At 24.5% G+C, this 144179-nt stretch overlaps 12 protein-coding genes and 1 long non-coding RNA gene across 33 annotated transcripts; 6 read left to right on the top strand and 7 right to left on the bottom strand.

Annotated features, from left to right (window-relative positions):
• The first annotated feature begins 3175 nt into the window (after nucleotides 1-3175).
• Nucleotides 3176-24997, top strand: LOC122718976 (glutamine synthetase 2 cytoplasmic). Its single transcript, XM_043944453.1, has 3 exons — nucleotides 3176-3378; nucleotides 21016-21206; nucleotides 22748-24997. Exons 2-3 carry the CDS (start codon nucleotides 21023-21025, stop codon nucleotides 23671-23673), a joined length of 1110 nt encoding a protein of 369 aa, XP_043800388.1. The 5' UTR covers nucleotides 3176-3378; nucleotides 21016-21022; the 3' UTR covers nucleotides 23674-24997.
• A 255-nt stretch (nucleotides 24998-25252) lies between these two features.
• LOC122718816 (surfeit locus protein 1) lies at nucleotides 25253-26921 on the bottom strand. Its single transcript, XM_043944165.1, has 5 exons — nucleotides 26635-26921; nucleotides 26405-26526; nucleotides 26154-26342; nucleotides 25886-26059; nucleotides 25253-25546 (listed from the first exon to the last, which is right to left on the bottom strand). Exons 1-5 carry the CDS (start codon nucleotides 26851-26853, stop codon nucleotides 25330-25332), a joined length of 921 nt encoding a protein of 306 aa, XP_043800100.1. The 5' UTR covers nucleotides 26854-26921; the 3' UTR covers nucleotides 25253-25329.
• Nucleotides 26922-28873: 1952 nt separating this feature from the next.
• On the top strand, nucleotides 28874-38536 carry LOC122718664 (cartilage oligomeric matrix protein). Of its 3 annotated transcripts, none has more exons than XM_043943894.1 (15): nucleotides 28874-29078; nucleotides 29837-30001; nucleotides 30193-30428; nucleotides 31342-31870; nucleotides 33037-33122; nucleotides 33200-33263; nucleotides 34371-34560; nucleotides 35240-35365; nucleotides 35432-35708; nucleotides 35833-35985; nucleotides 36090-36471; nucleotides 36621-36974; nucleotides 37092-37319; nucleotides 37551-38060; nucleotides 38292-38536. In XM_043943894.1, the coding sequence occupies exons 1-15, from the start codon at nucleotides 29000-29002 to the stop codon at nucleotides 38414-38416; spliced, it is 3504 nt and encodes a 1167-aa protein (XP_043799829.1). In that variant the 5' UTR covers nucleotides 28874-28999; the 3' UTR covers nucleotides 38417-38536. The 3 variants fall into 3 exon arrangements, with proteins under 3 accessions (XP_043799829.1, XP_043799828.1, XP_043799827.1); XM_043943893.1 differs by having other exon boundaries at nucleotides 34347-34560; XM_043943892.1 differs by having other exon boundaries at nucleotides 34323-34560.
• A 4417-nt stretch (nucleotides 38537-42953) lies between these two features.
• On the bottom strand, nucleotides 42954-53407 carry LOC122718849 (C-Maf-inducing protein-like). 2 transcript variants are annotated; one of them, XM_043944224.1, is made up of 8 exons: nucleotides 51976-53407; nucleotides 49047-49232; nucleotides 47873-48462; nucleotides 45955-46044; nucleotides 45626-45878; nucleotides 45265-45522; nucleotides 44793-45093; nucleotides 42954-44497 (listed from the first exon to the last, which is right to left on the bottom strand). In XM_043944224.1, exons 1-8 carry the CDS (start codon nucleotides 53272-53274, stop codon nucleotides 44373-44375), a joined length of 3102 nt encoding a protein of 1033 aa, XP_043800159.1. In that variant the 5' UTR covers nucleotides 53275-53407; the 3' UTR covers nucleotides 42954-44372. The 2 variants fall into 2 exon arrangements, with proteins under 2 accessions (XP_043800159.1, XP_043800160.1); XM_043944225.1 differs by having other exon boundaries at nucleotides 42954-43985.
• Nucleotides 53408-59503: 6096 nt separating this feature from the next.
• On the bottom strand, nucleotides 59504-67461 carry LOC122718666 (xaa-Pro dipeptidase). Its single transcript, XM_043943897.1, has 9 exons — nucleotides 67265-67461; nucleotides 65574-65772; nucleotides 65264-65503; nucleotides 64487-64548; nucleotides 64363-64407; nucleotides 60926-61195; nucleotides 60280-60724; nucleotides 59877-60028; nucleotides 59504-59783 (listed from the first exon to the last, which is right to left on the bottom strand). Exons 1-9 carry the CDS (start codon nucleotides 67297-67299, stop codon nucleotides 59744-59746), a joined length of 1488 nt encoding a protein of 495 aa, XP_043799832.1. The 5' UTR covers nucleotides 67300-67461; the 3' UTR covers nucleotides 59504-59743.
• On the bottom strand, nucleotides 61466-63782 carry LOC122718665 (FAST kinase domain-containing protein 3, mitochondrial-like). The gene is made up of 2 exons (XM_043943895.1): nucleotides 63738-63782; nucleotides 61466-63666 (listed from the first exon to the last, which is right to left on the bottom strand). Exon 2 carries the CDS (start codon nucleotides 63664-63666, stop codon nucleotides 61519-61521), a length of 2148 nt encoding a protein of 715 aa, XP_043799830.1. The 5' UTR covers nucleotides 63738-63782; the 3' UTR covers nucleotides 61466-61518.
• Nucleotides 67462-69362: 1901 nt separating the features above from the next.
• LOC122718996 (lysine-specific demethylase 7A-like) lies at nucleotides 69363-73071 on the bottom strand. Its single transcript, XM_043944490.1, has 2 exons — nucleotides 72206-73071; nucleotides 69363-71940 (listed from the first exon to the last, which is right to left on the bottom strand). Exon 2 carries the CDS (start codon nucleotides 71728-71730, stop codon nucleotides 71194-71196), a length of 537 nt encoding a protein of 178 aa, XP_043800425.1. The 5' UTR covers nucleotides 71731-71940; nucleotides 72206-73071; the 3' UTR covers nucleotides 69363-71193.
• Nucleotides 73072-73228: 157 nt separating this feature from the next.
• On the top strand, nucleotides 73229-75451 carry LOC122718997 (bolA-like protein 3). Its single transcript, XM_043944491.1, has 6 exons — nucleotides 73229-73318; nucleotides 73428-73519; nucleotides 74119-74357; nucleotides 74616-74742; nucleotides 75093-75181; nucleotides 75265-75451. The coding sequence occupies exons 3-6, from the start codon at nucleotides 74316-74318 to the stop codon at nucleotides 75328-75330; spliced, it is 324 nt and encodes a 107-aa protein (XP_043800426.1). The 5' UTR covers nucleotides 73229-73318; nucleotides 73428-73519; nucleotides 74119-74315; the 3' UTR covers nucleotides 75331-75451.
• Nucleotides 75452-76039: 588 nt separating this feature from the next.
• LOC122718895 (putative sodium-coupled neutral amino acid transporter 7) lies at nucleotides 76040-78679 on the top strand. The gene is made up of 5 exons (XM_043944293.1): nucleotides 76040-76297; nucleotides 76489-76654; nucleotides 76940-77300; nucleotides 77449-77695; nucleotides 77825-78679. The coding sequence occupies exons 2-5, from the start codon at nucleotides 76546-76548 to the stop codon at nucleotides 78479-78481; spliced, it is 1374 nt and encodes a 457-aa protein (XP_043800228.1). The 5' UTR covers nucleotides 76040-76297; nucleotides 76489-76545; the 3' UTR covers nucleotides 78482-78679.
• Nucleotides 78680-78831: 152 nt separating this feature from the next.
• LOC122718894 (E3 ubiquitin-protein ligase RNF123) lies at nucleotides 78832-85582 on the bottom strand. Of its 2 annotated transcripts, none has more exons than XM_043944292.1 (11): nucleotides 84689-85582; nucleotides 83427-83702; nucleotides 83027-83349; nucleotides 81869-82816; nucleotides 81666-81793; nucleotides 81464-81567; nucleotides 80262-81331; nucleotides 79859-80187; nucleotides 79623-79788; nucleotides 79386-79532; nucleotides 78832-79279 (listed from the first exon to the last, which is right to left on the bottom strand). In XM_043944292.1, the coding sequence occupies exons 2-11, from the start codon at nucleotides 83522-83524 to the stop codon at nucleotides 78969-78971; spliced, it is 3624 nt and encodes a 1207-aa protein (XP_043800227.1). In that variant the 5' UTR covers nucleotides 83525-83702; nucleotides 84689-85582; the 3' UTR covers nucleotides 78832-78968. The 2 variants fall into 2 exon arrangements, with proteins under 2 accessions (XP_043800227.1, XP_043800226.1); XM_043944291.1 differs by lacking the exon at nucleotides 84689-85582 and adding an exon at nucleotides 83872-84171.
• A 32-nt stretch (nucleotides 85583-85614) lies between these two features.
• On the bottom strand, nucleotides 85615-123574 carry LOC122718892 (SLIT-ROBO Rho GTPase-activating protein 1-like). Of its 16 annotated transcripts, none has more exons than XM_043944282.1 (15): nucleotides 116422-116736; nucleotides 116076-116187; nucleotides 114070-115026; nucleotides 96938-97121; nucleotides 96487-96652; nucleotides 95883-96107; nucleotides 95244-95372; nucleotides 93977-94207; nucleotides 93191-93466; nucleotides 92075-92670; nucleotides 91624-91845; nucleotides 91461-91531; nucleotides 91201-91381; nucleotides 89691-89961; nucleotides 85615-87515 (listed from the first exon to the last, which is right to left on the bottom strand). In XM_043944282.1, exons 3-15 carry the CDS (start codon nucleotides 114143-114145, stop codon nucleotides 86490-86492), a joined length of 3654 nt encoding a protein of 1217 aa, XP_043800217.1. In that variant the 5' UTR covers nucleotides 114146-115026; nucleotides 116076-116187; nucleotides 116422-116736; the 3' UTR covers nucleotides 85615-86489. The 16 variants fall into 16 exon arrangements, with proteins under 16 accessions (XP_043800217.1, XP_043800212.1, XP_043800218.1 ...); XM_043944277.1 differs by having other exon boundaries at nucleotides 114070-116187; nucleotides 116422-116524; nucleotides 116615-116710; XM_043944283.1 differs by having other exon boundaries at nucleotides 116615-116631.
• LOC122718896 lies at nucleotides 106652-110206 on the top strand. The gene is made up of 3 exons (XR_006347474.1): nucleotides 106652-107050; nucleotides 108427-108892; nucleotides 109840-110206. It is a non-coding gene; the product is annotated as an uncharacterized LOC122718896 (long non-coding RNA).
• A 1126-nt stretch (nucleotides 123575-124700) lies between the features above and the next one.
• On the top strand, nucleotides 124701-128932 carry LOC122718799 (intraflagellar transport protein 74 homolog). 2 transcript variants are annotated; one of them, XM_043944137.1, is made up of 4 exons: nucleotides 124701-124825; nucleotides 125441-125787; nucleotides 125929-127364; nucleotides 128748-128932. In XM_043944137.1, exons 1-4 carry the CDS (start codon nucleotides 124802-124804, stop codon nucleotides 128870-128872), a joined length of 1932 nt encoding a protein of 643 aa, XP_043800072.1. In that variant the 5' UTR covers nucleotides 124701-124801; the 3' UTR covers nucleotides 128873-128932. The 2 variants fall into 2 exon arrangements, with proteins under 2 accessions (XP_043800072.1, XP_043800073.1); XM_043944138.1 differs by lacking the exon at nucleotides 128748-128932 and having other exon boundaries at nucleotides 125929-127453.
• The last annotated feature ends 15247 nt before the right edge of the window (nucleotides 128933-144179 follow it).

The raw sequence follows: 144179 nt of genomic DNA, 5'->3' as shown, positions 1-144179 counted from the left end.
TATAAATATGATATATATATACTAATGTATAAGAACAAAATTTAAACGAAATATTAAATAATTTATTTTTAAATGAATTATTTTTAAAAAGTATAAAAGTATAAAATAATTATTTTTAAAAAGTCACATTTTTTTAAACATTTTCATAATCAAAAATTCAGATATGATTTAAAGTTTAATATGAATAAATGAACTAAAGTTTATAATCCAAATATAAAAAAATAAATTAACATTTGATAATTATATTATTTCATTCACTCATATTAATATTTATATTTTATGTTCAAATAATACAACTATAAGAATCGACTTTTAAAAAAACAAATGTATTATTACTTTAATTAATATTCTAATAGTTAATATATTTTTCTGAGAATTCAAATTAGTAAATTAATAAAATAATATAATAATTATAAATTTATATGCATTTCTATTTGAGTTCTTACATTCAAAATTTCATTAATTTTTGAATTTTATTCTTTATTGTTAATTCTATGTCGAAACATGCATAAAAAATAAAATTCTAGCTCTTGTAGAACCGATTTTTATCGATTTTTATTACATGTATTTTTAAGATAACACTATTGAATAAAAAAAAAAATATTTTTTTTTAAATTGATATCAAAATATTGTGAAGTACTTACATGAAATAGAAACGGGTTCTATGGATTTTTTCAATTCAGTAATCATCATATAATATGTATATAACAATTATACAAGTAAAATACATATATTATTTTCATTAAAGAATGCAAAATTGATTTGTATTCAAATTTTTTTCATTTTAAAATATATCATTTTTATAATCTTTTATTTTTTTAACAATTAATTAAATTATTCTATTGTAATCTAAATTGTGTATTATATGTAAAAAAGATTAGCTATGATGCTACGCTATTATAAATTTAATGATTCATTATTAGATAACTATATTATATATAGAATTTAAATAATCTATATTTTTCCCATATTTATATTAAATTTCTTTCTTTCTTTTAAACTATTTTACTTGTAATTTATTCACAGTGAAACTGACATTAAACTATACTTTATCGAGTATGATTCACATTTGTTATCTACATTTTTTACAAAATAAACAAACAGTAATAACACTTATCTAAAGATTATAGAATTAAATTATACATAGGACATTGTTATGGTTGCGTAATTTTTTAATTATTTATTGATGATACGACAAAAGATACATGAATGTATTTATAAACAATTATCTATTTTTAATCGATAATATTTTTATGTCTGATGTTTTTCATTTATTTAAAATAATATGATTTTGTTTGTGTCATACATATATATACATATATAAATTATTATACGATGGCCATCATATTTATAATGATTATTTAAATAAATAAAACTTTAAAACATCATGTGTCATTTTAATTTTGCTAGAATATGTGATAGAAATTTAAGCGTAATTTATTTAAGCATCAATTTTCGTGAGAAATGAGAAACATGAGTAATTTTAGACTTAGTAGTTATAATTAGTGATAAAAATTAAAAAAACAAGGAAATAGTTTTATTTTAAATATTTCTTATCAAAACACTTTTAATTTACTCGTAATTACATGAGAATAATTTGCATTTTCGTAAATGATATTTTAAAAGAGTTTATATATATTTTTTAACTGTTAATTTATTATATATAATTATTATATATAATTTATATATATATATATTAATATATATATAATTAATAATTATTATTATTATTATATTTATATTTGCTAATTATATTTATAAGACTTCTTTTAATCATTTTTTAAACTTGAAGATGTGATTTATAATTAATCTTATAATATATATAATTATATATCCTAATAGTGATATATAATTAATCTCTTCTTTTAATCATTTTTTAAACTTGAAGATGTGATTTATAATTAATATCTTCATTATTAATTCATTTCTTAATAAATACATATTATTTTAACAATTAAAAATATAATTTGAGTAAAAAATTTTATTTACTTAAATAATTAAATAATTATTTTAAATAATTTATTTAATTTATCTATATTACTTTAAAATTATTATATATATATAAAACAATTGATTTAAAATTTGTATGAATGTTTTAAATATTTGTAAAAAAAATAGTTTCATATATTTAAATCCAATTTAATTTTTATTATTTGAATAATTTTATTATTAATTTAAATCTTATGAAATTTTTTTAGATAAAATCTATTTTATATTTCGTGATAATAATTATTTTTTGTTATTAGAATAATATTTTTTTGCTTGTTCGATAATTGTTCAATAATTGCGAAAATGCAATATACTGTTTCAATTCCATTGTTAGAACATATTTTTAAAGTATAATTTAGTCATTTATGTCATTATTTATTTTTTCTACTTTTTTAGTTGATAAAATATATTGTACTAAAAAAGGTAAATTTATTTTGAAGATATCTATTTAATGATGAAAAAAAAAATATCTATTTTTCATTATCATTAAATATTAAATTATTAAATATAATGATATTGGAAAATTTATATTTAATCTTATATAATCATATGAAAATTGATCAAATAACTTATACAAATGTAGTAATAACAGCAAAAAAAATATGGAATAAATTCTTCTAGTTACATAAAATAAATAATCTCGTATCTATAGAGAATAGTAAAAATAAAATAATGTCAAATAAAAATTTTAATCGCTATTATAACGATATATTTGATTATACAGTAATTTAAATTTATTATGAATATTATTTGTCAACAGCTGATAAAAAAGAAAAATTTTTTCATTAATCTTATTTTCGCTTAATAGGGAAAAATATATTTTGCACTAGTTACCTATTTATCGATATTTATCGATATCTGGTTATTTCTTGAAGTTGCTCCGTTTTGAAAATTCATCTAGTAGGATTGGAAAAATTGTTTGTTAAAACTTCCACACGATAATCAGTGATGATTTATTTTAACCTTGGACAAGTTCAAGTTACGTCATTGAAAAAAAATCGCGAATAATTTCGGTCGATGGTTCGTAACTGACAAGTACCATGGTAACAGAGGCAGACAAGAATTTTCCGGCATGTAACGATCCAGTGGACCTACGATCACATCGGATAATCACTTTCAAGCTAGAAGAGGGGAATCGTAACAGTCGAGAGCGCGGGGTAAACGACGCGTGCGCCGAAACGCTTCTCTACATAAATATCGCAGCCGCGCTCTTACAGTAGTAACACAGATCGTACTATCAGACGCTCGTTGCCTTTATGACCAGTGCCTTTTAACTCTTTGCAACATAACACAATAAGACGCGACGCGCAACTCCGCTCCACAGCCATCGATCAAACGATCATCTAGAACATCACACTCTATACGATTGCTGGACCAGCAATAATAGCGGTGAGTACAAGATTGTCTTGTATCGATATTCCATTGATTTTTTATCAAAGTGATTTGAAAATAAAACAAATTTCGAATTCCATTCTTAACAATGATCTAAAAATTTAATTGGAAAAAGTATTTTTATTTTATAATTAGTAAAAATATGTAATTTGATTTAATATACTTCATATTAAATTAATTGTTATAATATATAATAATAAATATTTAATAAAAAAATAATTAATATTATATAAAATATAATATTAATATACTTCATATTAAATCATAATATACTTTATATTAAATCAAATATACTTCATAAAATTGACAATTTTAATGAAATAGATATAATATAAATCTCGGTAATCATTTGAGATATATGAATTCATATCATTTTTTAGAATTAATAATAATTTTTTTTTTTGTACTTATTCTAAACAATGAAAATATTTGATTTTAAATTAAATCTAACGAGATATAGTTTTTCATATTATATGAATTTGTGAGATCAAAAATTTAAAAACGAAATTTTTTTAAACTTTTAGTGAATATATAATGTATATGAATAATAATGTAAAATAATTAATTTTTTTAATAAAAAGAAAAGAAAACCGATAATTTAATATTTTTTTTTTGTTTAATAAAAAAGAATTATAATTTATGCTAATTGAAACTTTAAAGAGAAACATTGATAATGACATAAGTATAAATATATATATAAATATAATATATAAATAATTATTGTTTATTATATGAATTTTCCAGACAATATTTTTTGAACAATAATGCGTTTTTTTGCGCTTATATGAAAAAATATAAATTGCTAATAATAAAACTTATAGACGTTAATTTGGCAATTATTTAGTGAATTTTTTTTTAGTTGCAATAATATAAGTATATAATATAAGTATAAATTTAATTTTTTTTTTAATTATTTTGTAGTATAATAATTTATAATATTTAAATTTAAAGATTTTTAAATAAAGATGTTTAAATAATATTTCGCTCAATACGAATTATTGCTAATGATTATATTAAATAATATTCAATAATTAATTATTAAAGAATTTTATGATAATATATCTTTTTTTTAATTTTTTTATAATATTTAATAATTAATAATGAATTGTTTTATTAATATTTGAAATATTCTTTTAAAAAACTTAAACTTAAACTTAAACTTTTGTCTTGAAATGGAAATGATTAGTATATTTTTGCTAATCAAACAAAGAAAAGAAAAAACATTGTTTTGCTCTTTATACGATACAAAAGAAATCTCTGATTTCTTAGTATTGAATTGTATTTTGTATCTCGTATAAATATTTCATTGCTTCGATAGGCAGAGTTGAATCATCTGGAGATTGTATGCTTAAATTTGAAATAATATTTCTTTCACGAACATTGATTTTTTATAATTGAATGGAGAATGTTCGTATTATATATAATTTTTATTTGTTCATAGTGTTTTACATTAAAAAATGTAAAATTTGTGTAATAATTAATTTTATAATTATAACTCATCTTTTTTTTTCCTTCGCATAAAAAATATATGATTATTTTTAACTCTTAGTGACTCTGAATAGTTAAAAAATAATTGATTATTTGTTATGTTATCCATATGCCAATACATATTTAGAATACTCACGGGAACCAATCGCGAACTAGTTATCGAACTAGCACGTTAGAGAAATGTAAAATAAGAATAATGATGAAATGATAAAATTATGATGCAAAATTCTTTTCAACGTTTTTTAACTCTTGAAATGTTTTTATACTCTTGAAGCAAAAAGAAAAAAGAAAAACACTTTTTTATGATTAATATTTATTCGTTATAAATACAACTCGAGACCAACTGCGATATATACGTATATGTATAATTGTTAGTGACATGAAATTCTAACCTCATTTCATTTTTGTTCACAACACGTAGAGAATGACATCTAGAAGAAAAATTGAGAATTCAAGTATTTAAAGAAAATGTTATATTGTTTGGTGTAAAATTATATGTTTTACTGGATTCTAGAAGATTTTATTTTGATAGAGATATTTTGACAAATCATATGTATATCCTTAATCAAAATTCAAACTCATGACAAATAAATATTGCATATATACCATCTAAAAAATTTTTTCTTTTTTTAAATAAATATTCTATTAAAACAGTTTTGTTAACATATCACATATAACTCAGGGGCGGTTGCACATATCACTGTCGATTGATGTCTATTGTTATCATAAAGGAAATACAGACTTCAAATACTATTATCATTTATAACATATATTAAAAAAAATTGTTTTTATTGTAAAAAATTAATATTATAGTCTGTAAAATAGTTATGGAACAGTATAACAAATATTAAGTCGTAATTTTAATTTCAGTATTCAAGATAAAAATGTTATATAACAATTATTATTTTGTGTATTCATTATTATTTTTATTTTATATTTTAAATTGAAATTATTTATAAATTTTAATTATAATATCATTTTATACTTATTTAACATGAAATATTGTTTAACGAAATGGAATTATTTGATAATTAGTTAAGATATATTTTTTTTTCCTATTTTTTTTTCTTTACAACAATCGATTATTTTTATTTCCAACTCTTTTACATTATTTTTTCTATTTATTTATATATATATATATTTTTTATATCTTTTTTTATAATTATACATATAACATATTTTCATATTATTATCATTTAAATAACATGACAAAAATTCTTATATTATTTTTCTATTAAATTTTTATAATAGTTAATACTATATTTCTAACAATAATTTTTTTTCATCTCTGTTTAAAAAAGAAATGAAAATTAAAAAAAAAGCACACTTTTTATTTTTCTTCTGCCTTTCTAGATCTTAACAATCTATTTGTAAATTGTAGTGATACACTCGACTTTGACTCGTTTTTTTATCTTCCACCAATTATATTTGCAATTCATTTCTATCGATTTTTTTTCGATGACCATCAGAAGAATTAACCGGCAGTTACAAGCAAGACACTGACCTACATTGTTAAAATAGAAGTTGTCGAATTGTATGAAATTTTCATTCAGCGTATCGGTTTGCATTTCAACCGATTGAACTAAGCTCTCGCTTACGTGAAATACGATGCAGTTTCTAATGCATCCAAATATATACATACATACGTTTAGCCATAGATAATTACTATGATTCCGGGAATTTATTTATGCAGTCAAAAAAAACGAGATAGAGTCATGAAAAGTCTTTAACTCGATTTGAGATTGTTGATACATCGATTCCAAGAATTTCTTATTATATGAAATGTCAATCAAATAATATCTTATTTCTTTCCACGATAATCATGGAAAATTTGCTAATAATTTTATTCAATGAATCATTATTTCTGTTTAAGAAAATTTAGATTGATAAATTATTTTAAAGAACTATGAATCAATATTTAGAATGACTTATTATTATTAGTTATTTTATTTCAATTCATTTTATAATTTTAACATATATTGAAAATTAAGATAATGCAATAAAAATTCAGGATAAAATCGACGAAAAGGTCACAAAATATATTGATTAATCCAGTAGATTTAAATTTATCTATTTTTTTTTTTAAATTTTTTAAATTGTTTTTAAAAAGACTAATAAATAGGTTATTGTTTAAGTTGAGTAAAAAATGATCAGATTGTGAATTTTGTAATTTAAATTTAAATTATGATAAAAAAATAATTATGTAAGAAATTTGTTAAAAAAAAATTTTATTCATTTTTGTTTTCGAAAAAAATAAATTTTGAATATTCCTTTGATAAACGTATGAGTGAAATGAAAGAATCATTTAATATTCATTCGGACATTCATTCGGACAAGATGCTAAATTAATTCATTTTAATTTTAAATGTAGTACACACAATGTTTTTCTCAGCAACAACACAATAATAACAAAACATGTCCTCTATAATATTCAAAACCATGTGATGATGTCATCAAAATCTTGTTCACCAATGTTTTCTTCAGTATTAAGTATCGTGAAAATCATATTAAATACTTGTATCTATTTGCATAATGTGATACGATTCGTGATATTAGTAAGAAGCAACTTCCGTAAACAGTCTGGTTTGATCAAATTTTCTCTACTTGTCCACACGTTTGTTTTTTATATTTCCATATTAAATCATTTCATATTAAATGATAATTAATTAATAGAAGTGAAATTATAAGAATATTTATTAATAAAAATTAATTTTTATGAAATAATTAAGTATTCTTATTCTTATTATCTTATTTCATTTTATTCTATAATTGATTTTAAAATAAATTTGCAATGAAATTTGAATAAAAATAAAATAATAATTAAACGAATAATGAAATTTTTAATAAAAAAAAAGAAAATTAATAGATTTGAAATAGTGATACATTTAGTTTATAACAATATATATTTGTTAAATCAAGTGTAAATAAATTTATGTATATGTAAATTTATATACATATGTTCGATGAATATCAATTTTGTAAGAACTTCATAAGAAAAATATTCTCATTTTATTTTTTTCTTATAAAATTATTTATTTTCAGGTTATACCCTCAATATGAAATATCGCCTATTCTATACACGTATCATAATATTAATCATGTGTTAATATTATAACCAACAAAAAATTATTGAAAAATAAATTAAGACAACTGACAACTGAAAAGTCATATATACACGTGACTCATTTTTTGTACGATACACTAAATCCAACTGAGGTTGAAAATCCACAATGATGGAAGATTGGGTCATTGGGTCTGATAGATCGTGTGGTTATATTTTCGCGAGTTTCCATGGTAATAAATCATCAACATTGAATCGATTCAATGTTCTTTCGTAACAAGACTAGACGTGATAGTAAAAGGAAACACTTGTAATCATCAGGTGACGTGTATCTATTCCTAAAAGTAACAAAAGTGTGTCATCAAATTGTCGTGAGCTTTTGTAACAATGACCATTTGTTTAGATATGAACATGTTCCAAAAATATTATCTGATATCTTGAACAGATTACTAAAATTATCGTGTGTTTCGTGTGGTAATTTATATCCTTTATGGTATAACAGTGGTGTGTAGAGAAATTTCCAATTCGTAGAAATATTTTTTTTTTTTAGATATAAAATAAGTTAATTTGATCAATTTGAATACAAAAAAAAAAAAAAAAAAAAATACAAGAAATGTAAAAGATATTTAAAATTACTATGAGTATTAGATATTTTACATAATATGAGATATAAATATATGTTAATAAAACATTACAAAGAAGAATGTTTTGTTAAATTTTTGACATTTGTATTTTAATGTTTTTAAAAGATTGTTATTTTCGAAAACGAAATTAAACTATATCAAAATCATAATTGTAGTAATACTGTTGGACATGTAATCGATCGTTCTATTCGAAGATGTAGAACGTTCTCATTTAAACTCTTCGAAAATAGAAGGAAAGTATTGACTTTACTGGAAGTGACACTGTTTCTTTATCCATACCGTTTTTTTAAATTATAGGCTCAATAATATTTAATTTAAAAATTTAATTTTTTTATTAATCTACTAATAATCTAGTAATAAATATTTTTATTATTATATATCTCATAAAGAGCTGAAGAAACAATTATAAATAAGAAAAAAATTTTAGATAATCATTTTAAGTTAAATCATTATAGATAATCTTAGAAAATTTGAGAATTTATATATATTATATATATATTGTATTAATAATAATTTGAAAAAAATTATTCAAAAAAAAAATTTTCATTTTTTTTAAAAGATATTTTACATTTTAAATACACAAAGATTATCAATGTATTAATTTTATTAACAGGTAAATATTATTTCCTCATAGAATTCTCATATATAAAAAGCTAGATACATATTCAAAAGAAAGAAATTTGATTATACTAATATTAATTATATATTATATTATATTATATATATTATTATATGTTTTTAACGTATTTTTAATCTTATCAATGAATTTGTTTTCCTCTTACTGATAATATAATAAAAAGTATAATAAAAAATAAAAATATGTATAAATATATATTTTGTTACGCAAACATATTTATATATAGAAATAAATACATAATGACAACACATACTGATGCGTGAAAAAATGCATACGATTATGGCGCTTCCACGCGGCGGAAAAAGGAGTTTCATTATAACTAACAATGACCAAGCATTTTGAACAGGGAATTTCCAAGCTGCTCTTCTACTCGAAAGTTGAGTTTCAGTCTAGTGCACTTTAATCCGAAACTGTCATATTATCTATACTAGTAATAATTTCTGAAGTCAGTTATATATATATTCATCTATCAATTGCATTCACAAACTTCAACGTCTATGATGACCATGTATATTTTAATAATTTTTGCTGATTGAGTTAAATGTAGTATCATTTTAATTTCAATTTAATTGTTTTTACATTTTTATATAACAGTGATTTGAAAAGATATTTGTTGAACTTTGATAAAAATCATTTTTTTGTTTATGTTGATTCAATATTATTTATATAACAAACTTAAATAGTTATAATTATAAATTTATATGTAAATTCTTGATAAAATAATAATAAAATAAAAATAAACAAATTAATTATATTGTATATACATATTTAATTGTATAATAATGATGAAAATGTATCAATTCATCAATTTAATTCAAAAAAAAAGAAAATAAATGATATTGTTTTAGATAAATGCGAAGTATTTTAAATAAATAATTAATTGATGATTAATTTTCTTTATTAATTAAATATGTAAAATATGTAAATATTAATTAATATGTAATTAAATTATTAAATAATATTAAATTGTATTTTAAAAATATAGTATAACTTAAAGCTAAACATATTTTTTTGTTTCATATTAATTAATTTTCAAAGATTTTTTTTATATTTACATACTTTCATATATACTTTCATATTAAAAAAAATAATAATAATAAAATGATAATTTCATGCATCATGAAATATATTATTTTATGAATTTTATAAAAAAAATTATTAATTTATAAAATAAAAAATATGAAATTAATAATAATATTAATATTAATATATACAAATTATAATAGATTTATAATTTTCCAATTTTTATTTAACATATAATGTATATGTATTAATTACTTATAATTATATATAATTGAATAATTTATTGAATGACGAGGAAAGCTTATTTTGAGTAGTTTAATTACCGGACATGTTACATTGGTATTAATTATCAAAATAAAAACAAGGAAATGAAAATTGTAACGAAGGCCATTATGAGAGGAAACAAGCAAGGATGAATCATGATTTATAAAAAGTTCTTTTGATGCTTTGAAATAGTTGGCAGAATATCATAAATTCACAATTACTACTAAAAAATTCACAATTCATCGTATTATCATTTAAATTATAAACATTGATTAATATAATGATTAAATTTAATATATAAATATAATAAAAAATAGTAATAAAAATGATAATCGTAACAATATCTAAAATTTTTTTATTAAAAAAAATTTTACATTTAATTATATTTTCAGAATAATTATATTGTAATACAATACTGTAAAATCTGAATTATAAAGTATCAATTAATCAAAATTATCAGACACGTGCCACTCTTAAGAATGATTCTATAATCGAAAGTATCGTAAATTTAATTTTAGAAACATGTTTTATTTAGCTTGTAAATATTAACATCATAAATAACTTCGATGCATATTTGCATGGACGTTATTGTATAACATTAATTAGTTAATTGATTCATGTAACATAATTTTATAGAATGGATAAAATAAAAAAATATAGAAAAACTCTTTATATAATCTTCTTTAGATTCTTTTTGTAATAAATTATATATTTGATAATTAAAAAATACTTTTATTATATTAAATATACCTATTTATTTTTATATATTAATTATAAACAATTCAATTTTATATTTTATGATTCAATCCTCATTTTTAAAAAAAAAATTTTTTTATAGAACATGATATCGTATAGAATTTTTATAAAGTTTGTTAGCATTGAATACCATCAACTCTTCAATTAATATCCTTTAATTGATTTCATGGCTTCTTTTCAATCTGTACGGTGTGTCGCATCAACACGAAGCCATTCATTTCAAGCCATGTATTCCTCAAAAAACAATTGGAAAATTACTAAAGAGTATTGAAAACGCCAAGGAATTCTTGAAAGCTTTACGAAATGATAAAATTTAGAATCAAGGTTAAGAATGACTTAAAATTGCACTGTTTAGTATCTTTCTAACTAATACTTATAGTATTTCAAAATTTTGGCATAAAATGATGTACTATGATTTTTCTACTTCATGGAAACATTTCTTGGCATTTATGTATTTAGTTGTGAATACTGCATTAAAATTAAACATTATTATTTTTATATATCATTACATAATTAAATAATTGTATAATGACGAATGAAACAATGTCAATATTGTCTACACGTATACTATATAGAACAGAATATATTAAAATATAGTTTTACATGTCATTATGTTATAATAATTGTTCCGCTTGTTTCAATGCTATTCGTTTTCTATTGTATTTTAATAATCTTATTTTAGGTTAATTAGTTTATTTAATTTTCTATTTAAAATCTATTCTTTTCTTTTGTTTTATATCATTGTTATTTTATCCAATTTATCTCAATTGAAACAAAAAGATTAAAAGAAATTTTTTATTCATTTACTACATCTATCTATTTCATTTGTAAAAAATAAAATTTTCTACAAAATTGAAAATTATTCAATCCATAACTGAACTATAATAATTTAAAGTATATATACATATTTATTTATCATTTTTATTATTAAAACATAATTCATCGGATATTAATTAAATATAAAGGAAATCAAAATTTTAAATGAATGATATATAAATATAAAAATTATTTCTATTGAAATAGGTTAGTAGAACAGTTTTTGAATAATTATCAATATCTTATCTTTACTTGATTTGGCTTGATATTTTTCATACAAATACTTGTACAAATATTTTTTTCTTAATGGCGTCACACTCGATAAAGTTTATCATATATATACATATATTAAATCTGATTAAATAAATACTGTTTATTTACGAACTTAAAATCAATATTTTAATAATGTGACCAATAACAAATTCATTCAAATAGAATGTAGTTATTCTAGAAATCAAAAGTAAACTTACGAAAGTAAATTATATTATTTTACATTTGAGACGATTAATTTATCATTTGTCAAGATTTGTAAGATTTTGTATTATTCCATTTTGTAAGATTTTGTATTATTCTATTTCATGTATCTATTTTCCTTATATTTTTTTTTAGATTTATTAATTAAATTTTATTATTAATTAAATTTTAATGTCATAAATTTTTTATCATGTAAAAAAATATTTATTACAAAATGTATTTTACAGATTTTATCATTGTATGAAAATATAGAAGTAATATAATATATGAAATATGATAATATAATAATATGAAAATATAGAAGTATACAAACAAATATAAATATAATTAATTTCTTATTAATAAGATCTTTGATAGAATTTTTTTCTTAAAGATTGAGAATATTTCCTTCTAATAATAATTTACAATTTCTAATAGAACAATAGAATAAAAAAAAATTAAAAGAAAAAAAAAATAACGATTTTATAAAGTGCAATTTTACAAACGTAAAATCAAATAGTCACTTAATAGTTACCTTCAAATATTTTTTTTTTTATATTATTATCCATGTTATCATCAATGATATAAAATCATTTTATTTATTCAATTCATGTTTATTTTTATTATTATTGCAGTATTTGCAACTATCAATATTATATAAGATTATGAGGTTATGAGAAATAATTTATTGCACTTACTTTGATTACGAATTGAAATCGATGTAAGTTTTATGTATATAAATTACATCGCATGACTCTTGTATACCACGTAATGTATTAAATTACATTGATATATCTCGATTGATCTTGAGATTTGTCAATATTCGACAGTTATATACTCAACTGTAGCACAACATATAGATAATTATTTACTTATAAAAAATAAAACAAAAAAACAAAATATAATATATATAAATATATTGTATAACGTATTTTAGATAAGAATAAAATAATTTATAAAGTAGAAAGGAAGAAGAATAAAGATTTTCAAAGAAAATGCACAAATTTAAAATTTATCCTAAATACGATAAAACCGGTATTCTTACTGGAATTCAGGATGGAAGGGATCGCTATATAAATAATACCTGCCATAGTTTATGTTAGTGGACCAGCGAAGTATACGTCGATCTTTAGTAATTTCTTCTTTTCACGTTTTAAAATTTCTTTTTTTTGATATTTCCTTATTTTAATAGGTTTATTTTTGTATAAAATTAGGAAAAAAATTATTTCTTATTTGTTTTCTTTTTCACATTTTTTTACTTTGGTGGATTTTTGCAAATAAGTTAAACAAAAATTGATTATTACAAAAAATTTGAAAATTGATTAAAAAATGAGCTCAAATATATTGGTAAAGTTGTGTGGAACTAGATTTTTAAAAAATGTTGTTTACGATCAAAAACCAAAGTGGATCACTGTTGGCAGAAGTTTTAGGTTAGTAAGTTGTTCGATTAATTAATTAACACCTTTATCTTATCTTTTACTAACTTAATATGAAAAAATTTTAAATGAAAAACAAAGAAAATGATGGTCCAAATGGAAAAGTATAATAATATAAATGATTTTCAATTTAAATATTTTTAAATATCTTAATCTAATTGATCCTGTTTTTAAATTAAAAAAATATTAAGCATTTGATAAATTTTATATATACATCATATGTAAATCGTTTTTACTTATTTTTTAATATAAATTTCAGATAATAAAAAATTTATTATTAATATGTAATAATTCTTATATATTGTAATATAATTAATTAGTAATACTATAAAATGAATTGAAATATTAATGTCTTATTTTTGGTATAATGTGATTTATAACATTTATATCTATATTATAATATAAGATATGATGTTTTTTTTACGGTATCTATGATAAACATGCATATCTATGATAAAATTTCTCAATCAGTTATACATATAGTTATCGAGAAAATAACAGATTCAAAACTTTGGATCTTATTCTTGATATTATTTTTCTTTTTATTTTTTCTTTTTTTCTTAGATAAAATTCAATTTTCTTAAATAATAAATAAATTCAATTTTCTTAAATAAAATCAATTATTTATTTAATCTTCTTTTATATGTTAATTTGCATTCCTTAACATTAAAAAAAAAAGATTTACAATTAAAATATAAAAATAAAAATACAAAATTTATGAAAAATTTTACAGAGGAATCTAAAAATCAAAAAATAATTTTTTTATAATTTTTATCATCTAGATTTTTTTCGATAAATATCGAGTAATTTTCCAAAAAGATTTTAAACACTCCAAATACTAGAATCGTTTACTTTTATTTTTATATTTTACGATAAATCAAAAACAAACACTGTTTGATTGGTGGAGTATAATAAAATATTAAAAGTTATAAAAATGAAGTATTTAAACTTTTCTTTCTGATTTATTATCGAGATATACTCAGTAAATAAGTATTGTTTTATCGACTAAAGATAATATAATATTTTTATCTGATTAAAAAGGATTACTATTGGAAATAAAGTGAAAACGAAATTTAATCATATAGACCTTGCAATATAAAATATTTCTAGAATCATATTTAAAATTTAACGACAATGAATTATAAAAAAAGAAATCAAAATCTATAAAATAGTTAAAATTATTATTAATAAATAATATGCTCATAACAAACGGCATACATCTTCTGTAGCTTTTTATAGATAAGTACGAAGAGATTTTCAGTAGGTATATACATAAGAATCAAATAAGTGTAATAATTTATTTAAGAAATGAGATAAAATTTCTCAATCAGGAAACTTATGAATGCATCTATAGTATTCAAGACAGTATATAAAGCTTGACATGCTTTCTATAAATGGCAGTAGACAGGGAACCGGTAAATTATATGGCATGTTTTTTAATGTAATACATACAAGTGAGCAAAATGCTTTAAGGAAAATGGTGTTCTTAATTTACAATAATGTTCACTATTTCGCAACTACTGAAGAAGAATATGAATATATTTGGAAAAAGAAAATGAAGATCGGAATATTTTTTGAAAAATAAAATTTATTTTCATTATCATTATTTGATTATTATCATTATTTGAAGTTTCGTAAAATTGATAAATAATAATCAGAGCCAATTTTATTTGCACTTAAAAAATTGTCAAACTTCAGATACTCGAAAACGAATTCTTAAAAAATATTATTTTTTTTTTAGATTTTTTTTTTTTTTTTGCATATAAAATCATGATTTAAGTGGATTAATATTTACATTTTTTATCGGTACAATTATTTTTTTTATTATTATCTCTTCAGAACATTATGAGCTCTCGAATGATATTGATAGCTTATATTTAATCGTGAAATAAATCTTAATACTTAAAAATCGAATATTTTTTTTTTTTTTTTAGAGAACTAAATATATAGAATAAAATAGATTTCATAATTGTATCATTTATATTGTTTAAAATAAAACATATATATTTTATTTATCCTATTATTTTTGTTGATTATATTTTATTATCATTATCATTTTAAGAAAAATTTTGAAAAAATTTAAATGATATCTTTTATTATAAATCATAGTCGAAATATGTTAAGTTTCAACGTTGACATATCATCAGTATATGTCGACGATCGCTTTCACTTTCGCATAATGATTTTCATCTGTCGAATCACACTCTATGTTTCATGATGCAAGTATGTTATGTATTATCGATTTATAAATTGTTATAATACATAATATTGATGATATTTTCAACACATCATTCATATATACGAACGATAAAACTTTACTATATTTAATAAAAAAAAACGAAAAATTTCATTGTTCAACATCGATATTGTACTATTCATATATTATGTAATCATGATGAAACGGTAAATTGATCCGAACTAACAATGTGAAAGCAACAAATAATTTAGATGTTTCTCTAGAATAGAGCTTAAAAACTTGTTGATCGCTTAAAAGAATAGATAACAGTTCTTAAAACGATAAACTGTTTTAATTAAATGTGATAGTTAAATTTAATTTTCATACAAATAAAATTTATATAATAAATTATATATTCAAAACAAATGGGAAATAATGATTTCGAAATAAAATTTTATTTAATATTCGTATTAAAGTTTATTAAATAATTGAGATTCGTTCTATCATTAATATGAATACAAATTTAATATATGATAATAATATTAACACTTCGTACATAACATAATATTTTGGAATTTTTATAATTAGACTGAGGATATTTATGCGAATTAAAATTTTTATGAACACAAATATAGAAATAAAAATCTACTTAATTTTAAATATGTATTAATTTTAAAATCTACTAATTTTAAACATCATAATATATACTTTGCTTTGGATATTTTATATGTATTTTTTTTTTTTGCATTCTATCGATTTTTATATATTTAAATTTTCTATAAATGCATAAATATCTATCTATCTAGTTATAATATATCTGTCTATTTATAACAAATGATAATAAAGTGTATATATCGTAGTATGTATGGATAAATGTAAAATAAAGTATAAATAAAAAATAAGTGTATAAAAAATGTAAAAAACATTACATAAAAATTAAAAATATAAAAAATATATAAAAAATACAAATGAAATAAGATTGAATAAATATAACAAAAAATAAATAAATAAATAAATATATATAGCAATAAATAAATATATATAAACTTTCAACTTTCAATTTTATTACCATCCATAAATGATGTATTGCGCATATAATGTAATAATTGTGTTAACTCTGATCTTTATTCTCCTTTTAATTCTAACACGACAAATTAAATTCTATAATACAAAGGGACAGTTATGTTTTTTATTTTAATTAATCGTGAGTCATTGATATAGGTGCTTATAATTTATATGACATATCAAAATATCTGACTCAATAAAATGCAAAAATTGAATTGAACGAATAAAATGGAAAAGATATACATGTTGAGTTTTCTTTTATGCAATATATAAAAGATGCATTTTGTTCGAACTATAATAAGAATACATGTATAATACCTAATAATATAATACATAACCAAATAAAAAGCTTAGTATTACTTTTTTTTTTTTTATATGTATTTTTGATTCTTTTAAATTAGTGCATTTTGTTATTGCATTTGTGTATTTCGTTTAATGAAACATACAATATTCATAAAATTTTTAATTTCTTAAATATGCCATTAATAACGAACTAGTTTTTATTTTTTTTCTCTATGTTTTTAAGTAGTAAATAATTCAATTATGATTGTTTTAGAACTCGTTTACTGAATCATAAGAAACACGCATGAGCAGTTAATGTCGATTAAAGATGATTATATAATTACAAAATAATTTCTTGATTGTGTATTGTACATGAAACTATATAATTTTTTTATTCAGAAATGAATAATATATTAGTGGAAATTTTCCATTCATTCGTGACAAAGAATTGTATAGTTTCTGTACTTCTTTTGCGTTAATGGATCACTTGGCTGCTGATGATCCACGATAGAAAAATTGGAATTCACTACAATTTATTTTAAATATTATTTTATTTTATATTATTATTCTTCTATTGTTATTTTTAATTTGATGTGTTACATCAAATTCAGAAATTTGCATGTGTCGTAAAATTGATACTCATTTATATATTCATGTATTCATTTCGATTTAATTAGAGAATCCTTTCCTTAAATTTCGGTTCTTTTATTTTTTTTCTTACTAATTAGATTTATTCGGATTTTGCTTTCAAAGTTGCCATTGATTCTCATTTCTTTATTATATATCTGATTTATTAAAATGAACAAAAGTTTCATTTCTATTTAATCTTTCATAATTTTATAATTTTAATTTTTTATTTGCAAGTATTTGTTTTTTTTCTAAATTGATAATTAATATACAAAATTTTAAAAACATTTCTTATATTTTAAAATGATTTATAATTTGTTTAATTTAGATTTATTTATTTTTTTTATAATTTATTTGTTTTTATAAAAAATAATCTGTTATTAGATTAAATAAATTGCAGTGATTAGATATTATGAGCGATAAATTAGCAATTAGATTAATATTTAAAATTTAATATTTCGTGAAAACTTTGTGAAAATTTTTTAATCAAAATATGATCTTATTTTCTTAATGCTTTTAATTGTATGGTCGCAATAAATAAGTACGAAATATGATGGAATATTGCAAATTTTATTATACGTTTATATTATATATAATTGTCTCTCGAATAATACGCAAATTAGATCGCATATAATTTTTCAATTTAATATTTAATTGCATAGCAGATTAACTACAATAATCCACAGTATTCCATTTATCTTTAAACCTTATTTATTGGAACGAAATTCTTGTTAATACTTGACTAAATGAATTGCCTATTGAAATTATTTATCTTTTATTATCCTATTATAATTCTATCATAATTGAATGAGAAATTATAATAGTGAAGATAGAATCATTGAAATATGAATGCATGAACTCTCACTTTTATATCAATTGTTTGTTTCTTAATAAATAGAGTTATATTGTGTATTGAAAGCTATCTTTCATATTTTAATATCTAATTAATTGATGTTATATTTATAATTTTATTATTATCCATAATGATAGACGATAAAAATAAATTGAATAGTTAATTTATAATGTGTACTTACATGAACTTCGAAATTTTTGATGAAATAAACTTAACCTATAAATTAAGTATAGATTAAAAAATGTTGCATGAGATTAATAATAGATATAATTATTGGTAATAATTTCATAAAGATTTATTGAAAGATTTGTTTGTCATTGTATGGAATATTTTTGATTCTTTCTTGCTTTTGATATAATGTAATTAAATTTTTATCACATAAAATGATAAAAAGAAAAATAAACCAAACACGCAAGAAAAGATTCCATGGTACTTAGTTGCCAGTTTTCTCTTCATAATTGCTGCACATATGTCAATATAAACGCAATGCCGTTTTTATTAGCATTTAGTTGCTATTGCTTTTCACGTAATAGTGTAAACAAAAATTATATAAAATTATATGTGTATATTAATAATCGAAATATTTTTTTTTTAAATTCAAAATACAAAGAAAAAAGAAAGAGAAGTTGATAATTTATAGGATGATTTTTAAAATATGAAACAAAAGAAAATATATAAAAAATTTTTTAAAAAAAATATTTTAAAAAAATGCGATTTTTTTTTCTTATTATATTTGAACATGATTTTGAAAATATTTTATTATATATTTTATTATTATATTTTCTGAAATTTAATCCATAATTTAATTATTTTTTTTTTTGCCTTAATTTATGTGAAAATTACTGCTATGATAAATTGGTAAATGTATGTTGCCTTGACTACCAATTCACTTACAAGGTCGGATTCGTAATAATTCTGTATGATTAATATTAGATATCCCGTGTGAAATTTATTTAAGTAAAATTTTAATCTTTTATAAGTTGAATAAGAGCATTTAACTATTTATTTACATGTTAATTTTAAATGAATTACAAAATACTATATATAAAAAAATAATTATAAAATAAATATCACATAGTATAATACTTTTAAAAAATATTTGATTTAGAAAGTTATAGAAAAAGTTACTTTCATTAAATATCTTATTTATTTACATTCAATCATTTGTATAATAAATTTTTGCTTTGTATATCTAATCTTGCAAGTTTTATTATTTTTCCTTAATTTCACTTAAAATAGAAATATAAGCTTAATAAATCCAGTTATAGATCACATCTTGTATAAAATACGCTTACAACCTGACAAATTTAAAATACAAACACGTGGTAGCGTGAAACTTTTTAATATATATTTACTATATTTTTATATTCTATTAGTTTCAGCAGTCGTCCAAAGAAGAAAGAGAAAAAATAATAAAAATAGTCAAGAACGACCTTCGAAACGTTCGAAATATTTGCACGTGCGTGGTTAGGGTTATGATATCGGTTAGACTTTGGGAACGTCATTTGAACGCTTACTCGTAGGCGACTGGCAGCATGCGTATATATTTTCCGGAATAACACGCGATTCCCGCGTGAGTGATGCGTGATGCCTAATGCGTGTTGCGTGATATGTAGGCGCACCTCTCTTTCTACTCTATCGAAAATAAATCAAGAGAATCCTTTATACTTGTATACCACTGCATCTAACACGTGCGAATGGATCCTCATTAATATTACAAAAATACGCGTTCCCGCTACCATGCGGCGCCACCATTCACCTAACTCTAAACCAATGTTCTTCGATAAATATCGAAATGAACGATTCGAATGTAAAAGTATGTGTTAGAAATTTTTTTCTATTTGAGATTGAACAGAACTAGAACATAATCAAATTTTGAAATTATTTCCATTTTTCGAGAACAATTTTTTATAATATGAGAAAATTAAGATACCAGATAATCAAAATATGTAAAAAATATGTAATGTAAGAAATATGTAATGTTTGAATAATATATATGTATATGTATTACATTTACAGAATATATTTATTTACAATTTTTATCATGTTGCAGCATCACAATGTCACGTGTCATACTGAAGGAATCGCCGAATGCGGCCTTAGACAAAACCTTGTTAAATAAGTACCTCGACCTGCCTCAACCGGAAAATAAAATTCAAGCGAAATACATCTGGATTGATGGTACCGGTGAAAGCTTGCGAAGCAAAACTAGGACGGTAGATTTTATACCAAAACATCCATCAGGTTAATTTATTTTATTATATTTTTTTTTGTAAAAATATAATTTAACATCTTAGAAATTTTTAATTCTGATAAAACCTAATATTTTTTTTTTAATCTTTAAATAAAATGTATTTTAAGAAAATTTTAAAAAAAGAAACATTAAAAATTTATAATAATTTGAATAAAATTTTATAAATAATTTTATTAAATTTTTATTTGGTCACTTGCGGAAATATTTCATGATATAAAATATTGAACAGAAAAAATAATATTTTCTTTGTTTATGAAAAAAAATCAAAAATTTTAATTATAAATTAAAAACATGACAAAAATATGAATATAATATTTTAATTCATGACTTGTAATTTATTCAAATTGATATATCTCATATGATATTCTTATGAGTATTCTCTTTCAAAAGGACACATACACCGAAAACCTCATTTAATATTGATTACAGAAACTTGACCATGAATATGTCTTATATCTTCATCATATTATATCATTATGAATATAATCTTATATTCTTCTCTTCAATAACTTTCATTACTTATTTATTTATCTCGTTTTATTGAAGTATTCTTTATTTCTTATATTCTTTTTGTTAGAAAAGTTAATCTAATATTAATTTCAAATTACTTAATTTAAATTATGAAGATAAAAAATCTGATTTATATTTTCTACATTTATTTGCGAATAATATTGCACTTTTTAATTAAAATTTATATAAATAATGAAAGCAATTTTTTAACATAATAATAAATATAAACACTAATACGTATAGTTCGATTAACTAAAATTTATTCATATATATAATTTATTCATATATTCTAAATATATATAATGCTTGTTGCAAAAGTATTCAATTATCATACAAATAATGCAACATTATTATTTAATTACATTAAATATTATATCACGATATTATATTTGATTTTAGGAGGAATTATATTTGATAAATTATATTTAAAATTTTATATATGTTAAATATTTTCATTTCGAAATATTCATCATTTTTTCATTTTTTATATATGGATGTAATTCACAAATGATATAAGATAAATGTTAATAACATAACAATCTGTAAAATTATTACTGCATTTTATGCTCGATACATTAGTTTCAAATGTTTCTTAGTAAACGAATAATTTATGATATTCTACATACTATTAACTATAGCGCATAAAATATAAAAACATTTGAATATCAATGATCAATAGATTCGATTAAGGTGGAATGTTTTTCAAATTATAAAATTAATATTGATATTCAAATATATTTCAATGATTGAAAATCATAGTTATGTTTTTCAAGTAATCTTTTGGATTGCAGCAATTTTTCAGTATCATTTAACTGAATCAATTTAATATTATTTTTTATAGTATTTTTAAAAGATTATATTATTAAAATTTTATTATAAATTTAATATTATTAATAGATCAGATTAAAACTATAAAGAATTCCATAGTATATAAATTAAAATCAAAAAAAAAATATAAAATTTATATCAATTATATATTAGAAAATATTTGTTTAATCAAATATCAATTTCTTCTTTTCAGATTTACCAATATGGACTTTCGACGGTAGTTCAACATACCAAGCAGACGGCGCAAACAGCGATATTTTCCTATGTCCGGTGGCAATTTATAACGATCCCTTTCGTCGTGGAAATAACAAATTAGTATTATGTGATACCTATTACAGTGACATGACTCCAACTACATCTAACAAACGTTCCAAATGTAATCAGGCTATGGAAGCTATTAAAGATGAAGATCCATGGTTCGGAATTGAACAAGAATATACTTTCCTTGATTTTGATGGTAGACCACTTGGTTGGCCAAAAAATGGTTTCCCTAAGCCTCAAGGACCTTACTATTGTGGTGTAGGCGCCGACAAAGTAATTGGTCGCGAAATCGTCGAGGCTCATTATCGAGCTTGCCTTTATGCTGGTGTAAAAATTGCCGGTACTAATGCAGAAGTCATGCCCTCACAATGGGAATTCCAAGTCGGTCCATGTAGTGGAATATCTGCTGGGGATGACTTATGGATTGCTAGATTTATTCTTCATCGTGTAGCTGAGGAATTTGGTGTGATTGTTAGTTTAGATCCGAAAATTATGGATGGTTCGTGGAATGGTGCAGGTGCACATACAAACTTCTCGACAAAATCAATGCGTGCCGAAAATGGTATTGCCGAAATTGAGAAAGCAATTGATAAGTTGAGCAAGCAACATCTAAGGCACATTCAAGCATATGATCCACGCGGAGGAAAAGACAATGAGCGACGTCTGACTGGAAAATGCGAGACCAGTAGTATATACGACTTCAGTGCTGGTGTGGCCAATCGTAATGTTAGTATTCGCATTCCTCGTGGAGTTGCTGAAGAAAAGAAAGGTTATTTGGAAGACAGAAGACCTAGCAGTAATTGCGATCCTTACTCGGTGTGTCATGCTTTGGTGCGCACTTGTGTCCTAAATGAATAAAAAAACTTCAAATTATTTCCAAACAGGCAGCGGAAAGGAGAAATTGGACGAAAAATTTTGTAGTGCAATAGTGATCGTACCTTCGTGAAGCATATTCAATGAAAATGTATGTAAAATTATTTCTAAAATTAAAAATGTAAAAAAAAAAAAAAAGAGGATAAATGCGAGCGAGATATTTGATAGAAACATAAATTTACTTTTTCTTCTTTTGTTTTAATGTATTTTGCAAAATTTTTGCAAATCAAACGATTTATATTTTTTATTTAATATGTTTAAAGAATATAATAAGATCGTTAAAATTATATATGTATACATTAAATATTAAGAGAAAGTTATTTTTCGATTATTTTCCGCGCACAGAATGTTTAATGCTTTTTACAGTTATTTAATTATAGCATCGCAATAAGATGAATTTCATTTGTTATATCGTTTAATATATTGCATAAATGTTTTGAAATCAGAATGATTCATCAACTATTGTTCATAAATCTTGGTGCTCATAAGAAGAAAATAGAGAAGAAAATATGTATGTCAAATATGAATATGTATACTATATTTCAATGATATATTGCATTTTTTGGAACAAATTTTGCGATCAGTTCATATGCAATAAATCATCTAATTGTTTCCTTCCTGAGTGCTATGATTTAAAACATTAGGATAACAGATTTTAAGGATAGACGCGATAATCTTATGAAAGTACTATAAAACTGCATCTATTTAATCTTCCGCATCTCTTTTGTTTTTTAATACATTTGAAAATGTATATTTGGTTAAAATACTACAGTGATATGAAACGATTTATATATTGTTTATAAAATTTATCATTTAAACGAATATTATTACAGAATAAAGTAAAATAAACACATAATGCTTAATATTACATTAAACATTATGTTTTAATAAAATATACGTATTTTTTGAATAAATATAAATATCTTTTGGTACCTGAAATGCTAGAATGAGTGCCATCGATTATATATCGCTATAATGATATATTATATTTTATAAAGGCACAACAAATTGGAAAGTTCAATAAACACGTCCTTTATCACATTTATCGTTTGAATTATTACTCGCGTATTGCGAAAGCGATAATAAATATTAATTATTATGTTACTATAAATACGTATATATATATGAAAAAAAGGAAAGTCGATGTAGGTGTGTATTTTCATATTTGTATGGTATATTTTCATATTTGTATTTTCTATGCTGACTTCTTTAATGTAATTGTATACCATGACCATTGTTGACAATTTTGTTGGTAGTGGTTATCATTATTGTTGTTATAATAATAAAAAACAACATTTTTGATGAATAATCGATATTTTTTTCTTTATATAGAATATTTTTTTTTTTATATTATAAAATAAAAAAATTCTATGTTATCATTAGATGTTAAATTATATAAAAATAAATATTAAATTATATAGAAATATTAAACCAATAATAATTTATGATTTAAATATATATATATATTCATATATGTATTATATACATCATATAATATGATATATATACATACATATAATATGATCACGCTAATATGGAAAGAAACATAATTTAATTTATATTATTAATATTATTTTCTAATAATTATTTTTTTTATACTGTTACATGTTTATGTGTAGTATATATAGTATATACTTGTTTTCATTCTACAAATGGTATTCGTTTTATAAATTTCCTATACCACATATATGCAGTTGCAGCAGACAAACAATACCATGTAAGAATATAACTTAAATGCTCATTTCGTAATTCCACTATTGTTTGTCCACCAAGCGGATATTGATTTGGATTATTGTTAGCAATCATTTCTATATACACAGGAGATGCATCCCCTTTTTTAGCCATAGCATCCACATCTCTAAAAAGTAAGTAAATGTATAATTATTGTACAATTATTAATGTATTAATAAAACTGAAAATTAAATCAAAAATTAAATGATTATTTTATAAGAAATAAGAAATATCCGTTTTTATATTATCAATTAACTAAGATATTCTTATTTTAAGATAATTATAATATTTTTCAAAAGAGATGTAAAAATTATTGATAATTATCAAAATTTTAATCTAAAATTACATTAATGATCAATTCTCTAAAATTATTTTTTTAAACGATTCTCGATTAATGATATGAGATTTTAATATTATTTATTGCTGTTCATATTAATTTATTAGAAGAAAAATATATTTTCATTACCTATAATACCACATATTATTATATGGACGATTTTTAGGAACAAAAGGTGGTCTTCGTTCACTTATTCTTAAAATTCCAATAATTTCTGTTTCGCCTTTTATTTGACTTTCTTCTTTCTTTGATGAATGTTTAAGTGATTTTGGAATCCAACCTCGATTCACCAAAATTGTTAAACTGTAAAATATTTTAAAATTTTATATCAAAAAAAAAATTTATAATATATTTATAAATATTTATAATTTAAATAAATTTAAAAACTTCTATTTACTCTCGATCTGCTAATTTAAAAGGTGTAATGATATGATATCCTCTTCCTGTTTTATTTATTGCAAAATTAGTTTCTACTGGTTTACCATCTTTTATTAAACTTTTATATCCTGCCATAAACTCCTTGTCATATAAAAAAGTTCCTTTTACTTTAATAGGATAATATTCTTTCGATTTCAAATCTTCTAAACTAAATAAAATCATTTATTATTTTATATAATTTTTCAATATTATAAATTTAACTTGTCTTACTTTTCTGGTAATTCAATTGGTTCATGGTTAGTACGGCTTTTCAATTTATCTATTAAATTTCTTTTCCATTGAAGTCTTTGAATTTGCCATGTACCAAGCATAAAAGCACAAATTGGTATGCTCTATTTTAAAATTTTTTTAATATAAAAAAATATTTATTAGTCTATAATATTCATTATTTTTAATATTTATACATAATAATATATATAATATTTATGATTTTAACTTACCAATAAACAATATTCGACAAAAGAAGTTTTTTCTTTTGAATCATAAGAATTATCATATTTATTTTCAAACAAGTTCGTTTTGAAACTTCTATTATATGGTTTTTGAATATTTATAACATTACATGATAACCGAGATAAATTTTCTTTGCTTAGAAATCGAGAAATGATAACATAATATGGATTTCTTACTTTCGTAAAAACTTTGATTGGTAACTTCATTATTTATATATATTTGCTTCAACTTTTATAGGTTATGTTTCTTCTACTTTGGAATAACAATAAATATATAGTATTAAATTACATACATATGACAAGTGGGATAATATAGATAGTAAAAAAAATAATTTAAAGACAATAAAAAAATTTTTGCTTTTATTTATAATTATAATAATGAAAAAAATTAATGATAAAATTTAAATATATAATTATATTATTAACATTATTATTAACATAGAAAAAATTAAATGTTATAATAAAGTATTATAAATTTTATGAATTATTATTTGTATATTGAAATACAGAAATTCTTTTTTTATTTTTAAGCAAAACTCATATTTTGATTATTATTATCACATTATGGTTATTTTTAATTAGCCACTATTTATTAATTTAATTATTAATATATATTGTAAATATAAATATACTTATAACAAAACATTGATGATTTTAAAATTTAATAAAAAATAAAAACTAAATATTAAATTTATATGAATATTGCAAACAAGTTTTTTCTTATAAGTATTTTATATTCTATAAAGTATTTTTATGCCGGCTATTCATCAACCAATCAGATTTTCAAGCCATTTCTTATATATTTATATAAGATATATATATAAAATATATTTTATATTTATATTTAGTATATAAATTTTGCAAAATTTATAGCAAAGAAAGCAATTGATGGAAAAAAGATAGAAATAAATAAAAAATTAATGTCATCTGTAAGAAACTAATGAAATTAATATAGAATAGATAAAGAATAGAAGCAAGACACAGATATGATAAAAATTAGAGTTATCCTCATATGCTGTAAATGAAATATATATAGAAAAAACAAAAAATAGTGGAGAATAATAGAAATAAGTTAAGAATTGATCATTAACATCAATTTTCTTGAATTGGAAGGATATCTTTTCAAAAAAAAAGATTAGAATAGAAGAAAAAAGAGTAGAGAATTAATGCCATTTTTTTAAGCTTTTAAAAAGTATTTAAAAAAAGATATTTTTGAAGCTCAAAAGATGGCGCTGATTGTCAATTCTTACCCTATCTTTATCCTTTTCTCATTATTTTTTATTTTTTCTATGCTTCATTTGCGACATTCTGAAAATGATACTGATTTCAATATTTTTATTCTACCTCTGTCTTTTTCTTGATATTTGGTTTTTTTATCTATTTTTGGCATAAAAAAGACAAAACAAGATACGGAATGTCAATTGAATATATTTTCTTTTCTTTAAAATTAAAATGTTTTAATTTCTAATGTTAAAAAATATAGATGTTATGTATTCTATAATGCATTCTATATATATTGGTTTTATGATAAATATTTCAATATTTAAATGATAATGAAATAGTATTTAATCATTGAATTTTTTAATTTCTTTCATATATAATTATTTCATATTTAATTATTTCATATATAAATGATTTTTAAATATTTGAAAAGATCATGTATTGTAAATATTATTTTAGAAAACATCAAATATAAAAAGTTGAAAAAATATAATTTTATGTTCTGTTTTTTCATGTATTTTGATGCACATTTATATTAATTTTATATTTATTTATTTTAAACAAGAATTATCTTTTGCATTTAACATTTAAAAATTTTTTCAATTTTGATGTTATTTTTTATTCGATTTTCCCTATTGTTCTAATTTCGTCTTTTAATATATAAAAATTTATAAATAAAAATTTATTTATTGTTTGTCATATGAGCATATAAAATGAAAGAATAGCAATGAGAGATAAAATCATAAAAGTGAATTACGTGAATAATGAATAAAAATTAATTTTTTATTACAAATAATATCTTGCGATTTATCTTATTTTTATTCATCATGATATATTAATGATATTATCGATATATCGAATAACATTTCGATATTATCGATATTTTTTTATAATTTTTTTTTTATAATTTTATCTTTACTTTGTACATACTCAAGAAATCCTTGTGGGTGCTTATAAAAGCAAAGAACGCCTTTCCTCCTTGTCTCAGTCGATGAACGTTCCGCGATCTATTTGTTTGTTCAGCATCGATACGTACCGTTTCGAATCGATTGGCAAAAAAACACGAAGAAAAAAAATTAATAAATAGATATAAAATGGAATGATCGTAAAAGTTGCAAATAAGTGATTTAAAATGCGTGTTATTATAACATTGATTATCACGATATTTTTCATTGTTTATGTTGTCGATTCTAGCATTACACGAGATGAAGGTAAGATAATATTGTTATTTTGATGTTTTCATTTTTTTTATTTATTTATTTAAATTTTATAAGAATTTCTTATTTATATCTATATATGTATATAATGATGGAAATTTGAAAGAAATTAAAATGATTCAAAATTTTTTAATCTCAATATAAAAATTATCGAATTTTTTGATTTTATTTATATTTTGAGAATATATACAACGATTGAAAAATTTCTCTATTTTATTTTCATTCTAATTTTTTCAGATGTGATATTGATATTATATTTTAAATTTATTTTATTTATAAGAAAATGTTTTAAAACTTTAAATTTCTTAATATTGTTGTTATAAAATTTTCTAAAATTTATAAAATATTTAATTTTGTTTTGTTTGTGTAAATATTTAATTTAATTGAAAACACAAATTTTGAATTCATAATCAAAGCCTTGAATTCTAATTTATAATAAATTTCAATTTGTTTTAAAATTTTAAGCTATTATTTTTATTATTTGATTCTTTGGAAATAAAGAAAAGCGAAGTATAGCAAAATACTGTTGAACGTTCTTATAAGATATTTACGGTATTGCAAACCAGTCTCCCTGCAAGTTGACAAAAAACCCGATAACGGCACGCACAGGGCAATAAATTGTTTTCACAGTCAACATTTAATTTGAAATTACTATTTTCACGTTTACGTTCAATTAGAAACTATTGAATTTGAAATTTAAATATTTATATTTATCATTTAATATATTGCTTTTCTTTACAAATGTTTTGTAGATCTGGAGAAAAATCTTCGAGAAAGATGGAACGACGATTTTGTGATTATTTTTTCAAACATCAAATCGAAAAAGAAACAATTTCAAGTAATGGTCGAAGTCCTTCTTACAATAAAATATGAAAAATCGAAAATGGTACTTATGCTCGATAGACGAGCAAAACGAGGTAAAAGAAAGTGCTTAAAAACGTAAATTCATTCTTTTCATCTTGTCATTACTTATAAATCTTTATGAAATAACATTTTTTGTTACAAGTGCATTCATTATCTTTTTCAATAATAATTCATTTTTTTCAGAACTTCATTTTATCATTTTTACAGATATAAAAGAAACTATGAAACAATAATCATATTTCAGTAATCCTCGAGAATATCGACGAAGCTGGCCATCGCATAGCACAGTACATTAACATGGACAATTTGAACATAAATTCGAATTTTCCATCAAAGAACGTAATTTTCCTGGTCCATCAATCTCAACCAGGAGCTCGAATGGCTCTTTACATCGATTGCATTTATCGAGGCGTGATACCTTTGAAGAAAACCTTCCGTGAATTAACAAATAACGAAGATAACCTTCTTCTTATAGAAGCGGTGAGTTTTTATTGAAAAAATAATTTCCATGTTCGAAAAAAAAACTTGAAACTTTTTGAATCTCGAAAAATTTTTAAATTTTGAAAACTCAACAAATGTTTCTTAATTAAAACATTATAGAAATTTAGAAATTATAAAATTTTTTACATAAATACATCAAATATATATATATATATATACACATTATCTTATTTTTATTTCATTTTTAAAAAAAGTTTATTTCGTTTTTATTTCATTTTTTAAAAAAGTGCACTTATCGTTTTTTTTTTTTTTTTTTTTCATTATTTTTTTATTTTTTTTAACGTTATTTCATATCTTATTTTGTCGAAGAATAAATGATTAAATATATTATTAAATAAATGCTTCCTTTCTTTTTTCCGTTTTTCAACAAGAATTTCACAGTTGTTAGAATCGGTTACGTTAGATGCCGTAGGATGATGTCTTTCCAAATATGGCCGGCTAACCAAGGCTGCTCGCTTTTATTACGTACAGTTGCTAACTCGTGCAACGCATTTAAGCATAGTGAATTGATTTCGATTCGCTTAGGCTCCATCCTTATTAAATACATATATGTACACGGCCCACTTTCTTACAATTCCGTTTGAGATATGCACGTAAGAAAAAAAAACGATGATCATGTGATTGATGATGGAACAGAAGAGCAAAATAAAATTTTCCTCATTTAATATTCATCAAGACTAATTGATATACAGATCATTATATATTTCATGAAAATAAACTTGTTAGGAATGATATTATTTCTTGCTAGTTGTAATATTTTATCGTTGCTTTATATATTAAGATTATTTTTAACTAAAACTTTAAATTGATATTATAATATAAAATTGATATTATAAAATTGATATTAAATATAAATATAATAAGAATATTTTTTCGGATATTATGTTTTCAGTTCAGGGAAAGGAAGAGTCAAGTAAAGATATATCCATTGGCAAGAAGTATGGAGGCTCTGCAAAAAGAGAATTGTCTTAGCACTTTGACTGATACGGATACAGAATCTCAAGAATTAAGATCGATCGACGATGGTAACAATTTCGAGACACCTTCATTCAATACTGCTCGTATAAATTTACAAAACAAGCAAAATCATCATGCTCATCGATCGAATCACGATGAAACGATTGATTTATTCGAAGATATAGATCAGAATTCGAAATCAAATCGTCATTCTGTTCGAGATCGATCGAATCGATATAAGCACGAAAACGATCGTAATAAGTATCTTGAATTCGATCACCAAGATTTTTCGAGTCTAATGAAACGTTTGCAACAGCCTAAATATTTCAATGAACCTATTCAGGAAAAGCTTGAAGTATTAAGTAATTTAAATGAATCGGATATATTGAATCAACCAATTAATATATATCATAAAAGGATTCCAAGAAGAGGAGACATAGGGATTCAATCCTTGGATGAAAGAGGTAAGTGTATTAAACAAATATATGGGAATACGATTATTGAAATTGTAATTGAATGATTATTAGAAATATAATCATTCGATTGATCAAACGAGCGAATTCGTGATACTTTTTTCATTTTGGAAAAATTTAACTTTTTCGGGAATTTATACATGTGTATATTTAGTTTTTTTTATAATTTAGAATTATTTTAAAAAATTAAAATCTATTGAAAAATTTTTTATTACAGAATCTTTTAATAATAAAAACAAAAAGCTCGAAGCATTGATAATATTTTATTTTACTTTGAAAGTATTTCGATATCTTAGTGAAAAGGTTAAGTAAATCGAGTATTCTTTAGTTATTTGTCAAATAAGAAGATTGTTTTTATTTTTTTGCTCGTTTGATTTAAATATAAAATGTCTTGAAAATTGCTATCATGAATTAACAATTTCTTAGATTTAAATAATTGAAGTTAATTAATATATATTTTCAATTTTTCATCAATCTAATGAGAATATTTAAATGTTTTGATTTTTGTGATTCACTCTATATATCTGATTAGTCATGCAAAAAATAAGTTATAAACTAATTTTTTAATAATAAAGTTAGAAATAAAATATATTTTTTTCTATGTACCAAACAATTTTTAATAATATTTTTTAATTTTCTTATAATTAACAGCATAATAAGAAAATAACGTCTTATCTATCTTTTATTCTTAATGATATTTTTACAATATCTTTTTTTTTATTATAATTGATTAATTAAGTAAAAAATTACCGCCTAGAAATTACTTTATTATTATGAAATATTTATGTTTTTGCTCAATCTATAAAAATTAATGATACTAATAAAACACTTGTTTTCTTCATTTCTATTGCTGATTGAATTTAAATTTGCAATAAAATAAAATTGCCTATAATTATAGTGTTTTTTTAGAATAATTTTTTAAGATTATATTATCATATTAATCTTATATCTTAAAGTTAATGAATTAATTAATATTATAAATTAATAATTATTATAAATAATAATTATAATATTATAATTATAAATTAATATTTGAATAATATTAATAATATATAAGTAAAAAATTATTTTTACATTATAATTAGAATTTATTATTTAAATAATATATAATATATAAGTAATTTTAAATAGGTTAATTAAAAAATATGATTTTATAGTTTGTCTGACAGATAATCAGATAGTAAAAACATTGAACGAATTAATTGGAGCTACCAAAAAAATCTGGCGAGAAATCGAATTAAACGTGAGTAATAACGTTATTCAAAATTATTCAATATTCAATATTTAATAGATTGTTCTTAATTAGATGTATTTTTTCAGAGATTGGAAACGCATCGCGTTTTCCAATTAATCGAAAATTGTGCAGCTTGTCGTGAACCGCCCGGTGAGTGAAGTTCTGCTGTATTGAAAGAATTAATTTAATCGACAAGAAAATGTCTTGATTCTTCATTGTTTCTTCATTCTTAAATTTTTTTTTTCGCTTTTCTTGATCGTTTACTTCGCGACAATTTCTTTAATTAACGACGTTAGTTGTGTACAAATAATATTGGTTATAGATGATGAAAAATCATCTACATAAATGTATAACATGGCCTTACATTGCAATAAATGAATATTTTTTGCAAAATGGAATAATGTTGTCTCTTAAGAAATTCCGACTTTTTTTTATTTGAGTAATATTTCATTACGTTTAATTGTGAAACGTAATTAAAATTAAAATAATAAGAAGATCTTAAAAAATTTAGAAAAAAAAATGAGTCTTTTAAAATTTTGTAATCCACATCCGCATTAAATCATATAAATCAGTTAAAATTAATAAATCAAATAATTAAATTGCATAAAGTTCAAGTACAATTGTCGGGAAAATAATAGAAAAGCGTTAAATTACATAAGTGAGAGCCAAAAGTGAGTGGTAAATATGCAATTTGAAATAAATTTCAAATAAAACATTACACATGTATATGTCTTTTACTAATAATGTACTACTCATTTTTGACTTTTATTATACATTTTTTTATAGTTCATTAATTCGTTAAATTAGAATAAAAAAGATTGATTGATTAGAATAAAAAAAGTATATTACAACAAAATCGATTTAGTGATTAAATAATATCTTAAACTTTCGAACGATTTACTTTAGATCATTTTATAATTTTCTAAAATTTAATTTCTTTTTTCCAAATATCCTTTTCTAGTATCATTTTTAGTAACAATCATTTAATAATACAATAATATATTATTTTACTAACATATATATAATAATCCAGAATCGGTTGAATCATTACAAAATTGATCGTTCGAGGGTTAAGAAGTTAAAACGGATTTCGAGTCTTAATTTAATTTCGCAAAGAGAAAAATGTTAAGAAAATGTCGAAAAAATTCTGACGGATAGAAATTCATCAAGCAACCGAAAAAATTCTTGAAATTACAATATCCTGTCAAGAAATTGATCTTGGCAATTCCGCAGTTCCGTTGATGACTACGACGCCAGCACCACCTAGTTGCTCTTATAAATCGCCCTGCTTCCCTGGCACGGAATGTCGTGATACACCACATGGACCTCAATGCGGACCATGCCCGCCAGATTATACCGGCGATGGATATCGTTGCGTGAAAATTACTTGTGCACATAATCCTTGCTTTAAAGGAGTCAGGTGCTATAATCAGTCGGATAGATATAGGTAAGAATAAAATCGATGAATTGGATATTAAATATTTGTTGGCAATGAAGATTCTATGAAATTATTTCCTATGATATGCGGATAATTTTTCTTAATCCTTTGACACAGAGCTATCTCATGGAATTCTTTATCTATGAGATACCCAGATAGAAACAATTTTTCTAATATCTGAATATTGTCATGAGATAGGAAAAATTAGGTTTAATTAAAATTACGTAAAATTAAATATCCACGTAATCGTGAAGAATATAATAATTATAGAAGATAGTAACCATACAGTGTTTCAACTAAAGTTATTATATATTATATATTATCGGATATTTATAGTAAGTGCCTACTTTACGATTTTTATCGCTATTTTCAATTCTCATAAATAGGATTGTAGAGTGAACTTCAAATAACATAAACATAAACATAAACAAATGAAATAATTACTAAGTGAAATTTAACATCGATTTCTATCGATTTTTATCTATTTCATATATATCGATGACTTTCAAAAATGTCTTCTGAAAAATCGGATTCGATTCCAAATGACTAAAGTAGGCATTAATTTATATGCTTGGGAATTATTCTTACCATTGGAATAAAATCTTTCTGCATCTAATGAATCTATATACTTTTTCTCTTTCACATTAATATTTTACTATTTATAATTTTATTGTTTAAAATTTTTCAGTTGTGGAAGTTGTCCCTTTGGATACATAGGTAATGGCAAGCATTGTGAGCTTAAAAATGTTTGTGAACCTAATCCATGTTATTCGGAAGTACAATGTGATTTGATTTCTGACCCACCGTTTTATAGGTAATAAAACAAAACATTAAATTAATAGTATAAAAAAAATTTTTGATTAAATATAATGATTTCCAGATGTGGTGTTTGTCCAAATGGATTCGCTGGTAATGGTTCTGTATGTATTGACATAAACGAATGTGAATTAGCACAACCATGCTCTTTAGGGGTACAATGTACCAATCTTCGTCCAGGGTTCAGATGCGATCCTTGTCCACCAGGATATACTGGTACAATGATCGAAGGAGTTGGCTTAGAGATTGCAATGAGTCGCAAACAAATTTGTCAAGATATAAACGAATGCGAAAATAACAATGGAGGTTGTGATCCATACATGGAATGTATTAATACAGAGGTAATATAATTTATACATTTATGTATAAATAACATAATTTTTTGATAAAAAGTAATAAGTTTCATACATTTACTTAAAATAAATAAATTAATTAATTAAATCCCATCTTTTTTCGCTATTTTAGGGTTCATATAGATGTGGTGCATGTAGGGCGGGTTTCATTGGAAATCAAACAGTGGGTTGCCATCCTAGTCACAGCATTTGTCCAGATTTAATAACCCGTTGCGATGTAAACGCTGAATGCATTTGCATAGATACTAATGTATATTCATGCAGAGTAAGAAAATTATTAATATTATTTATTATTTATATATTATTTAATATTGTTTTAATTATGTCAAAGATGTTATAGATGATTGAAACATAAAAATATAATTCTAGTGTCGTGTGGGATGGACTGGAGATGGCCTAATTTGTGGCGTAGATAGAGATAATGATGGAATTCCTGATAGGAATCTTCATTGTCGTGATCGGCATTGTCGTATGGATAATTGTCCATTAACACCAAACAGCGGACAAGAAGACGCAGATAGAGATGGCATAGGCGATGCATGTGATCCGGACGCTGATGATGATGGTGTTTTAAATTCTTCAGATAATTGTCCTTTCATTTCAAATCCTGGTCAAGAAGATAGTGATAATGATGGTCCTGATTTAGTAGGAGATATTTGCGATAATTGTCCTCGAATAAGAAATCCGAAGCAGGAGGATACTGATGATGATGGCATTGGCGATGCTTGTGATCCTGACATCGATAATGATGGTAAGATTTTAAAAAATAATATAAAGATTTTCTTTTTATTTTAAATAATATTTGTATATAAAAATTGAAAAATTAAAGAAATTTGAATATCATTATTTGATATACATTTCATAAATTAAATAAAAACAAAGAATGATATAATTTTGCAGGTATTCTGAATAATCAGGATAATTGTCAAAAAATAAAAAATCTAAATCAAAATGATATAGATGAAGATGGAATAGGCGACGCATGCGATAATTGTCCTTACAGGTACAATCCGAATCAATTGGATCAAGATGGCGATGGAGTAGGTGATGATTGCGATAATGATAATGATAGAGATAGAGATGGAGTACAAGATGATAGAGATAATTGTCCTGATGTGGCAAATTCAGGACAAAATGACGATGATCATGATGGTATAGGAAACGAATGCGATAATGATATGGATAATGATGGTGTACCGAATTCAAATGATAATTGTCCTTATGTATATAATCCAGATCAACGTCATACACATAGTAAGTACAAGAACATCATTGAATCGTGTTGTTTGAATGTATGGATTTGAAAGTTTGAAAAATAAAATATCATTGTTAATCATTATCAGTTTATGTATAAAAAGAATTTATTTGCAGATAATTTTATCGGAGATGCTTGTTGGCATGATTATGATAACGATACCGTAAAAAATATACATGATAATTGTCCTAACAATAGTTTGATTTGGGCAACAGATTTCAGGAAATATACTACAATTGCTTTAGACCCATTTGGTACAGCTCAAGAAGATCCTGTCTGGGTAATACACAATGATGGTGCAGAAATTCAACAGCTTGTGAATAGTGATCCTGGAATTGCCATTGGTAATATATTAATATTTATATACATTTTTTTAAATATTAAAATATTAATTTATGATATTCATTTTTAAAAAATTTGAAATTATTATCATATTACATCATATCATTTACAAGATTTATCTATATTTAAATTATTTTAAATATTTAATAAGTACTCAAAATAATGCAAATTTAAATACTTCAAAAAATTCCGAAATCTTTCATCTTGTAACTTTTAATTCTTATTTGCAACAGGACCGGACATTTTTAGTGGCGTAGATTTCGAGGGTACATTTTTTGTTGATGATGATGGAGACGATGACTTTGTTGGTTTCGTATTCTCTTACCAAGATAATCGTAGGTTCTACATTGTAGCCTGGAAAAAAGCTCATCAGCCATATTGGGTTCCAACACCGTTCAGAGCAGTAGGTGATCCAGGAATATACTTAAAACTTGTCGATTCAGATACTGGTCCCGGTGAAATTCTCAGAAATAGTCTCTGGCATAATGAGAACACAATAAATCAAGTAAAAATTCTTTGGCATGATCCAAATAAAATTGGCTGGAAAGAAAGAACGTCATATAGGTGGCAGTTATTACACAGACCTAAAATAGGTCTGATCAGGTTCCGACTTTATCAAGGAAAACAAATAATGGCAGATTCAGGAAACGTTTATGATTCGACTTTGAAAGGAGGAAAATTAGGTGTTTATTGTTTTTCTCAAGAAAAGATTACTTGGTCGAATTTGTTATATGTGTGTAAAGGTAAGAAAAAAAAAGTGATGTCTTGATCTGTATTCAGATTGGAATTTTGTTTCACAATTTTTTTTAAACTATATTTAAATTCATAATAATTGAAGTAATATTTTATTCATGTTTAATGTGTCAGTGATAATTAATACAAAAATAATTAATTGTAGCAAAAACATTCATTATTCTAAAAAAAATTTTTTTTATCTTTATAAAATATTTTTTAACTTTTATAATATTTTTCAGAAACTGTTCCTTTATCAGTATGGAATGATTTGCCATTGAATTTGAAGAAAGAAATAAATGTGGATATAAATAATGAAATAAAATCTCAATACAGTCAAAAATCTATCTATTACGACTCACATTAAATTTTCAAATTTTATTTTGTTATATCGGAAAATGCGATTAAATCGAATATTATAAATTTGATTTATAGTACATGTCCCGTTAAAAAATGAAAAAATACTCGTTACTTATATGTATATACATATGTATGATTTTATGTAAGTATATCTTTCATTTAATATAATTAAACTTTGTTCTATCCTTTTTTTTTTTAACTTTTTTTCTATTCTCTTTGTATAAAATTTGAAAATTTTTAACATTTAAATATATGTGATTCAAGATATAATATGACAAATATATTTTAATTAATCTTATTTCTTTTGGTAAGAATGAATAAAGTCTATACGAGCAAAATCTTAAAAATATATTATATTTTGCGAAATACATATATGCAATGAATGCTTAATACTATCTAATAAAGAAAGATTACAATCTAAATGTGCGCTTTTTGAACAAATTGAATTACATTTATTAATTCTCAATTGGTAGACCGAAGATAATTCACAAATGTTTGAATTAAATTAACTTAGCTTTACAGTATTTCATTTTATTTTCATGCAGCCAGGCAAGACTTTTATCGGTTTTGATCTCGCCTAACAACGAAGTTCTCAATATTAAAAAATCTGTATGTATATATACTTCAACATTTGTATTACATATAAGAAAGTATCTATTATAATAAGAGATTCTAATGTATATTTATTTTGAATAAATTTGAATATTATAAAAAAGTATATAATTTTGATAAAATGAATTTACTACACAAAGACAATTTACTACAAGGAAGAACATCGTATGTGATAGAGAAAATTTCAAATTTCTATATGTTGTTTAAATTAAGAAAAGATGTATAATTTATTAACAATATAATATATTGTATAATATATTGTAAGGTAACTAAAAAAATGTAATAAATATTGAAATAAATAATGCAAAAATATATACAATATTTAGGCCTCTAAAAAAAAAATTTATTTTTTATTATGAATAAAATTTCATTATACACTTTCTTTGATTTACACGAAATATTAATTCTTCAAATTTTCATTTGATTAAAAATAGCTAAAAGAAAACATTAAAAAAAAGTCTTTGTATTTTGTACGTTGTAATTTCATATATCTATAGAAAAACAATAATAATTAAAGTTTAGAAAAAACAAATTTAATTTTTGTAATTTTATTAATTATTGTTTTTCAAAATGATCAGCCTTTTCTTTTTAGAGAATTAACTAATCGAATGCATAAACTAATAAATCGAAATAATGTAATAAAAAATGATCAAATAAGAATTTTAAGCAATAATAATTTCATATAAATGTATTATTTTGTAAATGATATGTACAAAAAGTTCGTGTAAGTCGAGAAATGAGTGTAATTATTTTTCATTTCTTATTCGTTTACAGAAATTATTATATTTATAATACTTTTTTTTTTAATAAATACTTAAAAAGAAGACGACTGTTTAGTATTAAATTATTTATGGATCTATTTATTCAATATTTTAATATTTTTCATGAAAACGCAAAATCCATTTCATTATGTAAAATTATGTTTTTCCTACCAAATCATAATTAAAAATACAACTTAATTTTATATATCTGTATTTACACTAAGGAACATATAGATACGATTATTTTTAAATTGTGGCAATTTCCTTTTTGAGGAAGTTTATAATTGTAGTTGAGGAAGTAAAAGTTGTTTTTTTTTAATGCACTATCCATTAAAAGAGGCCGAATAAATATACAATTGTTATAAAATAATAATAGCGTAATATAAAATACACAAGGAATAAATATAATGAATTTACAAATAAATACTTATTATTACAATTAAACCTATATATATATATATAGGTATTAATCTAAAAAAAGATGAGATATCCATAGAAATTAAATAACAATGTTACACAATATTAATTTATAAACCGCCATGTTTTCTATTTAGAGACTATAAAAAGAAAGTAATATCAATCATTCATAACAACTTCATAATTTAAATATATCGTATACATATAATATATAATATTTTTTTTTCCATATACTTACAGGATGTTAACATAAAGTTTTTTAAACAATCGATTCTAGATATTAAACAAATACAAAAGTTTGTATGGAAAAGTTAGTATAGAAATGTAGTTGAAGCTTATTTATTAAGATATCAGTAATTAGAAGTTAAACGAAACGAAATGGAAATAAGATAAGAATATTTCCGTTACACTATTGTCACATTTTGTTTCCATCTTAATTGATTTAACGCTAACTTCAATTATAATGCATATATCTTAACCAATATTTTTATATATTTATTTGTTTTAATCTTTAGAATCGATCCTTCAAAAATATTCCATGAACATATTAACACTCTGTACACGTATACATTGTAGATATTTGAAATACATATTTTTAAACCGATTGAAGATTAATTAAAATTAAGAATTAATTATGAAGTAAAAAAAATTAGCAGTTAATAGATTGAAAATTCAATAATTTTATTATTTTTATAGAAGTTTCAAAGAGAAAATAGAATATATATATATAGGAGTAAATATGTATTTAATTCGTCATAGGCGAGAAGACAGTCAATCGACGAAGTTAATGATATAAATTTTTTCCGAGTCTTAGAATAAAGTTTGTTTTGCACGATTTGCGATGCAGGGTGTTTCGAAAATAGCTGTTTAATTTTTTGAATATATTGTGCATAATTAATAAAAACAAAAAATATAATACAAATATGAATTCAGATTTTTTTCTAAAATATAAGAAATAAATATATATATTAAAAAAAATAACACTATAAAAATTATGTTTAAAAATTGAAATAATTATTAAGAATATAAATAATTTCAATGGATTCAGTTCATACTCTACATTAATCTAAATCAATTTTTTTAAATAGAAATATTACTTTATGGAAATATATAGTTTATTTATATATAGTAGCAAGATATCTTTATTGATAATATTGGATTTTTTTCAACAATATGCGTTGAATCATTTGAAGATCACTATTTTTTAAATTAATCTAAATAACAATGATACTTTTGTAACTATCTAGAATAAATTAAATCAAAATTAAAAATATAATTAGCACTTTTTTTCATTGAATACCGCGATTTTTTTTCGAACGATTCTTTTTCCAACTCATGATATTTTCTATGAAATTATGTTTTATTTTCTACATGTGGTTTTTTATATGAAATTTAATGAACTAAAATTACTTGTAAAAAAATAGATAAAATAGATAAAATTATTAGAAAAGAAACAATTTTTAATTTTACTTGTATTTTTATACAATATTTTCGGAATATGAAATAATAAATATAAAAAAAAAATAAGTTTTGTATTTTTCACTTTTGTTCTATTATTTTTGTAGCTGGATAATTTTCCGAAACACCCGAAAAGTTAAAGTTTAAACGAAAAATTCGATTGTAACAAGTGAAACGAACAGTTAAGATTGTTCCGGTTCACACTCGTTATGGCAGTGGTCGCTCAGAGTTTGATCACTAAGGCAGTTGAGCGCTATTCAAAGAAAAAAGAGCAAGAACTCCTGCAGAGAATCATTTTCAAGAACACACTCTCATTTGATAAGAAATTCATCCATATTTTTCCTAGCGTACGAGCTAAATATAGATAAAATAAATCTAATGTACTTCACATGCCAACATACACTTTTTCTTTTAGTACACGAGGAAAAGTTATAAAAATAAAGAGATTCCATTAAATTTAAAAATTTCGTTTTCTAACCTAAATTTCATATTAGAATTTGTAATGCGTATCCCTCTAAATATTTTCAAATAAATCAAGTTTAAAAACTTTTAGTAAAAAGAATTTAATTAATTTCCAATGAGATACGAGTAATCTTTAATTTTTAACTTTTTCTCATACATTCGTATAACATTCACTTTCTTTTCTTCTTCGATTTTATTTTCAAGTGTATAGTAATCAACTAATGAACACTTCGATCTTCAATTGGAAGTCTATACAAATATGATTACAATTAATGTAATTTTTTCATTCGACGAAGCCAGTGTTGTCGAATTATATTTAATAGAAACTATTGACAAGATGTCAACTATTAACAACTATATACAAGGTGTCAAAGAAAGGAATATATGTATTTTGAGAATATACAGAATATACAAGAATAAGCAAAAATGTCATAATCAATATTTGAAGTGTTTCAATATTTCAACATTTCATATATATTTGTTATACATAAAAAAATACCATAAACAACATCTTTATTTTTTTAAAATTATATCAGCACGAAATAATTATTTAAATTTATAGTTTTCCATAATTTATTTTTCTTAATTTAATTTAATTTAATTTTTTTATTATTTGTCTACAATATTTTTTAATTTAATTATTTATAATAATTGAAGCAAATAATAATTAATTATATTTTCATGATATTTTTTCTATTTTATTATATTATTTTACTTTATAAGTATTTATTTAATAATATAGTAAATTTTTATATATTTTTATTCATTTTACTATTTTCTAAAAATATACAATTTTATATCAAATTTTTGAACCTGAAAATTTAATGAAAAAAATCAATCACTTCTAAATATTCTAAAAAATTATTACCCTTTCTTTAACACTTCGTATATATCTTCATTGAGATTATATTTTTGTCGATAGTATACAGATAATTTAAATTTTTATTTTATAGATTCGATTATTAAGTTTAAGATAGTATTTTTTTTAATTGAATATCTTAACAACAAGTTTTAAAATTTATATTAAAAGAACAAGTTGCAATGAACGAGTTCTTGGCTATTTTATTCGGTGGTCCAACTGAAACCAAAATCAAAAAGAAAATATACATTCAGGAAATCTATTTTCACAGATCTATTCGATGTCCTGATATCTGCACAATCAAATCGAATCTCAATTAAATGCATATTTCTGTTCCCTTTATAAAACTACATTTATCTAACTATATAAATCACATTCGAAAAAATGTCTTTCGAAAGAATGTCCGTTAAATAATATTTACAAAGAACAAAAATGAATTTGAAAAAGTGAAAAAAATTGAACAAAAATTCTGCTAGATTGATTTTAACAAATAACTAAATATATATTATAAATATAAAATAATAGCATCGTATAACGAATAAAAATTCAATAAATTTCCAATAAATTAAAGTCTTTACATTCTATTGATTATTACGTCGATAAATTATATCTTCGTCTTCGAATTAAAAACTTTAAATGATTAAATTAAATAAACCGAAACACATAAGATACACAAAAAGGGAAGGCACTTGGAGACTTGCACTTAGCCGAGTATAATATCCCTTCTCGAGTTCCGAAGAGCAAGTCCCTGCGCCATCGATGTCCTCTTACTTATTTCCACATGGATCAACTATTTATAGAGTCGTTACGAATTTTCACTCTCAACTATTCTAACTCTGATGCGTGTCCTCGAACGGATCTTCTTTTTTATATCCTCTCTTTTTTTCTTTAACCGAGATTTAACAGTTCTTAGGCAGATACTTCTTGGAAGTTTCCTCATTCATTTTCCTTGAATAAAATCTTCTGACTCTTTCAGGCTTTTATTGTGGTCCTAATCACGTGCTTTTCTATTTTAAATCAATTTCAACAACATTGTAAATATTCTTTCATTCATGCAAACGAAGAAGGCGATATCCACACTTAATAAATCTCTCTTTTTCTTTCTCTCTCTCTCTCTCTCTCTCTCTCTCTCTCTCTCTGTCTCTCTCTAAGAGATTCCATCCATTTCGATTTCACCATCGTATATTATTATCTGTTAGATTTAAATAACATTCTTGTTTCACTTATAAAACAGTTACACACGAAATGCTTCGAAATAGTTTGACTCGTATGTTTTACTGCGCAAACTCTTACTTCGTTTATCTAACTCTTATCTAACATGAACTTTGTCTTTTCTCTTTGATGATGAAGTTATTATTGGAATAATTCGATTCAATATAGAATAAAAGCTCCGGTTACCAAGCATCCGTATATCTTACGTCAAACTCTTGCAAAGCTGGTAAACATTTCTTCAAGGATTCGAACGTTTGAACAGAGAGCTTGGTGCTGTTTAAATTCAGTTTCCTTAAGCTCGTTAACGCTAAATGGAAAAATTAAATGAACGTCGAGATTAATTATCACAAGCGATATAATTTGGATTTTTCATCAATTGAAATTTCGCAAAATTAATTCTAGTAATATAAATTTTATGAATCAAGTTTCTAATTTATATTGCTTTATAGTTATGCATCTAATCTAATCCCTATTATAAATACATATATTTCATGCAAATTAATTGGATATGAACTATTCAAATTTGGTTGCAATAACCAGAGTTCTATCATGCTATATTCTATCTTACATACTATGTTCTTCATACATTCTTCTATACTTACAGGCTAAGGTAGAGATTCCTTTATCAGAAACAGGGGTTTCACAAAGATTTAGAACCTGCAACTTTTGCAGATGTTCACTGATCATTTGTAGGCCTGCATCACCAAACTGTGTAGCCCACAAATTTAAATGCCTTAAGGCTGGTAATTTGATTAACTGCTCAGCGCAAGCTGAAGTGACCGAAGTAAAAGCCAAACTGAGATATTCCAGGCTACCAAGAGCTCTTCCATTCAAAAGAAGAGCAACGTCTGCATCTGTTGCACGAGCTGGTAATGTTAATCGTCTAGGACCTCCTTTTCGCAGCTTTAAATCAAAAAGTGAACGAAAATTATTATATAACTCAATATACTCATAAGAAATATTTATTCTAAATAATTATATATAAATAATTATTCCAATTTTTTTTAAATATTTTATATTAATTACTTATATATAATTTATCCTAATTAATATCTGTAACTTATTGTTACTCACCAGTTGCTGTAAATTTTTTTGTCTTTGGCAAAGAGCAACATAACATTCTTTACCCGAGGTGGTCGATTCCAACGCACTGACTATTTGCAATTTAGCTTCTTTACTCGACAACAAATGCCATTCTAACATCAAGCAAAGAGCTTCTTGGGCAGCTTCACAATCTCTTACCGCCAATAATATACAATCATCGCGTACCTGCTTGGTCAGCCAGCTGATAAACTTCTTTCTTCGGCAACAGCATGCCAGCAGAGTTGTTAGCTGTATGCAAAACATTTGGGAATTAATATTACATTATGATAAAAAAAAATAATGTCGTTTCTTGAGGAAAAAAAAAAAAGAAGTAAAAAAAAAAATTACTTACCATTTCACCGAACAATTCTCCTTGATCAGGGCAATCTGGACTGGATGGTGCAGCAATATGAATCCATCCAGGTCTAGATTCCCTAACCGGAAGTAGAACACGATGAACAACGCATCTCGTGTCTTTTGCCAAACGGTTTATCACGCACATTAATATAGATTGTTGAACCTCTTTTAAAGCAAAAGCTTCATCCGGAAATGGCACCGGTTGCAACAAAGCACCCATTTCTGGCCTCCAATCGGCATATTCTGATCTGAAAAAAAAAAAAAGATTAACAATTTTTAATTCAGTTGAAAATTTATGTTTACTGTTTATGATAATGAACATACGCAATATTTAACACCAACAAATAACAATCCAATGGAGGTAAAGTTGACGATTTCTCGTTTTCTGGTAAAGAACGTTTAGCCACTTCAAACCTATAATTAAAACATGATCAAATTCGCTTTAATGCGATAATAAATTACTAGTTTTATTCATTCGCGTATATGTATATGTGTTTCATTTAACATCATAACATGCAAGAATGTTCTCTACTGCGATTTATTTCATATCGTAGCAGATTTTTTTTTCTGAACAGACGTGCTTTTGGCATATCGTGACATATGGAATTCTAAATCTTACCTCTTTTTTTAAATGCTCCTCTGCGTGTATAAAAAAAAACAAGCTGACGTATTTACAAGCCAACACAAAAGTAACAGCTACTTCAAGTTGGAAATAAAAAAATTTCACTTGAATATTTTTTTGCTTTTCATTGATCCTTAACAACATATTGTTGAAGAATAAGAGTCTGAGACTTTAATGGATTATTCGTTGAGAGGGATAAAAAATTCTTGATCAGCATAAAACCTGAAATAAATTTTTTCGGAGAAAATGTAACTTTATATTATTGTAGTATTGTATGAGTAATATGTTAAATTTAAATAAAATAAATAATTTAGAAATATATTTAATTATAAAAATATAAAAGAGAGATATTATATATAATAATTAAACATTATTATCAACCAAATCATAGAAAGGCAAGAAATCTTTATTTTTGCTTTCAGAATATATTCAGAATATTTTCTTTTATTCTATTCTTTTATCTTAATTCATCTTTATTTTTTCATAAAAAAGATTGTGTATCCTTAAAATCTTAAACTCTTTTTTCTTATATAATATTTTGTTTAAATAATGAAAAAGAACACAAGATATAGTACAAAATTATATTAATGTAATAAATAATCCTCATTGTAATAAAACAAAACATTGATAAAAAAAAAATTGTATAATTTACTATTAAGGATAATGAATTGAAAATGAAGCAATATATTAATTTCATTTGATTTTCTATAATTTAGAAAATATTTTATAACGTATAGTATGTAATATATTTTTTACAATATATTAAATACAATATTTATAGCATATTTTAAATAATATAATATATAATATAATAATAATATATTATATATTATTATATTTTTATGTTAAAAGTTGGAAGACTTTAAGCAAAAATAAAATGAAAATGTTATTAAAAAAAACTTTAACGTCAAACTGTGTGAGATTTTCCGTAAAATTGTTTCCAAGCAGCTAACTAAAGTCATATTCTTCGCTAAAGGGTTTAGTTTCTGCACTTTCAAACAAGATACGCCAGAACATCCGTGCCTTTGATACTCTTTAATGAAGCATGGATAAAATACAGGGTGAGTCACGCAATTTACAACGATGCACTCACCAAGTGCAATTAGTCTTTTTTTTTTTTTTTTTTAAATAAACTCATACATTTTCTTCAAAAATGCATCTTCAATATTATTCTATATGGCAAATATTATTATACTTTAAATATTATTTAAATATTATTATATTATAAAGTATTATATTATAATACTTTAAATATTATTATACTTAAAAGACTTATTATTATTATAAAATACTTAAAATTTTTTGTGTAAAATTTCAAATCTATTAATCTTAATTCCAATCCTCTTAATAGTGAATCTCGAACACTGAAATCATCGAATTTTCAAATTATAATATAAGATTAGTCAAGATTTCATCCGATCCCGTTCAAATTTTTTCGATCCTTCCCGAAATTCGAATTTGAGACAAGGACAAGATTGCTTCTATCACATAAGTAGAAATCTATAAGCAAGTGCTAAATGTACAATTCACAATTTATAGACCATCAAAACGATCTCTCTAAATATATAATGTAAATATAATAATCTCTCAAAAAAAAAAAAAAAAAAAAAAAAAACTCACCTATGAAAAATCGCAGCGACACAGACAGACACTAAATTAGGAAGCACCCTTGGATGAGGACAGTCGCTACCAGATCCGTGAATCGAGGCAATGTAATCCCTAATAGCTTGCTCTCCATCTGTCACGTGTAGGGAAGCAATGAACACTTGCAACAGTTTCCTCATATCCAAAGATTTGCCGAAATCCACCGTGTGTTTTAAACATCTCGTGATCGCCGGACTTATGGCTGTAACCAAGGACGACTGCGGATGTTGTTGTGCCAGCTTCACAAGGACCCTCGTCAAACAAACTGGAAGCGCTACTTTATCCAAAAGTGGGGACACCACGGAAAGAATAACTTCTGCCCAATGTTTACGATCGTTTTGATATCGAGATATTTCCTCGGTTGATTTTCCCGAATTTTCTTCTATCGGAGATTCGACGACAGAATCCTCCAGATGCTTCGCGACGGCTTCCAACGGTGCTACCGACACTCTCTCGTCTTGAAGTGATGTCCACAATGCGAAATCCACCATCGATTTTAACTCCTTGATGATCACTTCCTCCCGAGTATTTAGAGACACTAGATGCTGATATTTGAAAATACTCCTCTGAAAATTGAAAAATTTAGAAACAATTAAATATAACTTAATTTATGATAAAATGAAATCCTTCATTTTATATATATATATATATATTTTTTGGTATTATTCGATAATTGTTAGAAATACATTCTCAGCAATTTTTTTATGTATTTCATTATTATATAAGTTGTAATGTGTTAACGGGCTAGATATATAGATGTAAATTTGAACGTACGTAACCGAACAGGGACGAATCAGAAAGAGACAGAAATACTATATCTAATTGCAGTGTTTGTTCATTATAAGCTTAGTTATAATAAAATATGACAACTAGTGAAAGATAAAAAAGAATTTAAAATTGAAGAATTTGAAAAAATTTTATAATATATATTTTAGCATGAAAATTGTTTTATCGAATTCAAAAACAATTATCTTCGATTAAGAATGAAAAGAGCTTGATAATATATAAATGAATTATGTTTAAATGAATTAAAACAGCAAATGAAATTAAATCTACATTTTTGTATAGAGATATTAAAAAAGAATATAAATTGTAATCTAAAGATACAAAAAAAAAAAACAATGAAAAATATTTGCTCAAAAAAATTTACCTTCCATAGTATCGAATGATACCATTGGTCCCTTGTATAAGCATTATTCGCTTGGAGAAGAAGAGAACTGTTTGGTAGAACTATGCTAAGGCAGTTCTTATAAGTGGGATCCCATCTTGTAACAGCATATTTCCGTATATCTGACATATTGCTATACGGTATCGGTTGTCGAAAAAATCCCGTTCGCTAAAACAATTTCAAATTCCATATCAATTAATAAGTATATTTAGTTGTTAAATTTATTTAAAAAAAAATTTATAATAATCGAATATTCTATATCAGCAACATAAATCATAAGAATCGATAATACCGACAGTGATTCATTGACTCAGTTTACATACTCAGTAATAAATATAATTTTGTGAAATGAAAAAGTGAATATTCCAAGCTAGTTGCTGATTCTTCACACTCTAATTTATATTTATATAGCATAAAACACGAAACGTGTTTGCGTGAAATTGCAACGCGTGTGATTCTCGATGTATACACAGGCGTTGTGTAAACACACACATGGTACAGACAAAAGGGAGATGCACGTGCGTATACGTGTGCGTGTGCTTCACTTGCGTCAAAGGTGACCCTGAATAAGCGTCTCGCGACCGCTTCAGATTACGCTTGCATCGTGAAAAAGACAATTTGATTTATTTTTCATTTTTCTTTTTTTTTGTGGTCACCTGATAGAGTAACGAATTTCCAATCCGATTATATATATTTCGATACAAGATTATTATCCACGTTAATGTTCAAATTTGAATATTATAGTGAATCAATATTATGAAGATATAATTTCGAACGAAAAACAAACGTTACATTGGAAAAAAGAAAATGTTCGAAACGAAGGAATAATATTAGTAACAGGTGATTCTTTGAATGCTATTGAATTTGTTAATAAAAATAAAAATTAAGTTAATAAAATTTAAATTATCAATAATATTATTGTAATTATAATATTATTGTAATTGTAATATTGTATATTGTAATATGAATAAGATCGATGAAAAAAAAATTTTAATTATTTTTTCTTCACTTGTTTTTTTATAAGTGATGTAAATTTACAATAATAAAGAAATAAACGATTGCGATCTCTTAGTTTTATGTTTCTTACGTAAAATATAATTCGTAATTTAAATAGCTTAAAATTGTTTCAACAATGATAACTATATTTCATCACGTGTGATGACGCTTCTTTGTTTCAACTAATAGGACATGTAATACCGTTTGTCACTAGATTTATAAATATGGAAATTACGAAGCCATTATATCATTTTATTCTAATGAATATAATCAATTCAATTTTGAATGAAATTTTATTTGTATATATATATGATTTAAATATATTTGAATTCTTTATTTGTATTCGATTTCCTTGTGAAATATTTAGCAATATAAAGTAACGTGAAACGATAGATTCAGAGAATGATTTATCGCAATTAAAATATCTACATTAATTCTAACTTTCAACAATTATAAACTATTAATTATTAACTTTTAATCATAATTACGAAATATTATTATAGCAATAATTATTTATTATTATTATTATATATAATATATAATGTTATGTTGTGTATTATTTAATATGGTACTACTAATAATTATTAATAATTGTTTTTTTAATATTACATATAAATTATTATAATGAATTATATTAGATAAATGAAATTCAAAATTGACATTTTTTTGAAAACATTTAAATTCATAAGTATATGTTATATTATTGTTGCAGCAATGAATAATATATATTTTAATATGATCATTTATTGCATTAAAATTAAAAAAAAATTAATAAAAAAATTATCGATACTCAAGTTCATAAAAATTAAAAAATAATATCAACAATAAAGAAATCATCAATTCATTTCAATACTGAAAATATTTATTTACTATTACTATCACAAAGATATCTTTTGTATTTTTGTAAATTGTGATATTTATACAAAAAAAATAAAGAAATCGAAAGAAAACTATTGACATAATATGTAAAATTGTATAAATATTTGTAATTTTCGTGATATATATTTATGATAAACCGTTTTAATTTGATAACTGCACGACACTTGCATGGCATTGATTTGATTAATTGTATACAAAACTCAATTGTTTGTTGATGCAAATGATTAGTTTGTTTTTTAATTTTTATCGATACGTTTATATTATATAGTCTATTTTGCTTATATATTAAGTATGAGAATTATGAATTTTATTAAGATTTTTGAATCAAATAAAGATGTATGTTAATCATTGAAAAATATAATAAGTAATAGATGATAGAAATTTTTTTTAAACAGTTTTTTGATCTTTTAAGTCGATATACATAATATGATCAATGAAGTGAAAAACATGTTTCTTTGAATAATGAAAACTTTACCTTTGGGCCATTGATGACGCATATGACACGAAACTTATTAAAGTCAATTATGTACAAAGATATGATACATTATAACATGCAAAATATATAAGTTCGCAATTCATTTCTATGAAAATTTCAAATTTACATTGGAATGAACGGAAATATAAAAAAAAATTGAATGAAGAAAGATATCTAGCTTAAAATAATAATTATATAAATTTAAATTAATATAAATTTATATAAATTTAAATTAAATAATAATTTTATAAATCTATGAAAATTTAATTTCTTTTTATAATAACAAAGTATATATAATTCAAAATTATATTATATTATATTAAATATATATACTGATATATTTCAAATATTTAATATAAAAATTAATAATATAAAATAATAGTAAAAAATAAAATTAAACATCTTGTACGTACTATTTTTCGTTTAAGCTCTTCAAATATTTATTTTTATTTTCAATGATATATCTAAATCTTTTAAACCATTTCATCCAAACTTACATTCAATATATTCAAATATAAATAATAATTTATCAAGAATTATAATAATTATCAAGAAACTTACCGTTTTAGACGAGATGCAGGTATCGTTTAAATAAAGATGATGTGTTTCCCATCTTCTCAAATATTTACTCGATAATATTTTTTTCACCAGATTCGTATAATTCAAAAAGCACACTTGAATATCGCCCTCCTCTATTGGTTTAAACCTAGGTCCAACAGGACCTGGACTAGGACTAGAACCAGAGGATCCACTAGTTGGGGAACTTCCAGCACTCTGCCTCTCCAAATTAGGACAAGATCTCGCAGCGGGTAAACAAAATGTGCTTTCCAAACTTTCTGGTTTTAACGTGTCTATTCTAGAACTTTTTTCTACGTTAAACGAGTTACAAGCGTCGACCGGTGTGGATTCGGCGCTTGATCTATGATTGCTATTCGAGGACAATTGCGGGGAACTGGTACTAGTCATCTCTTGTCGCATAGTTCCACCATTCACACAGAGAAAATTGTAATAAGGTACAGTTGACGAAGATAAACCACCGGTAGATGGGACAGCAGGGCTCAACGGCAACGAGGATCCTTCCTCCGTCTTTGTTTCCGTTTCCTGATTGAATATATTCTTTTTCTCCGACTCGCTGAACACATTTTGCAATGAGGATATATCATTCTCAGAAACAGCTGTTACTCTCGTGTTCCTTAGCGCGTCTTCCTCCGAGTCTACGGAATCGATCAGCACCGACGGCGACGAGTTCGTGAGCAACGTCGTCGTTTTTCCGCTTTTGTATTCCTTCTCTTCGTCCTCGCGTTCTTTATTCGAGATAGGTGATATCGGTTCAATCGAATCGTTAACCGCATCCAGACTGTCTTCTTTATTATTCGTTGAATTCGAGGAATCATTGGAACGAAGGCGGAGAAGTAATTTCTTGCACCGTCTGTTACTGTACGATTGTTTTTCCGGTATAGAGGAAGGAATCACGTGGTGATTCTGTTCATTATCTTTTAAAAGTATATTGCGATCGTTTGATTCGTCTATACCATTCTCTACAATGATCACGGAAGTTGGTGCCGTCAAAGAATCTGGTCCAGGTGACAACGTCTCCGGATCCAAGTAATCCGCTTTAATATCAGGAAGTGTACTGTCCGTGCTACTAGTGTCAGAGACCAGAGGTTCTTGATCAATATATCCGATTGAAGAGCCAGAACCTTCACTTGCAACTTCCGAATCTTGTCCATCACATTTTGAACCCGAATTCTTATTCACTGGAAGAATGATACTCATAGAGGAAGTCTTCGTTTTATTAGAAGACAAGGAAGATACAAGCACGCGTGAGGCGCGTGTGAACGGCGTTTGGAAACAAAACATGTCGAATTAATGATGCCAGGTATTATACACGCACAAATGTTTGTTCTCGTTCGCACAATACTTAGTTTTTTTTCTATTTAAGATTTTCGTTTAGAATTTTGTTTAATCACTCCGAGGTATCTTTCAGTGACCCAATTTGGCCCGCGCCGTTTTCACATTTGACGTGGAACGATCGACACTGAGCGATGCAATCAAGGGAATAAGAAGAACGATGTTTCTTGACCGACGTTAGATCTCAAGGAAAGGAATCTTTGTCCCGAATTCCGCGCGGAAAAGTCTGCGTTCGATGTCCCAATTTTCCTTGACTCGCTCCTAGAATCCCTCGAACCGCGTCAATTAAGCTCCAGTGAATCTCTCGACCGACCTAGAAACGGTCGTTCACCGCCACCCCATTCAGACAAAGCAATTCAATGAGTACGGTGACATATACAGGGTTGCACAACAATGACATCGAACCAACAACGAATCCTCGCGTATTAGGACATACTGATTTATATTTGATCCGCATATATAAGATAACTTTCAAAAAAAAATAATTAAACCACACTGTAATCGAACGTTTTCTTTATGCATTGTTGGCCATAACACATTTTGCCACGAAACGATACGCACCACTTGTTTCCTCTTTTATTTAGTTATTCCCGTGATTTTCGATTGTGCCACTCGTTCAATCGAATCACTCACACGGTGATTACCACGTTTCTCTGGAAACAAAAAAAATGAAGAATAGTTTCACGCGGCAAATAAGTACTATCTGTTCGCGCGTGTTCGCATGCACCAGTTTCTCTCTTTCTATCTCTATCTATTCCTATATCTTTCTCTTTCTATCCGTTTCCATGACAGAATGAGGAGGAAATATGAAACGAGCACCAAGTTTGTCGACGAATTCTCCTTCTGGCCGACGATGAACGACAAATGAAAAAAGCGAAAAAGAGGGAGAAACAAAGGGAGGAGAGAGGAGAGAACGAGAGAAAGAGGGAGGCGTGTTTCCGACGTGATGCTTAAATGTCTGACACGATTGTGAACAAGCACAGGTGGGGACGTGCTTGGGGTTAAGAAAAGGAGAGAGGGCGTCGCGGCGCTCAGCGTTTCGCGGTCGATCAATGACTAGTCGCGAGTTCGCTTCGAATTATCGCGTTTCTGCTACTTACTCTTCTCTTTCTCTTACTCATCTCTCTCTCTTTTTCTTTCATTTTCTCCCCTTTTTTTTTTCATTTTCATGCTCATTTCGTTTATCTTGTTTTATTTCCATTTCGTTCCTTCATTTTTCTTTTTACTTTATTCATTTATTTCAAGTTTCATTTTAAATGGTAACCAAGAAAAGTAAATTTGGCTTATGTTTGGGGTAAATATACTGATACTGCTTTAAATTATTCAAAAGGTTTTTCCGAAAATAGTTTCCGACAAATTTTCCTGACTGTTTTTTTTCTACCATTCGCCGGATTTCTATTTTTATGCGATTTACAATAATGTGCACGTTGTGCACAAATGGAATGTGAATATTGTTAATGAGGTTATGACACATTGCTTTTTTAAGGAGTATTTGTATGTCTTATATAAGGAAAAATCAATTCCTTTTGTTTTATATTTCTTAACGATATGTAACATGTAGAATATGTACAATATGTTTTATAATATTTTCATCATATATATTATAATCTAATGTGATATAATAATTAATAATACTTTACTTATATATATATTTTTTAATTTTTTAATTTTTTAATATTTTATACTATATTTACATCGAAATCAAAATAAATATCTTTAAAAACTTCAAGTCAAAGTATTTTTGCATTGTTGAAAATAGACAAAAATTTTTCGTCAATTTTAATATTCTTTGTATAAATTTCACCAAAAAATAAGTTTTATTATTAGAATAAAATTAGATTTAAATTTTATTAGAATAAAATTAGATTCTTTTAAATTTCAATTTTTATAAATAAATCAATAAATGAAACAATAAATTTGCTTCTCCTTTAAATGAGAATATCAATTTCAAAGATAATTTCATCGATTTTAATGAATTTTATTTCATTATAATTCAATGCATCATTCCAAATAGAGTATATCAGATTTTCATTTGAATTTGAGAAACTGATAAATTTATTTTCAGTATTACATTATTTATGTCTCAAAGATTGATTGTATTTCGTTCTGCATTGAAAGAATTCATAACATTGGCAATTATTTGAAATTAATATAAAATAAAAATTAAAAATTAAAAAGGCTTAAATCAAAATCAAAATCGTTATTTTTAGTTTATTGAACTAGTTCGATTGTTCACCCAAATGACATCAAAAAAATCGATGATAAAAGTTTTAATGATGTAAAGAATGATATTTACAAGAATTTTGTCAAGAAACTATAAAATTATTGATAATTGAGATTCAATTAAATTTTTCTATAAAAAATTAAATAATAAAAAAAATTACATAAAAATAATTAATTTTTTTTTAAATATTTTTTTTCTTTTCTTATTATAAAATATTTAAAAACTTTTATAAATAATTTCAATTAATAATTAATTTTTTTTTTTTTTTAGTTTCAAAAATATTGAGATATATTTGATTTTTATTAACAACTAAATTATTCTTATTAAACTAAAAATTCTTTTTATAACTAATTATAACAAAAATGAATTTTATTAGAAAATATTTCAAATCGTATTACATCTTTATTTAAATAATTTGTTGAATAAATTCTTTATATTAAATTTTTGTAGATGAATGGCTAAATTCCTAATAAAATTTCTAACATTTAGACAATTATATTTAATTGATGTCTATTAAATATAATATTAATTAAAGTATCATATAATAGATTCAATGTATCTTGAGTATTAAAAAAATATTTATTATTAGAATTAAGATCTTTAATTGATCATTTATTGATATATTTTTGATTTATTTTTTATAAACTGATTTAATTTTGTCATAATTGTATTTATCTGTGAAAAATTTTGCCACATTTTTATGTATCTCTGAAAAATCGTGAACTTTTTTAATTTAATTTGTAAGACTTTCCTTCAATCTCACTTCAAACAATACGTCAGCAATTTGTATGTATCATTACGACATCTGTAGTTACTATTTAGAATTAGTTTTTCTTTGAGCCTATTATAACCACTAAAAAAATAGAATTTTTGTACTCACCTAATTTCTTACTTTAATTATATTTTATTATTTTGTCAAATTTATTCTGTCAAAATTCGATATATTCCATATAATTATAATTATATTGTAACGATAAGCGAAATGAAGTTAATACTATAAGATTCGGAATATGATTATTGTATCGTGTCCAACCGATCATATAAAGTGGAGGTTTGTTTAACATCTCGAATCATTGACATCGCAACCTCGTGACGAGTTCGACTACTCACTATTCCGGTCATATGATGCAGCTGACTGTCATATATTTACATTGCGTCAAAGGCTCATGTTTATAAAACTTCCTCATTCTTCTACGTAATAGAAATCGATGTAAATGATCCTCATCGATTACCTTTAGCTTGATCGCTTATAAGTTAAAACAAAGCTTATGTTCGCAATGAAAAAATTAAAAGAAAAAAAAAAAAATCAATTGAAAAATTTACGAATTTCAATGGAATTCACTTATAATAATTAATGAATTAATGAATTAATAAAATGAAATTAATGAAAAAAATTAAATATTAATGAATTAATTAAAGAATTATAATAGTATTTTGTTGTATTTTGTTATATTTTGTAACGAAGAAATTAAATTGTAATTATATATTTGTTATTTTTGTTTCACATTTTATAATTTTACACAGTAAAATAATATTTATTAATTTTTAATAAAATACTTATCAGAATTTTGAATAAAATTTTCAAATAATAACAAAATTTATAAATTTTAAAATAAATTAAACAACTAATGAAAATTAATTTTTTTTTAAATATTGGACATCAATTCATTCATTTTTTTTTATTTAGTAAATAATAATACTAATAATAAAACTAATAATAATTATAAAATTTAATATGTATCTATCTCGCATCATTACATTTAAAAAAATGAAAAGCGCATTATACTAAAAAAAATTACCAAATAACATTGTATCATGTTCTTGATTGGAAACTTGATTTCACTTGATTTCTTCCTCAAAGAAATTTCCTATCAAAGAAAAATTGTTTTATATGTAACCTATATTATACTTTACATGCATACTATTTAAATTAAAATTTTCGAATTAAATGAATTTCGTTCAAATATTGTGAATAACTGTATATGTATTATATATATGTATTTACTGAATTCGAATTTTAATTAATATGCGCATAAAATAATAATTTGTGGAGAAAACAAGAAATAATAAATAGGTAATTATACTATTATTTTTTCTGGGTGAATAACATATGTCAAGTGTAAATCTTTAATTGAAATTATTTTTTTACAATTTAAAATGAAATATTTAAAATAGTAAAATTCATTTAAATTTTTTTACTTTAATTTAAAATTTATCAAATTTTTTATTTAGATTAGTTTCTTTTTTTTGGTTTTATTTTTCCATAATGAAATTATTATGAATAAATTTTATTTCATTTATTAAATTTTATTTTCTATATTTATAACTATTTAAATCTTTAATGAATTTTAAAGAAAATTTTGATTTAGATTTCAAATTATTATATAAAATATTTATTTAATCTTTTAATAATTTTTTTCCATTATTCCATTTCAAAAATTTAATTAATCCTCTATTTATATTATTATAATTGCAATAACCTAAATAAATAAAACCTAATAATAAAATAAATAAAACCTAAATAAATAAAAAAATAAAGATAATTTGGTTTCTTTTTAAAATAAATATTAATTTTAGAAAATTTTAGAAAAAAATTGCACATTTAAGATTATTAATTTTGCTTAAAGATTTATTAAAAATTAAATTAATTATATATTTTAATATTTCTAATAATTAAATTAATTAATTTATTTATTCAAAATTTTATAATCATATGTTTTATCTATTAATAATTCGATTAATTGTAATTAAATTATTGTATAAATCTTTTATTCCATTGCATATAAAATTTTTATTTTCAATCATTGGTTAGTGACTTTTCATTGATAATTAATTGTTTATTACAATTTATCAGATATCATTATATTGTATGTCTTCTTTGAAAAGACGGGTTATATCAACAAGTATTCAATCCTTTTTCATTTTTAATGTCGACAACAGAATACACACTATGAATCTTTATCATTAAGAAGAAAAGGAAGTCATATTTCGTCTACAAATTTATTACTTCTTACTTTAATTTAAAATCTTACTTTAATTTAAAATCTAAATATTTGTTTTTTTAAATTTCATTCCAATTTTAAATTTAATTTTTTTTCTTTATTTTTTTTTTATATATAAAAGAAAGATTTTATCTATTGATATTATTTTTTTTTTCTCGTAATTCAAATCTTAATATAAAATTATGTAAAATATGCAATATAGATATTACTTCAAAAATTTTATTCAAAGTTAAATTACATAAAAAAAAAATAGAATATTTTAAGATAATCTATCAATATTCTAAATAAGAATTATTGAGAAATTTTGTTTCATTTCATCAATTAATAATAATAATTTCATCAATTAAATAATATATAAATGCATATTTTCATTATATATTTTTGAAAATTCATAATATATAACTTATCAACTATTCAATTCTAAATATTTAATATATATTTAAATCTTTTTCAAAATTATAGTTATAAAAAAAATTTATTTTCATTACAAAATATATTAACATATTATAGATCAATTCTTATATACATAAGTTATAAATAATTTCTAAAATATACGTACCACTAATGCACATATAAAAGCATTTAAAAGAAGAAAATAAAATGAGACTTTACAATAAAATAATACTTGTATTATATTGTATATATTTTTTCGATCATTTTCAATGTTCTCAGGATATCTACGAAGAAAACCACACGCGTTCACATCGCGATCATGACTGTAACACCATCCGATAATAACAGCGCTCAAATTCTCTTTCAATAAACTTAAGATATCGCATCCAAGGTTATACTTAATACTATTACTTTTCAGTCTTAATTAAATATATATTTATATATATATAATATATAAATATTTCTTCAAATAAAAAAAAGGAACACGATATAATATTTTTTAACAGAATAGAAATATAATGTTTTGTAACATATAATATTGTAACAAATAATATTCTTTTATTTATTTATTTTTTTATATACAATTTATAAAGAAATGATTTAAACTTATTTAAAATTAAATTTTATATTATATGTATTATAAATAATTCGTGTAAAAATATTTTTATAACTTTATATCACAATTGATCTTATGTCATAAACAATATGTAAATAATGATTCTTTACATAAAATTCTTAATTAAATATTCGCATACATTGTGTGATTTTTATCACTGAGTTTTCTTGTCGGTAATTGATTTCAATTTTTCTTAGCCATCCATTTTTCTATTTCTTCAACACTTTAATTAAATTTTTTTTAAATTAAATTTTATAAATTTTTAATTTAAAAAATATATATTATTTTTACAGTTTAAACCTAGTTCAAAACTTACGTGCGAGGTACATCCGTTAAATTTTTTACACCAGTTTCTGTTATAAGAATATCATCTTCAATCCTGATACCACCCGAACCACGGAATCTTTTTAATTCTTCAATAACGATAAACTTTGATTGATTTGGATTTTTCAATGCCGCATCTAATAACTAAATAATTGATCATATTTTATATCAATTATAAACCATATAAAAAATATATAAAATTAATTTAATGTTTTTACTAAAAATGTATAATTTTTCATAAAATAAAAATCGTATCATTTATATATATATATATATTTAAATTGAAAATTTTGTACTATTATTATTAATTGTATATAACATTACAAATTCATAAATTTAAAAAATTATAATGAATATTTTATTTATCTTAAGATTCAATCATATGTTTTACTTACACAGTCAATAAAATAACAACCAGGTTCAATTGTTAAAACCATACCAGGTTGCAAAACACGTCCAGTTCTCAATTTTCTTAGACCTGGAGCCGATGAACGTTCAGGATGTCCTGGAAGATATCCACCAACATCATGAACATCCAATCCCATAAGATGTCCAAGCCCATGAGGTTGGAAAATTTCATTCAATCCTACTTTTATCATTTCATCAATATCGCCTACTAACAAACCATTACTCTTTAATGAAGCTAACATAGTCTTATTTGCTAAAAGATGCATATCTGTCCAAGCAACATTTGGCTTTGCAGCATTCATTACTGAATTACGAGCAGCCAATACTGCATTATATATCATCTTTTGATCTTCTGTAAATTTTCCATTCACTGGAAAACTGCATGTAATATCAGCTGCATATCCACAGTAGTTTCCACCCATGTCGAAAAGGCTTATAAAATACAAGAAAATATTAGTTTGCAAAAAAAATTTTATAACATAGTATTTTATTATTTTCTTATAAAAAAGATTTGAAACTTTTTTTATTTTATGTAGCATATAAAATAATAATAGGATTTTAAATCTGAAATTAATTTTATTTAAAATTGCACTCAAAATTTAACTAAATTTTAAAAATTATATCAAAACTTACCATATATCACCATCATTCATAATTTTATTATTGGGTGCACCAGCATGTCCATAATGCAATATAGAAGCATTATGTCCAGATCCACATATACAAGTATAAGATACATGTCTACAACCTCCCATGGAATATACATAATGCATAAAAGCTGCTTCTGCTTGAAATTCTGCAAGCCCTGGTTTTACCATATGCATAATAGATTTGTGAGCGTCTGAACTTATTTTAATTACATATTCCAATACCTCAATTTCTTGTGGAGATTTTATAACTCGACTATAAAGAAAAAAAAATATATATATTTTTTTATAATTTGTATCTTATAATAATATTAATATATAATTAATATATTTTAATTATAATTTATATATTAATTCATACAATAATATACAATTCAACATTAAATTATATAATATAATAATATAATATAATTATATAATATAAAAACTTTTAATAATTTTCATTATTTTATAAAAAATTATTCAGCTTTCGTCTGCAAAAATTTTTATTCTATACATTGTACAATGTATTTGATTTATAGATTACTTTTACAATTTTTATCAAAAATAGAGAATTTTTTATTTTATATTGTCATTTTGTTATAAAGCATTTTCTGCGGAATGTAAACTTTTTAATAAATAAGATGACAATTCATTAGATTGATTCCAAAGTTCCTGAATTGTTACATAATCTAATGTCATAATTTTAAAACCTAATTTTTTAATATGCCTTTTTCTCATTATTTGAGGTCCTATTAAATGATGTGAATTTCTACAATAATATTCTGGTAAATAAATAAAAACTGCAGTGTTTACATTTCTTTCTTGATCTAAATTCAAATGAAATACTGATGTTGATACCATGCGTGGATGTATTAGAATATCAAGAACATAGAAATTTATAAGCGGTAATCGATTCAAAATTACATTTTTACTCAATTTTTGTTCTCCCCCTACCAAAGATGCCAATGGTTGATATATTATGTTGACTGCTTTTCTAACTCGAGCATCTAAAAATAATGGTTTTTCTATTCTTTCTACAGGAAAATACAAAGATTGATATTCTTTGGATTCTAAAAACATGGTAGTATCTAATAATTTCAATTTATTTCTTATACGATTAAAGAAAACAGAATGATTTCTTAAATGAATTTTATGTAGCAATTGTGAGATAAATATTTTATCAAAAAATTTTACAGGATATTTTTCTAAATAAGTACAAGAAAGAAAAATATCTAAAGCATCATCTAATTTTAAATCATGAAATTTTGTAGATAAAACTTCATCAAAAACTTTCCAAAATTCTTTGCTATTTGGTGGTTGCACATATAACAATCCAAATGGTGTAAGAATAGAAGGCAATAAAGAAGTTGATATATTCATTGCATGTTTGATAAAATATTTTCCACATTCTGATAAAATGCATTCATTTCTGACTTGCAAATCTTTACAATAATTCATTATTGTGGCTATTAATTTTGAGTTATCAATATGTGATGCTTTAGATTTCAAATAATTTTGTAAAGTATTTTCAATTTTATCATCAATATAATCTTTTACATGTAAGCTATGTATAAAATTTATTAAATCTTTTTCACTACATGTATTCATATTTACACTTGCCCATTTACTAGCACTTATTAAACATCTCATTGCAGAATTATCATCATGAAAACAATCTAATATTTCTGCAATTTGTGTGCCAGTTAATTTCAACCAACAGTCAGAAAGTTTTCTTTCAAGAATAAGTTTTACCATATTTTTACTCTGATTAAAACATTTTAATAGTTTAAATAATGCTACTAATGTATATGTATTAATCTCTTGTTCTTGAAGCAAAATACCAACCCATAATGTATCTATTGATTTACGATATTTAGAATCCTTATAAGATGATAAAATTTTTATCAAATTTATTAATTGTGCAGGTGAAAACTCTCCATCTGTTGCTCGACTTAAAGCTTCATCACACATCAAGTCTCTATATATATTTCTAGATGGGCTAATTTTATCTTTTTTTAAAGCTATAAGTCCTTGTATTATCATTTCAGAATCATTACTATTAATAATTAATTTAATCAATTGTTTCATTATCATGTCTCTAGTTGTATTATCAACATCAAATTGCCTACTTTTTTGCATTTTGTTAGATTTCTGTTTAAACCAATTATTTTCTAAATTTATAACTTTTTTTAATCCTTCCAAAGCTACTCTGCAATTTATTTCTTGTGAAATTTTGTTTTCTAACATTGGATATACACCATTGGTTAAATTAAATAAATGTAATCCCTCTAATGTTCCTTCTACGTCCAAATCTTTGAAATAATCGAGATCTGAACAAAATAATATTGCAGTTCCTTCATCCGTTTCAATATCTATTCTTCGATTTAATGGTTTATTCTTCACAGTATTATTGTTAGAATTGGCATTATTTTTATTAAATGTAATTGAATTATTCTTTTTAGATATATCAAAAACCTTGTAACAATTATCAACAATAGAGATATTTTTTGAATTTTTACTATTACATATTGTTTCAATATCTTTGATTTTTCTAACAATTAAAGGCACTTCTTGTATTTCTAATCCTTCTTCTATAAAAATGCTAGTTTGTGTTAGATTTTGTTGTCCAGCATATTTCCCAGAGTTGGATTCATACCATCTTCTAATAAATTTAGAAATTAAAGTAGAGGATTGTATGTGCATTCGCATTAAAAATTTTGCCCATATATGACCAGCTAGTATCATCTGCATAGAGCATACAAGCATCTAATAAGATTATGTTTAACAATAAATTTTTCATGTTTTATTTAATGTACCTTCTCTAATTATAAAATGAAAAGAAGCAGCAAGGAATATCTTTTTTAAAATATAGTAAAATTTCTCGTTTTGTATTAAAATAACTATACAACTAATATTTATATTCTAAAACAATTTTCAATGATACTTTCAATTTAATGATTTTAAGTTTATAAAAGACATTATTAAAAGGCTTCATATAAAAAACTCGTGACAAATATACGGAAAATAATTACGATACATATCGATTATAATAAATCGATTGTTGATAAAACAAATCGATAATTATAAAATTTCGATAGTAAAATTATTTCTAAAATTTAATATAAATATATAATAATAATAATAATATAAATATATAATAATATAAATAAATAATAAAAAATAATACATTATATAAAATTTAAACAATTTCATATAAAAAAATAGATTTAAAAAATATAATAATTTAATAAATTCTTATCTTTTTTTATAATTTATCAGTTTTATAATAAAATATTAAATATAATATATAATAAATTATATTAGAATAATTATATTAAAATATATTATACAATAAATTTAATTTTGAAATATAAATATAAATTTTAAGTTTAATTATTTCATTAATATATAATATAATAATTAATTTTATTTAATACTTACCATTCACATATTTCTGGATATAAGATTTTATTGTCTACTTTAAATCTGTAAAATATAAATGAATATAGATAAAAAATTTTTTAAATTTATTAAAAAAATTGTAAAAAAGAATTGTAAAACATACTTGTCAATACCATCAAAAATTGCCTCTTTCGTCTGCAAACCACTATCACTATTTTGACCATTCTAAAAATACAAATAAAATATAAATATTTTTATAAACTTATATTAAGATAGCTATTTATTAAATATTATTTATTAAAAAGACTACATATATATAGATGGCATTAAAAAATTAACTTTTCACTAATGTTTTTTGCAAATATAATCAATTGAGATACACATTTATATTCATATATTCTACATCTATGAAGTTCTCAATATAATTATTATTTCTTTCTTTTTCTTTAAGTCCAATTAATTAAATGTGATAATTAAAATCTGTAAAGCATTTTCGAAAATAAAAAAAAAATTATAATATTAATTTCTTCTTTTGAAATTCCAAATAAACCATATAAAATTCCAAAAAAAATATAAAAAAATCTATTTTTTAAAATTATGATAACAAATTTTATTAATTTACTATTTTAAAATACAGTTATTAATTTTTACTTTCAAATGACAATAATATATATTTGTATCATAAATCTTTATATCAATAATTATTTTTTTAAATATGTATAAGAATATATATTTCAGCATTATTTTTCAATATTTCAAAATAAAATTGAAATTATTGATTGAAATTTATATTAAGATTTTGATAACTTGTATTACACATTTGTACAAGTTATAAAAAATTTATTTTTAATTATATTAGCCATCCATATATATATATATATATATCAAACTCTTAAAAAAATTTAAAAGCAAAAAGTGTTTATTTTAAAAACTAAATTACTAAAGTTAAAAGAAGAATTGCTTGTTTTGATTTTAAAACATTAGCTATCTCATCAGTATAGTAAGTTTCATCTATTGCATATCGTTTTCTAAAATCTTCTAGATTATGCAATTTTCCTTCCCAAATTGCATATTCTGCTGGTAATCTTGGCACAAATAAAATGGTTGTTTCTGTTGATAAATCAAGAGCACCATAACATCCTGGTTCTTCAACACCAAAACACCATTGAAAAAATGACTCCTAATAAAAAAATAATATAAAAAAAATATTTATCAAAATATTGGTATATGAAAATTAATAATTTACTTACTTGTCTAAATGGCCAATGTATATCTGTATCATTAAATGGAACTTCAACTCCTCCTTCAAGAATAATAAAAGTACCTGTGTCTGGTACTTTTTTATTTGCTTTAATACGTTCAATTAATCTCTTGCGATTGTTTTGGAAAAGAGACATGGGTACTTTCAAAGTATGATTTCCCCTTTGGAAGCAAGATTCTATTCCATTCCTAAAATATAGTATTTTCATATTTGTCAAATAGAAAAATAAAATAAAGAAATTAAAATTTTATTATTTAATAATAAGTTTTATAATTTTTATTTAATTTTTATATATAATTTTATATATAATTTTTATATATTTAAAAATATTTTCTTCAATATTAAAAAATCACAAAATAAAAAAAATATATAGAAAAGTAATTATAAATAAATATTATTTGTATATATATAAATTATTAAATAATTAATTTATAATATATTTAACAATAATTAAAATGAAAATTAATTAATAAAAACTAATACAATTATTAATTTGTAATTAATTAAAAATGTAATTAAAAATGATATTTTCAGGAAAATAAATAATTTAAATTGACAATGATAATAACTTCTTCTTAATTTATTCAATATATATGCAATTTGCTTACAACTAAACAAATACATTAAAGAAAATTAAATGTATATTTTTTTTTTAATTATAATTACTTATAAATAAATTTAAAAATATATATTAAAAATATGCATTATATATAAATATACATAATATTATTTATTAAACACAGACAATAATTTTAATAAAAAATGTATAATATATTTTATTATAAAAAGAAAAAAACAAAAAATAATAATATAAATTTCAAATTAGAATTTTCATGAATATAATAATACTATAAGATTTATTAAAAACTTATTTTAAAATTATAATTTTAATATCTTCATTCTAATCAGTATTTGATAATATAATTAACATCAATATATAATCAGTTATTTTTAATTATAATATATATATATTATAATTAAAAATTAATAAATTATGACTGATTAAAAAAAGTAAATGAATCATAAAATTAACCTAATATATAAATATAATAATAAAATATTATATTGTATTGTATATATATATGTGAATATGTAACTAATCAATTATATATATAATATTTTTATTCATTTAAAAAATAAATTTATTATATATTTTATAAAATAATATAAAAAAGAAATTTAAATATCTCAAAAATTAAAATTTTTATTTAATACAATTTAACATTAATTATAAATTGAAACTAATATTAATATCATTTCGATTAACATAGAATTTTTGGTAATGAGATTATCATTCATGTTTTGCGTAAAAAAAATACTTTTTCACATAACCTCAAAATTTATAATATAAAAATATTGTATTTTACATTTTCGATTCAATATTTATTGTACATTAAATATTTATTGTTTTTATAGAATAAAACATATGTTGTTATATTTAATAATCATATTTAATAAAACAATAAATTGTATAAATATAATAAGAATAAAACAAGTTATAATACAATAAAGAATAAGATAAGATAAGAATAAGATATAAGTAATAAAATATTTAAAATATAATGAACGAATTATTTATTGATGTTATTACAACAATTATATATTTTATATTTAAACATACTTAATTTCTATTTGATAACAGACATATATAATAATAATCAATAAATTATCTATACATACAAATATGTAGAATCTGCCATATTAATTTCTGTCATTTGTCAATTTGTTGATGATTATTTTTTTTCAATACTAGTTGAATGAAGTTTTTATTTTTACGAAATTAATGACTTGTATAATATCTAAATTATGAAAATATTATCAATATTTATAAAAATACTACGCGAATGCAGGATTCACGACCCACTTTATTATCTTTTATCTACACTGTAATATGAAAAATCACGTGATGAATTATAACGGACCAATAATAATAATATTTCTAATTTCCACGTAATAATATAAAGTGATTTGCTTTTATCATCATTAGATATATTTTTGTATATCATATATGTATATCATATGTATATCCAATTTATTATATAAAATATACTGAATTGACTTCAAATAGAAATATAATTGATACATAAGAATTATATTTATGTCCCTAAATTATGATTTATAAATATAAGTAATAAATAATTCAACATTTTATTTTGAAAATTTATATCTTAAATTTTTAATTAATGATTAAGATAAATTATTATTAATGAATTAAATTTTAATGAATAATTATTCTTATTATTTCGATTTTTTTACTGAAAATTATATGTATATAATCTTTTATATATATATATAAATAAAAATATTTCTGTTTTGTAATGCAATCAATTAAACATTGTTTAATAAATAATTTTATTGTGTAATTACATGACACTATTTGAAATTAGATCATGTAATTGATTATTTTAAGACATGTTTTTTTATTAATACAAAGTTGATCTTCATTATTTTAGTTTCTAATTATTATTTATTTACAAATGGCTTTGTGTATAACTGCTTCATAACAATTGATAAACGATTATAATTTAATATAATAATTCACTAGAGAATTCTTCATATATATATTTTCGAATTTTTAATTGAAAATCAAATATCTAAGATATAAGATAATCATTAAATGTGTACATGAATTATATATATACATTACTTACGCCAGAAAGAATAATTTTAACTATAACTATTTATAATCACATACGTTTACGTATACCGATTTCCGTTATCATCTATTTCTAAAAGGTGACGCAAACGTTTGAATCCAGTTACATTCATTATTTAAAATATCAAGAAATATATCAATCCTTCCTTTTAAATTTTTGTATTATATTTCAATGTCCTTTATTAAACATGTTATGATAGTATCAATGAACGTAATAGAATAGATTAATGAACATGTCGTTTATTTTTTGTGTCTTTCTATTTCTATTTCTTCATACCAAAACAGTATTCGTTATGTAATATTCATTAAATAAACCCAGAATAAAATAAATATCAATCATTTGTAAATAAATTTATTTTTATAATCACAGTTGAAAATGATTGCAAAAATTTATCGATATTATTTAATTTTATTATTTATAAATTATATATTGATAGTGAATATTTAAAAAAAAATTAAAAATTTTAATTTTTAAATATTTCATAATTCATTTTTCTATATTATATTAGTATTATTATAATAATTTTTACATATTATATATATTACTAAAATCATTATTTTTATGTTTAATCATAAAAATAAAAATATTTGACATTTAACGAAATATATATATATATATATCATAATATTGATGATATATTAGTAAATATTATGATATATTACTAAAATCACTTTTAGAAATAAATAGCAATTAAATATAATATATTAAAAATAATTTTAGATAAGTTTATCAATAATTCAAAAAAAAATCTATAATCTTTTTTTATTTTTAAAGATTCTTATTTCATCAATAACATTTCATCATTTCATGAAAAATGTATCTTTATATATATTTGTATATTGTATATATCATATAAAATGTGTTTTTAATATATCAAGATTAATCTTAATATATTATATAATTCTTTATAATAAATTTTTGATGATATATCTTTTTATCATACGAGAAAAATTAGATTAAAATTATTGAAATATATTTTAAAGTATTAATATTATTATTTTATTATATTATAATATAAATAATATAAATTAAAAAGTTGATAATTGAAAATAAAATAATTTAAAATATAACATTATTTCTAAAAATTTCTAAAATATAATATAGGAAAAAATATAAGAAGATTAAAATGAAATTTTTTATTTGTTTATTCATAATTAAGGTTCGTCGGATTACAAATCCGATCATCACAACGAGGTATATAGCTTCCTTAATTTACACTTTAACGGTAAATTTAAAGACAAATCTTTCATTATCTGCATACTCACACCTACGCAAATCATTCATTGCATATGCATACATAGAGACATAAAAAGAAAAAACGCATTGATTTCTCATTCATTCATTCATATACGTTATCACAGTTCATCAGAACTGTGATCTAACTCAATATTTGTAGTCATGAACTAGTTAACATTTGTACAATACGTAACATGACACAGTGCGTAATTTTGTGCCTCCATTTCGTCGGTTTCTCGCAGAGAACATGCTACAATCTATTTATCCGAATTCTTCTCAGTTCCGATATCGTAAAATGAATCACTCTATCATTAAACCGAACACCCATGTGCACCCAATATGCATATATATATGTACAACAAATTTACACGCGCATATAGCATTTGTTACGTCGCTAACGATCGATAGTGATAAATAACTATATATGTATATACTTAATGTGAAGCGAATGTAAATCTACTATGTTGTTGATCATATAACAAATTCACGTACTTGTGTTTTATGCTAAGCCAGTTTATTATTTTTTTTTAATCTACTAAATATTTTGAAACGCACAAAATGGCGATAATTTGTGTGCGTGCAACTTAATTTGAAAGTATACATATACATATATTGAATTAATAAATGGTATCCTATCTCAATCGAATAACCTGTTCGTTGTTCAGAAAAAAAAATAAAACAAAAATGAGATCACTATCCTTCGAATTACGACGCTTCCGCGCGCAAAGGCGTTTCTATAATTCGTTGATTGATTTCTTAGACAATTCATTTAATTAATTTTTCTAATAGTAACTGGACCATAATAGCCCGAACAAATCGAGCAAAATTTTCAACTAATATATCTTATAGGATACTTTTCGTTCATACGCGTGCTCTTTTCAGTATTTCACGCTATTAAAAAAACTATAATATATACATATAACAAAGGTAACAAACGAATTAAATAAGCGTTAAATAACTATGCTGAATTATTATGCTGTCAATTTATATTAAATCACACCGTTGTTTATGTTTTCTTTTTTTAGTTATATTGTATTAACTGTATACTATCATTATTAATTTGCATAGTTATAAAAAAAAAAAATAAAAAATGATCAAAATAAACGAAAAATTGAAAATTTCTACAGGAAAACAAATTGTTATAAACAGTTTCGTAATCATCAATCACTATTCCAGAATTTCATTTTTTATTACCCTGGACACGAGCAATATTCAGGAACTCTTCTTTTTCTTTTTCTTTATTTATTAAGAAGGACGAACTCGTAGCTTAAAAAAACGAAACCTTGTTGTCATGTAAATCGAATTCGAGGGCTCGAATCGAGGCAGCCATGTCTTCCACGTAAGCTTCGTGGATTGTCGATATGCTGACGATTTTAACCGAAGTTACACGAAGCTGCGAAACTGCTTCGAATAACAACATACCATATTTACAAACACGACCATGTAAGGCGAGTTCTTGGTTAATTATGTTTACCTCGTTGTACTTTCTTTCGATATAAGCTACACATGCTTCACTTAGGGGGCGAATGTTCTTGATAACACTTTTTCGCGTGTACACACATATATACACACGATATATCATCAAGAGGTAAATCGAGGAACGAGAATAATTGTTAATAAAGAATTCTGAACTTTTTCACTCTTACTCGTGAAGTACACCAAGAATCTTTCTTTAAATCCTATACCGGTCAAAGCCGGTTACACAATAATTCAGTTTCACAGCTCAAGCGGCTCGCACACTGGTGGTAATTGTTCATCTTCAGAATCATAGAAGTAAGGTTTTCTTTGATAAATTATCGATGATTGTTCGTCATCTTCTTCTTCTTCAGAATTATCTAAATCAACAAGATTCGCTTGAAGTCTCTTCACAGCCTCTTTTATTAATCCACCTTCCCTAAGCAATTCTTGTAGAAGCTCATATGGATCATCATCTCTCGTAGTGGATCTTTTATGATGATGATGATGATGATGATGGTGATGATGATGATGATTTAAATGATGACGATGATCGTGACTGCCGGTATTCTTCGCACCACATATATCGCAACTATTCGGATCTGCCCACGATCTCGATGGTATTTGATAGGGCGATGGTCGATTTTTATGACTAATGCTGGACTTAGCTTTCAAGCTGGATAGTCGAAGATTCTCTTTAATCTGCGATACAAGAAGGTCCACGTCGCGGGAAAGGAAGTCCTGCGTCGTGTTTGGCACTACTTCGATCAAATACGTTGTTTCTTCAGCACTCGGCATGGCGTACTTTCCTCCGTTCACCGGCTACGAGAACAAAAGGACAATAACACGAATGCCGTGTTTACACCTCCACGTCTGCGATACGGGCGAGCAGCGGACACAATAAAGCCGCGCTCTCGGCCAACGTGTTATTGTCCTCTCTCTTTCTTTTCCTTTCTCCCTCTCTCTTCTTTTTCCTTTCGTAGATACACATACGAAACGTTCTTCACACTGCACAAAGATTTTTCAAATATATATTTTTTTTTTCTCTTTTTCTTTAAAAGTATCTTTTATGAAAGTAAAATATGTTCGTCTTTAACTAATACACGATCTAATAAGTATTTAAAATGATCAATCTGAATACTTAATTTCGTTTTGATGCATACTTAGTGTTTACGAACATATTTAGAAACGTTCGTGTAAACATAGATGGCCTAAACTACCAGCCGCGTCTCGTAATATCATGGAACGCGTGATTCACTGTGTAAATACGCACCACCTATCCTTCCCCCTCTCTTTAAGCCTTTCCTTTTCTCGAATGTTGAACGAATCATCAAGTTTTGTTCGTGCTTTACTTCGAAGAATTGAATGAATACATTCTCATTAACAAATATATAACTCACTCGAGCATAAATGCAACATATACACACGCTAATTGATTTAACATATATAAATATTTTTGTCTTCTTTCTTAAATCGATCACAGTTATTTCAATGTTAATATCGTTTTATTTTCGATCTTATTATATGTCGATTCGAGCACACGTTGCACAATAATACACGTTTTGACGTAAGTTTGGCTCCGGCTCCACGTATATACAGAACTAAGGAATCTACTGATGATGATATTTTGAATAATCACTAGATAACTGTTTTTAAAGAGGTAGAACTTGAACGTTTATCGTTCGATTGATTATATATAAGAATTAAAAGGGTATAATACGTTCGATACCCAAAGCGAGCGACCGCTCGTCCGTTAGCCACAAACCTTCTACTCTCTTATTATTGTTTTGGTTCTGTCGCGCATGCGCACTTTCCCCCACGCTCGTGTAAACAAACCGTTAACTCGTGAGCTCTAGCGAATCGATAATATCTTTGCCACTTCCTTATTCCACGGTACGCTATCCCTTCGGGAAACCGTGAACAAGCGTAAGGTGAAATGATTTCACTTTATAAATGTCTCGCAATATATCATGAGATTTACAATAAGCAGAAATTTTGAACAATAATAAAAACCATCGCGTCGTACATGAGTTTAGTTTTCACTCTTGAAGTGCTTAAGTTTGGATAAAATAATATGATCAGGGGTCGCAGAGTAAAGAGAGAGAGGCTGCAATGTACGGATCAAGGTTACACTTGAGTCCGTGTTAATCTACGTCATCCTCTGCCAAGTTTATGATGCGTGCGCATACGCGCGTGTTCTCGATTTCCACTTGTAATATATATGTTTACATGCGCATTTATCTACAACTAGCGAATCATTCATTAGATCTAATCCGTAGAATAACATTACTTGTGCACTTATTGTGACAAAGGCTTTTAATGAAAATTACGAAATCCTAGAAAAAATTACGTTAATTGCATCATTACGAATCTTGGGCTTTATTATGTAAATAATTACAAATTATCAAAAGAGATAACATTTTCTTGTGATAAATCTATTTATTTCGATTATATTAACAATATAATATTAAAATATCAATACACGATTTATTTAGATACAGAGATGAAAATGATGCCGGTTGTGATATAACATGCAGTAAAAATAGCATGTAATTTTACGAAATGAATAGTTACGAAAGTTAAGTTAGTAAGTAATAAATAGACTAACCTCACTTTTTATAAAATGAATAGATATTTTTCAAAAATATCAATTCAAAAAACTATACTGTATAATATACAGTATATTTATATATATCTTTAATAGTTAATATTTTTAGTTTTATCTTTATCGTCTTGCACAGTAATACAAAATTTTTAATTTTTTTGTTTTATTATATTATATTATATATTAATTATGGATATACATAAATATTAATATTATATTATTTTTATGTGAATAATTAATATTTTAATTTAAATAATTAATCATAGAAATAAAAAATATATTCTAATTAATATTCATTAATTTTGACAATATTAATATTTTTTCTCTTTTATTCAATTTTTAATATTTAATACTTTTATTTATGAATATAGTTAAAATTGATCAAATGTGATTTTTAATGAATAAAATAATTTATATAAAATTAAAAAAAAAATTCAACTATAATATATAATTTTTGAATATTATATTTAACTCATACATTTTTTATATATAAATAATATTAAATAAAAACAAGTAAATTTATGTATACTTCTTTTATATAACAATTTAAAAAATATATTTTTCCTTTTTTTATGTTGTAGAATTAAATAGATGGCGCTATCATAGACTTATAGTTAGAAGTCAGCTGATTGAGTAAAATATTCGTATTATTCATGTACTCATGCTCTTGTAGTTGCTATCGTTTTATTTGATTGTTTTCAGCAAAAAATTGTCACGCGTTAGATTGTAAATAAAGAAACAAACGAAGTTTAATCTAACGCGATCTATTATAATAACTATGTTTGGTCGTATGTTTATGTCAAATTTTCGTAATATTTCGGTAGGTACAAAACACATTCTCACATAAGTGCATGTTTACTTTTATACATATTGCTTCATAATTGAGAGAAACTTTATAATACATATTTTCTTCATTAAAATGTCGAAACCAGCTCGTTAAATATTTATTATTCAAGTTTGAAGAAATTTCCAATACTCTATTTCAATATCCTATTTCCATTACAAAATATTAACATAGAAAATAAATAATACAATCCCTTCAAGAATGCAAAAGATAAATAAAATGAAAGTTTTACAGCTTCTATCGAGAGTATGGAACGGACCCAATAGTGCATTGGCTGGCAAACATGCTGAGCAAAAAATGATATCAATTTTAAGAAACAAATTTCCTAAAGCTAAACTTATAGAAGTAAATGATGTATCAGGTAAAAAGATTATAAGAAAGGATTAAAATATATTATATCATCATTTAAATATATTTATTATATATAAAATATAAAAAAAATTTAATTTCATTCATTTGAGATTTTGTATTATCATTCAAATAATTAGTATTATTATAATTGTATCAATATTATAATTAGTTTTAAAGGACTAATTGTTTTTTAGTTGTATAATAATATGATAAATATTAAAAATACATATATATATAAAAATACATATATATATATAAAAATTAATTTATTAAATTTAAAAATATTTTATTTTAAAATTTAAAGATGTTCTTTTCATTTTTAAAAAAATTTAAAGAAATATTTATAATCTATTATTATAGGAGGATGTGGTGCAATGTTTGAAATAAATGTTGTAGCACCAGAATTTAAAGGATTGAACACTATTAAGCAGCATCGATTAATTAATGAAGTAAAAAAGTCTTAAAACAATATTGTATTTTTTTTTCTTAATTATATATAATCTTTTTTTCTTAATTATAATTATTTTTATAGGCTCTAAAAGAAGAAATTAAGGATATGCATGGTGTACGAATATATACAAGTGTTCCTGAATCTTAGACAATTCTTAATTTTTTTACAAAACTATTTCTTATATTATAAAATATATCACAAAATGTATAATTAAACTGTACAAAGTTTTGTAAATTTTGCATATAAATATTCATTATACATATTTTATGATTTATTTATGTATTCATATATATGTATACATATAATTGAAATATTTATTTAGTGATTTTTAATATAATAATTTTATATAATAATAAATTATATATATACATAATAGAAATATGTATAATATATAAACTACTTATATAAATACAGACTATATATTTTTATATCTTTTTTATACTTTTATTACTTATATCTTTTTTATTATTTTTCATATATTTATTCAATTAAAAAAATTTTATAATTATATTTTTTAATATTTTTAATAAGATATTTTTAATTATTTATAATTTGTTTTTAATTTCGTTTTAATCATTAAATTTTAATCATTGCAATATATGGAAAATTATATTTGAAAAATTATTTAAAAACAAAATTTTTTAATATTTTATTATATCGCAAAAATTTTTTAGAAGACAAAATTTAAAAAAATTTCATGTATTTATAATATTATTTTAAAAAATAATAACAATTTTTAATATATATTTATCTTTTAATTACTTGCAAGTAAAAAAGAATATCTATAGTATTATAATTTATTATCTAACAAGTGTTTAAATTTTGTAACAAAGTTAATACAGCGCCATCATACGGATCTAATAATTTAATTTAAAATTTAAAAAGTTTGAAATTCACTGATGAGAGTTGCCAGTATGCATACAGACAAAATGGCTGACAGAGAACATATATGATATGGGACATTAAGATAATGGAAAAGCAATACTGTATATCGAATAAATTGTCATTTTAACAATTACAATGATTCTCCTAACACGAAGTCACATGATATACATAATACATCACTGCCGGCCATTTTGCTCCGTATGCTAGCAATCTTGTTCATCACTAAAATGTAAATAAAATAAATATACAAATATTTCTTACAACTAATAAAATTGTCATATCAATAACATATTGAATCTTTTTGTAATAATCTTACATTAATCTTTCTGAAATAACTTTTAAATTAACTTTTAAATCATTAAATTATAAATATTATTAATAAATATTTTGTTTTCTCTTAAAGAAATGTATCATTTTTAGATAAAAACTAAATAGGTTGTCAATCAAAAATAACCGTTCAGTTTGTAATCATCAAACATGAATTGTTTAATAGGGGATATGGAACAACTTATTAGTAATGATATGTTATTATGTACTGCACCAAGTCCTTCATCTATTTATAATAATCGAAATAATAATCGATCAGGTAATTTATGTTTTATATTTATTTCTAATTTTAGATTATTCAAATATATAATAATAACATGATAATAAATAAATCATTAATTTGTTATCTAATTTATTTATTACTCTTATAATATTTAATTGTAAATTTTGCTTTTATAATAGTATAAAACATTTGTAACAGAACAAAAATAATATAATAATATAATATAATTTTTAATTCAATATTTTATACATTATAATACTTTAAAATTTAATAAAACAAATATTTTATATATTTTACAAGAATTGTTTATATTATTTACAGGAACCAATGTAATAAGTACAATTTTTTTAATTGTCAATGCTACTTTAGGAGCAGGCCTTTTAAATTTTCCACAAGCCTTTGATAAAGCTGGAGGATTGGTTACATCTATTAGTATACAACTCATACTACTTGTCTTTATCACTGCTGCTCTTATAATTTTAGCTAATTGTAGTGATATTACAAATACCTGTTGTATGCAAGATATGTTCGCTAATTTTTATGGACAAAAATCATTTTTCTTATGTGCTTTTTGTATTATAATATATAGTTTTGGATATTGTTTAACATTTTTGATAGTTGTTGGTGATCAGTTTGATAGAATTTTATCAACATATTATGGATTTGATTATTGTCACACATGGTAATTGAAAAATCAAAACATATATTTGAAAAATATATTTATTATTAATATATTATTAATTATTAATTAATATAATTATTAATATATTAATGAATATTAATATATTTATTAATATTATTAATTTTTATTACTAAAATTAATATTTTAGGTATTTATCCAGAACATTTGTCACAATTATAACATGTAGTTTATTTATATTACCTTTATGCTTTTTCAAAAGATTGGATGTTTTAAGTTATACTAGTTCTATTGGATGCATAACTATTTTATATGTAGTATTATTGATAGTCTACAAAAGTTTTACTTACACTGAATCTCCTAATCCTATGAAAATATGGCCAGACAATAAACTTGAAGCACTTCAAATAATTCCAATAATTTGTTTTGCATATCAGGTATTATACTTTTAGTATTATTATAAAAATGGAAGAAACAAAATAATTTTGATTTATAAATAATTTTATAAATAATTTTATAATAATTTATTTATAATTAATTATATTGCTTTTATATTATATTTACAGAATCATATGACAGCAATACCAATGTATGCTTGCATGAAAGAGCGAAATCTCTGTAAGTTCACATTATGTGCTACAATAAGCATGATTATTTGTTTTATTATTTATACAGTAGTTGGTATTTCTGGATATGCAACGTTTGGTATTGATAAAGTGCCCAGTGATATTCTTCAAGGATATACAGATAAAAGTATAATTCTTACTTTAGGCATTATATTTATAGCAATTAAAAATTTTACTACATATCCAATTGTTTTGTATTGTGGTCGTGATGCTCTTTTAAGTCTTTTAGGAATGAACATTAATATAACTATTAAATTTAGAGTTTTTATTACATTGATTTGGTATATATTATCTTTAATAATTGCAATATTAGTACTAGACATTTCGCCAGTTATTAATTTATTGGGCATCTTATCGGCAGTTTTTATTTTTATTTTTCCAGGCATTTGTTTGTTTCAATGTATACTTTTAAAAGATTCAGAATTACATTTAAACAAAGATCGACTATTAATATTTTTTGCAGTTTTTATCATTGCGCTTGGTGCATTTTTATTTGGAATTATATTTGTAGAAACAATAGAAGATTTAAGTATAACATCTAAAACAATTCCATTAGTTACTGGTTTTAAACATTTAAAAAAAAATTTATGTACTTAGTATATTTTACTCAATCTATTATAAAAAAATTTATATAAAAGTATTTTCCTAAACTTTTTATAAGTAAAGGAACTTTTTAAAATTTTGCTCATTATACTTGTGATTTATTACTCTCTTGTGATTTAGATAAATATTTTAACAGATATTGATATATTATCTTAATTATCATTAATATCAATAATTAGAGAATTATAGAAAATCAGAAAGACTGATATATATACAAATTTTATTGTTATATTGTCTGTTATATTATAACAAAAAACTTTTAAAAACTAAAATTTGTAATCTTTTATTTTTGTACTGCATATATATAAATTTTCGAAAAAAAAATAATATTAAATAAATGAAATCTTATACATAAAATTTTATACAATTTGTTTACTTTTCTTCAAAATGTGTTATAATTTTTACAAGAAATTTATTTTTACAATTATTTTCACAAAAAACTATAATTCGTAATATATATCTATGAAGACGATTTCATGGATTAATTTGAAGATATACTATCTTGAGTAAAGTCGTGTAATATATTACCAGAAAGATCTACAACTTTTTCGATTGTTATTTTACAGAAAAAACATGATCTGTTGTTTAAGAGATGTCGATCAATACAAATACGACATGTTTGATGATTACAAGGTTTAAAAGTTACTGCTATAGGTTGTGCATAGCATATTGTACAAGTATCACCATTATCGCTAGAAATTTTTGAATTTGGCAAAATAATACGACATTCATCTAAATATTCAATCATGTCTTTCACTTTTTTTATTTCTTCCTCTGTTACATCACTTGGATCTATAAAAATATTATAAATCTATAAAAATTTCATTTTAAAAAATTACATAAAAATATATTTTTTATAATATTTCAAACATCAAAATAAATATTTATTTATACTTACAATTCAAAAAGGAAAATTTTTTTATATTTCGTTCCTGCTTATCTTCATGTTTTGAATCTCCTAATAAGAAATATAGAGTGCTCATTTGAAAACTTGGTTCTATTAATAAAGTTTGAGTAATCTTTGGTACCTCCTTTTCGTATTTTGCTAATAATATTCATATTTGATTTCTATTAAGTTCTATTAAGTCTAATAAGAATATATGTTATTTATGTCACAATTAAAACAAATACTTACATTTAAAGTTGATCATATCTTCATTCAGTAAAGCAAATAAAATACCTGTAGCAGCTGCAAGTATTGGAAAATGATCTACAGATTCTAAATCTGGGATTTCCAATAATACAACATGTCGGAAACAACTAGTTTGTGAACTGATTCTGTTTAAAACTTGACAAAGTAGCTAAAAAAAATATAATAATAATTATATATCAAATAAAATACAAAAATAAAAATAATTTAGAAACATATACTTGGCACAATCTGAACAATAAATTTTCACTGAAAGATTGTGATGCATTATTGAAAATATTTGGAACCACCGTGATGATCATCTCCAAAACTCTCAACAATGAAATCGTTAAATCAAAACATGTAGCGCAAATTTTTAATTGTCTAGATTCAATGAAAACTCTTTCAGGTCTTGATGAAACATTATGGATCTCTTGCACCATTCCAATAAATTCCGAAAAAGTCCAGTTTAATAGATTTAGTAAAGAATTTAAAAACGCCGTTGTATCTTGCAGATTTTCTAATAACACATCCCTTATGTGGCCTTGGTATACAATGGATGGACATGGTTCTAAAGAACGGAGATCAGTAAACTCACTGATCATCCAATTTTTAAGGCATTTACTGAAAACAAAAATTACATACTTCTAGGTTGAGAAATTGACTCTTGTTGAAATGATTTTGATCCACCTTTTTTCAAAAGATGTGGGCTTCTGTCATATCGAAAGGCGAAACCGTTACCTTGCCAAAATCTGACTAAAATCCAATTCGATTCAGCCCATGCCCTATTTTTATATGATTTTAATAAGTTTGTAACCAATTTCATTCGACTTTCTTCTGGAACATTTTCCATAGCTTCTAATGTAAGTGGATTGAATACAAATCCAGCCAATGTCAAAAGTAATGTGCTCTTTGAATCTACATTTACTATACGAGGATCCATAAAATGATCACAAAGAAATTTAGCTATAGTTAAAAACATTTCTTGATAATCTGGAATTTTTTCAATATGTGCTGTTGGATGCATGTGATTTCGTAAACCAACGCATAAATCAGCTAATGCTTCCAAATAAAAGTCTGGTACGAAACTAAACATATTTCCTTCTAAACTAGCATTCATTAAAGTCAATGTAACCACTTTTAGAAGCCATGCTAATAATAATTGTTTCTCTTCTGAATAAACAGCAGCACGAATCCAGGCCATATGTCTTCCCTGTTCTATTAATTTGGTATTAAAAACATTTATTGATCTAGACAATTCTTGCTGAATTGTCTCAGATTCAACGTTTTTTTTTTTTGTAACTTCTCCTAGTCGTATTTTTAAATCTTGACTAGCAGAAATATATTCTAACATGCTATTCCTAAGAAAAGCCACTTTTGCTAATGGCTTTTTTGCTACTAGATGGTAGAATAAAATAATACTATCAAGTAGCTCAAGCAAAGATGTAGTCGAATCTACAATATTTACGGGTAATGGTGCCGTATCAAGAATTATTGATCTTCCTTGATCTAATGGATTCATATTTATCACTCGAACGAGTGCCATTCTAGTATATGAATTAGATGAATCTTGAGTCTGTTCCGTTGTAACAATTGCTTCATGTTCAGGACCTAATATCTGTATTAGTTCATTCCTATGCAATTTGTTTAAATGAGATACTACACCACCCAGCCTTTCAATTCCCAAGTAATCGATTGATCCATCGTAAAATACCCTATTCATTTTAATTTATAAATTATTAAATGAATTAATATTAAATAAAAAATATTAAATTAAATAAAGATCAATAAAATGCATATAACATTAATTATATAAAATATTATAAATATACTTGATTGAAATTTACTTGCAAGGCACATAAATAGGAGATGTTCCAACTTCAGCATCCCATAAAATTCTGAATGCAACCAGAAGTCGATAAATGCAACATAGTGTAATCGGTGCCGAATTCTGAAGTTATTGATTATTCTCTGTAGAAATACTGACCAAACACATAATGCTACATAGAGTAATTTATTCATGAACAATTTATCAGTCTTCTAACTTACATTATTTGCTATAGGTACAAAACGTTTAAATTTCTTTAAAAATATAGTTCTTGAAGTTGGTCTCTTTTCATTTCCATCAGAATTATCAAGAAGAATTACTAATAATTGTACTTGCAATGTTTCTAATTCTGTAAAATATAAATATAATAATATATATAAAACGAAAATGTTATATAACAAAAATATTTATTTATTGTTTGTACCAGAGATTGTAGCTTTAATTTGTTGACATGCTTCCATGTAACTTTCCTTATTAGCTTCAATCGTTAAATCTATAGGATCTGTTTCCCACCATACATTACTGACTATATCAATTAATCCTTTTCTATCTGGTGGTTTAACATTCAAGAAATTTGGAAGCCTTACTTGATCAAAAAGTAAATGTTGTAATAAATATTGTCGCGTCAATATATGTTGACAAATTTTTGTTAAAAGTAGAATACTTTTACACTGATCAAAATATTCAGATAAATAAGATACATGTTTGAATGCAGATAATAAAAAAAGGACGATAGTTTCCAAACATATTTTGATCTCATGCTCTTCAAGAAATGTCCATAATAAATCTAAACAAGTTGATAATAAAGAAGTAAAATTTGTTTTTGATTCAGAAATATGTTGCATGAAAGGGACTAAAATATCTTCTGTAATATATGGTATTGCAACTAAAGGTCCTATATGTTTTAAAATACAATTTGAAAGACACATTAAATAGGCTTTTACACTCATATTTTCATCAGACAACATAATTTCTTTATTCATATGCTGTCTTGTATTTATCTGTTCTATTATTTTTGAAAACCATTTAAATAAAAGCTTAGCTTGATGTATTTCTTGTTTTGGAACTGCTTGTAGTGGTTCATATCCTTCTAAAGGATAATGCATTGGTGTGCATCCAAAATTGGCTGTTAAACTTTCTTTTAATGCAAGACTGACTGTTGGAAAATATGCAAATCCAGTACCCATTGATATATTTTCAAATGCTCGTCCTAAATGTCTACCATTTCTATAAAAATCAACATATCCATTGTCTAAATCTATTGCACATCCAATAATATCTCCTGCAAGCCATGATTCTCCATATGAATATGTAGCCACATTCCATTTTCTAATACGATTTCCATCATAAGCATATGAATTAATAGTATCTCCTAATAAAAAGATATTACATTAAATGCATTTTAAAATTAAAAGATATTATTAAATAAAATTATATCATTACTTAATATATTAAATAAAATATTATTAAATAAAATTATATAATTACTTAAATTTTTTTTTAATAAAATGAAATTAAATATTTCTAAATTATATTATCAATAAATATTATAAATAACATATAAATATTATCAATAACATACCAACTCCAGATTCTTGGGTGAATTTACAATTAACTGTACTCCAACCAATTTGCATAAGACCTTTGGTTCCAAGTTGTATTTCATATAACCATTTTCCTTGATATACTGCTGTATTTGCTCTCATTGTACTAAAATTACTTCTAGCATTAACAGTAAGTCTATCAGGAGAAATTGAAAATAGTCCAAGACGTGATGATACATCAAATCGAACTATATCTGGTCCAATTCTGCCAATTCTACTGTCTCGTATATCTTTTATCGGAGCATCTTTTAAAAGGGTACTTTCAATGTATTTATTTATCAAATCTAAACTATGTGACACTCTAAAATTTTAATATATATATTTCAAAAATTTCATTATTTTAACTCATTCATAAAGAAATAAGATTGATAAAAATACCTTGAAGGCTTTTCATTTTCTTTACTAAATTTTGTATCATTAGGCTCTAAGAATACATCTGGCCCAAAGATATCTCTTATAATTTCATTAATTTCCATGTTTGAAAATCTTTATTGTTCGTCAGCATTGAAAATATTAAAATAAAATAAGTTTAAATGACAAATAAATTTGTTCAGAGAATCGCATTAAAGGCAGTGATTTCGTTCGACTAGTTAATATATTTTCAGATTATAATAATTAACATTATATTTTTAATAATTTCTTTGATTTGTTCACCTGCAAATAGCATAATAAGTTATAGTAATTATCGAAAACTAACCACATTTTTAACGAAATCGAGCAATAATGTCAAAAATATAACAATTGAATTTGAGAAAAATATATCAACTATAAATGTAAATATTTGATATGCCAATTATAAAAAAAATGTCCTAAATATGCATACCTGTAAATCAATATATTTTTATCATTTTACAAAGAACACATATGTACAACTGACATTAGCTGATATATCAGCTGTATTTATTTCTATTAAATATAAATATATTTTTCCTCGTTCGTATTTCGCGCTAGAGATACTGATGTAGGGAAAATTATTGTTTTAGAATATTTTTCTATATCGAATTTTGTGAAGTGAAAGTGTATACAAAATTTCGTTATTTGTTTAAACTACTGAATTCGCTATGTGTAGAATATTTTTAAAACATGAGTCGAAAATGAATGATTCCATAATCACAGCCTACTTTATACAAACTAAAGTAACAGTAAATCTGGCAACAGTGTTTGAATTCTCACTTCAATTTAAAAATATATAACTATAATTTAGTCACTTCAATCTCCCGCGAATTTATGAAATATTAATATTTAAAATATTTTGTTACAATAAATGATATAATGAATCTTAATATAATGGATATAATAAATATAAAATTAACTATAAAATGGATTTATTATTTAAATATTCTTTTTATATTATATAATTCAGGAATTTGTCATATAGTTCTTCTCCGATATTTAAATCACAAATAGTACAACCATCTAAATATCTAAATATCTCCGTTTTAATATTTTGAAATCAAATTCAAATTTATAATCGATATTTCGAAAATTCGAATGCCCAGATAAAAAAAAGAAATAATATATATATACACATACATAAGTTTATAAAATATAATCACAATTCAATTCAATTTATCAATTCATCGAATTATTTTCAAAATAAATAATAACAAAATAAAAAAGAATATTAAAAATTTACTTACCATAAAATCTATATAAGTTAAACTTAGAAATATAATTAGGTTTGTTGCACAAATGGTCAATACAGCCTGTAAGTTCTTTTATTGAAGTTAATATCAGTAACCGTAATCGAAATAATCAAATTAGGCTTTAGTATAGGACAAAGGGTCACATTGATATAAATATATAACAACATTAAATTATACATTAAATTATACTGCATTCTCATGAAACTAACAATTTAGCTTGAGAATAGTTATAGAAAAAACGATTGTAAAAGCACAACTCTCACCGTGAATTATATAAAAAAACGAACGCATCGTTAGAAAACAGAAGATCTGGCGTCATGTTCACTCAACAAATATTATGGTACAGTCGGAAAAAAGGCAATAATCCATTGGCTTTGGTATTTTCTTATTGCGGTGGGTATAATGTGATAATATTTCGTACTAATATTTAATCAGTAACTATAAAGAGTATTAGATAGTCAATCTTAACTGATTCGCATCATTCGTTACTTAGCGGATTGTGATGATTTACAGTATGTTTCGAATGATTTTTCCACTCAAAGTATAATTTGTAAAATACTTGCACATAGTATCATGTATACTGTATGCATATTATTTAATAAACGAGTACAATGTTTTTTTTTTTAATGATTATAGGAATGAAGAATATGAATACCTTGAAATGTTTGTTATATCATTTTCTTCCGATTTCGTTAAATTCTTTTTTCATAGTAGAATTATTGGTATATATCTAGAACTGACGTCGAACCATTAAATACTCGTGTATTATTGTACACTTATTATTCATGAATATATCGAACATCATTGTCATATTATTATTATTAAAGACGTTCGTGTCATGTTAATAACGTTTAATAATGATAATAATAATGATGATAATAATAATAATAATAATAATAATAATTATAATAATTATAATAATAATAATAATAATAATAATAATTATAATAATAATAATAATAATAATAATAATAATAATAATAATAAAAATAGCAATAATAATAATAATAATGATAAAAATAATAATAGCAATAATAATCGGAATTTAAATCCCAAAACCATCTCACTCATTCTCAAAAACGAACTTCTGGGAAAGACTTTTTTTTTTGTTTTGTTTTAAACTCATACTTACTCGCGTGCGTTTTTAAAGGAACATCAAACTTGTTTGTTGCAAACATTAGACTGATAATATGTTGAGAAGAAATATTCCTTGCAATTAAAAATTAAATTACAAATCGTCCAACGTACAAAATCATTTTGTTTTTATTCTCTCTCGTTCTCTCGCTCTCGCTCTCGCTCTCTCTCTCTCTCTCTCTCTCTCTCTCTCTCTCTCGACGAAAAACTGCTTAACCTCGAAATTATTTTTTTTTTTTTTTAAATGTTTTTTCGATGTATTTTCTCGCTCATACATTTCTCGCATCGTTTTTCAATCGTCGTTCGATGACTAGAAACATCGTTTCGCGGGTCATTTGGTAAAAAAATTATGCGAAAATGGAAAATAGTTGTAGAAAAAATAAACTCGGCCCGAGAATAGCATCAAACCTTTCATATGCAACTAAATTCGTGTGTTTCGTTTCATATTAAGGGGTGATGCTGTTCGGCTTTCCTTTATTTTTGGGTACAGTAACTAACACACTTCGTATCCTTACGATTTGGGCGGAGTAACTGGTCAATGGAAAGTCAGTGGCAAATCTATGCGTCTGGAAATCTTACTCAAACACGCATGGATCGTAGAAAATAAATATTTCTTCGCTGCTAAAAACTCTCTTGTTCTTTATGATACCCTGAATAGCAATTAATTGGTTTGTTCAGTGCTTTGCGCTTGCTTTTCAATTTTCCTTGCGAGCTCGGGACTCATATGAGGATGTGGGAACGGTAACACTGGTTTTCTAAGGATCGTTGGCTTCACTTTTATTTGTGGCTTGAACGAAGATACCTGACTACCACCTGTTAAGTGCATATCTGCAAATTTTGCCGCTATCTTAGGTGTTGAACGTGGTGGAAGGGGTGATCTTAAGGACATCGAATCTGAAATCTGATTAGAACTAGTCGACCTAACGATTTCTTCAGATTCTTGTTCGGGATCATGCTCGGTTTCTATACGTTTCAATTTTGATGCATCTGGATTGGACTTAGTATTCTTTTTTAAAGTGCATTGATTTTGTTTGGCAAATCTTTCTGCGGCTGTACTCATATCAGGAGATTCGGGTCCCCCTGTTGGCGATGTGGCTGCTTCGGTACGAGATGGTTGTGTGGGAGTTTCTTCATCAGAACTGCTTAGACTGCTTGATGAAGCTGATTTTTTGCTTGCATCTTGTGCAGATAACGGCAGATCCATCACAAGATCTGGTGTATGTTTTTGACGCATTTCACGGAATTCTTGAGAAGTGCGAAAAATTTTATGATTTGGAGGTGCAGGTGGATTCAATTGTGTCTGCGATGTTGCTCGTCTCTGCCAAAGTTCTCGATTTGCTGAAAACGTCGGTTGTTCCTGCGGTTCCTCCTCTTGAGAGATAATGTTGCTAGTTTGAACAGAATTCGTTGTTTGTTGTACAGTATCACCCATACTCTGAGATTTCCAATGTTGTTTCCTACTTGTTCCACGCTTTGTTCCACTATCCAAGCTCATCAAAGAAATACGTTCTGTTTCTTCGCTATCTTCGTTACGTTGTTGTTGTGACGATTCACTAAATTCTAATATCTTCTCATTCTCCGTGTTATTAGTGATAATTACTGACATAGGATCTATACGATGATCGGTAACGAAGATATGTTTTTCTTTTTCAGGTGTTGATACTTTTGCCATTCGAGATGCGCATTCCTGGAAGTAGTTTGATTATGTGAAATAATTATAAATTGTAACATAGACGTTTTAAGAAAGCATTTATGATGAAATGTCTTGTTACAGTAAATAAAGAACTAGTAATATCTTCCAAATTACCAACCATGTTTGTTGCAATGAAATGTAAATTATTTTCTGTGTTGTTATTGCTATGTAGTGCCCTGGAATTTTGTCAAAAACTGTTATTTTTTTTATAATACATAATTTATATTTAATAATTTATAAGAACCTATAATAAAAATATATTTATAACAAAATGTATTTATCAATATAATAAAATAGTAATTGATTAAATGCTAAATCAAATTATTAATTTAACACAGAAAATTTTTTATTTATTAAAATAATTGGTACATTAAAAAAAAGTAAAATTATAATATAAATAATAATATTGTATTCTAGCCTAGATGATCATTTTCAAATGAATTTTTTACTTTTAAAGTGATTATTAAATAAATAACAATGAATTTAATTATTATTATTTAACAATTGTTTAGTTATTAATGTATATTTTTTTATTTTTACTAATATTATTTAAATAATATTATTTAAATAATATTATTTAAATAAAATTTCAAATTTCAATCATATATAAAAATAATTCATTAATTTTTGGTATTTTTGGTAAATGACACAGATTAATTTTCTCAAATTTTCTCATTATGTAAATTAGATAATTTTTTAATTTATATAAATGTAATTATTCAAATAATTAAGATAAAGATATAAAATATTTTATAAAATTTCAATTTTCAAAAATCTTAAATTCAATTTTATTATTTTTTTCTTTTTTTTCTTCTTTATTTTTATATTTCACAAAAAAAAATTAATTATTAAACCTTCTAATCTAGAATACTTCTTAGATTTATTTAAAATAATTTGCAACATTCAAACATGTATACAAGATATTATATATATATTGTATATATAAGATATTATAAGATATAATATGATTAAAGTGAATCTTTCTGCATGCATTAATATGAAAATAAAGAAATGAATAAAAAGAAGTGCATAAGATCAATATTCATACCAAAATAGAATTAAAAACTGCTCGTAAAACTGACTATGAGTAGGATGAATACAAGCAGGCAAACATGTAAACATGACAACAGCCTTGTATTGATACCTATCTGTCTACAGATGTCAACGACAAAATTAATTATTAATTGATCTGAGGGTGAGACACTTTGTTTACTCACCTAAAGCCAAAAGAATATCCGCTGGATAAGTAGACTCTGCGAGTAGCATTCCATTTTGGTTTCATCTATAGACTGAAATTGTTTTACAGAATGCTAGGATTCACAAACCAACTGAACTGTTAAACAGAGGCACTCCTTCAACGAAACGAAAAACACAAACGACAGAACCACACGACACTTGGCAGCAGTTTTATCGAACAGTTTTTAGTCCGTTTCGCCCACTACCTATGTACGTGAAACTTTTCTTGTCAACTAAAGGCTGACTAAACGTATATCTGGAAAAACCATCCCAACTATTAACATTGAAAGTCGTAATCATTACAAAAAAGAAAAAAATGACACAAGACAACAAAAAAGGACATAGGCGACACAAGACAAAGAGACCAAGGCACATGCAGCAACAAACATGTATATATTTCTATTTTATTTACAAATATATTGTACAAATAATTACAACTAATTGAGATTTCGAAGTAAATTAAACTTAACATAATCTTAAGTTCACGTTTTCTATTTTAAGTTTACAATCAAATGAACCCAACAAGATTAATAATAAAAAAAAATCAAAAAATACTTGTTAAATAAAGAAGAAATTATAACGATTCTAATTTTTATGTATAAAATTTTCATTCTTTGAATTAACATATGATTATTATTTTCATGTATTTCTATTTAAATAAATAAGAAATTTTATAACAGATTGTGGTTTTACGAAAAGCAATGCTGCTTTCTAGATGTATGTGATGTACAGGCAATAAATCTGCATTTTTAAAACGGCAATGTGCATTCCTTCGCTGCTACTGCATTAAGGAAAACAGATTATAGCACAATAGCCATGCACTTGTGCATAAAAGTTCAAAATCTTCCGAGTGCATTATAGAAAATGTACAAGCAAACGAATGTATGAAAAGAAAAAAATCGAATAATTATACTAAACAGTAGTTTCCAGTACCTCTCGACTGATGATTGGTTGTGTTGACGAGATGCAAGGGACATTTGTCACGACTGCTGGGATAACACCGCTGTTACTGCTATTTTCTGTTGCAATCGTGGTAGATTGCATATCAGATGTAGTACCAGGAGGCCAAGTATTTGGATTTCCAGATGGTCCCATCAGTGGTGAATTGTTACTTGAAAGAACACTGTCGGCAGAGCTAGAAGTCCTTCTTCGCATTGATTCTTCGCTGGACGATTTCAGGAGTTCTTTTTCACGTTCTTCGTCCCTAAACAAAGAATAGAGGCCTTTATAAAATGGTATTATATAAAAAAAATAAGAAGATTTATTTGCAATGCATGATAAACAGTCCTAGATTTATGAAGAAGCTTTAGCTTTATGTTTTCAAGAATTAAGCAACAAATTGTAATATAATAAATATTGATTTAAATTTTATAATAATAGTATTAGAAAACTTCTTCCGCAATATTAGTTTATATAAAAAACATTGATAACCATAATTTTCTGAATTTTTAACATATTATTATCTTGAAGATTATTAATGAATATTTTATTTGTCAATGGTATTATTATAATTTAAATAAAAATACTGTTAATATTAAATACGTATATACATTGCATGAAACAAATGAAATCATTTCAACATTAGTTTATAGAAATTGTGTTGTGTTGTGAAATTTATAGAAATTATGTTGAATATTAATCCTGTTAAAGTAGAATAGAATAGAATATTATTATATTATTATTATTATTATATATTATTATATTATTTTATTACTTTATGACATATTACTTAATAATATTTGTGAATATTTAGAAATATTATGTTAGTAAGCATATGAGAGGAACACTTATTGAATATTTTTCATTATTATTATTTTCTCTTTTAGAAAAATGCTAATGAATAGTAATAATACTATAAAATTTTATTTGAAGTATAGGAACATAGTAAATATTTATATTTATATTTATGCCTAATATACATCTTTGTAAATTAAATTATTCAAAATTTTCTGAAATTAAATGATTCAATTAAATTTTTTAAATTATATTTTTTCTAAATTTTTAAATTAAATTTTCATGTAAAGATGAAATTGAAATTAATGAAATGAATGAGTGCAAAGAAATTTTCTTAACGCATTAAAATTAATTATAATTCTATACTTTCTTACTCCATGTTTAATTCTTTCCATAAGAAATATCCTATTTTGAAGAGAAATCATCTATATCCCGAATATTTTCATAAACGTCAATTCAATAATAACAAATTCAAGATATAAGATAAAATTAAATAACATGGAAAGGATTAAAAAGGAAAAAAGATTCATTCGCGAAAATTAAAATAAACAAGCATTTCTAACAGAGTAACCTAAAGAAGCTTTTTCTTTTAAAAAGCAAGCACAATTGAATTTCGTTCCCTCTGGATTTAATAAATTTAGCCAATAAATTCAATAGAAGGCATTCTCGAAGGAAATAATTCACCACTGCGTGATTAAGTCTCACTTACTTTATTTTGATCATTATATATTTATCGGGAATAAGCCCCTCTCTACCGGCCAAGGCACCTCGCCACCAGTCATTACTGACTTGTGTGTATAGAGTCAAGGTATCTCCCTTTTTGAAGCTTAACTCTCTTTCGGATCTTGCATTGAAATCGAATTGCGCTGTGGCTTCAAGGTTTTCTGATTCTGGGAATATACAAAACGAACGTAGATCGCGCTTTGTTGGATTCCGGACAACTAATCAACTATATCTGACTTTACTCACCATCCTCGGATGGATACACTTCAGAATCCATATCTTCCTGGGCTTGATCTGTCGGCGAGTCTCCTACATCTCTGCATTAAAAATTTATTTTGATAAAAAATTATAAATTGAGTACATAAAATAAACAGAATTTTAATTTTAATATGATATGCATCATACTTACACGTCATCAGGTTCTCTACTGATGTATTTTTCATATTGAGTACCTCCAATGTCTTCTGGAAATATTTCTTCGCAGAATGTGATAATATTCTTGATGAGTTCATTTACTTGATTTTGATATTGTACTTGATCCTTATCTTCTGGAACAGGTACTAATGTGGGACCAAAACAAATTGCCAAATTATATGGATCCATCATATTTTCATCCGAAAATTCTGAAAGACTATTAACAGAATTAAAAAAAAAAAATTAATTTATTTTGGAGTAATGTAAAATGCTATATAAAGAAATATAAAAATAATTATAACAAATGAATTTATAAACTGGATTCAAAAACAAACTAGATATAAACCAAATAATGCTCTTTAAAATCTTAATTTTTATTTTAATCTTTATTTTATATTTTATATTATATTTTTATTATAAATTTTAACTAAAAATTAATAACTTACTGATTGAGAAAAGCAAATAGGTATCGCATTACTATGACAACTGGTCTTGGAAGACTGGAAATCAATTCTTTCATTTTGTTAACGAATTCTTGCTTTGATTCTAATTGCGCTAGTTCCATTAAATGTTCAAAATAAATAATAGGAAACAGTGGTTCTCTCAATTCTCTCAAATAGAGCTTCAATACACCAGCAACACTGTTTATATCTGATGCATCTGTGACATCAGCCAATGGATCTTCTCCTCTCTCAAACCATTCTCGGAAATTATTAATTTCCACCTGGGAGCCAGAGACTCGGAAAATACCTTGATGATGAAGACCATACAGATTAATCACTCTGATACAGCTTTTCATGATTAAAGGTATTTCTTGATTCGTGCTTTCTAAATATTCTTCTAATGAGCCACCAAATAATTTTGGTTGACCATTCATTTGCAATCTACCAATTCGTTTTCTTCGAGCTTGTTTTTGTTTCGTTGTTGATATTGATGGATTTGGGCTAGCAGTAGAACCATCCAATAGGCTCTGCCGAATGTATTCTTGCTTTGCATCTAACCTAGCTATTCTTGACGTTCCAAGAAGATATTCCCTGAATTTCTGTAAAATATCAATAAAAATTGATGTTATAATTGATACTTCTTTGAAATAAATATTTAAGTATTATATTTAAATACAATGTTTTTTAATACATTGATAACAAGATAATAAGATAAAAATTATCTTAATTAAATTTATATATGTATTTATTTATTTATCTCAAAAAGTTTATCTAATATTAAATTTTTTAAATTTTTATCTAATCTCAAATGATGATGTTATTAATATGAAGTAAAAAAGAAAGTAAAGTAATATATTATATAATATTAAGTTGTAATATTATAAGTTAAATTATAATAAATATATTAAGTTGAAATAATATTTTATTCTATATTAATATATTATTCTAAAATATCTTATTAACTTTAATAAAATTAATATTAATTAATTAAATTATATATTCGCGGATAATTACATAGTAATTTTCAGTAAATATAACATTTAATATATAAAATTATTTTCATATTTTAACTGCTTAAATTTAATAATTATATATATTTATTAATTGAATTAAAATTACCGTGAGGTAGAATTCTTCAGTTTCCTGTCTGTCGGCTCTAAGTTTGATTTGCACGGTTTCCGGTGGTCTGGAAGTGGGAACAGCGTTTTCTCCAAAATATCTTGAACAATCGTAGTCTTTTGCAGTTAACATTTCCAATAAACTAGCTTCTGCTGTTTCCAAAGTTTTCCAAACTTCTTCAGATTCTGTTCTCAAGGAAGTTAATCTTTGTTGTAATTGAGCCAATCGTTGTTCCATCTCAGCATGCAACAATTTTTGAAGTTCCGGTTCGGGAGTCTATAAAAGAAATATATATATTATATAAATATATATATATTTAATAATATTATTAATATAATATTATTAATAATATTTATTAATATTAAAGTCTTGAATATGAAAGAAAAATATGATGGAAGAAACTGTATATCATTTTCTTTTTTTTTTTCCATTTTTTGTTATATGAAATATAACAAAATATAAAATACTAAAATATAAGAAATTGTTACTTTTTTGTAGTTTGTGTTAAATTTTTATTTAGAATTTATATCTATATAACATATAAATTTAATATAAATGATTACAATGATTTTTAAGTTCCTTTATTTATTAAATATTTACTTCATACATTTTATATTTATATTTATGCTAAATAATATCTTTTGTGATTATAGATATATTAGATATTTAATACTTTTAATAATATATTATTTATGATATACATTTTTATTATTATGATTCAAATTGTTTATAACTCAATGATAATTAAAAATTGGAATAATTTATATAACAATTTATATAACATACTTCGAGTACCTCATCCCCTCGTTGTCCTTGGAATTCGAACTTCTTAGGAATCATGAAAGCAGCATGATGAGATTCCAGAAATCTTTGTTTATCCGCCCTCGAGTCTAGAGCACCAACACAAGCAGCTAATTGTTCGGCACCAGATTGTAGTGAACGTTGTCTACCTTCCTCTGCGCTACAATGCATCAGCAAAGCTCTGGCGATACAATTGTGAAAACCGAAATCCATACACTGAAAAAGTCAAATCATACAATTATCTTCACACAAGAGAAAATGTGAAAATATTGATTTTTTAAATAAAATAGTATACAAAAATTAATCATTTCTTTTTGAAATACATAATAATAAATTCTGATTAATTTCTTATTTATTTATAATTATTATAAAGATATATATTTTTAATAAAAACTAACACTTATTGAACAAATTTTTGAAAATAACAATTAAGAAAGCCGAGATTATAAATAATTAATTTTTAATAGAGAATTTTCAGAATATTTTTAGAGTTAACCGATTCAGTAACCTATTATCGAGTAACGTATATGGTATCAAGAAGCCTATATTGTGCTCTCTTAAATCGACTTGTTGCAATTAGTTCACAAATCGCGTGCCAAATATACATTCGATCATTTTTCATGTTAAAAAGCTTTTCATTGTTGTAATAAACAGTGCAGAATAATAAATATATAACAATAAATATATAATAGCGTGAGAGTAACGAAAATTCTTTTTTGTTTGGTAAATATATTCTGTAATAGTTGTTACAAAAATTTATATTGTTGGCAAAAATTTATATCGGTAATCTGATTGTACCAATATTTGATATAATACTAATTTTCTTATTAGTTTCTATCATTGAATAGATTGTTACGAGTATATATGTAAAATACGTATTAATAATGAATCGTTGTGATATTTTTTTAAAATAAAATATTATAAAAATATTATTTAATTTATTTATTCAAGCAAAGTAGAAATTCAGAATTATTATTTTTCTGTCATTACGATATTTGGTATAATATTAAGATAAAATTAAAAATTTAAAATTATGTTTCTTTCTTCAATTTCTTTTTGAATTAATTATATATATATTTTTTTTCAACTTTTTATTTCTTGATATTCTTTCAAAATGAAGTAAATATAGTAAAGTATTTTTTTATAATTAAATATTTTAAACTTTGATATTTTGAAATTGAATTTTGATTAAATATTTTTATTATAAAGAATATTTTATATAATATAGAGAAATTATTCTTTTATAACTTACATCGATAAGATCCGAAAGATCATCCACGAAATACTTATGTATTGTCGTATTGGATGCTTCAAGACATAAAATGTACTCGTTTCTTGCTTTCAACGCTTTCAGCTTCGCCTCTTGATATTTAACTTTCCTCTAAACAAAATAAAAAGTATACATAAGTTTAATCAATATTGCAAAAATTTCAATTATTACATTATATATTATAATTATTCTATTTGTAATTCTTTAAAAATTATCTGAAAACATTTATCAAAACATTGAATAAAAATTCTAAAAACCGACATCTAGACAAGCATATAAACTACATGATAAAACGTATTCTCTAAAATCAATGATAAGATGAGAAATTTGACAGAGAGATGAATGAAGTCGTGTTTTATTCACCTAGGGAATGCATACTGAGAGATCTTAGTTCACGTATTCTCCACATAAAAAGAACATAAAAAGTATGATGGAAATCGATACTAGCCTGTCTTGAAGTATACTCGACCTCGTCAGGGTCATAGAAACAGAGGAAAAGAAAAAGAGAAAAAGAGAAAGAAAGAGGGATAAAGGAAAAAAAGAGAAAAAAAGCTTAACAGAAAATAAAATCGAAAAATGGGCGAGTATACTCTCGGATATCCGGCCTTTATTTTAACCCACCTTGTTCACTTCCTTTTCCATGAGTTTATATTTCTTGCTGCGCGCGAGTTTCTCTGGAGGAGCATTTGCTACCTCGAGCTTGCTACGCTGCTGTTCCGCGACGCGAAGCTTCGTTTCCGCTTGCCGTGACCCGGTCTGGTATGTCTGATACGTTTTCATCGTGGTATGCAGCTCATCCAATACTCGAAGAATTTCCTCGTGCGTCTCATAACCTATTTCACGGCACTGAAATCAATTCGACTATTATTTTTAATGATTCTGATTACGCACATCTTATATTTTGATTTTGGATTGGATTCAGCAGTAACTTAGAAAACTTATAAAAAGTAATAAAAAGCATTAAATTAAATCCAGAACTGTTTTTTTTTTTAAAACAATAAATTATGTATCAATGTAATTAAAAGTGAATTAATCAAAAAATGATAAAATCAGTCTTTAATAATTTCAATTTCTCGAATATTCATTTATTTTTGAACATTCTCTTATATATATTTTTTAATTATAAAATATATTGTAATATATTGTAATATATATAAATAATATAAATAATATATTGTAAGTATATTTTCAATATTTCCAATAATATATATTGACATATACTCACACGTTTGTATATCCGTTGAACATCTTCCATCACTTGATTAAGACGACCAACAAGGTGTGTGCTATATACTTCTGACAAAGCTGCATGATCTCTGCTTAAGGATTTAGTCTCGTTGATGAGTTGCTGCCAGCAAGCATAGCTCGAGAATAGGGGCCACTGTTCTCGCCTAGGAATTGCTTACTGTTAGCTAAAGTGATTTACTTCAAAGCATTAATTGTATATATTAATTATATTAATTGTTTTTCTCTGTTTATAAATTTTCTTAAGTTTAAGAATTTATTTTTAAAATTAATAAATAAGTAACAAAAATAACTTCATAAATTGAAGATCAGATGGAATTTAAAATTTTGAAAAAAGATGATCATGATTATCGATTATACGAATTTAAAAAAAAAAGAAAGAAAAAAGTAAAGAATAAAATACAGAATAAAGATACAGAATAAATACGTACTTTTGCTTTTGCTCCTTGTGTCTGAGCTGTATGCTTCTGGCCAACTTGTCGAGAGACTTGCTGTAATCGAGCTCGAGCTCGGCTCTCTTTCGAAAAAAATCCTGAAGCTCCGCCACGATGGCGACTTGGGCCTCCATCCGGATGTCGAGACATCTCAGCTGTTCGTTCAGCTGCAATCGTATGTCTGAAAACAGGATAAAGATGCCAGATAAAGACTTTCTATTGACTCATTAGGTTAGGTTCTTTTTTCGTTAATCGATCGATCGATCGATCGACCAACCGTTCGATTCACCGCAAATCCGTTTCATGTTACGAACGCATTTATTATCGAGGAACCAGTCTCAATTCGATCGTGCTCTGCTTTTTTACATATTTTATCCTACATTTTTTTTTTAGAAATAATAAATGTAAAAATAACAATATTAATTTAACAACATTAATTTATCAATATTTTTCCAATTTATAAGTTGGATTAAATTCTACATACAGATTCAAAAAAGTATTTGCTCATTCAAAAGATTCTTAACTTTTTTACCATATGACTCAACATATTGACTCAACATGTTGATTATTAAGTCAAATGTTTATAATATGATTCAAATATTTATAATATACAATTTTTAAGAGTTTAATAGACTGATATTTCACTATATTTTATATATATCTTTTATATATATATTACATATTTAAATCGGTAATTCTCAAATTTTCCAAAAATATTATTATAAATAGAAAATATTTATTATATGAATATTGATTTTTAATCCTATTGAAATTTTATTGTTGTTACAATAAAATTATAAATTTAATACAAAAATATTTTTAAAAAATAAAAATAGAAAAATATTAAAGAATTGAAAATAAATGCATTTCATATTTTTCTATTTTAATTTCTTAGAGATCACCTCGAATTGAATTTACAATTGTTATGTTATACTGATATTTAAACTACTTTAATAATTGCAATTAAATACCAAGGATAAATATTATGTACATTTTTAAAAGAAAAACAAAAAAAAACTGTAATCTATATTATATAATATAAAATAAAATAAATTACACTTATAAATTTATATTTTTCAAACTTTTTCAAAAAATTTAAAATATAAAATAAAAATTGTATTATAAAATATCAGAAATTAAATATCAAAAGATTATACACATAATATCTTCATTTTATTTTTTAATTTGAATTAAATAAGATATAAAAAATATCTCAAAATTTTGTGAAACAAATTTTAGAAAGAAAAATGTTCTTCTAACTTTTAATTTATACAATTTTTCTGAGAAGATACATATTGGGGGACAAAAAATATAATTCCTGAAACTGTTGAATGCTTTTAGGAAGTTGTACGAAACCCGATAGTAGCGTCTCATTAAAACAGGGGAAGCTACTATGTGCAATCATCACATATGGTGCCGACTCTGGTTCCAAGAAAGTAATATAAAAAGAGGGAGAGAAAAAGGAAAGAAACTGTTTTCTTGTTGATCTTTAAGTCTTCCCATACAAAAGTTGCTTAATAATTTTTTTTTTTCACTCCATACAAAAACGTGGGACGTATCGATTTTTCTCTGGTGTGATTCATTCCCCAAGTGGCCACGAGACTTTCGACCCCTCCACCATAAGGGTAGGAATGGCATGAATCGACGACCTACGCCCCTAAGAACGTAAATAAACGCACTTTGTTGTATATCGGGTGGTTCAAAAGTAACGATAAAATTTAATTAATATTCAATTAAAGAATTGATTTTTTTCCATCTCGATTATGATAGATTTTTGATTATTGTATTGGTCATTTGGATAAATTGAATGATAATATATTAATTCGTTAATGATAATTTATAATTAAATTAGATGAGTAATTAGAGATTAACGAAAAGAGAGAAAATCCTGAGAAAGATAAGATTAAAATGAAATATATTTTATATTCATAAAATAAAATTCTCTATAATCATCTTAAGCATTTAAGAATATTTGACCATATACTGGCAAGTGAAATTAGGTTATACGCGCAACTGAAAAACGACACCAAATCTTCAGAACAAAGAGATCTGCATAGTTATAGGTTGATGACATCACTAGACGAGAGATAAGAATGTATATATAATATTGAATAAGAGCAATATATATTCCAAGAATTTTCTATATCTGAATTTTATTTGAAGAAATGTCAAAAAGAGAATGTTTAGAAAATGTTTTAGAAAATGAGATTATATAGATTTATTAAAAAGATCTTTTAATCTGTTCTTTCTTTTCGTACCTATCTGATACAAGATTTTTATAATTCTAGTTGGCAAACAAAATTTATTTTTAACTATAATATTTTATATTATTAAAAATCCATTATGGTAAGAAAAACAGAATGATCCTTGTTTCATAGATATATTATATGACAATTTGGAAGAAATAAGATAAAGATGAATGAGACTAAAAATTAATAAGAAATCTGATGAAATTGATCAAATATATTAAAATTAGAAGAATAAAAATAGAATTTATAGAAAAATATTCTTCATTTCTATGAAAGAAATGTTTCTAGAGAATAAAAAATGAATTATATCTTCAAATCATTCTGTAGTACTAATTGATCAGAAATTTTGAAGGATAAATAACCAAAAGATTATTATAAAATAATAATAATAATATACATTTGGCAATTTCCTTTCAGAAAATGTCAATGATTTTTTTTAACGCATTGTCGAAATATTGACATCTTTATTTCAAATTATTTCTATTTTAATAATAGTTGTTTGAACTTTCTATGTTCTATATGATTATCGACATATGTTACATAATCGAGTTTAATAATAATTATAATCTGTAGAGGGCGCGTTCTAACGAGCTGCGTCCTGCATTCATGATCATAGAAACTTTTAATTTTTTTCATGTACATAGTATGATATTTTTATCGTTTTAAAAGTACAGAGAATGGAATAAATCATCATAACAGATATAAAATTAATTTATTAATGTTTTTGATGAAAATTATATCGTGTAATATCCTGTATTTATAATATCTTTTAAATAAGTAGAGTTGTATGAATGAAGAGGTTATATTGATTTATATGAGTTAAAAAAAAAGATACGAATTTAAAAAATTACTATACTATGTTTAGAAAAAAATGTAGAAGTTAAATGTTAAGTTAAACAAAATTTTTCTCATGTTAAATTTCTCATATTTCATGATATAATGAAAACACACATTAAAATATTTCATTATCGCATGAAATAGTTAATTGTGAGATATATATAAAAGGAATAGATAGAATATTCGTATTCAAGATATTTTTTTCATAGACTTTAAAAATCAAAAAATATACATATTTATTTTTTTAAATTGTTTAAAATTTGTATAAAATGAATATAAAATATTAATTATATTTAAAAATATATATTTTTTCCATATTGTTCCTTTAAAAACTTGTTATTGGTAGAAATACACGGATGAAATTGACAATCGTTCGAAGGACGTAACAGGATCCATTATATGACTGCTTGAAAGCTCATATGAATTGACAAGAGAAGTAATATCGATAGAATTGTATAACAAGTGACTGTAACGCTTATTGTGTGATTTCAATGGAATCACTTTGATAACTTTATTTTCACGCTGCGTATTTTTATACTAGATATATTTTCTATATATTTTTATACTATTTTCCATGTTTTTCTTTTTTTTTTAATAAATTGAAATTATTTTTACAAATGAAATTATTCTTGCAAATAAAAATATTTTACTCTTTTATTAAATTTATTTTATTCCAAACAATTGTAACATTTTTCAAAACTTGCATAAATTTGAAATTTCAAATTAAATCGTTTAGGTCGAATTTTTTGCAAATAAGTCAATAATATCTGTAAAATGAAAATTGAAATCGATTCATATTTACAAATACAAAATAAACTTGATTCAATCTAGCAGCAATCGTGGAATGAAGCACTTTGTCGTGCTTCTGACGTATAATTAACATGTGCGATGCACATGTGAAATAAGATTTATCGTATTGTAGGTCACCCATGACCCATGCGACGTTATGATCACTTCCCATTTTTATCTAGTATACTGTATATATATTTTCTTTCATAAACGCAATGATAAAAAAATATTAGAAAATAAAAAGAAGTTGACTTTTAAAGTAATTATTAAAAAATAATAGTTACGAATATAAAATATATAAATTTTAAATAAATTAAATGCAGTTATATCTTGTATATATATACATTCTATTAAAAACAGAATAATAATTATTATAATGTTGAATTATTTTAATTAATATTTTATTGATAATAATATAGTTCGTTTATAAATTGTATATTTTTTTAATTAATCATAAAAGTATTTATGATAAGTTTTAAATAAAAAATAAATTATAATTATTTTATAGACAAAGATTTTATAGAACATGGAATCTTCATAACTTAATATCTTTTACTATTATCTATAAAAATAGATATTTTTATGATATCATTGTTTTCATTTTGAATTATTATCTATAATATTAATCAATAGATTAATTTATCAACAAATATATTGATTATAAATGTATTGACTAGATATATAATAGATATCTATCGACTATAGATTAAATTTGAATGAAATTTATTAGTATAATCAAATAAATTGAAAATTTAAAACAATATATAAGAAAAATAATCAACATTGAATAAAAATATAAATTAAATTTCATATTATTTTTAATTCAGTTCAAAAATTAAATGATAATTAATTAAAAACAACAAGTATCGATTTAAGTTACAGGAACATAACTTATAAAAGACTGTAAGTGTATTCGTGAAAAAAATATTTATTGTAGCATAAATGAGAACGTTAAATTTACAAACTTTCTCTATGCCGCCTGTTATTTCGAATTTTCACAGAGCGTATCGAAAAATTGTAGTGCAACTGTACAAAAGAGATTACTTGTGTTAAAACAAGCCGAACATGGTACTGTTCAAAAATCAACTGATTGTTCGAAATTATTCAGATTTTATTCAAAAACAAAAAATAAATCATAACAACTCAGATTAAAGATCTTTAAAAAACTGATCAAAAACATTAAATTAAAAACATTTTAAAAACATTAACTAAACGTAACTTTATTCACGAATATCATATATCATGCCAGGATCTGTTACAAATTCTCACATGAGGAGGCAATATTCATGCAAGATTTTATTCTCTTATAAAACGAATCTTACACGTATGTTTTTAACCTTTAAACATCTTTTCAATAGTTATAAACCTGTCTCATATATAAAAGGGTAGGGGTACACGTATAGAATAATTGTTTAAAAACGTTTTGTAAACGGCAACGCCATTTACCTTTCGTCAAAGCCTCCCATTCCTGTCGTCCAGCTAGCTTGAACATTTTTCCCCGTTCCAACTGTCCACCACTCTCTCTGGTCCACCGTCGATTATTCCTCGTGTTCACAAATCACTATTCCTTTTGTCCGTTTTTATCGCGTCCTTTTTTTCGTTTTCTTGTGTTTATATTATATACACACGTGCGCGCGCGTGAAATAAATTCGTATTTTTATCAAATCACGAATACACACGTATTTTTTTCTCAAATTATTATTGAATAACTGCAATCAATGAGCTACCATAATTCGATTACAACTCTTGGTAATTCTTGAAACACGCTGCTCGCATATGAACCGCTCGCTGGGATCTTTGACATTCCTTGGCTTCGAATGGCGAACTTGCATCTAGATTTCATTGATATTAGTCGATAACTATATACTATGCATTCTGAATGACATTAGGGATGATAGAGTGGATAGTACAGGCAAAGAAAGCACGAGAGAGACTATATGTATGTATAGTAGAGAATCTAATCGTGATATTGAGCTATTCATTGCAACGATGGATTGGCAAAAAATCGAGCGCCATCTCGTGACGATGATATAAGATAAATGCGTGTCATGAACGGATTATTGGAAAATGTAATAACGTTACGTAATAGAATGATAAAATATCTAACGAAAACATTGCTTTGTGGGAATAAACGTATAGAAATGAATCAAAGAATACAAATATATTCGATATTTTTGATAGAAAAGATGATAATTATATATAGTTAAATCTACTCAGAATGATTGTAATTATAATGAATTAAATAATCATTATTATTATAAATAATTATAAAGATTGATTAAAAAAATAAAAGAATTGTGAAAAATAAAACGTTTCTATAAATGTTATATTTAAATATATCATATATATAATTATAGTGTAATTATAATTGTTTTTAAATGAAACTTTATTTTTATATCATAGTATACTTGTAAAAAAATATTTTATATTTTTTTTACATATCCTCTGTATAAGAAATATTTTAACTGTAATATATCAATTAATACTTAAAATGTTTTCAATATATATTCTTTTATTTATTCTCTATTTGTACAATTTTTATCTGCACTACTTTGCAATTTTATGAAAACATTTCTTTTAATATTTCTTTCCAAAACAATTTTTGTATTTTTTCAAAAAATATGATTTTTCAAAAAAGAATTATAGAGTTCTTCAATCAATATATTATTAATTAATATGTATTTTAAATTATTTAATAATTCAAATGGATCAATTGTACATATTAAGAAACAGAAGTTAATACAAATTAATAATTCACTAAATAATCATATTATTAAATATAGATAATAAAATTTTCATATAAATTTTCATATATCACAACAAAGAATTATGAATTAATATTGTAATATTAATATAATATAAATTACGATAATTTATATCAATTATTTCATGAAATAATTCATATAGATATACATAATATGATTTTATGCATAGTTTCTATTCTTTATTATTTATGAGGCAAGCATTTTCAATATGCAAAAAAGTGAAACATAGTTTTATATAAATATATATATATTCAAAATATTGAAATATATAGTTCGTATTTTCTAATATTAGATAATATCACATCATTCATATTTTCAGAATTATCACCGCTATATCTTATATGACCCAGTTTATATAAATAGGGATAAAAACACGAATTTGTTATTGGATATTTAAATAGAAAATATAGAAATCTCTTATTTTTAGCAATAGATATTTTTAACCATCGTTTAATTGTAATCTTTAAATATAATTTTCATTTTAAAGTGGAATTATATTATATATTAATTAAATTAAAAGTAATATAAATTTTTTGATATTAAAAATTATAATATTATATCCGTACAAGATAACTAGATCATAAAAATCTTCAATCTAACCATTTTCAATATTTTAAAAAAATATTTTCACTTATATATATATATATAATATATATTACTTCTATACAACTACTTTTATTTATTTTTTTATATAAAATATTTTTATGATAATATTTTTTATTGTTATAATCGCGTTATTTTAAACGATTATTTAAAACAATCAAGTTTTTAGTTAAAATTTTTCAAAATATAAAGAAAACACATTTTATCATAATCATAATTAATTAAGAAAATATATATATATATATATATATATATATTTATATTGATTATCAGCAAATTTTGTTTATAATTTCATAATATAATATTTTATTTATAAGATTAAATATTTCTGAGATTCTGCACTGTCTTTCACTTTTTCCTACACAATATGTATAACTTACACAATATATACCTCAAATATACTAAAATATCCAATATACTTTTTGCTATTGTATTCTCGTGAATGATATCAAAGGGAAACGAATACATTTTCCTAACTAAATATGTATTAACATTTCGATGTATTGTTTTAAGATCAGCAAAGCGTACAAAGGTCTATTTCGCATCATGTGCGAGAAAATTGAAAGCGCAGTGGCATAAAAATTCTAGCTCCTCTATACTCCCGTTATAACCTCAGAAAGGATTCCGTTAATAGAATGCAACCATGAATCTATATCTCTCTTACTCTATCGCTCTGGTAAACGATAAGTTGCCGGTGTTGCAAGTTTTATGCAAGCTTTGCAATTATCGGGCCCTGATAGGTTACAACAGATAACGGTTACACGTTGTGCGTGAAAGTTCTCAAAGAACACGATCAACAACAACGTTCTCATAGCGTGATGGCCACGCAAAGGATTATTTTTAAAATTGCCGCTAAGAGATGACCTTAATAGGTCGTTTGTAAGATGACAGTGTCGAAATGAATTGTTATAAGATAGTTATTATTATAATATATAGGGAATGTTTTTTAACATGTTTAATTTCAAACACGCCAGAAATAATCAAAATAAGATAAAAATATTATTTAGATATTTGTATATGTATATTTGTGTCATGTCAAATTTATTCAAGAAAATCGGTAGAATAGATATATTTTTTTGTTTTTAAAGAAAATAAATTTTGTACTGCCCTAACCTAAAAATTTTCCATTTTTTTTTATATTTTTTAATATATATTTTTTTTTTGACGAGATATTTTATAAAATTTAAGAATTATTACACGTAAGAATACAAAATATATTATCATTTTTTAAATATTAATGAGTTTTACAAATTTGATATATTAATAAATAATGATTATTTGTAACACTTGAGATTATTCTTTAAATTCAAATAATCTTTCATTAAATTATATTATTCCTACTTCTCCTATATGTGTAATATGTGTTACATTTGTTAACATAGTGCTGGTCAGTTATTGATAAAGCAATAATACTGCAAATGAACTGCTTGGAAAGAAAATAAACTATGAACGAAAACGTGTTATCAGGCCAATAATATTATATAACTTGCTAATAAAGACAACTTGAATTAAAAAAATTAAATAAATTTTTTTTTATATAACAAATTGGACTCTATAAACATTTTACGTTTTTATTATTAAAATTTAAACATAGCATGAAAGTATATTTAAATGAATTGTAATTTTTTTTTCTCCTATATTTGCAAATAAATGAAAATAAACAAAAAAAAAAAGAAATTACGATTTGATAAAATTTTCATAATTTTCTAGTATGCTTGAATATTTTATATTTTATAGAATTTAAAAAAAAAACTTTAAACAAAATAAATGTAGTATCGTAATTCGTTTAAACAATTTTATATATTTTTAAATTAATTGCACAAATAAATATATAAATACATACTAATTTGTTTTCCGTTCCTTAAAATGCGCATTCTCCAGAATGTATGCTTTATGATAATAAAATGATGTTATCATTCTTTAAATAGATACAATAAGAAAATAAATTCTATTCAAAGTTCGAATTTCAAACATTTTCCTTCTTGACACATGCGTCAATCTATGCGATTACAATTTAAGAGAGGAAAAAGAAAGTGCGGATGCACTGATGCGTTTAAAAAAAAAATTCGATTAGATATACGAGTGAATTCAGTTCAAGCATAAAATAGTTCTATCAATTTTTACCATCTTCCTTTAGGAAACAGTCATAATCCGGTCTAGTTTCTACAATCACTGTGTACACGTCAGCATTGAATAAATTTGACGAGTATACACGATCATTCAATCCATGTAATTTTGTCAACATAATTGTTTAATTGAATTATTTGAAGTGAGCAATAAATAATAATCAAATAAGCATAAAATTTAGAGCAATGGAAAATAAATAAAAGTACAATTGCAAGTAGAAATAGATTGATGCAATTAAATAAAATGCAATTAATTAATAAATAAATAATAAATAAATAATTAATAAATAAATAAAGATAATTTTTTTATCTCCTCTAATCGATTTAATAATTCAATATGAACAGTATTTTCTGTTTAAATAAATAAATTTTTACAAAAAGGCATCATCTTATGAAATTTATAAAAATTTCATTTCTTATCTTAATTATCATCACATAATCATTGATACATGACGCAATAAACAATTAATATCTCGAGATATTGATTAATCGACTTTTTACGAGATGGCATATTTATCATTAGCACATAAGAAATAACGATTAAGCGGTGCAATTCTAATAATACGATCGTAAAACCAAGACCGGAAAAGGAAGTCGTACGTCTGACAATGGAGAAGATACACAGAATAAAATACAGAGTTTGGCCGTGAGTTTGTTCGTTCGTTCGTTCGTTAACGAAGCGAACGCCCACAATTGATTGAGAGCGTCGGACTGTTAGCACAATTGCCCTTAAATTGAGATGTAAGTACTTGCGACTATACGGTTTCGTTCCACGTTTCGAATCGACTCGAATCCTCGGTCCTATAGACTTATGTTCATCTATTGATCTAGGTCATCCTAAACTCGTTTAAAGTCCTGTTTCTAACGAGAAAGTATACATGAACTTGAGAAATCGACGATTTTTCTTCCGACGATAGTGATAAAACGATGCAAGAAATATTATGTAGGTTATGTCCGGATTGAATTTATGGCCGTACCATATTGTTCATGATTCCGAAATTCTATATTGAGAAAGTGAAAAGAGAAATAATTATTTTCTTGTTTACAAACAGCAACAAAATATATACAAATACATTGTATAAATACAATAAAGATTGATATTGTTTATAGTTTTTAAGAGAAATTCTATCGTGAATAAAAAATCAATACGCAACTTAAAACTTGCCAAACTGGAAAGTAATTATTATGAATCATTAATATTTATAATATATGTGATTAATTCAATCATCTAATTACTTGTTCCATTGGACAATTATTCCAAAAAATTTTCTCGGAAACAACCTGTATTCAATATTGATTCTCCTCCAATTAATCGTTTCTACTCTTAACCAATAACTGGGAAGTTTTTAACACTGCCACGTTTGATTTTATCGCAATAGTAGTTTCGCGACCGGTAATACGATACTGTTCGTTCGAAATATAAACATATCTTTCGATGACTCAGTGGACTTTTATGCAACGGATGAGGAAAGTTCAGCAACAGCTGTGTCTCAAAAACTCTATTCCTACCACACGTTGTTTACCGTTTCATTCCAGAACGAGACTGAACGGCCAATAATATTCCTTTCGAAAAGGTAGCATGCTTCGAAACGAAACTACAAAAAGTCACAATAAGTCGTGGTCGCGAACTTACACTCGTGCGAATAAGATTAATTTTCACTCTCGATCCATTCACTGTGTGCGGTATATTATTAGAAAAAGCGGAATCCTCGTAAATGTCACGCGTCTCTAACAACGAAACATCATTCGACAATTCTCGTCAAGCTTCACACAGTCACAATAATATATCTTGATGACCAATTGAACACATGAAATAGTCAATCTCACTTAACGCATAAAACAGCTTTGTTTTGATTACTGAACATACGCTTGCTATGTGTATTCACAGTGAACGCGATCTAACATTGAAATAATTTAAGGGAGTTTGTTATATGTTCGATTATATATAATGTATCGTATGCAATACAATGTTATATGATTAAATATAAGTACTTTCTCTCTGTTCAAGAAATATAAAAGTTTACCGGATATCCTGCGAAAAAATAATAAACACGTGCTTTGAACACCCGACGCTGCTTCTATCCAACTAATGTCGACTGTTTTTTTTTCTACCATAGAGCGATTAGGACACAACGGTATATATACATATATATATATATATATATATATATATATAGCACACTGCACGATAGTGAAATTTACGAAAGGAAACTGCACACAAAACGAAACTCGATCGAGATTGTTTCTTGCCAATAGCTGGCGTTAAATCGACTTGTTGTCTATAATAAAATTACCGATAAAGTTTGTATGATTTCACAAATTCGATGAAATAAACAGAATTAGCAACTGGTTTAACAATTCTAAACAAATCGGAACAAGAGTTTAAGAACCGAATATCGATAGCAAATAACGGTCGTGTTTCGATAGCCACGAAAGTATTGCACATTGGTCGATCAGTCGAGTGGGACTTGGTCGCGTGAACTGACCAGTAAGGACAGGCAGTCGTTGCTTTGACTGTCGTTAAATTAACCACAATTACCAACGAGGCCTACACGCACGCGCCTTCCTCTATACGCCTACTATGTATGTATTGTCGTCGTTTATATGCATGTATGTATACATATCCGTCTTAACTTTGCTCACTCGTGTGAGTTTACACTTGCGCGAATGCCATTAAGTCAACGATATACGGTGATCTCAAACTGTTATTGAATAATACTGACGATTCAGAGGTGATTTATGGAAACAAAAATAGTACATTGAATGTTACGGAATTTCAAAAATTTTTTTATTTTTATAATTTCGAAAATTTTAACATAATAGAATATATTTTAAATTTATATTAAAATAAAGAATCATAAAGATAAAATAAAATATAATAAAATATTTCATATGAAAAAATAAGAAAAAAATTTTTTATTCGATTCTTCGAGAAAATTGATTTTAAATACGCAATACGAATGAGTACATTCCATTATCGATTATCTATATCTAACTATTTATAAATAATGACAATAATATTGTTTTTATACAGATCATTCATTCTTTATTGTTCATTGTATTGCAAGTATTGAAAAAATATTCTTGCTGTATACATTATTATGTTCAACAAATTAAAAGTAACTAAATGGACTGTAATATGTTATTGCTTTTTAATCTTTCATATTTCATTCAAGAATATTTTGCTATTCAAAATATTTGTATACTCAGAGCAGAATATTTGATCTATATTTTATGATCTAAATTTAAATAAATCAATATTCATAGTTTAAATTACATTTTATAGATATGAATGTTTAATAGTGAACATTGGTCTGGCGTCTCGTAACAATAATACAAATATAATCGCGGTTAGACAAATCTTATCAAGAAGGATATCAGTATCAATACAACTCATAAAAACGAGCTTTTGTTTACAAAAAATAATTAGAGCAAAATAATTTTTTTTTAAATTAATTTTTTATATCTAATATATTTTTTTTATAATATATATTTTTATGCTATATATATATATTTTTTTATTCTATCAGGAAAAAGATTTTGCTCCTGTAATGAGTTCAATTTCAAGAGTTTAGATGGCGTTGAACAATATTCAGAACAATGGTGAAATATCTACGTGATTCAGTTCGAGCAAATTTGGGAGGAGAGGGATGAATGACAACAATTAACAAGTTAGTTGTCAATTACCACGTTATCATTCGCGATACCGTCACACAAATGAACACGTCATGCATACAAACAGTTGATAGCTTTATTGAATTAATTTTTTTTTTTTTGTATCCGATTACACTGTACACTGTCGACGAAACATAAAACGCAAAAAATAATAATTTAGAATCGTGGTCGTATTATTTTTTATACTATATCCATTCATTGTTAAGATTTTCTTCTTTCTTATAATGGAAAAGTAATATTAATTTTTCAGGAATAAGATATAAGTATATTCAAATACAGCTTTAAAAAAGAAATAAATAGGTAAATATAAGATTAAAACATAACATTGTAGACAAAATGGAAGGAGAAAAATCTTCACGCACGAGCCGTACGCATAAATTGATATGCAGTGCAATGTTTCTCTATCAACTTCCTTCCTGCAAGAATTGAAGGGAAGCGTCAAATGGCTATTGCATCGTGGTCGGTTCAGTTCATTTTTCGTTATCTCAAATTCAATGCATACCGGTTCCTTTATGTATATAATTATATCGTAACGTGTACGTAGTGAATTGAAGACTATCACTATAACAGCAGGTGAAAAAGATAGTGAGATAAATGTCTCAGTCTTGCTACAAAAATTAATGATTAAGTTCTCTTTCGCACAAGGATTCGCCTCGTCAATTATCAAGATTTATGTTACGACCGTCACGCCCTCTTAAACGAATCGTCGCAACCATGCATTAAAACGTAGGTTAAGAATTCATATAAATCGATTTTTAACGAAATGGCCGTCAATTTGACAAATCTTATGGCTAATAGTTAAATTAATAATAAATTAATAATAAATTAATAATAAATTAATAAATAATTCAAGCATAGATTCTATTATGTTCTAGAATTTCAAAATATACATGTAAATCAAAATTTTTATTATTTTCTTTTTAATTTTCTTCTTATGAAAAATAAATTTGATTTGATTCTAAATCCTTAACATATAATTATATCTAAGATAAAATCTTTTAAAATTAAAGAACATTGAAATAAATGTAAAAATTATTTTATATAATTTATATTTTTATATATATTTAATTATATTTGTATAAATAATCATATTATATAAATTTTCAATTATGATGAATTTTAATTTTATGTGAAAAATAATTTTTCTTGAGATCATTTTAATTTTTCATTTAAATCTGCTTTTAATTAAAATATAAATACTCTACTAAAATATAATAAATACGTTTATTGGCAATATATGCTATAATCAAAAAAATTTTCAAAATTTTTATTTTCCTGTTTTTTTGAATTTTCAATATTACTAAAAATTTTTCGCGAAATGTTTAAAATGAATTTATTATGTTTTATTATTGTCTTTTTTTTTATATGTGTAAAAATTGAAATTGAGAGAAGAGACAAAAGAGAAGAGAGAAAAAGAAATAAAAAAGCTGTAGAATATCATATAAAATGGCAAAAATTATTAAAAATATTGACATTTTAATAAAAAAATATGAAAAATAACAATGAAGAGAACCACATAATTTATTTTAAAAAAGAAACATAAATTGAAATAAGATTAAAAAAATTCAAATTCAATTCTGTGTATCTATCATCTTAAAATTTGTAATCAATCGTATAATAATCGTAATATTTTTTTAAATAATAACTATAACATAATAATTATCATAAATAATAAAACTTAAATAATTTAATTTTTTTTCAAAATTATTATTAAAAATTTCGTGCTTAATTAAAAATTTTAAAAAATTAAAAAAATTTTGATCATTTATTTTTTTAAAACATCCAAATATACATGTATGCATATAATTCTTTAATCGTAAAAACAGATTAGAAGTTCCGACCAACAAGGAAGCCATATGGAACCCCTTGATTTTCTCTGTTGCATGGTATGGGGGACCTTTACACATCGACCGGAAGTTAACTACTAGAGTTCGTATGCCATATGGTAGGAACGAATTTATTCGAAGAACACGACGTAATTCTGTTCTGGTGCAATGCTCGCCTTTATACTCACCAATGATTTAAAAAAAAGTGCCCTTTTTCTTAAATCATTGCATTTAAGAAAAAAGCAATTTCAAATTTTCTTAGATTTATTTTTATCATTAATAATCGAAAATAATAATTCAAAAAAGTTTAATTATGTTATTGGAAAGATTATTTTTCTAGTAAAAGGAAGTTTGATAACATGCTGATACAATAAAATACAGATTATTAAATTGGAGAGTGACTCATAATACAATAATTAATTAATCCTCTGAATAATATTTTTAGATAACACAAAAAGTTAAATAAAGCATTAAAAACCTTTAATATAAAATAATTTTGTAAATTTATAACTTGAAAGAATGAATGCTTTAAAGAGTAAGATTTTTTAAAAATATAAATTCGAAAAAGTTATTAATTTTCAATATCAAAATGCTTATTTACTTTATATTATGTAATAATTTGATGATGTAATAATTTTTATTACATCTCAAAGATTCAATTTTTCATTGTTTTCTTCATTATTCATAATAAGATAATTATAATAAATAATTGACTTTCAATTTTAACAAATATTTAATATAATACATTGACTTCAGAAAAAATTATAAGCTTTGTTTTTTTGTTAGATAATTAAATATGATAAATACAAATTTTTGTATTTTTGTAAAATGTAGAAGTAATTATTATTAAATAAAGTAAAAAAGATAAAATATTTAAATAATAATTTTTAAATCGCATTTATTTATTTGTAACAAATAAATAATGAATTTAATCAAATAATGCTAATACAGTCTCATATTAATTTACTCTACGTCATGTATTTAACAATCTCTCTCTCTCTCTCTCTCTCTCATATTTATCTATCTATCTATTTATCTCTCACTCTACGGCATTGGCATTTTCCAATTAACATGTAAGGGAAAAGATAAGTAGCGACGAATAGAAAACTTCGTTTAATCTGAGAATCCAATCGACGCAAAAAAAAACATACACTGGTACAAAGAATCAAGAATACCATTTGCGGTGCATTCAACTCTAAGAAGAGGCAGATACATAAGTAAAAGAAAGAAATAGCAGGAGCGCGAAACGACCATAAGAACATATCTTGATGTTCCTCCTAATCACTTCAAAAGAAACGACGGAGACAAAGCTCGAAATGAAAGTCGTAATTATCCTTGCTAAATGCGATTACTTACGATCAAACTCTTTTGATTCTAAAATTTAATTATACTCGAAGATTTCAGATAATTTTTTTATAATTTAATAATTCGACTTCCGTTATTAAGCCGTAAGATGAAAGACGTGAAATTTAAAAAATTAATTATACATATTTTCAAAAGATTAATAAAGATTTTAAAAGATTTTCAAAAAAATAATATTTGCTTCTACATTTAATATTTTATAATCAACTAATTAGAATTTTTATTTCTAACAAATATATATATATATATTCTGAATTATATAATATCATTATAAATATAAATAAATTCTATTCATTGATATTTTATTTGATGATGCTGATCCAATAAGATCTTTTTTTATAACTCAACATTGCATCGCTTTTCTAAGGTTCCAAGTAACTTGACGAGAAATTCTATACATTTAAACGAATGTTCGCACAACTCTACACCGGCATTAAATGTCCTTGCCTATCTAGAATTTCCAATATGTATTGTATAACGCACACATTGTGTGAATGTATCATAGCAAAATTGTGGAATGATATAATGCACAAAAAAATCTCGTAACCAAAATGTACAATATCTAAAAATCAATGGAAACAAAAAATCAATGGAATCAATGTACCTAAATAATATGTAGAGATTATGTGAATACAATGAAGAGGAATGATGGCATCCTACAGAATATTTGAGATAATGATTATTTGAACATAAACAATTTGATTAATACATAAAAGAATAATGAATAACTAGCTACATAGGTTAGATTAAACAACTATTGCTCTATTTTACTTATCGAATTATTACTAAAGAAAAAATATAGATCATACTATTATATACTTAATATGTGATGCTTTCATCTCCAACTACTTCTAGAAAAAAAAAAAAGCGAACGCATTTGAATCTAATGAACCATACCTGGAAGAACGTCCTTAGTGTCGGGATTATAAGGATGAATCCATCCGTTCCTCTGCTGAATAATGCACTGGAACATATTGCTGGACTATGCGTAGGTCTCGATTCGCGTTGATCGGCTGTAACGAGCAAGAGCAAGAACGCGCGCGAGAGAGAGAGAGAGAGAGAGGAAGAGGGAGGGACAGAGTAAAAAGGATAGAGGGAGAGTAACAAGAGTAACGAAGAAAGATGGGAAACAGGATGAAAAAAGACACGAGATCCGTTATAGTTGGCAAGTTCTTTCAATGGGCCACCTTTTGCCTCTGTTCTTTTTTAAAAATATTCCTAAAATATATATAAATTATCGAGTAAAGTCGAGTTTTTCGTTGATTATCGATTAATATTATCGTTCAGCGGTTATCTGGAGCGAAACTTGATTCGATCAAACGCATAAAATTTCTAAGATTATTTCTATAGATAAGATCCTCGCACTTCTTCGTAGAAAGTTCCTCTGGTGATGTATCACCATTACCGGAACAGTTTAATTCTTTTTTGTCAATTGTAGAATCAATTCGATTCACGATTCGATTAATCGGCATGGATTCAAGTTATCGTAATGCCCTAACAACTTGAAAAATGTGCACATTTTTATTTCGAGCAAACATTTCTCCGCATTATTGTAATGTTCCATCGAAGAACAATATTGAAAATTTGATTGATCTCCATCTTATGATAAAAACCGTGAATCATCTTATTATCAATTTCACATCATCTCGAAATACCCTTTTATTTCTTCGAACATGTGTGTATATTCACTATATACATATGTGCACACACCGTGTCTTTATGTGTCTTTCTCTGATTCGACCGTTTACTTTGTCTCCGATAATGGACCACTCTTTCTTCTTCCGTTTCTTGATTTCTTCTTTTTATATCTGCCTCCCTCCACGATGATTCTCTATTTCAAGAACCATTCTCATCCTTTCGTGACAAAACGAAACACTATTCAAAACGATCTTTTCACCATTCAACACATCACACGCGCTTACACGCAACGCACTCGACCGATCGACCAACCGACCGCTCGTTTCGGCCTTGAAACGTGTGCACTTTTCTCTTCCCGAATTAATCGAAACCTATCACCGATATTCGTTCATACACTACGTTATTCTGTTAATACAAAAAAGAACAAGGATTGAACAAGAAAATTCTTCATTATGTACCAGACCAGGGAAACAAAGGCGCGATTGAAGAAAGTTAAGAATGACAAGAAAAAGGAAACGAAGGCAAAAGGTAGTCGCCTTTTCTCGTTGCTCCTGCGCCCAGAGGGTGGCTGGTCGGCTGGCTGGGATCGAACTAGATGGCTCGTCGCCAGGCAACCGGATTTTCTATCTCTCTCGCACGCGCACGCCGCCTCCCCTCCCTTTACACTCATTCTCTCTTTGTCCATTCCTCTTTTTCTATCCCTCTGTTCCTTTCTCTGTCACTCAGTTCTGTACCGGTGCTTCTCTCGCGTTCGCTCTGCGCGCTCACTCTTTCTTCCATCTCTTCATCGGTTATCATTGCTCTCTCTCTCTCTCTCTCGTTCTCACACTGAAGAGTCGCAGCAGCAGCAGCAGCACATCACATACACACCGGTTCCTCTAGCGCTCTCTCTTTCTCTCTCGATCTGTCGACTCGCCACCCCCTGCATACTCCGGGAACGCGCAGAAGATTCTCTCATATATATACCTTGGCCGATGACTTTAGGCAGACCGCGCAACGATCTCTACCATCGTGTTTCGAAAATACGATACTCGATCAAAATTGAATTTTCTTATTTCTTTTTCTTTATGTAATATAAAATTTAAGATCATAAAGATGTTTTAAGGTTTTTAAAGATTTCTTCGATGAAATAAAAATTGCATATATTATTGTTCTTTATTTCATTGTTGATTTTTATTATGCGTAAAAAAGTTATTATTAATTTAAATTTATTAGCTTTAGCTTATAATACACTATTTTGATTATTGCATGATAATATAGCTTACATGCTTCTAATTGTTGATAATGCATTATCGTATTTTCGTGCATGATCAGTTATGATAAAATGTTCATTGTATTGGCATGGAATGTTGGCACGTTATATCTCCCGTTCATTATCTAAATTTATCAGAGATTTAAACAAAAAAGAAAAGTGCGAGAAAGTGTAGAAACAACTTTCGACGTTGAATTTGAGAGAATAATATCAATGTTTTACAAAATTTTGAAAAACTGAAAATTGAAAGATTAAATAGGAAAATATTATGAAGAATAATAATATGTAAAACATAAGCTGCTTATAGAAAATTGGATTATAAAAAATCAAAATGGCGAAGAAAAGTCAAAATGGAACACTTGAGTGTGATTATTTTATTTCTTGGCGCATTTTGCTTTCCCCATTGTGAAGCACTGGCACGTCCTCAAAACGGTGATTCTCACAGTAGTAGATATGACAATTCTGCGATACGAAGAACGAATCGTAAGACTGGTGCAAAAGGAAACTGCAGAAAAGAAGAAAAAAAAAAAAAAAAAACGAAAAAAAGAATACTCGAAGCAGAATCGTCGAGAACTTTCTACATTGAAAGCGTTTCACTTGTAAATGGAAAAGGGGACGAGTTTGTAGGAAACCGATTATATATACGAGAGAAATTCCGCGCTCTCGATGCACCGTTTCGAAATCAACTGAATCGCGTAATACCGTTGTAGAAGCGTTGAGCGGAAAGCATCATATATCGTATAAACGTGCAAGAGCGACAGAGACAGATAAAAAACGAACGAGATAACCATTATTTGAAGAGGAAGAGAGTTAATGAGATGTCAGGCAGAAAAGAGACGTTAGGAAAAGAGATAAAATAATGGCAATAAAGTGAAGCAAAATGGTGCAAAAGAGATGACCGCGCCGTTGGTAGGGGAATCAATGAGTGGTTACTCGCGCCACCGCTTTTGTTTCTCTCCTCGTCTTTCTAACTGCATGGTTATACGTTGTACACCGGGTCTCCCACCGTGGTGTTCTATATAGGCTCGTCCAACCCTCGAAGCGTGACCGTGACTGTGACTCTGATCAAACGGAGTGCACGTGTCCACCGTGTATGTATATATACGTTACTCTCTACGCGCGTATTCTCGTCCGCTTGTCCTGTCTCTGCCTACTCGTTGTCTCATCACGTGGAAACGCATCACTCTTCGTTTTGCCGCGGTTATTTCACGCGATATACACTTATTATACAACATAAGAGGTAATCTACTTAATCGTAGTTTTTGTTTAGTCAACAAATACTTAATCTTTTCGGTAGGTTATATTTCAGTTATGCGTGCCACTTGACCGACCGAGATTTGTAACTAACCTATTTGATCATTTTTCTTACAATTACAAAATAATTGTAATCAAAAATCAATAATCAAAAACTCATTAATAAGCTCTAAAATAAAATTCATCATGTTTTGTTCAATTATCAGAATAAATGATGATTAAAATGATTTAATTATTTTTCATATCATGATAATTATGATTTTTACAATTTTTAATAGGATCTATTTTATATAATTCATATATATTTTCGAAGAAATATAATTTGATTGATGTTATAAAATTGGTAAATATTCATTTTTAAAAAGTATAAATTTAAGAGTGCAGTAAAGAAGGATTATACTTGATATAAAAGTGGATCTTATTTGCTCATAGGGTCATGTACTCTCGGCACTAAATGAACAAATTGCTTTTCATCGGCCACTTCGAGGGCACTCAGATCATCTTACCATCGGGTTAGTTTATCATCAGATTGCTACCACTGTTAGTTTTTCTGCATTCTTCTTCCCTTACTTCATTCTTTGATCAAAAAAAAACATATTCAAATTGTTTTTTTTATCTATTTTTAATTTTTAACATTCCAAGCTTTTATAAAAATAATAAATAACACAATTAATGATAAATAAAGCATAAAAATTATACTTTATATGCATATATAATTACACTATTAGTTTTTTAAATAAAATTATTTTAGAGATTATATCAACTATTAAATTCTGAATTTACAAGTCAATATGTGTTTTATTTTTTTTTATTTATAAAAATATAACAAAATAAATTCAATATAGCAATAAAAAGTATTTTTCATTTAAATTTAATTTTTTTAATATTATTTTACTAAAATGAAATTTACGTAATATAGAACAATCAGCGTCATCTGTTACCTAATTTCCAAATTATAATTAAATTTCCTTTTCACAAAATTATACAAATCGATTTTATCATACTTATATACTATATTCAATAAATTTTTATTTATAATTTTTTTTCAATCAATAAATTTTTATTTTTACATTCATATAGAAATAAAAAAGAAATTATATCTGCACGATCATATAAGTTTCATTTATATAAGAAGAATATTATATTTCAAAAAATATCTATTTTACTAAATTATTTTATCATTTAAATTTATTCTCAAATGACCGATAAAATAAATTGAATGGTATTATTTTATTTATGTTATTTTTCATGTATATTTGTTTTCAAGATATAATCACGTAAATTTAAATCTGTAAAGTCATAAAAAACACTTATGAAAAATGCACTCTGAACTTAGTATACTCGCAATTGGCTGAGTCAGCCAAGTGGTTCAATGAGATACCGCGCCATTTCATTGATGCCGCTAACCTTATGGTAAGCATCGTCGACAATATCTCGTTTCTTCTTTTAAATTTTAAATTATTTCCCATGAAAATTTATACAACATAAATTATTTTTATAGTATTTATTATATTAAATTAAATTAACTAATTCTATTTATATAATTGATATTTATAATTATACAATTTGATATTTATAATTATTTTTATAATATAGTAGCTATAATTTTTATTACTGGTTTACTAATTTTAATAAGAAACATTTCAGAATTGGTAGATAATTATAGTAGACAAAGTTCATTCAGCGTGTACTATTCTAAAACTGAACTCTATTCATGTGATCATTACGTAGTATCGCTATTTTAAAGCCACAGATCGTTCGGGGTTTCGCGACCTTCATCCAGATAAGCATATAAATTCAATACCACTTGGCCTTCTTATCAAGTACCTATCCAAAAGTTGTCGTCAACTTTTTAAATTTATTTATGAATTAAAAGAATTTTTTTATACGATTTTTTATTTTTTATTTTTTAGTAAAGTAAAATATAAAAAAACTTTAAAAAATATATAAATCATCATATGCACACTATTATAATAAATTTAATTGTACATATTTTCAAACAATTCCATTTTTTAAAAATTCGATTCTGACTCTTTTAATATTATTTTATTTTTTTATAATTTTTTACTGATAAAATTTAAATTTTTAAAATTCCATTTTTTATATTTTTTTTTCGATATCAAAAATATGAAATCATCTTATCAATCTATGATAAATAATATTAATTTAAACTGTATTTTATGTATATATTATTTCTTATACGATATTAAATGTCAGTAGTATAATCCCATTGCAATTGCTTTGCTATTTCGTTAACGAACTCTGTTAGTGATTCTGAATAACTCGTGACATTTTCAAATCCTGCAGGTTTAAAATCTATCGAATTAACTGTGATTTTTATGTCATACATAATTGTTTTTTGAAAAAAAAAAAAAAAATTATAAATATATCCATATTTTATATACATGACATTCAATTGTTATCACGATGAAATTATTCAATTTTTTTTTCAATGATTTATCTCAATTAAAGGCTTACTTCAATAATTAACATCATGTATCTAGATTAAAATTTACACATGCCACAATTAATCTAACAATGATATAGATGGGGAATGTATTATTTCCTTGTAATTCCTTCTCTTTACCCTGACGGAACTTTTTCATCAATAAGCTGAATTAAAACGAATAGCCTTGTTACACATGTATGCACGTAAAAAAATTATACTCTGTAATTTTTTTGTCGGGCGTGTGTTCTACGACAGCAGTTTAGAAGGTTCAAACCAAAATTCGTAATATTTGTAAATCGAGAAAATCAAAATAAAAAATATCAATGAAAATTTTTGAAAAATAGTAAAATAATTTCTTTTTAACAAGATTTTTTTTTTGTATTTTTATTTTTCAAAATATCTCTTTCTTATTCTTTTCGCTTTGATTAATAATAAATGTAAAAAAAAAAATATATTCAATTATGTGATAATAAATATTAAAAATATAATTTTTAAAAAATATTTAAATAAAATGCGTCATTGCAATAATATCCATGTGAAAGAAGATACATATATCTTTCACTAAGTGAAATAGATACTCTTCTTTGACATTTTAAAAATGATCTGTTCGTAAAAACATCTGTTGCACAAAACAGGAAATATCTTTTTTTTTATTATTATATTTTATTCAGATTTTTTTTCTGGTCAATTTATATCATATTTTTTTTAAGTGTGATATTTTTATTAAATTTATATAAAAAAATTATTTTAAACATTTAAATTTATATTATAAATTAATGTGAATATATTTTTAAAAAATGTTTATACAAATGTAAATATCTCAAGATATTCTCATAAAATGACAAACTTTGATAATAATTTCTGAGGAATTATTATTTTCATTATCTCTTTTACATGAATAAATTATATGCCAATTAATAATAATTAATCAAAGCGACATATACATATATATATATATATCGCATATCGAGTTATTAGATAAATTTTATTTTTATATGTATTATTTATAAAATCTTAAAATATTCAACAAATAAGTCTGCATATTTATCAACTAACTTTATTGGCAAACTCTATATAACGATAGGTCACTAAGATCGATTTTAAAACATCCAATGTTGCAACCATATGGATATAAACACAAAAATCAAAATGCATAGAGGAAACGGTCGACGCAGTCACGCATGACCGTATGGAAGGAGTTGCGGCGAACAATGAGAATGTGCGCATGCGTTACACAGTATGAAAGAATATATAGACGTTCGTATCTGAAAGTGTACTCTGTGAACGTGTTCAACGGGGGAGGTATTATATACATAGTGGGAGGAAAATAGAGGGGATGGAGATGGAATACGCGTTAAAATAAAATAAAAACAACCTTGAAAGTTTGTAAACGGAAACAGGGATGGGCATCCGATGTATATTTTTTTGATAACTCTTAATCAAATAGATTATGAATATATGTTTTAGGATACATTGATACGAAATTAAATAATTTTAAAAATTATAAAAGCATTGTTATTTTGTTCACGATATTAAGTCAGAGATATATTTATAAAAAAAAATATTTTTAATAATATAATAATAATATGTAATATATTTTTAATAATATAATAATAATAAGTATAATGAAATTTATTTTTTAATTTAATAAAACTATACTAAAGTATTATATATATTATTAGAAGAATAATTAATAATTATATTAGAAGAATTAGAAGATTTATTAGAATTACATATTTAGATGGAAAAATGAGATATATTTAATCCAATAAATAAGAATTTTTGCATGAATATAGAATGTAGAATACCGTGAAACCTATCCCTGTTACTTCTCACGACTTTTAATATGCAGACGAAGCAATTTCAAATGCGACGCGCCAACATTTCAATCGAGAGACGTGCAAGCACCTCATTTACTCCATCGAATAACGATCGTTCATTGATCAAGTGAAACATTGTTTCGTTCATTTCAAAACTTTCAAATATTTGCAAAGATTTTCCTTAATAAAGTTATTAATAATTAACTAATTAAAATTTATTCTAAAAATTTAAATATTATAATAAATATATATATGTATAATGTATAAATGTATATATGTATAATGTTATACATAATATATGTATAATGTTAAAAGATAAATTATAAACTTGATTACTAATAAATTATATATTGTTATAACAAAATTTTATAATCAAAATAATGAAAATTTTTTTTAAGAATTTTAAGATCATAATTTTATACAAAGCATAAAATTAATCATTAATATAAATATATATTAATATAATAATATACTGATAATTGAAATCGCAATTTTCGAATACATTCACAAAAAATATAATAATTTCTTGGTTATGCAATAGTTTTCAAATTGATAATGACAATTTGTAATATCGTAAATTTATAAAACTTAATATTTTAAAAATTTTTTTCTTAGGTTTCATAAATTTTATGATCATTTTATTATAATAGATATGAAAACATAATTCTATTATTTTTGAATATTTATTATTGATATATAATAATAATTGAGCAATGCTGTAATAAAAAAATAAATAAGAATTTTTTTTTTACAAAAACATCGCAGATCAAAAAAGTGCATAAATAAACAGCATCTTCAACATAAAAACATCGACACAGTGTGTCATTCTTTAAAATGTATCGTCGGTTGTATATTATGAGATTTTCTAACATCTGCTAACTATATAGTTGCTATATTTTTTTTACACATTCCTAATACATCAAATATGTTAAAAAAATGTTTTTTATATTAAAGAAAAAAAAAAAAAGAAAAAAAAAACAATATTCACTATTTTATCGATGGATGAATGAAACAAATTGCATTTTTTCAGTTAATCGAATTATAATATCCCAATGGACGATGAAACAAATTTTATCGAAATAAATCAACTTTTAAATATGCAACGAATAAATTTCAAACCAAAAAGTTAAATCTATATCTTTATTAAAGGATATGATAACAATAGCGTCTCAAAATAAATTTTAATAATTTTGTAAATTAAATCTCATAAATAAAAAACTTCATTGATAAAAAATTATTTAAAAAATTATTTTTAATTTTTTAGTTTAATATTAATATTATTATAATAATAAAAATAAGAATTTTGCTCATTATAATAAACAATTATTTATTTACGATTGATAAAAAATATACCAATTAAAAAAATTAACTTTCTTTATAAATAAAAAGAAAGAAAAATAAATATATAAATGAGCAATACGTAAAAAATAAGAGAAAATAAAATAGAAAAAGAAAAAAATAAAAAATGTGTGGTTACAACTTACTATTAAAGACAAGCAGCTTCCGCGTGGAGCCAAGCCTTTTGATGGGCGACTTCACGCCGTCAATTTCTTCTTCGTCCATCGCAGTATAGTAACGGCGTCTCGATTTCAAAACAACTCTGGGGTTGTTATTTCGTGTTCACGTATGTACAAGCCAACAGTTTCTATGAACGTGAGCACAAAATATTTGTCACAGTTTAAAACATTCTCGAGCACGAGGAGGTCACCGCTTGGTTGCGGTAAAACCGGTTTATCGGGCAGCGTTGATACCTTTCTATGATCTGCACTAGATGTGTTATCACTAGGTACATGTGGCCAGCCGTGCATACAACTACGGCCTATTGAGCAAAGAAAGGAGAAGGAAAAGGCAAAAGAAAAGGCAAGTTGAAAAGAAATGCCAATGTGAACGAACGTGTATAAAATGAGTAAGTGGCGGACGTTTATATGTCGACGGGACGAATCGCGATGCCACGGGGAACTTAGCTGCAACGCGGGTTACTGTGGTAACGCCGATTGGTTTCTGGCTATCCCGAGGCACACTGAAGATATTCTTGGACTCCCGTATATTAATTCGAGTTTGGGGGGACCGGCGTCGCTACCGCCGTCACCATCGTCGTCGCCGTCACCATCGTGCTTTGCCACTTGGCTAACACGCCGCGTCACTTTTGTTGCTTAGCAACTACTTTATTTGAGATAACGACAACCTACTGCCATCTTCCATTCTTTCATTAAACTAAAAATTTGAATTTTCATTTCATCAATTATTTTAATAAAGATCAATAACGACAAAGTAAAAAATATAGATAAAGTATAAAATAAGGAAAAATAATTAATTAAAATAAATTAATGTATTAAATAAAGTAAATTATTTTTTAAAAATTACAGATATTTTCATAAGGCTCGGTTTGGAATAAGATTGTAACATTAATAATGATTAAAATTGAAATTAAATTTTAATATAAAATTACAAATAAAAAAAAAATATTTTTTTATCGTTAAATGATTTTTTATCGTCAAAATGCTCATATCAAAATACCCGCAAAACTTATATATTGTTTTATCATTTTAGAAATACATTGTAAAATATATATATATATTTTTACATTAAAGATTGAAATTACATTATAATTTTGAAAGAGAAATGACATTTGTTACCATCTATAATCACATACCAAGAACAAGTATAGAGCAAAAATGAGAAAAGAATAAATATATTGAAATCAGTGTCATCTCTAATCTTGCAAATGAAATAAAAGATAGAATAGGAGAATGAAATAGAATAAGAATTGACAATCAGCGCCATCTTTTGGATTTCATCATTTTTTAAAATTTCTCTAAAAACACTTAAATGGCACTCTCAATTTTTATTCTACTTTACTCTGTTTTTTGAATTTCAGAGATATAAAGAGATATTTTTGAATTTCAATAGATAACGTTTGTCTTTTTATATTTTTTTTTTAATTCTTTTTATATTTTCTTTTTCTCTCTATTTCCTTTTCTTTTCATACATGCATTTCCTGTTTCATTTGATATTCTGAAGATGGCACTTATTTCAATATTTTTATCCATTCTATTCTTATCTGACTATCTGATTTCTTTGTTTATATCTTTTTTGCAAAATTTATGCATATAAAAAATAACTTTATTGTCTCGCTTGCCCAATTTATTGGCAATTTATGATTAAAACTCGTAAAAATTTTAAATTAATGTTTTTATTATTTGTAATAAATAATAAATGTTAACATTTATAATGCAATATGTATGTACTATTAAATAAATTTAATAATATTAAAGTTTAATATTATTAAATTTATTAATAATTATCAATAAGTATTAAATTATAATTAATTTATTATATTAATATCTTATATATCTTATATATTATATTATAATATCTTAATATAATATATAAGAATATTTCAAAGAATGTGTCAAAGAAATTATTTTTAAAATTTATTGATTTCAATAATTTTTGTTTTAAAATATAATTCACCGCTGTAAATCGCACAAAATATTTTGATTTTTTGCGCAATCGATATTTTAAAACATTGGACATAAAATTAGATTTATTCTATGTCTTGATTTTTTATACAGATTCTTGTAATATAATGTAATTTTATAGTATCATTTAAAATTATATTTTTTTCGTATAATTATATATAAATTATAAAGTAAATAATTTTATAATTTATATCTAAATTAATTTGGAATTATATAGATTCTATGAATTAGTTTCTATGACAACCAAGTAGAAAACAAACGGGTTATAATGTACTTTAACTAAACAGTACCAACTAATTAAATATCTATGCAAACTACTACTCTAATTCATATCAAAAATATTTTCAATAAAGAAAAAAAGTGTTTTAAATAGATCAATATAATGCAAAGACCACAAACTAGTACTGCTGTATTACAAAATAAATTTGAAAGGTTTTATAAAGGAACAAAAAATGAATCAGTAGAGTTTTCTGGGAATACTCGTCCAGGCACACCTGGTCAAAATGTATTGGCAAGACCACCATCATCCTTTGCTGCGCTCAATCAAGTATCAACTGGTAATTCACGTTTAAATACAATTAATTCAAATAATTCTGGAACATGTAATATTGCATTTCCTTTGTCTGGTCAAATGAATATAAATATTTTGGAAAGACCAATCACTCAACATGGAGTGGCAGGTCTTAGACCTGGAACTGGTAAAAATTTATCAATGACTAGGTATGTAAATTTCTCCTTTTATATTTAATTTTTTTTTTAAATTAGTTATTAATTAAAATAAAATATATCATTGTGATAATAATAACTTAAACATCAAATTTTTCCTTTTGTTATTTTTTAATTTAAATTTTCTATTTTTAGACAAATTCAAGATAAAAGATATTATAATGGACTTATGCAATTAAAAATTAGAGAATTAAATCAAGAAATTGCTGTTATTATGAAAGATATTGAAGATCAAACTAAAGAAAGAGCTACTTATCTGCATTATGATAAAAGAGCCAAAGATTTGGCTATGGAGTTAACAGCTTTGCAAGGACAACTAGCTGATTATAATATCATTGTAGATAAAATGACATCTGATATTGGAAAAGAAATTATTGAAGAAGAAACTGAAAAACTTGCTAGAAAAAATGAAGAAATTTTATCAAGAATTGAAAATATGTTTGAAGAAAGAAAACAATTAGAACAAAAACTAACAAAGATACAAAAACAATTAGAAGATGAAAAGAAAAAAACAGAACGACTTATAGACAGTATGGATTCTGATATGAAGGAAAAATATGATGAATTATTAAAAGAAAAAATAAAAGTGGAAGAAAAAGCAAATGAACTGCAACAAAAATTGGATGAATTATACAAAGAACAAGTTTATTTAGAAGAAGAAATAACATTATCTCCTTTGAAACAGGAAGCAGTTAAATTACATCTTAAAATAATAGAAATGGAAGAAAAAAGAGATAAGTTAAAAGAAGAAGAGAAACAAAGAATTTCACCAGAAGAAGAAAAAGAAAAATTATTACAGAAAATTAAGCAAGATAATATGAATATTGCAGCTGCTGAAGCTCAATTATCTGAAAAAAAAAAACAAATTCAAGAAACAGAACAAAAACTTGAACAATTAGAAGCAGATATAGAAGATACTCAATCTGAAAAACAAATTAAATATAACGAGCTTCGTAAACGAGAAGAAACTATAGAACAATTTATGAGTTCTTTTGATCAAAATAAAGAAGATGAAACTAAAAAATTGCATAAATTAGAGAATACAATAGTTGAATATTTAGAAAATATTTCGAATATGTTAAATATTGATATTGATTTTATAGGAAATGATGAAATGGCTATTCTTAATAGTTTACCATCTTTCAATGAATATGAATATATTAACAAGGATTATAATTTTGAAAAATTAACAAAAGAAAATTTAAAGTTGCAACAAATTTTTAATAAAATGCAAATATTAGAAGAAAAACTTAAAGCAGAATTTGCTGAGTTTAATGAAAAAATGAGTGACAAAGAAAATAAGTCAATAATTATAGAAGATTTAGATACTTTGAAAACTAAATTGACACTAAAACAAGATCAATTAATAGCAGAATGTGAACAATTGAAACATGAACAAGAAAAAGAACAAGAAGAGATTAAAACAATTCAATCAGAATATAATGAAATAAAACAACGTTTAGAAAATAATGATATATATGTTCAAGTTAGTGCACTGGAAAATAATGTAGAAAAATTGCAAAAAGAACATAAAAATATTGAAGAATTTATTACCAAAGAAAAAGAACGTGGTAATTATGATCCAATAAAAAAAGAAACTTTTAATTCAATAAGTATTTATAATTCTATGTTAAAAGAAAGTCTAAAAACTATCTATTAATTAAATTTTTTATAACTTTATTTAATTCTATTTTATCAATATTAGAGGAGTTAGAAAATAATTTGATTTATTGATTTTTCAATAATATTATATAATATTTAGAAATTAAATATGAAAAATATTAAATTATTTATAAAAATAATCGTGAATATTATCATTTTTTTGTATTATTAATTGCATTTTTTAATTAAATTTTATGAAATTATTTTATTAAATTCGAAAAAATATATATACAATTTTCACATAACCAAACAATTCGAAATAAATAAAGTTATTTCGAGAAAAATAAATTTTATTGAGTTCTATTTTTTTGTTATATTGATTATATTATGATTTAATAAATAATGATATATATATATTATAATCTCATTTGATTCATTAAATAAAATAAAAATACAATAATATATAATTTTAAAACTTTTTAATTTAAGTAACGAATTTAATAAAATTTTTTTTAAAAATCGATATTTTAATTATATGACACAAAATTTCATAAAAGTATAATATTAGTATAGTATTATATATATATTTTTTAAATTATTTGTAATACTTACTTAAAATGTAACAAGGAAAATGGCAATAACCCAAAAATAAATAAATATGCTTTTGAGGTTTAAAATTTTATTCGATATTTGGATATTACAAAAAAAAATTAATTTTTTATATTAAAATTGTTTATACCAATTACAAAAATATGATTATTAATATAGATGGATATTATGAATTTTAATTGAAATCATAATTTCTGAGAACAAAACTATTGATTATAATTTTAATTATTAATAATATAATATAAAAATAATACACACACACAATATAATAATATATAATAAATAATATATATAATAATATATATAAATAATACGACACACAAATATAATGTCAATAAATATGCAAAAAAATTATATATATATTACCATATTAGATATTTGATAAATAAATATTTGACAAAAACATACAGCACACAACACAGCAAATTATTATTAATAAATTATTAATAAAAAAAAAAATATAATGAAGTACAAGTAGTATAATTATCTTACTTACATTCTAAATTTTTATACTACAAATTTAGTTCATTAAATATTTTATAAATTATCTTATAAAATCTACTTTAATATATAATTTACCATACGTAAGACACTTATAAAGTATATCTTGCTATTAAATTATAAACTATGATAAAGATTTTTATTTTAAATTATGATAAGATATTTTTAAGTTAAGTTATATATATATTTAATTATTAATTATATTTTGGATTTAATCTTGATTTTTTTTTCGCTTTCTTCAGAATATCGTAGACTAGATTTATTATCCATGGACCGAGATCATATATACTCTACTAAGTTGGCCAAGTTAAATATAAAAAAAAGTTGCACAAAAAAAAATGTTGTAAAATTTATAAAATGTATATGAATTATTTTCTTTCTTTTTTTATTAATTAACACTGTTCATTTAATTAATTTGCTTTTTTATTTCTTCTTTTGGATACCTGGATTAAACTGTTCGAGTTAGTGTCCATGGATTTGTTGACTAGATGCCACTCTTAATAATATAGTTATGTTAACTTAAATAAAATTTTTTTGATAATCGCTGTACAGAGTAAGTAATATAATAAATAAGTTTGTCGTTATAATATTTCAAAATAAATAAAATTATTGTGAAATTTAAATATTATATATTATCTTCAGTCGGTATATTTATGATTGGATATTATCGAAATGTACTAATAAAGATATCTAACTTAAAAAAAAAAAAATGAAAATTATATTAATTAATATATCATTTTTCTTATTTATTAAACACAGCCTCGTAATACTTTTACAAATTCGCATTTTTATCTAAAAATATATGATTTGTTTTAATTTATTATATATTTCTGCTTAATAATTTTATTATTTTGAAATTAATGAAAAATATATACTAATTTTATCTTTAAAGCTGCCATATAGGACTTTTTTATGGATTTAATTAATTTTTCATCAAATTGTATGAGTTTAGAAAAATATTAAAATTATCAATACTCTATGTAGGTAATATTTGTTTTTGCCGACAATCGCATTAGTAATATATTAATTTAAAAAAATGATTGTGAAATAAATTATTGTAAAAATTTTATTTGTTTTATATAGTTGAAATTATATTTCATTAATAAAAAATTTTTTTTATGAACTCTATATAATAATGGCATAATGTAAGTTACTGGCACGTTTCCCGAAATAAATAGATTAATCAATTATATTATAAATATTAATCTATATATGACTAAGTAATATATATATACTGCAACTTTTAAACTATTTTTAATTTTTTTAAAATTATAAAAATCGAGTATAATATATTTTTGCAATTTAACTTTTTTATGGCATCGCATCCACACATATTTGTTTGAGAAAATATATATAAATATATGAACAAATGTTTACATGACTAGATACTATTTGAAAAAAGTTCCAAATTGCATTCATATGTGGCCTGCATATCCTTTGAGGAATATGAAATGAAACTTATAATATCTATGTTTTAATTGAAAATGCAATGACTAGAAATATGGTGTGATTAGAAACAAAAAGACACGAGAAAATATGTACACAGCCTCGTTGATGCTACATGAAATTAAACTAAATATATACTTTTTGTAATTTATTTTCAGCTTAATTTTTAGTAGTAATCCACAAGGAAATTTTAAAAAAATTGTCTCGAAGTTGATTCGTGGCACCAATTGGAATATTAAATAATGACTAGAATATAATATATATTTTATGATTAGATAAATATTACTCGATTTTGACTAGATCATGACTATATTTTTCTTTTTTTTAGACTAGATTATCTATATGTTTTGATTCTCGCATTAAATATTTAAATCTTTATCACTTGTTGACTAGATCGTTATGTTGTTTTTGTTTCATTTTAATTTCAAACGAATTTTCTTTCTTTTGCTATTTGTAATTTAAGTAAAGTAAAAGAAAGAAAAACTAAAATGAAACTCAAAATGAAAAACCATTATTAATTTTAAATAAATAAATTACGATAAATTATTGCTCGGCGTTTTGAAATCTTCGAAAATTTTATAAATTTCTTAGAAAAATATTTTATTATTATCTTAATTTAATTTCTAAAACTCTAATTTCTAAAATCTTAAAATAAAATACAAAAACTTATAACTATTTATGAATCATTATGAATAAATATGAATAAATATTAGAATCACTTACATTATAGAAATATATTTACATTAATGCCAATAATCATTCATCGCAGAATAGACACATTTTTAAAGTTTTGCATTATTTAATCAATTAATTAAATAAAAGATTAACTGGCATACCAATAAAATGTCGGAGTCGAAGATTATAATACAGCTTTCAATGATATCTTCATCCCGTCCATTAAGAAGGCAGTATAAACAGAAACAGATCTTTAGTAAAACTATTCCATTGTAATAATATTATACATACATATCTGCTATAAAACTTGTAAATGGTTATTTGTAATATATCTTCAGTTGTGTCCCAAAATATCTTTGCTTTTTTATGAAAATAAAGAATTTGTTAAAGTTGTTAATGTACATAATTATTTCTTGAATACATTAGTATGTGATCTGCAACGCCGACTACTGGCCAATTTCGAAAGAAATTCTCATTCACCGAGCATGTCTTGAGTAGCGTTGTACTTTTAATATCAGTACTCTACATCTCTCTCTTTATACAGATTACGTATACGTATTTGTATATACAAATATATTTACAAATTCTCAATAATAGATGATTTTTGCTTTCCCTTTTCCAATTTCGACATTATTGACGATCCGTCAAACAATGGTTCAGCCGTGTTTTATTAGTGAATAGTGTCTTCATATCATTTCGAATCAATTGGTGTTTGTGTCTAATAAAAATATTTATTTCGTAATTTTTTATTTTCGTATAATATATATGAATGTTATTTTTATAAGTGTATGGTACTTACTTAGTAATAACTATTATTATCAGAATATTCTTCAATGTTTTGCCAGTTCGACGAATTTCATTTTGATTTCACTTAAGAATCTTCGGTGTATTTCCTGATCCAATTTGGGTAGGTTCGTATTATCAGTTCCAAAATTGGCCTGGCTCAACAATTGCTTTCGGTGATTTCAATTTAACATGTCGAATCGGGTGAAAGGAAAGCAGGGAAGAAGGTTGTAGACCCTCGGAGATTGAATCGATGTTCTGAAGAAAAAGATGAAGAAAAGAGAAGAAACGAGAGGAAAGGAAAATGCGAACAAAAACAGCGAGAGGAAAAAAAAGGAAAATTAAAAAAGGAATAGAATTCTCCGAGGGCCACGCAAGCGCATAGTCACTCGCCTGCTCACAGACTACCTTAAATTTTGTTCGTCGTGCTCCAAGATGCATATTTCCCCTACCCTCGGTCATATCCCTACCATACATTTCTTTGAGTAGAAGTTGGCACGTGCCCCACTTCTACATTTATGCTCTATAGAATGCTGTATATTATCCCCCACTATTGCTTTTCCCCTCTTTACTGACTGGTTGTTACATCCTACAGAACGGTTCATCGCTCCACTCTGTTCTGGGATTCGCGCGATTCACCCCACTACACGTTCTATTTCGAAGATTTTGCCCCTCCTAAGCACGCGCATGTGCATATGAGTCTAGTATTAACCTACTGCAACATTATTACAGTGAAGTCGGAAGATCTTTTATACGCATGCGTTTGATACATACCACGTGCAATTTCTGTAGTAGTCCATGCTCTGTACGTGCGTCTCTTTTCTACAATTGTTTTTTTGGAATAATCGTTCAATTTATTTTAATAATAAATACAAATTGTTCAATTTATTTTAATATTAAATATTTTGGAAATTTTAAATTCATATTTTTAGAAATTTTAAAAGTTTAATAAAATATGGAAAATTTCTGTTTATTATTTTGCTTTGAAATTATTCTTCATTTAATTTTATACTCTATAATAATAAAATAATAAATTAAATGAAAATAATGAATTAATAAAATTCTTTTATATAAAATCTTATATTAAAATTTTAATACTTCGATATTATACTTGATATTTTTTTATTGCGTTAGGTATAATAAATATATTTATATAAATTAAATTATCATAAATTCTTTTCATTTCATCGAGGATTTAAAAATATATAACAATGTAAAGAATTTTTAAGAATGTAAAAAAGAATATATATAAGGAAAGTCACGATAATCATTATATGTCCATGAATAAAATAGGGGTTTGGCAATGTAAAAGGACCTTAGATTGTGATTCGACCGTGAATACTAATATCGCCCGCATTGTCAAAGCATGTTGCATTTCAAGATTGTATGTTGAATTAATGATCAGTTTTATATTTATAACATATTAAATATTGAAAAAAAAATTATCGAATGCAAAAATATTTGAAATAGAAAAAATCTAAATTTAAAAATTCTATTACATACTTAGATCATTATAATTATATTTAATTTAATAATTTATAGATAGGAATTGCATATCTTGATTAAAAAATGGAATTTAAAATTTACGTAGTCCTTATTAATGTTCAATATTATTTCAATTTTATGTTCGTTATGCATATATATGATATTTTTTATTTTTATAAGTGTTTACTTGGTTACTTCAGCGTTGATAATCACAGCAACAATATGCATATTATCATATATCAGTAGCGTGATTCTAAGCAATTGGTTAATTCAGTTCTATATTATTTCTATATGATACCTACGTTAAAAACGGTAACTAAATCAGATAAGTCTATTCAATATTCTTAGTAAATTATTGATTAAAAAAAATATGCTTCATATTTAAGTGGCTTAATGAAATCATGTGATGTATTAAAAATATATATATATATATATATATATATATATAATTAATTCTGAAATCTATAAATAAATATAAAAATTTCATAAACTGTTTTATCTAATATTAGATATCTATGATGTTCATAATTTCAAATTGAATAATTGTTTTATGAACAATTTGGTCATATTATTTGGCCATATTTTTAAAAATTAAGATAGGAATTCATTCAAAAGAAAAGGAAATTCAAAAGATATTGTAATGAAAAATAATAATATTATATAAAAAAATATACTTAAGTTAAAACTTTTTTCTTCTATAATAATCATCCAATTTGTGAGAATTGGAAATTGAAACAACAGATGAAAAAATTGATTGATCAATAATATATCGACGTATTTCATTTTCTATTTATTCAAATCGATTTTGTTTATTATTATCAATTCAAAATAATATAAAATTTATAGAATTCAAATGAAATTAATTTTTAGATATTATTCAGCCATGAGGAACAATAAATTTATAGACTTCGATTAAAATAATAATCGTTAGAGGATAAATAGTTCTGGCAGACTATTTTTTACTTCATTGACACAAGAATAGAAAGATAAAAAATGAGAAAACAGATGTTCGACAAATGACTTGCAATGCTTAGAGAATTTTATGAAATTACATAGAGTACATAATAGTATATAATATCATTTTATTATTTTGGATATTAGTTAAATTAAAATAAAATAACTTTCAGTTATTTCGTTTTTAAATAATTCTACATTTTTTGTTTTCAATATTTATTAACCTAACTTAACCTAATCATTGTTCTCTTTGACTTAACTCTCTAAGCTAATTCTCTAACTTAATCTCCAATTTATTCAACGATCTTATCCTCTTTCGTTTTTTATTTCAGTTTTTCACATATCTTTTATCCACATTTTCTATTTTTTTAACCTAACTTTTAATAACCTATATCTACAGAAAAGGTAAATGACTTCATTCTTTTTCTTTGCTAAAATATTATGTTTGACCGTTTATTAAATCAAAAAAGAAAGAAGGAAAAAGATGTCCAAATGCGTTCGTATTGAAAATAGTTCAGTATCAATAACATCTATTCCATTTCTTAGCGTGACTCGAAATTCTGTGGCACCCTTTCGGGCCACGAGCATTTGCTCATGGCTATGTTGGAGGAAGAGGTCAAAGGGATGGAATTATTGCCTGGTGGGTAGTAAAATGTGGTGTAATAATGTCCCGCCGCGGGCATACTTAGCTAATTAAGTCGATACCTATTCGTATCGAGATTAGGTTACATCGGAGCATGCGAAGCTTCGCAGTTAAGCGGAATCCTTCGATACATATAACTAAACACATATATGTTCGAATTATGAAACATTGTATATAAAAAAATCGAATGAATATAGAAAATATTCGAATACATTAAAAAGTTGGATAAGTGCACTAGATTCTATGATGTAAGTGCCTATATTTATTTATCCATAAACTAATGATATTAATGATCCTTTTTCTTTTTTATTCATAGTTCTTTTATATAAAAAATTATAGTATGAAAGATGATGGTTAAAAATAGAATAAAATATATTACATCAAAAATTATTACACAATTTCAATTCTTATATTGTTAATTATATTAATTATAATATTGTGAAATGAACTTGCGATTATTAGAATTCTATAGATATATCAAAATAAATGGTAAGCTAAAAGGAAGAAGTAAATTTGATATGGATAAATTCTATAACGTTGCCTTATGGTACATAAGGCAGATATATAAACTTACCATGTACGCAACAAGGACACGAAATCCCTAAATCGAAATCCCTAAACGATAAACGGTTCGTGGTGGGCCACGCAATGCTTAATCGAATTCATAGCTTGAATACACGATCGGATATCATTCGAGAATTTTCGTGGTAATTCAATCGATTCGATTCACTCTCTCAGTTAATATTCTTATATTACCCATAGGAAAAATAAAATTGTTATGATGACCGTTATCTGATATGTATTATGTATTTATGTATTTTGGAAACGATTTTATTTTATTTCAAATATATCATTAAACGGTAAAAATTCGTTATAAAATGTATTATCTGTTCATAATTAATTTCAAATTTAAATAAAAGATAAAATAAAAAATTAAATAAATAAGTCTATATTAAATAGATGAAATGTATATAACCTAAACAAAATTAAATAACTTAAACAAGATTAAATAAAAACGTTTATGAAAATATTTTTAATTGTTTTGTTTTCTGATTATTATATCGTTTCTGATTATTATTTCCATATGGCACGAAATTTCCACGCACATTCTTTTTGATTGTATATTAACTTAGTTCTACGGATTCGTTAACGTAAGATTTTCATGATGGTGTCAATAATGTTTCCCACGAACAGGTGGTGTTTAGAGACAAAAAAGCACAGACGTCCATTCGGAACCAAAGTGGCCTTTTTGTTTGACGAGAGGCCCTATCCGTATCGCGAACCTATTGTTAAGCGTTGTTTCGGAACCCATGGAAATTACAAAGGTGCTTCACTACAAGTGCTGTTACCCGTGCTTATAAATTGTCACAATCTCCGATCTAACATTATCTGTCGGTAACTGAATATAATTTTCATTCGATTACTATGCATATTATATATATATATTACGTATTAAATCATTATACATAGATAAAATGATTGAATTGATTAAAATATGATGCATTAGATTCCATATATTTTGATATCATAAATTGATGTTAAGTTAGATTAATTTTTTAGATTAATTTTATTAATTTAATTAATTTATGTATAAATTTAAACTTTTTCATAAGTTCTTTTTATCTTTTTCTCTTTCTCCCTTCGTATTTCTTCGCGTTCATTCATCAGTCCAGTTTAATAGTTGCGATGCAAAGCATTTTCCTCCATGAAAATTTATAGAACTCGAATAGGGTCGCGCGTTGATCACCGTGTTAAACTAGTAGAGAGTATGGTGGTTGCAACAGGTGGGCTCTTTCGAACGCTCGCCAATTCCTTTCGCATCTCCGTTGCTTGTATAATGATGCGCGTTCTATCCTGTCTCGTATGAAAAGCATTATTCAATTCGATGAATGCAACATGAAATATAATAAAGCAGAAAATATGATACGATTTTTATTAAGAATATATTGTGTATAAATTGTGTACTTGTATATATATATTAAAAAAATTTTTTCCATCATTGTTTTTTCTTTTTATTTATTCTTCTTATTCTATTCTATAGTTAATTAATTTTATTAATTTCTTCAATCTTATACGTAATTTAAAAAATATTGTTTTGTTGCGATAAATTTGTGTTGATATATAACCTATAATAAATTTTTGATAAAATAACATAAAAAAATTGAATGATTTTAAATTAATATTAAAACTAATATGTTATATTATTTACAGATATAAGTCTGCTAGTAATTCATGTGCAAGCAGACCACATGACGTTGATTTGAGTGGAACATAAACGCAGGTAAAATACTATTTTTACGGTCTATATAATTTTCTATGGATCCCAATTAAATGCTTGTCAATAACATACCTACAATCTGACCCTTTTATGAGAACATTCTCAATAAACTATTTTTGTCATATCAACTGTATATCAACTGTATATTTTCCTTCAAAAATATTAAGAGAAAAATATTTCATCAATTAGAATTATATACAATAAAAAAAAAAAGTAAAATCTAGGTATAAATTTTTCAAGATTAAAACGTCACTGAGTTTTCAGGATTAAACTTGGTGAAGATTAATTTCATTTTTGCGAGGAAAAGTATGTAATCTGTACGGTCCATCCATCCATGAGCCCTGAAAAAAACGAAAAGTTAGAAATCTCGTGAGGCATTTAGAATATGATAAATATAAAACTGTAGCAAGCGTTGCATTATTATAAGCAATTAACGATAACTTCACGCCAAGTATAAAGTACCGTAAAACTGTCGCTGTTGGGTTAGTCGAGCATGCAATCAACGAAGGCATAAACCACCTATAAACTTCCACGTGGCTCGAATAAAATTTTTATAAGGAGATTCGCGACTCTGATTAAACGAAACTTTAAACGAATCTGAACCCAATTCATTTTTGCTTTCAATCTCGCTAAACATTCGTATTTATTCATTTTTCTGATTTCATTACAATTTTCAAAGTAATCAAATTTTTAGTTTAACGTAATAAACTATCGTATAAAATCGATAAAAAAAATATTAAACGAAACGACAGTTATTAAAAATCTTTTCATAAAAAAATAAAAAATAAATTTCTAAAGGAATGAACAATTGTAAGAAAAAAATTTAAATATTTTTAATTTAATGAGAGTCCAAAAAAAATGGCATGTTAAATAGCTATTTCATAATTATTAGGTAGAACTTTGAAAATAAGTACTTACCAACGGAGTATCGATCTTTTGAAAGAAAAAAAGGTAGACTTTTATATAAAGGCAGGCGACGATAAGAAAAGGGAAAATGATCCATAACGATCCAAGGAACTGTGCTTTCAGGGGACGGCCCTATCGGAAACGGCAATTTTCTGGCAATCATTTACCAGCGACACGGTGTAACATTTATAGCATGGACGTGAGCGTGTCTCGTGCATGTCACACGTTGCTGCATAGATCCTAGATTAAAAAGTCCCTAGTATGTAGGACGGTGATCCTCGATATGCGTCTGCTGTGTAATTGCAAATCGATGTTTACAAGAATGCTTTTCAAAACAAAAATCGCGTTTGTTTCTTTAAGATACCGAAGTGCGCGTGTAGTTCATTGCACTAACATATTATATTATCTAAAATTTCAAGAAATTTTGAGATTAAAATTTCGAGATAGCGATCGTTCACATTAGAATCAAACCAGTGATCGTTTATTAAAGTGATATGAATTTACTGTTTCACAACATTCGAATTCTACAATAGAAATCTTTGAATATGAACTTGGTAATGTCGTGTACGCATCACTTTTTAGATGATCAATGACTTCTAAGCCCTATTGTGTTCGTTGTTACGCACAGTTACGCAAACGAAGGGTGCAAGAACAGAGGCACTCGTTTCCTCCTCTTCTTTTACGCGAGTGACACATGAATGACAGTCTGCTAAGGATTCTGTGACACCCTAATACCGTATTTCCAATTACCGAATACGCTCTTGTTGTTCAATGCATTCTGTCATTGCCTTCACGCTATTATATTTGAAATATTAAGATCTTTACTTAATCAAAAAATAAATAATAAAAATTAATATAAGAAGTGAAAATTGCTTTCATAAATATCAAAAATTTAAGTTTGATTCTGAGTTTTTTAATTATTTTTTGATAATAATAATAATTGTGTATTTTATATCAAATATTTTCATGCTCTATTTCCACGCTACTTTAATCGTAAAAATTTCTTCAGGTTTCAAAAGAAATTTCTCGTAAGGTTTCCCATAATCTTCTTTCACGATTATTTGAAATTCTTCTTCTACTAGAATGTTAGATCTTCGTTATTTCTACTTTAATTCATTGAAAATAAAAAAATTCATCCACTTCTAATTTTTAGAAAAATGGATTTTTAAAGAAATTATTGTATCCATTGTTTATTAAAACAAAGATCCTCAATAATTTTCTTTATAACTTTTAAAGAATAAACAAATCTTTTTATCAAAAGAAAATAAGAATCATAATAAAGATAAATGAAGATAAGTTATTCTTTTAAATTATAATATTTCTCGATTATATTCATGTTATTACACGTATGGATTATTTAATTACCAGGATTGAGAGATTTAAAAATTTCGGATCATGGATTCGATGAATGCACAAAATAAGTCCGCGCTAGTTCTCACGAAGTAATCATCGTGGAGAGCCTTCGTGCTAGACGACAATATACGTGACAAGTATACGTAATAAGATTTGTATCGAGTGGCGGTCACGCCGGTAATTTTCATCTCAGACTTGTTTAATTGCGCGGTTGTACGTCGTCGTGAGGGAGTTGCATTAAGGACTAATCTACTGGATTGCCGCCAAAGATAATGTTTCAACTAGTGTAACTATCAGAGAGCTAACGTTTACATACAGGATGTTTCACGAAATGGGTTCATTTAAGAGAAATTTCAAAAAATTTTAAATATTTGGTAGATTTGAGATATTTGATAGATTAATAAAAATTATCATTTTGCAAATATTTTTAATTTGTTGATTTATATCGTTCTTGATAATCCTTGGTCTTGAATAGTTTATAATGTAATTTATATTTTATTCGTTTTTTGTTGTCCAATTGAAAATGAATATCAATATTAATATAACATTCATTCAAGATATAATTGAGTGATAAAAATGCATAAAAATGCATAAAAAAAATAATATCGATTAATATTTATTTTGAATGTCGAAAATCGGACGATATCGTCATTAATTTAAATTAAGGTTAGGTTTTAATCTTAACGGTTGGCTACTATAATTTAAGTTTTTTTGATCAAGTTATAGGAGTAATGGCACGTGCGGAAGATATAGTAACTCGATGGTCTTCAGGAAACATTATAGCTTTAAGATGCATCTGGTACGAAATTATGTATATCTACCTGAGCTCTCCAGTATCGAATATACTCGTTATGTATAGCTTGATGGTTGGCAAGGAGGAAACGCGTAAAGGGATCCCTTTTGCCACGTGCCAGGATGCGACGTGTCTTACCGGTACGCTATTTCATTTTATTGATTCGTAGAGGAAGTTATGTGTTGTCAAGATTTATGAATTACATACATGTTCACAAGGGATGTATATTTGTTACAATATTGTTACAACATTCATTTTTCTTTCGATTTTCGAATTATCTATTATATATCTATTATCTAAACATGCTAAATAATATGGAACCCATGCAGATGCTCCATATGAAAGAAGCTCTCTAAGAATTAAGAAAATTTAAGACCACGACTAAAGATAGACGAAACCTCTCGTGGTTAAATTAAATCCAGTTTGCTACTTCAGGCTTGTTAATTGTTAGTTTTGGAAGATATTTTATCGAAGTATAAAGAAAATAAAAGTGAATTAACAAATGCGTTTTTTTCATAAATTAAAGGGCTCATTTTGGAGAATAATTTTTTAAAATAGATTTTTATTAAAACTAAAAACTAAAAATAATTGTATAATATATTTAAGAAATAAATTGATAATACTAATTTTTCAATTATTTTTATTTAATTGAAATTGAGTAAATTTATGTGTGGTGATTCGAAAAACAATCGATGAACAAATGTGTATTTTTCCCACGGTACACGACAAAAAGGGGGATGATGGTACACAATGTATGGTTTAAAAAGAGGGTGTACCTTCCTTGTACAGGTGGGACAAATAGATGAGTTTATGGTTTTTATCGTGTATGTAGTTATGGGAATTTGTTTCCCTATAAAATTGCAATTCGAAGGTTTTAACCGTTTTCTCAAACTTTCTAATTTTTTCATACTATTATTATCTGTAATAATATTTAAATATACTTCACATTTACATTAATCTATTGTCAATTCTTTTTTTGATCAAACGTATTAAATTAAATATTCTTTTTCTCATATACTTTATTACAAAAAATTAATAATTAGAATTGCATCTAAATATGAAGTTATGTTTAAAAATTTCATTTCTTCATCATACAATTATAATTATCTTACGTAGAATATTTGTATACATAGTATTATTATTATTTTTAATTAACTATATATATATATATATTGATAATTCATGACTTTTCAATACTTATAATGATAAAGAATATAAATAAAATGTATTTTAGAAAATTAAAAAAAAAACTTAAAATAGTGATTCTTATGATATTCAACTTTCTTATACAATGTGGCGTCCAGACATGTATAGATCAAATGTACAAAAGTAGAAAACCAGCAACGAACATTGCGAGGAAAAAAGGGAGCGAAAAGGAGAATAAAATATAATATTTATCCAGATCCTAATTATGAGCTACGCGGTATTAAATGAAGCCCTTGCTACCCCCGGTAGTAATGGCACTTGTACGGTGTCCTATAGTGGATTACTTTACCATAGTACCTATACGCTGATATCCAGAGCAGCTGTCCGGAAGAGCGACCCCGACACTTCCTTCCTGGATACCTCCTGCCTATCTATATACTTTCTACAGTGTTCCTGTCCCATGCTCTCGAACCCGCACGAATGCTGCGAACGATATTCGTCACTGATACTCTCCTCTCAGTCTTTATACGTCTTTTTTTTTCTCCGCTTCTCGCACCTTTATATCCTGTTAAAAGAATCGACGTGTAAGTATAGGTTATGTTAGATTAGGTTAGATTAGATTAGATTAGATTAGATTATTTTTTAAAATTTTGTAAATAATCGTATTTTTAATATTTCCAATTAAAAGAATCGGCGAAAAATGTAAATATAACTTAGATTAAGATCGATCTTTTATAATTATATAAATATTTCTATTGTTGAAAATCTTCGTAATTATTTGCAGTAATCGTGATTTATGATTTATTTATCATAGTACTATTTACTTTCTTTGTAATTATAATATTATAAAATATTATATTATTAATGGATTGTGTTAACGAAAATGTTTTGGATTTTAAAAATTCGATCTTAATCTGTTTTTAACCTTTTTTGTGCATTTACGAAATATGGAAAAAGTATGATCAGAAATTGCTGCAACAACAATTTCTTCAAAAAAAAGAATCCCTATAGTAGAAACTTGGTGTATCCTACGCCGATGTATTAATAACCCGCGATTAAAAGTTCATTTCGTCCGGAATTTTAATTGCAATTAGATCGGCATGCCCGCCACTTATCTAGTTAGAAATTGAACTGAAGGATCATATTGGAATATAGCACAGTATACAAGAGGGCGCCATCTGGTTCTAACCTTCGTGCGAACAGTTTGATAACCGTTCTTTGGCAAAGCACTTGAAAGAGTTTTATGAGAGGATGAATGTCGCTCACGGTAGTTTGGAATTCTTTTTTAAAGAAGAAGCGAAAAACAATGCGAAAGAAGAGAGAGATGAAAGGGAAGAAAGATAATTTTTAATACCTCGTCTCCGGAAATAACTTGATGTTAATAACTGGTCATTTCATGACATGATTGTCCCTTTGCCTCGAGACAATTAGGAGATATTAACCTTTTTTTTGACATTTTTCACAGTCTTTTTCTCTGCGAATATTTGTCGGCGTTCCAACGATTTAACTATTATGAATACGTAAGTATAATTAATTTGTTCCATTTTATGTTTCTTTATATTAATAACGATGGAAATCATCGTCTGACAGTTCGATTCTGACTGCAATTTTATTAATCATCGATTGAATTGCTTTTTGCAGTATTTTCGGAAATCTGTATTTGTAGTTTCTTAATACAAATTTGATAAAAAATTTAATACCGTAAAATTGAAATACTAAATTTAATATAGAATAATAGAGATAATAAAGTATTAGAATGTAAAGTTTATAATATAACATATGCTACTTACTTAACTTTAAAATTCAAGATACATTCTTATTTATCATGATTTATATTTAAGAGGAAAAAATATTTTACATTGTATGTAATATCAAAGATAGGAATAAATAATTACTTTTTTATGCTTTTTTTTTATTGTAAGAATTTTATGTAAAATGTTTCATAGAGTACTATCAATTTTTATTATTTTTCTAATTAAAAAAATAAAATTAAATAAAATTTTCTTCGTATTTTTTCTATTTCATGTTTTTTGTTCATTTTATCAATTGAGAATAATTATTTAGTTTTATAATTCGTAAAATTTCTTCTAAAATATACTTACTATATTTATAAATTATTTAAAATTTTTAAATTTAAGAAATATCTATATAATTTTTAAATTCTTTTGACATAAAGCTACAAAATTTTTGTGTGTTTTTAAAAATGCTAGAAAATATTGAAAAACGCTTTATCTATCGAAAATATATACTACCAATATTTATACAAACAAAATCTGAAATAAAATTTGTCTGTGTTAGTCAAATGCGTAATATTTCAAACTATTCCAAATATAGAAATTATCACGATGATTTCTTTAATGATTTCTTCTCTATAAATTTTAAATAGAAATCATGGCAATAAATAGTTTCGTAATTTTATCTTTATTAAAACAATTTATCAATTTTTTCATTATTTCTTTTGTCAAATAATTTAAAATAAATTCTTTTCTCATGAAAAATGAACGAATGAGAACAGACATCCTGCATATTTCAAACATGTTAAAATTTTAAACTCTCGAATAATGCTTTTAATCATAATGATTACCTTAAAAAATTTCTTCAAAAAACGATGCTGGTAGTCAAACCTTTATGAAAAGGATCCGTTGGAATTCGATTGAAAAAAGAAATAACTTTACAATTGGATTCATTCTCGAGATCTCTCGCGTGACAAGCGTCCTATATATCGGACCCGTATCTCTGCATCTTCGTACAGGCAATATGGGTACTTTGAGATCTTTGAAAAAACGAATCATTATGAAAGTATCTTCGCGTTTTCACCCGTATGCGTTCAGGAATATTTTAAGTGTGATCTTCGAGCATCATTCTAACGAAACCAAGGTTGGCCAAATACATTCCCTGAAAGAAATAAAATAAGTATGATAAATAAAATAAGTAATGAAGTACGAGAATTTAGATTCCCGATGCGATCCATATTCTGCGGGTTATTTTAAATTATTTGTGAATATCGAGGAAATTTATTATAGAATATTATTCATATCGATTAAATTTATTGTATTAAATTAATAAATTATTTAATTACAAGTGGTACGTTTTAAAACTTTTATCAATTGTGAGGAATTTTTAGGTTAGATTATAAAAGATAGGTTATAAAACTAATTTTTATAAAGACTTACACATGATTAATTATTCTGATAATAAAAATTGTCATATTT

The sequence above is a fragment of the Apis laboriosa genome, unplaced genomic scaffold, assembly GCF_014066325.1.
Source record: "Apis laboriosa isolate Shangri-la unplaced genomic scaffold, ASM1406632v1 scaffold68_cov148, whole genome shotgun sequence".
Taxonomy (NCBI): domain Eukaryota; kingdom Metazoa; phylum Arthropoda; class Insecta; order Hymenoptera; family Apidae; genus Apis; species Apis laboriosa.
Note: the sequence above shows the minus strand (reverse complement) of the source record. Positions and strands in the feature narration are given on the sequence as shown.

Bases quoted from the DNA above. Each gene is read 5' to 3' on its own strand.
- LOC122718996 (XM_043944490.1), bottom strand. From the start codon at position 71,730: ATGCCGAGTGCTGAAGAAACAACGTATTTGATCGAAGTAGTGCCAAAC.
- LOC122718665 (XM_043943895.1), bottom strand. From the start codon at position 63,666: ATGATACTAGCTGGTCATATATGGGCAAAATTTTTAATGCGAATGCAC.
- LOC122718849 (XM_043944224.1), bottom strand. From the start codon at position 53,274: ATGTTTTGTTTCCAAACGCCGTTCACACGCGCCTCACGCGTGCTTGTA. The intron at 45,094-45,264 runs GTGAGTAACAAT...TTTGATTTAAAG, and splicing joins AAAAAAATTTACAGCAACTG to CTGCGAAAAGGAGGTCCTAG. The intron at 44,498-44,792 runs GTAAGTATAGAA...TTTTCCATTTAG, and splicing joins AGGAATCTCTACCTTAGCCT to CGTTAACGAGCTTAAGGAAA.
- LOC122718976 (XM_043944453.1), top strand. From the start codon at position 21,023: ATGTCACGTGTCATACTGAAGGAATCGCCGAATGCGGCCTTAGACAAA. The intron at 21,207-22,747 runs GTTAATTTATTT...TCTTCTTTTCAG, and splicing joins TATACCAAAACATCCATCAG to ATTTACCAATATGGACTTTC.
- LOC122718816 (XM_043944165.1), bottom strand. From the start codon at position 26,853: ATGAAGTTACCAATCAAAGTTTTTACGAAAGTAAGAAATCCATATTAT. The intron at 26,527-26,634 runs GTAAGTTAAAAT...ATTTTAAAATAG, and splicing joins TTGTCGAATATTGTTTATTG to AGCATACCAATTTGTGCTTT. The intron at 25,547-25,885 runs GTAATGAAAATA...CTTACTTTTTAG, and splicing joins AATAATATGTGGTATTATAG to AGATGTGGATGCTATGGCTA.
- LOC122718666 (XM_043943897.1), bottom strand. From the start codon at position 67,299: ATGACAGAAATTAATATGGCAGATTCTACATATTT. The intron at 64,549-65,263 runs GTAATTTAGTTT...TTGTATTTTTAG, and splicing joins CAATTCTTCTTTTAACTTTA to AATGGTCAAAATAGTGATAG. The intron at 60,725-60,925 runs GTAAGTTTTGAT...GTATTTTATAAG, and splicing joins ATGAATGATGGTGATATATG to CCTTTTCGACATGGGTGGAA.
- LOC122718664 (XM_043943892.1), top strand. From the start codon at position 29,000: ATGCGTGTTATTATAACATTGATTATCACGATATTTTTCATTGTTTAT. The intron at 33,123-33,199 runs GTGAGTAATAAC...GTATTTTTTCAG, and splicing joins GGCGAGAAATCGAATTAAAC to AGATTGGAAACGCATCGCGT. The intron at 36,975-37,091 runs GTAAGTACAAGA...ATTTATTTGCAG, and splicing joins AGATCAACGTCATACACATA to ATAATTTTATCGGAGATGCT.
- LOC122718894 (XM_043944292.1), bottom strand. From the start codon at position 83,524: ATGGAAATTAATGAAATTATAAGAGATATCTTTGGGCCAGATGTATTC. The intron at 80,188-80,261 runs GTATGTAATTTT...TCCGTTCTTTAG, and splicing joins GTCAATTTCTCAACCTAGAA to AACCATGTCCATCCATTGTA. The intron at 79,789-79,858 runs GTATATGTTTCT...TATTTTTTTTAG, and splicing joins TATTGTTCAGATTGTGCCAA to CTACTTTGTCAAGTTTTAAA.
- LOC122718895 (XM_043944293.1), top strand. From the start codon at position 76,546: ATGAATTGTTTAATAGGGGATATGGAACAACTTATTAGTAATGATATG. The intron at 76,655-76,939 runs GTAATTTATGTT...TATTATTTACAG, and splicing joins TCGAAATAATAATCGATCAG to GAACCAATGTAATAAGTACA. The intron at 77,301-77,448 runs GTAATTGAAAAA...TTAATATTTTAG, and splicing joins TTTGATTATTGTCACACATG to GTATTTATCCAGAACATTTG.
- LOC122718799 (XM_043944137.1), top strand. From the start codon at position 124,802: ATGTTAACATTTATAATGCAATAT. The intron at 124,826-125,440 runs GTATGTACTATT...TGTTTTAAATAG, and splicing joins TAACATTTATAATGCAATAT to ATCAATATAATGCAAAGACC. The intron at 127,365-128,747 runs GTAATTATGATC...CGCTTTCTTCAG, and splicing joins TACCAAAGAAAAAGAACGTG to AATATCGTAGACTAGATTTA.
- LOC122718997 (XM_043944491.1), top strand. From the start codon at position 74,316: ATGTTTGGTCGTATGTTTATGTCAAATTTTCGTAATATTTCG. The intron at 74,358-74,615 runs GTAGGTACAAAA...AAAGTTTTACAG, and splicing joins CAAATTTTCGTAATATTTCG to CTTCTATCGAGAGTATGGAA. The intron at 74,743-75,092 runs GTAAAAAGATTA...CTATTATTATAG, and splicing joins AGAAGTAAATGATGTATCAG to GAGGATGTGGTGCAATGTTT.
- LOC122718892 (XM_043944274.1), bottom strand. From the start codon at position 123,148: ATGGACGAAGAAGAAATTGACGGCGTGAAGTCGCCCATCAAAAGGCTT. The intron at 95,373-95,882 runs GTGGGTTAAAAT...TATTTTGTTTAG, and splicing joins TGGAAAAGGAAGTGAACAAG to AGGAAAGTTAAATATCAAGA. The intron at 91,532-91,623 runs GTAAGTATGATG...TTTTTAATGCAG, and splicing joins AGTAGAGAACCTGATGACGT to AGATGTAGGAGACTCGCCGA.